Source organism: Lonchura striata, chromosome 3, assembly GCF_050655825.1.
Source record: "Lonchura striata isolate lonStrDom1 chromosome 3, ASM5065582v1, whole genome shotgun sequence".
Lineage (NCBI taxonomy): Eukaryota > Metazoa > Chordata > Aves > Passeriformes > Estrildidae > Lonchura > Lonchura striata.
Window position 1 is genome coordinate 25362423 of NC_140705.1, and position 121523 is coordinate 25483945.

The window sequence follows — 121523 nt, forward strand, 5'->3', positions numbered from 1 at the left end:
CAATAACTGGATGAAAGCTCAAGTTAAGCCAGTTGAAAGACAGACGGGAGAACACTTAAAGCAGTTTAACAAATTATCTGAATCATAACACCTGTGCCAGGATATTGTAAAATATAATCATGAATCAGTCACAAGTCATTATTAATCTTTGGGTGTTTGTGGATGGTAAATTAAATTCTGAAGGAATTAGAACTTGGTACCTATTTTTATCTTATTAGGAATAGACTATTTTTATTCTTTATTCTGGAAAAGAGAAAAACAAGTCTATCCAAATATTAATTTTTGTTCTCTCTGTATAGGACAAAAATAAATGGGCTTTCAGTGTAGCAGGCAAGTTTGGATGAGACAGTAAAGCATTAAAAAAAATCCCTAAGTCTTTCTAGTGTTAAAGGGGTACATATTCATGGAAACAGTTGGCTTAGGGAGTTTTGAGGGCACAATTGTTAAGTGCATTATTAAGATTAGATGAGCATCTGCTAGGAGCAGCATAGGCACATTTGACCATATTTATAAAGAAATGGATTACACTGTCTCTCAAGGATCCTTTCAGGTTAGATACTGGCTTTCTGATTATGTCATTATTCAAAATACCTATTTTGAGTGCCCTAACCTCTCACTGTGCCCCTGTCTTTTTGGTTTGCAACATGCTTGCTTTGTGTGGCTGCCTGTTATTTCTCTAAGTTTATGATTCTCAAAGCAGAGACTCAGATTTTCTGCAGCGCCTAATAAGGATTTAAATTTGCTGGCAACTAGGTGCTTGTTACAAACCTTTCTCTAATGGTACTAAAAATAGAATAATTAGAAGGTTATTGTTTGTGAATACAAAAAAATCAAACTATCTGAAAACTTACTGCAAAAGAATGGGGTTACTTTCAGGGGGATGGGGAAGTAAAGGGAGTATTCTAATTTTGCTTGATGATGGGTAGCAATTTAGAGTGTTGAACCCACCATTATAAATTAGTGTTTTATGTTTAGCTTAATTTACAATAGAAAACTCTAAAAATGGCCAGGGTGCAGGGTAATTCCAGCTTGAATTTCACTGATAAAAGTAGGACCAACCTGAAATTTTTTCCGTGCTGGATTTAATTCACTTTGAGTGAGTCATACACAAGCGACACTTAAAGGATTCATACCATGTACTTCAGGCAATATATTTTGGATAAGCCAAAAGTACAAAAAAATAATCACCATCCCTGGAGGTATTTAAAAGATGTGTAGATGTGGCACTTGGGGACATGGTTTAGTGGTGGGCTTGACAGTGTTGGGTTAACGGCTGGACTCAATTTTAAAGATCTTCTGCCACCAAAGCGATTTTATGATTCTAGGATTCTGTATGTGAGGGCTTCTTTTTCTCCTCTGGTTTATCTTCTTTCTGAGCAACACCTAAGTGAAACCAAAAATTATATCTTAAAAATATCCCTATACGGCTGGAGACTCAGTTGTAATTACACTGTTATAATCCAAAAGCTAAAAATTAAATAAGGGTCTTTGTACAAGTTTGGTAGTGTCATTCTGCATTTATTTAGAGGTTGAAGCATCTTTTCCTTTTCCTTTTCCTTTTCCTTTTCCTTTTCCTTTTCCTTTTCCTTTTCCTTTTCCTTTTCCTTTTCCTTTTCCTTTTCCTTTTCCTTTTCCTTTTCCTTTTCCTTTTCCTTTTCCTTTCCCTTTCCCTTTCCCTTTCCCTTTCCCTTTCCCTTTCCCTTTCCTCCCTCTTTCCCACAGATTCCTTACTGCAAACATATTAAATACAACGGGGATAATCAAAGCAGCTTAAGTTTAATTGCTGGCATTTCTTTGCCAGCAATTTATAGCAAAGCAGATGTGTATGCAAATTACACCTATCTTAATTCCAGAGATCACTATCTCAGTCAATTACTTTAAAATAACTTATATCTTTGAAACATAAAATGTGATGGAGATGCTTTAATGTTGGATAAAGAAGGTGTCAGTAACTACCCAACCAAGGGCAAGACTGAAACATATGGTCCCATTTTCCCAGCTTTTATTGACCTCACGGGAGCTCTCAGTAAAAAAAAAAAATCAATGGCAGGGTCTTTGGTGTATAAGCATAAGAACTGTGTGCATGTGTGTTGGAGGTAAAATGATGTGTCTTGTATTACAGATGATTTGCTTTTTGGGTAAATTTATTCTAAAGAGTACGAAACCCAATGTTTTCTCTACCTGAAAAAAGAAGCTGTGGTATTTTAAATGCAAGTGCATCCAACCCCCCGTCTCCTCCTCCCATGGTTCTATGTGGAAAAGCACAGAGACTGAAGCATTGAAGTGTACATTTTTCCATGTAATGGATATTCCCTCTTGCTTTTGCTCACTTATGTAAATTTCATTGCAGAGCTGTCTGTGTAGAAGCCCCTGGTATTCTTGTACTCCCGCCTTCCTCAAAAGTTAGTGTAACCTCCATTACTCTCCAGACCAGACTCTCCTAAGGAGACCTGTCAGAAAAGACACTCAGCAGCCTTTACAAGCAACTGTCAATACTTTGATTTCACAGAGTGGAATAATTTGTGCTTTCAGCCTTTCATTCGTCAAGACCTATTACCTGAGCCCTTCTGCTCACAGCTGTTAAACACATTTTTAACCCATGATTCCTCAGGTGGTAGATGGGGTGGTTAAAACCATGCTGAGCACTAGCTGCTTTCAGAGATCCCATAAATGTTTGCAGTCATGCAGTAACATTTGTCCCCTCTCCTTGAGGGACAGAGGAGGTCTGCAATTAGCAGCATTGGCTGAGAAGGGATGCTAAAGTATTCCCAGCAAAACACTCCTCCCACACAGTGGGCAGGAAGGATTCAGTAGCTACAGGAGATTTTGCTGTGGGAGCAGCTCTGTTTGTGTAAGTCTCCTTGCATGGACCTGTATGCCTTGTATTCAGGCTGCTGGTGTAACGCAGATACATCATGAGCCTGACAGTTTCTTTCTTTATTTCTAAATTCTCTTTAAGTCACTAGTTTCTATGTGCCTTAAACTTGGTGCTGTCCCATTCCTTTTTTTGTTATCATAATTGCAGCTGGTTCAACAACAAAATATTTAATGTCTTTCCTTTCTGCCGGACATTGAAAGTATTGATTTAACACGTGCCTTGTCGTGTTTCTTTTCTTGTTCAGGGTTTATTGGAAGGCAAACTCGTGGCTGATACATGATATTTTTCTGTTCTTCATATATGAGACCCTGATAAGACACATAAACAACAGCCACTCTCTTTTGTTCTGCAGAAAAAAAGAATGTTGCCAAGACATATTCCACTTATATCTCTGAGTATAATAACCTTTCTCAAGCATTTCTATATGTTGGCAAGATGCTCTGAGTAGAAAGCATTTCCCTCCTCATTCCTTCATATCCTCTCTTTTCATTTTCTGGATTTTATTTGCAAACAGTTTGACAAGAATGTTCTCCACATACCTGGAATATTACACTGCTACTTTTAAATCCCACTGGGTTCTGATGAAAAAGAGATATATTTAGAAGAACAGTCTGCTGTCCAAAGAGGGTCTTTTCATTGATATGTCAGCAGCCACTGTTTCAACAACAGACAGAAAAGCTCCCATGAAAAGGGTTGTTTAATAGGAAAAATCCTATCCTGATAGAAAACACTTTTGAATGCTAAAAATACAGTGATTTGCACATGACTTATCTTCTTTGAAGGGGATATGAGCAGAATTACTCCTCTACAGCATTAAGCAAAGCAGTAAAAAGAGCAGTTTCCATTTGCTATGCTATGTATCCTTTTAGCATACTTGTACCTTTAGTATTTATTTTGGACTTTCCCCCCTCTCATTCTATTGTTTTCCAGTGAATTTATGCATATCCTCATGTGTTGTCATAATGGGTTAGTCTGTTTTGTTTTCACATCATGCATGTTTGAAAGGAGTTAAATATAAAAGGAAAACCTCTGTGGCAGGTTTTTCCTTCATGTTATTTCAGAAGAGAGTAGTTCATTGCTATGCTAATGGAGAACACTTGGCACAGGATAATTGTTAAAAAATATTCCTTGCAGACATCCATCATCTTTTATTGTTGAACACTCAATATTCTGCTCACAGTAAGGATGTAATTCACTCTGGGCAATAAGACACCAAGCTGAATGCCACACTAATTGCAACAAACCTCTGCAGTGTCTAGCCATGGAAGTGTATTAATAGAGTCCAGTCCATAAACCACCGTGCTCTGGTGTGGGTGCTGGCTGTAACATGTACTCAGCTGAGAAAGATCAACTGTGAAGTGAATTTGTAAGAGACAGATGGGTCCCAGAAATTCTGATTTAATTGTAACAGGACTGATTTACTTAGACTGTGTATGGCATATATGTATAGAGTGAATAATGACTATATTAAGGATATTGATATAATATTGCTCTACAGAACTGGAAAATGTCCATCTTCTGGGCAGAAAGCAATCTTGTACTATCCATAAAGCCAGATCATAGTTATTGCACATGGTCCTAAAATTTATGAGTAGAAGCAGAATGGTCCACAAAACCTACTAACAAGTAAGCTAAGCAGACCCGGTTTTCCTTTCAAACATTTAGATGAAGATATGGGAAAAAAAAATTATAAAAAGACCCTTTGAAACTCCTTTTTAAAATGAAGGGGTAATATAATTCTGAACTACCTAACAGTGTTTCGTGTTTAAGTGCTTTCATTGCATACTCAAGGTTCTCCTATAAAAGGCACTGCTATGCTCAACTGCTGACTATTGGTATTATTAATGAAGGACTATAATGGTTCTAAATTTAGAATTATAGTTCAATATAGAGTTTAAGCTCTTTGCTGGGGTTACAGCCATAAGGGTCTGCATGTAAGCAGTCCCTGTCAATTACTGACAATGACATATATAAGATGGTACTTGTTTCTGTCTCATTATTTTGATTTGAAGACATCCTACCGTAAACATTGAGGATGCTAAAACCCCAAGAGAAGATGAACATGCTGATAACACGGGCATAAAGCTGTCAAAGGCAGATAACCCTGAGTATGGCTCCAAGCAGGGCTTTTGCAAAACCACAAGCTGAATGTGCCCTTTGAATGCTGTAACATATATTGTAGTCTAAATCTCAAACATACACATCCTAGCAAAAAAATTCCACCACCCTATGAAAATGTTAAAAATAGCACTTTATATTGTGCTTTTGTATGCTACATATTTAGAATAGCCATCATTTGAAAAAGTGAAGGGTAACTTACTTATGTCAGCATTTAAGGCTTCCTAGAAATGTGGGGGCAGCATTAAGAATTTTTGGTAGTTTGCGATGCTATTAAGTATTTATTAGGCCACACGTGTTCATTCCTTCTTTGGTCTTAACTCCAACATCATAGACCCTGGTGCTGATTTGTAGTATGAAATTCCCTCAGGGTGTAGAAACATGAGTAGGTCCTTGAGAAACACGGGCAGCTGGCAGGCAGTGATGGCACAGTGCTTAGGACGGAACAGGAGCAGCAGGAAGGGGACACAGGCTGCTACCATGGTGTCCAGCGTGGTACCCTCACTGCTCTCCTTGGTGAGGAGAAGGCTGTGCTCAGGGAAAGTCTGCCTGGGGGCTGTAATTCTGTACAGCACTGCCTGCCCTGGAAGGGTCAGACAACAACCCTTTTAGCACAAGCTGGGGATATCTCAGGATTTCTTCCAGCTCTATTTTCTGCAGATCTGCTCTAGAGGAGCTCATATGGATTTGGAAGACTAACCAGCTAAATTTTGAAAGTGATGTTAATACTGACAGGGTGTCACCAGTGCTTTTCTTCCAATCAAACTTCTACTTAAGGTGGAACTAAAATGACCCTCCTATGTGTTTATGAGAAACACTTTGATGTGGGTTAATGCACACAAAATGTAAAACATAGTACAAGGATACTACATATTGCTTCTTCTGGGAAAATGGTTAATAAACCCATGTTTAGTGGTTTAATAATTTTTGTGTTGCATCAAACTATTGTGCAAAGAAGAGATACCTGCTCCTAATTTATTAGAGAAGAAAAAATATTTGAATAATACAGATACTGTTACTTAAACACAGATACTGTTCCTTAAACTTTTCCCTGTAAAGTTTAGACATTCTGTTGATTCAGTCATATCTTCAAAAATAAGTATATATATTTGAGAATCACTATTTTTCCTCGTAAAAGAAATATTTTTGGTTTTATCTTTTGACTTACTCAATAAAGTAGAAATAAGCGCTAGTGTAGCACATACAGCATGGACAAAATGCTGTCACAAAAGTGACTTACCACACAGGAGCCTGCTGCTCTCATTTCTTTGCTCCACAGGCCCATGTTGCTGAAGAAAACGTGAGTCAAGCCTAGCTCTTTGCTATCAGAAAATAGATGGTTGAATTATTTAACATATGAGAGACTGAAGTGATATGAACACAAAAGGCCAGCAAGTTTCTAGTCTCCAGAGACATTTGTACATCTTGTATTCATGACAATGATATACTATTTATCTAGGTCAGGCTGCCAAATGTAATATATATATTTACGTATCTTCCATTCTAGGCTAAGCATCATGTCAAAAATGTCATCAGGAAGTATGAACAAACACAAAGTGATAGTACCCATTAGCTTTGTGGTTACATTCAGTTTTTTCTCTCAAGGAAGTCCATTTTCCATATTTACTAATTGGTAACTGGTGGGTGATTTCTCCCTGTCCTTACCTCTACCCATGAGTGTTTAATTGTGTTTTATCTCCCCTGTTCATCTGGGGAGGGGTGGGGCACAGTGGCTTTGCTGGCTACCCAGCATCCAGTCAGGGTCAACTCACCACAGTATTTTATTAAAATCAGTGTCTGTAAAGAGGGAAAAACAATGGGATTTTTTTATGTGTGGTTCAGGCTAGGGACAGACAGAAACAGTCCTGCCAAGAGATGGAGTGCCCTACTCCTTGAGGAAGCTAAGCATCTGATTTTGTGCAGGTCTTTGCAGCCTTGTCTGTCTCTCTTCTCAGGCTACAATTTGATCACTCTCCAACCTGCTTTTCCTCCATAAGGGTGAAGATAGTAAACAGTTGTGAAATGGCTGTAAACCATCCATTGTCTCTGTAGAGCAAAAAAGGCACACCAGTGTGATGACAAGCCCCCAACGTTTGGCTGCAGAGGGATTCAAGCCCTTCGAGCCCTTCACACCAGGAGTGCCTTCACATGTAACAACAGTGAAACAACTTCCTCTTCCCTCTCATACCTTTGTTATCCACAAGCATGGCCAACATCCTAAGGGTCACTGAGCTGCAAAATCACCAAGAAACAGGAAATGCTGGAAAGGAAGTAGAGAGAACTGTAAATAAGGAAAAAGACAAATTCTTAGATGAAGGAATGCTACTGCCCTGGAGGGACAGAGTCTCCTGGTCTCTGTGACAAAACTCCTGGCCATTGCTTGTCCACTGACTTTTCTGACATGGCCATTGTCTGGAAAGGTCGCATGTTTTTGTACTTGACTGAATAATTTTAAGTTAAATGCTCAAAGCTGCTGAGCACCCAACAACTGACACTGAAAGTATTAAAAAATGTGCTTAGATAAGCATCCAGACTCTGGAAAATATATAAGTCTGTAAATAAGGGATTTATTCAAGTGTTGATGTTTGCACCTTGGCTTCTTCTGGCCCTGTAGTTATCAACAGTGTCATAGCAAATTTGCACAAAGTGGTGCTGTCTGTAAATCCTTAATTCTACTATTCATTAACTTCTAAATCCTTGACTTTGCAACCTGTCTGATTCTTCAGAAGAAACGTCTGTGTAGTCTTGGGTTTTTAGAAGGCAGACAAAAAGAACAGAAATTTTCTCCTGAGAAATTATCTATTGACAGAATCAGAGCCTTTTATTGCAGAGATCTCTATCACTTCAGCAGCAGAATAACTGATAGCAGATTGTCATCACCAGTCTACTAGCACTAAAGGACAATGAAAAGTGGCCTTTCCAAGGTGCTTTATAGCCCATTACTATTACCAAAATTGGGGAATTAGAACTATGCTCTGCATCTTGAAGAGAAAGATCCTTTGGTGGTTAGAGATCCTTCTTTGCTACATCTATCATGGTCTTTTCACCAATCCTCTTTCTTAGCTAATCTCAGGCTTACTAGCTTTTCCTGGATCTTTAGCCATTACTTGTCCTAACCTAGTTCTTCAACTGTGTCCTTCTTGTCCCTAGTTTTGCATTAGGTGGTAGTTTTCTCCTTGCTGCCTGGGTGCCAGAGTTGGGAATGTTCAAGACCACGTCCTGAAATTTTGTTCTTGTGAAAAAAATTCAGTAAGGTTTTGTAAGAAAGACTGCTATGTCTGAATATGTCCTGCCACTTGTAATTCTACTGTGGAAGCAGTATTTGCCCATTTCCACTGAGTTGCCTCTGTCTGTGTGGTCTCTGTAATGATTGGACATCTGATATAGCAGCCAAAATCTGTGAGACACACAATATATTTGGGGGCTCATGTCCTTAATTTGTTTAAATGTCAAGCTGTTCATGTCAGCTAAGAAACAGTCAATCTGTCCTGCCACTTGCTCTCCTGTGCATTCTAATCTGCTGCAGCATTGTGGGAAGAAAGCCAGGGCAGCAAAGGAAAACATTCGCTGTCCTGTTTCAAAATAAGGCACAGGAAATCTCAAATTGTGCTAGACCATCCCAAAAGAGTAACTCTGAAATCTTTGCTTTAAATGTTTCTTGTGCTGTGCTGAAAAAAGCAGCTGCCAAACCATTTGCTGTCCTGGTGTTGAACAGTGAACTTAGGCTGGGAAGGGGAAGATAATTTAATAGTGACACCACATAATTTGTTGTTACTGAAGTCCGTATTTATCCTATTAATAAAGAGTTTGGTGTTAACATTTTGTGTAAATGAGGATAATTTATTAAGTGGGGGAAAAAAAAGAAACCAAGGAAAACAGATTGCTCCAAAGCGCAAAGAAATATGTCACTGCAAATATACATAATGAATGCAATTTATAAAGCACTTCTAATTAAAAGTTTTTAACTTGAATTATATAATTTGATTGCAAAAAGTTGAGCATGTTTTATTAAGCCAAACTTCTCAGTTGATCTTTATACACCATTTAAGAGAAAATAACCATTATGTTTATAGTTGTCTCTTTGTCATTAAGAAATTTTTTATTTATTACTTACCAAAGTAGTGTAAGAAAAACATTTGGGGTCTGTGCTTTTGTTCACCAGAATTTCCTCTGAATTAAATTCCATCTATTTAGGCCTTTTAAAAATTATAGTTATTCTTCTTTATAGGACTGATGAATAATACTAATTCTTGCACACTGCTTTTTATAACAGACTTGAATCACTTTCTCAGCTTGGGAGCATGAAAGCTTATTGTCCTTCTTCAAACACATGCCATTTGTTTGTACATTGCCATATGTTTAAAGGCATACATAGCAAAGAAGCATCTGGTGCAATGAGAAGTCCTCTCTGGATGATTGTTTGCTTTGAGCATATTAGTGAAGAAGGTTGTCTCAGCTCTGTCCCACAAAACCTCTGGTTTGCATAAGAGCTTGTTGACAAAACAAAGAAAAAACTGCACTCCCAGCTTTTGAAAACATTGAACAATTTCAGAGGAAGTTGGGTACAGATACAAGTGTGTTAGAGAGAAATGTCCCTGTGACACAAGTGCTTTCCAACTTACAGTTCTCACTGTGACCAACAAGTGCTCACCTGAGATGAAGCCATGGACAGCTCTGGGAATGATCCAGCTCCCTCCTCCTTAATTTTAAGGTTTAGTATCAACAATGGAGGAAATTCTGCAACTTGGAATAGGGGCTGAATGTCCAGTCAAGAAATCAACTTGATGTTGCTCTGAGTTACTAAGTCTTAACAGAAGGTACAAAATGTATTGTTCTTCAGCAAAAGCTGACCTGGCTTTTTTGGGGGTACATCTGCTGTGTATCCACCTCCTCTGGTTCTTTCTAGCTTGTAAAACAGGCTCGTTCACTTATGCTTCAGAAGTGGTAGGTGAGACACAGAATTTGTGACTCATCTCACTAATATTCCTGCCTCCTGGTTCCATGAGAATGTAGATATTACATTGTTGTCTAAAAAGACTAACTTTTGGAAATGGACCTGTGAGATTTAGCTTTGAACATTCCTCTTGCCAGCTTTAATAGAACCTAGCACAATAGCCTACAGCAGCTTTGCAATAGGATTTACTCAGTTGACTCTTCAAAAGCTGAAGAGCAGAGGGATCAAGTCCATCATTGGAATGCCATTCTGTGCTCCCCAAAAACTACCAAATTCACCTGTAACACTCTTTTTTTTAATGAATGAGAAGAACTTATCCTTCAAAAACATTTAAAAATTACAAATAGATTAATCCACTATTGAAATAAAGTTCTTGTTTCTATGTCCGGAAACAAACCAGAGTGCTAGACCTTGCTAATGCCTGCAAATAGCTTTTCTATTGATGTAAAGCAGAAGTTTTATTTGGCCACAAGAAAATGAAAGGAGCTATATAAACCAAGAAAAGAAGAAGGCTCCTGAGGACCTTTTACTGAAGTTCAGGAGTGGGAAAATGAATTGTCTAGCCTGCAAATTAGAAACCCTCTGTGTAGATCCTCAGAGTTTGCTGTTTACCTTTCATGAAATGCTGAAGTTTTCAGCTTCTTTCTGAGACATTAAAGTCAGGATTTCTCCCAGAACCATCTTTTTCACTTTTAGTTAAAAATGATAAGGTTTATTTCCCATCTGTTTTAGGCCCTTTATCTTCCCTGTAGACATAAACAGGTTTCAATTTGCCAGTTGGCCCTCCTGATTACCAGCAGTTCTGCTTGAGTAATCTCACAGCTTGAAGAACTGGCATAAGAATAATATAATTTCATTTAGTATTGCAAATGTTTCTTCCTTTTTTCTTCCACATGGTTTTTCAGAGTCAGGGAGCATTTTATGCTCACTGATTTCCCTCCTACATCATCATTTTGCACTGTCAAGTGTGCAAAGAAGGAGCTAGAGAGCTGTTTGGTCCTTTTATAGTGCTGATAATCAACATGCTGCCCTTTGTGAGGCCATCATGTTCAAGTACAGGGTCCATCTTCTGAAGAAAGCTGACAGCACTTGTGTTTGAATTGCTTTTCCTCTGCTCAAGACAAATGCTGACATTGCCTTTCTGACTTTTGTAAGGAGACCATAGTCTCAGCTGCAGCTGCTGTGAGAAGCATGTAAAGCATGAATGTACTCAGACACTGCAAAGACTGCTTATACACATTTCAAATCCGCTTTTAGGCCATTTTACTAAAGTTTCAGAGTGCTTTGGTTTTTAGATGACAACATTTGATGTGAGAAGAGTTTTTGCGGTTACTTCAACCTTGTGCTTATGTGTCAAAATATGTGTCTTGTTGTGTTTATTTCTTACCCTTCTTCCTACCATTCATTCAAGGCATTGCTCCCAAACAGCAGGTATATATCCTGGTACCAAAAGACCATTATAGGAATTGGAAATATTATCATAAGTGCTTGGGCAGCATAATTTTGCTTTCTTTCCCACAAAGAGATGAAATTTTTTTCTCTCACCTGTTTGAGTTCTTAAATCGCTGGCGTTTTCAGCTGCCAGGAGGTGGTGCTGATGTACTCCTCTTGCTCAGGAGCCTCTGAGCACACAGGAGTGAGGCAGCTGGGGTTGGGCAGACATGTGCAAGCTATTCGGTAAAAGCACTTGGTTACATTTTACATCAGTTAAATTTCATGTCACTGAGGCTACCTGCTAATATTGTGCTGCTGTATTGACTCTGCTGTGAGGAGGAGCTGAACTGCTTGTCTTTGCTTCTAAAACACATTGTACCACCTTCCAGGTACCAGGTTCCTCATGTGCAGGATGCCAGTCTTGATATGTAGAAACTCCCCAAGAGAAGCATTAAAGATTAAGCAACCAATAGATATGAGCTATGAGTGTGAGTAACTTATGTTGTAAATGCAACTGGTTCAGAGTGATGTTCCCAAGTCTGAGCTGCAGTGCATGGGGAAGAAGGTGATGCTTCCTTGGTACCTCCCTGTGTTGGTGTGTTCCCACTGGACCTGGAAATTCTGTGCAGCCATTTCACCTGCTGAGGCATAAAATGTTTCAAGTCGATAAAACCAGGGCCAGCATGATCTTTTACTCACCTACCATCATCCAAACAAATACCTGTTACAGACTTGACTTTGCAGAGCTCATTTTCTCTATGTCAATCTCACATCTCCTTGGCCCTTGTTGGGCTGCTGCTTCAGGCACAGCTAGTCTGTCACATCTTTGGTTGCTGCTGTGACTTCAGACAGTATCTGCCTTACCTTGGACTTCTGTGTGATGATCAGGTTTTTGAAGCTCTTCTTGTTGGTGTTCTGCACACTCAGCATGGCCCAGAGCATGTATCCCTGTGGCTCCCACCACCTCCTTCTTGCCTTACTGCCCTGGACCTGTACTATCCTGCTGATAGCTGTTGCTCTCCTCTTTTCTGCCCTTTGTTGACTAACATAATTTTGTAAAAATTCTCATCTACTTGTAGAGCTTATTCTACAGAGGCCTGGTCAGTAGCCCACAGTCCCACTGTCTGGTACAAGCAGAGGGAAAGAGCTACTGATTGTCTGGTGTATCAGCTCCTTAGGTACTCCTTAAGCAGTCTTGGACTCGACCCAGTTTGCATTTCTTGGTGGACAGTTAACTTGTTTCTCCCTGTGGTTTTCCTTCTGTGTTTTTATTGTCTGACATGCAACAATGCTTCATTTAAGTTTTCTTGTGAATCTTTTTCTATAGGCAGAACTCATCTTTTTCTGAAGGTCTGTTTCACAGCCCTGCTCTGAGGCTTCTTGTCTGTATTCAAAATGGCATAATCTGTAACAAATGTACCATGTAAGTAAGTTAAAAATACATTGATCTTTATTCCTATCTGTGAGTGCTTGATGGGCAAAGAGATATTCAGAAAGTCAGTGTCACAAAACTCCTGTGAGCACGAAAACTACACTCCTACTGTTAAGACACCAGTATAAAGGACTTGACCTCATAAGGGCAGATAAATCTGCGTGTCACGTAAATTCCCTCTCTGGACAATAATGCTCAGATTCACTGCTTTTCAAGTACTTCAGAATTTCACATATGTATTTTTTTCTTTCACATAAAGGCCTTTCTCAGCATGGCATCATGACATTTACTCCCTCCCTTTGTTGCAAGTCTATACTAAAGTTAACTGTAAATTCAGCCTTGCAAGTTTAACTTGTAGAAGAATTCATACTCTTCAAGGAGGTTTATGGCATTTTCAGAGGTTTGGTTCTCTTTCAAATGACCTCATCTAAAATACTGGACTATGAGGCAGTCTTGAGCAGTGAAATTCATAACCTTTCCTGTTTCTGTGCAGATGGAAAGAAGCTGATACTCTGATTATTTTCATTCAGAAATCTATGGAGAGATAAATACAGAAATGGAAATACTAAAAACCTGGCTGTTTCAGGAACGTCTTCTCTAAAAGAAGGATTAAACAACTGCCTCCATTTAGCATTTGATTGCTAAATAGGAGAGGGACAAAATCACTGTGACTGATAATCTGCTGAAATCTATAAGAATTCACAATATCCTCTGGGCTTCTACTTCAATGCAAAGAAATGCATTTGGGGGTTTGGGGGTTTTGGATAATTTTTTTTTTTTTTTAAAATGCTTACATTTTTAAAAACACTGTTAGCTTAACCTACTGGCTATTTCTCTGCTCCTCCCCCAGCCCCAGCCCTATTTCTACCATTACAATGGAGTTTTTGGGTTTTTTTGGACAGGATTTGGTTGAGGAAGTGCAAAGAGCTTCATTCCTTTCGTGTCGGACTGACTGATGAACTCCAAACAGTTATTTCAGGAAATATTTAAATTAAAACATGTTTACTTTTTCTTGGCACAGTTCATCACTAGATCAACTTTTTCAAGTCATCTTGTCAGGCCGTCTTTAATTCTACCACGTAAGACTGCTGTGAGTTACTCTTCTGTAGCTCAGCATCACCCCAAAATGAGGTGTTTCCAAGCAGCTTTCTCATTAAGAAGTGGCAAATCTTTCTATCCTTGCCCTCTTGCTGGATTATGTTGTGACAGTCCTATGTCAAAAATATGCCTCAGATTGCTTAGGGTCAGGCTTTATCTTGAAGTATGACAGGAAGATGGAAGAGGATCTCTCTGGAATGAGTAATTTATGCCATGGTTTTTGTTCTGCTGAGAGACCAGAATAAATTAGTCTAATTTACATCAGAATATTTAGTTTTGATATCAGGAAGAAGTTTCTCTCTAGAGTAAATGCAGCATGCATAGTCATACAGTGTCTTTTGTTGGGCTCATGCAAGCAAATGAGATATGTGGGGGTCCAGAGACAGGGGACCATGTGTGGTACAAGGATAGATAGGATAGATCAAAAGTTTTCAGCCTGGTGTCTTCTTCTGGCTTGCCCAAAAGTTCATTGATTAGAGAGGCTAGGGTGACTCATTTTGGTGCAGTAGTGGTCTGTTCTGGGCAAAGTCCTCTCAGCTTGCCCTTACCACATGGGTCCAGGACTGCTGCAGGGACAGAAGGAACATGCTGGGTAGGTGCAGCTCATCCTGCACTTCGATAAACTGGACTTTCTGCACGTGAGCCTTGGTCCTCACATGCCAGGAGAGGTGTAGGATATGCCAAACTCCCCTATCCTCAGAGGACATAAAATGTCTTATTGGGGGCTGTCCTAAAGGACCTCTTTGGCATCTTCTGGTTCTACATTTCTGTAGTTAAATTACATGATAAGCCAGAAAAAAAAATAAACCTCCATAAATATATTACCTATGGCCCTGGAAATGGTAGTTTTGCAGAACTGCTTTCCTGTGTTTTTCATTCAAGGTGTATTGTGCTGTTCATTACAGTATGTCAGAGTGACAGTAGCATTATTCTCTTATTTACAGTTCTTCCTTTCTCTTCAGCGGTGAAAATGAAAAGGAAATCAATGCCATTAAAGAGAATAATGAGAAACTCACCTCCTGCAAGGTCTGTGCTTTATATTTTTTTCTGAATTCTCATCTCTGAATGTACTTGTACAAATGCAATGGAAGAATGGAGGAAAACTCCAGGAAAGCACCACTGCAAAAGAGAGGAATACTGTGATAGGTCACTGGATCTGCAAAAGGCAGAAAACAATCCCATGTCCTGCATCCCCCTCCACACCCCTGACCTTTACAGAAGTGTGCTATGTGATTAGAAATGTCAGGGAGGAAAGGTAAGAAAGATCAAATTAAGTGACACAGGAGACAAGGGGAGGTGGTACAATTCAGCAGCAATCAAACAACATTCAAACTTCAGTAACATCACTGTGTCTTCCAGTCAATCTTTGCAACACACTGTGAAGCCTCAGATCAAAGAGCTGTTAAAAACTCACCAAGGAAGCTCTCCATCAGGCAGGAGCCTGTGGTCTCTCACAATTTATTAAGTCAGAGCAGCACCTAACTTGGAATTTCCAGCAGGGCAATATTTCATTCCCCTTTCTGTGCAATTCTGAACTAAAACCCTTTTAAGAATTTCCAGATAGTGAGCAGAGTTTGCGAGCACAACATCTGGAAACCACTTTGGCTTTCAGAAGTGAGAAGGCTGCAGTATGTCTCTATATTCTCTGCAAGAGCCGTGTTCCTCTGTGCTGCATTGCTCAGTGAATAATATTGACTGCTCAGTTCTTCCAGAGTGTGTATTTTACTGAGAAATGAAGAAATAGATAGAGGGCAATGTATTTATCCAGCATGATGCCTTTGCTCTAATGAGTGGGGCAGCCATACAGCATTTAGATTTGCTGACTATAAAGGATGAAACAAATCACATTTGCATACTACTCTCAGGGAGAGTTTCATTAGTGAGGTTCACCCTCTTTGTACTGTACCAGTCCCTACCTCTCAAGCGGCCCTGCTGGGCTGATGGGAAGCAATTTAGATGGGTTTAAAAGTGGTTCAGTAAGATGAAAATTTTCAATGGATAATTACAAGGCAAATATTTCATAGGTCTGACTGCCTGCTAATTAACATACTTTGACTAGATCTGCCTGCAGCCAGAGTAGAGCCCATTAAGGACTAAGCTAGCAAATTATGTAGTAAATACTGTGAGGTAACTTCATCCAAAGACAGGCTGCCTATGTGTGATATGGCTTGAAGGTGCTATGTTTTGTCTGGATGAAAGGAAAGCTAAGCTAAGCTGAAATGAAGAAAGATGCAGTGGTAGCTGTGAGTGTGATCTGGCACCTGAATGCCGAGAACATCAGGGCAGAGAGTGTTGGGTGTGGGCTCCAGTTTGAGGCTAAATATGGCAAAAAGCACCTACAGCAAATGATGGTACTGGCCCAGGAGCAGACAGTGGTGGATTTTGACATGGTTAACGATCATTACAGTAACAAAATTGCACAGCCTGTTCCTGACCTGCTACATTCACTCATGGAGTTAGGACATCTATGCTTGCCAAAGGAAAGAAGAGCACATAAGGGAGTGCTCTGTGCAAAGTTTTTGTGTTTGTGTGAGAAGAGAGAGAAAAAGAAGGGTTTAGTTAGTCTCTCTTACTGATTAAAAAAATGCTGTTGACCTCTCCGTTGAAAGCACAGAGTCTGCAATTGTTGGTGCAATAATTTCATTACGGCACATTCAGGTACCACTTGGTAATGTTCCTGATGTACACACCTTGCAAGGGAATTGGTTGAGACTTTCCTAGTAAGCACTACATCCTGTATCCTCAGCACATTTCATACATCATGGCTGGCTTCCCCTGGGACAAAATATTTCTGTTTCAGCTGCATTTCTCAAGAAATACACCTGCTCCTTTATGTACTCAGCACCATTTCTACAGAAGGGTAAATAGCTACGCATTTACCTGATGCAGCAGATGTTAAACATGTTTGCAAAATGGGAAGTAACAACTGAGAATTAGCTTTGCAAAATCCTCTATAAATGTTATAAAGAAATAAAATAGATGACAAACACAGTTTTATGCAGTTTTCTCCATTCATCTGCATTTGTTCTGTTTATAGGTAACAGTCTTGGATAGTCTGCACATGTAGGAGTGGGTATGTACTTAAGTGCTTTAAAACCCATTTGTCCTGAGCTACTATACAAGCACTCTGTGTTGGTGTGCATGTACACATGCATTAGAGAAATACATTCACAAATATAGGGGTAGATATTTGCTTTGTGTATGTGTGTGGTATGTAAGGTTGCAAAGAAAGAGGAAAGCAGAATTACTTGCATGGTACTGCTACTTTTGAAATATTGCTACCTCTAAAACACTGCCAGATCTTCAGTTTAATGGAATACTTTGCAGAGGAGCAAGATAGGAGCCACTAACAGTTTAGTGGTATCTTGTCTCTATGAGAGGAGATGCCTCCTGGGTCACAGTAAGCTCAGCAGTCATGGGTAGCTGGAGAAAAAAGTATAACCTTGCCTTCTTCATAACCTTGTAAACTTGTCTGGCATGGAAGTGTGAGATCATACTAGTCTTATTCCCCCATCTCCCTATCACTAATGTTCTTCATGTGGGCCCTGCAGTGATGTACTTAAGAGCCTTAGCTGTAATTTCACTGGAAACAAGCTGTTCTGTTCCCTTTTCATGCAATAAGACCTTCGTATTGCAGAGAATGTGTATCTGTATCTATATCTATATCTATATCTTACATCTATACCTATATATACAGGTGTAAATTGATATGTACAGCATATGTACATGCTGTATATATCAATTTAGGTATATGCTTATTGATTCAATGCATAACTGAATAATTTTGTAAAGACTGCACATGTATAATTTTAAAACAAAAAACTATAAAAAATACAAAAATTATTTCTGTTCTACAGTATCTGACGTCACTTTGTACTAATGGATGATTCCATAAGACTTTAGAGATATGTGTATTGGGATGCATAATGAAAACATGATTACCTTATATAATTTGTGATTGCATGATTATATGTGTTTATTACATAATTCTGTAGTGCAGTGGTTTTTACACTTTTGGAGTAACTTTCCTGGACATCAGGCTGAGCTGTTCTCTGCAGCTGGAAGGCTGCATGTGCTGTTTAAGCAGCAGCATGTTAAGGCACAGCATGTGCCGTTTAAGCAACACTGTTACTATAGAAGAGAGACCTGATGTTTAAAATCTGTAAAAAAGATGCTTCAACAGCTGTGCTACCAGCCAGTCAGAGTAGCATTCCTTTGCTGCTCCCTTCAGCCACAGAAGACCATAATTGAATAGCATGTGAATCCTTTGCTGCCTGAAGCATCCAGGCAGCAGACCCAAAGGTCTTTTCAAATCAGTGTTTTGCAGTTCTTCTTAAGTCACAAGAGATGTTGGTGCTCTTCTGCTTCACAAAGGCAAAACTTCAGCAAAACCCAAAAACTGTGCAAGGAGTGATTAAGGAAGAAAACAGCATAGCAGAGAAAGAGGGAGAAAAGAAGCTGCCTATCTCATTAATATGTAGCAACACAAATAATAAAAAAATCATGAAGACTTAATCTTTCTTTACTCTAGGGGTGTTACACCATCTCACACATGATCCTACCTCAGCCCTTTCAGAAAATAAGGTGGTTACTACTCTTTCCTGCCATCTCTGTCCTCAGATCTGTGTGTCTGTGTGTCTTGTCAGGGGATAGCACTGACCACTCAACACTCTTGCATTAGATGAGGGGTGGGAAGCTTCTTGGTCTAATAGATCTTATTGAATAGATTATACTGTATTTTCCTTTGTCTTCTATTATTTACAGCCAAATCTACCAAAGCAGAAGTCCTGTCTACCCTTCTGGTAAGGTGAGAGTAACATTACATTGCTTGTGTGTTGAAAGTTGTATGTGTTCCTAAATTATCTGCCTGGTTAGGTACCTCACTGTTGTCACCGGGACATGGATGAAAAAAACTGCTTTTGTTTGGCTGCATTATGTGTTGTACGTATGTAAGAGTTGCAGGCTGTAGAGTGCTGTGGAATCAGACAATTCTCTGTTTTTCAAAATATTTTTCTGAGTTTGAAGTATAAACTGTGATGCCCTAGCACTTGCATTAAATCTGCAAAGTATGGGTTTGCCAGTCAGCTATGTTTCAGCATGACTTAAAATCTTTCCTTGACCAACTCGTTGAATAATTGGTACCATCCATTAGCTGAATTTAAATATGGGATGATCAATAAAACATGAAATTCTGTAAGTACGTTGTGCCCAGAGAGTGCAAGGACATAGCAGGGGAAGTATTTCTGATAAAAGGCTGTGTTCTTAGATGAGAGTTTTCTGATTAATTCCTTTCCTGGCCCCTCATTATTCTCCTAAGGACTGGTGACTGCTAGATACAGGGCTCTTTAGCCTGTATGGTTATTTCTCTTCAGTTTTGGTAATAACATCCTGCAACACACTGAGATAGTGACATTCTGCTCTCCCTACGTAGACCATGGTTATTAAAGGGAGGGGAGCTGAGTCAGACCAAGCACAGAGTGGTCTCACATCACTGACAATGCCTTCCGTAGGGTCTAGGGAGACCACAGTGCTCAGGGGCTCAGCCACACTGCTGTTGGATATATAACAATACATCAGGCCCAAAGAGAAACATATTTTCCAGATGCCCATCTTAAAGCTGGCAGAAAACCCCGCTCTTGCCTGGTTTTCAGGGGAGTTTTTGTTGGGGGCGACAGCACTGCTTCTTGTAGATAATAGATTTAGATGTGTGTAAAGTTTTGTATTGTGCCAGTCTGCTTCAGTTTTTGCAAGTGGGTTTTAAAGATGCACCTCAACTCATTTACTCCACTGGATGATCAAAGACCTAAAAGTACACAAAGGATTTCTGAATGTTGATTCTTTGCTCTGTTAGATATTGCCCAAATAGATATTGCTTATTTCTTCTCTGTCATAGAATTTCTTTGTTACTTTAATATTTGCATAGTGTACTGTTTTGAGTTTAGACTCAGGACTCTTCAATAGCAAAATAAAATGGCATTTCTGCCTGATTAGCAATCCACTATGAATATGATTCTAATTCTTCAGTTAAAAAAGTGAAATTAAATTGTTTAATTAATCTACATTTTTCACTGCTGTGCAGGTATATTTTATAAGGTAGCCCAAAATGCTTCTGAAGCTCTCATATTAGATTCTGACTTAATAGACCATTTCTTAGATTTGCAAAGGTTCCAGTGAATACCAGCATCCTGCTATGATAGTTTTTGGCTTCTCTGAGTAGACAACAAACAGTCTTTTGTTTTACTGGGACAGAGCTTTGCTGTGCCACCCACTGGGATGTAGCCTGCCCCTCATCTCTTCTCCTGACCTTATCTTTGCAGGGAGCTTGGCAGCTTCCCTATAGCAGGAGGGAAATTACAGATCCAGAAGGGTTCCCTGCTCCTCCCCACTCTCCATTAGCTGTGGGTACTGCCCACAGTACTGTTGCTGTGTCACACCAGCATTGAGATATACTTAGTGATAAAATGACTGACTGCTAGGACTGTAGGACTAAAAATAAAGCAGAAAAAATTTTCTTCAGCTCTCACCAGAGCACACAAGCTCTATCACAATATATTGGCTATTTAATATTTCCAGCCTCTCTGAGCAGGAGAATGAGTTTTCAAAGTCTTCTCTGAGTATCACTAGCTCTGCTCCAGATCAGGATGAGTGCCTTGAGTTTTTAGCAAGCTATCAGTTTAATCTGAAAGGCCCAAGAAGTTATTGCAATATCATTTCTTCAAAAGCCATGCCCAGCCTTTCTACTGGAAGGAGAACTCTTCCTCTATATTCCACAGGAAAGGAAAAAAAAATTTGAGGGTGACTTTGAAGAGCATTAATTTACCGTTTTCATTTTGTGTTTGGGATATTGTACAGGCCCATCCTTAAACAATTGCTCTTTTCTATTTTTGCTCAACTACATATGTTTTATGAAAGTCACAGAGAGCTACATGTACAACAAGATGCCTGCATGACAGAAAATATGAAGCATCAGAAAGATTAATGTAATGGTAAAATATGTACAAAAATAACAGTACTTTGCATGCACATTGAACAGATGAGGTGCTCATTCTATAGTAACTGACTGTATAAAGCTATTTATGCATAAATCACTTAGTTCAGCCTGACTTCTGCAGTGATGGGATATAATTGATCTTTAAAAGTTTTATGCAAGACTCACAGTCTGTGAAATTAAGGAAAGTTCTTTTGTTTAATTTTGTATTTCAATCAACTGCCAGGAATATCACAATATTAGAAGAATACCAGTTTTCTCCTAAACATGTTTTATAGATCAAATTAAATCAGTAAGTATATTAATGCATTATGGCAAAATATTTTGCACCATGATATTTTTCACTTTGTATCTGGAATTTATGGAATAAAAGCCAACAACATTGTGGTAAATGGATCCACTTCCAGAAGGAATGATAGTAATATTTCATCAGCATCATACCTGAGTTGCAAGACTCTTCTTTCAGAACATCATTAGACAGCTCAGGCATTTGAAACTTCTGGGTCTTGTGACTGTGGCATACCTGCCTTTTGTTTAAGAAATTTGTTGGCCAGGCTGGGATAAATGGGATAATATTTCTCTTGTTTCCATCATTTGGGAACAAACGGACAAGGGAGGGAGAATGGGTAGAATCCCACTGCTCTTCCATGGGTCAACGTAAATGTCATAATTTAGCATAAGTACACTATAGCAGTGAACCTCTTTCTTCTGGCATCTAGGAAGGATCAACAGCTTTCTGAACCACTGCAGCCATCCCTCAGTATTCATGATGGTACAGCAGCACTTTGTGATTGAGTGTCCTTGTGTCAAAACGAAGGCATCAGTTGTTGCTGTACTAGGGATTGTGATTAATGCACTCACAACTGCTGCTACTACCTGCAATTTTAATTAAAGAACCAGTTTCTTCACCTCCTTTTGCATCTTAGCTTTGAAACAATTGCTCAATGACTTAATCTTGTTTTCCAGGCTTTTTATAGTAGGAACTACAATGAGAAGTCCAAAGTCCCCTGCACAGCCACCCCTTTATCCATTCAGGTGTTTTTTTTTTAATACATATCAAATACATCTCTTGCACATTTTTCAAAGATGGTTAATGTTCTGAAATGGGAAAAGCCAATGGAGAGCTGTGAGCCAGCCTAGCTATAGCTTTGTATTATGTACTTTAATGTGTAGCAGGCTTGAACTGATGAGTTAGATGGAAGCTGTTCTCAAGGCCCATGGACTTTCATGGACATGAAAAATAAATTGTTTAACCTTTTAGAAAAGCCTCATGCACTGCAGTGGCTTGCCTCAGACCCCAGTGGCAGATGAAGGAGCTCTTGCTGTGTTTGAGCCTGCTGGGTTTCCAATGATTGTGCACAAAGACCTCTGATGATTCAGTGTTATCCTCCTCTGTGATACTCCCAAATCCCTCTGGGTCCTCCTGATGTCCTGGTGACCAGCTGGCTTATTCTTAGCCCTCTGTGTAGGGATGAAAGAGGCAGGGTTGAGGACTCTAAGCAGGATTTGCTGTGCAATTGAAAGGGAATGATCTCAGACCTAACATCGTGCAAATGGATCTTGAAGGCACTGCATAAAATTACTATAAATTATTGAACCAAAGTACAATAAAAACTACACTTAATGTATTGGCTAAAACAGAATGAAAATAGCTACGCTTCCCCTCACAGTCTCTCTTATTCCTGTCACAATCTAGCATGGTGTTCCCACTGCAGACAAAATTATAGCAGAAGAGCTATTTAACTTAGACAGGGGTCTGTGTACACAAACATGACAGCGTGTGATGCAGGGTGATTGGCTGTAACGTGGATAGTTTTATCTTTGGTTAAACCTTCATGCTGTCAGATGGTATTTCCCTGCTTTGAATGGTAATTGTCTTCAAATGTTGTTAGGCAGCTGCAATGCCACTCTGATAGCTGTGTGATTTGGGACGCTTGCTATGCCACTTGCTACTGCCATAAAGTAATTTTAATTTGGTAGGTTCCTGAAAAGGTTTATTCTGTGTAAATGACCTAGCCAGTCATGTGAGTAGCATGTCCTCCACCTTGCTTTCCCAGTGAATCAATGCTAATTGAAAGAAGAAACAGAGGGTTTTCTATGTATCTACACCGAGAAAGTCACAACAGATCTCCTCTAGAATTTCATACAACAGGTACAGAGTTGATGTCAGAAGGAGAGTCAAAGAGACCTGAAGTGTCACTGTGTTTGGACTGGTGACTCAGTCATGGGAAAATACAGGTGATGACTCTGTAAATAGATAGAATGAATGACACTGAAGGTGGAAACACAAGCTGTAGGGGTATTGGGAGATTAATAGATGTAATTATTGTAATTGTATGGGAATCACTTGAATCATGACTCTATCTGTCAGGTAGGTGAAGAAGATCATTCATAAGCCATTGAAAATAATTCAAGTAGCCTGTAAAAAAGCTTCCAAAAAGGACAAAAATTAATTGCGTCACAGAGCAGTTTCAGAACAATTACATGCAAATAATTGTGCAGTTACGTGTAAAACATTTTTCTGAAAATCTTTCTTCCTTCTTTAAATAAATGTTGAGGCTGTATAAACAGTGGATTAGCTTTTTGGGATAATTTACTCCAATGATTTTAGCATTCTCTCCAACAACCAAAAGAAAAATAGAAGACCTCTTAGTTTCTAAAGATCAAGCCACTAAGTACAAAGAAATAGCTGGAATAGATGGCAATGTTCAGGCTGTGCACCTTGCTCTTATGTCCATGGTAGTTGTAGCTGGCTTTGTGACAAGAGGGGAGTGTAACACACCGATGCTGTTGTTTCAGAATTATTTTTTGTCACAGAAATCTGTTTAACTAAACTAATGACAGAATTTGCTTTGCAGAGAATGGCAGTCAGAAGACATATCATAGGTGTCCCTTTGCATAGGGATGGAGAATGGGACAGACATGTCTAATTTTGCCCAGTTCTGTGGCTGTAAAAGCACCTTGACAGCCACATGCTCCAAGCAACGATCCATGTGTATTCTTCACGTTCAAGTGGATGCTTTGTCATGAAGAAGCCTGAACTTTATCTTGTAAGTGCATCTTCCTTCAGCTGCTGTCATTGGTACATTTTGTTGTTTACTGTGGTTGAGACTCAGTTAAAACATGACAAGCTTTGACAGACTAAGTCAATTGTTTTTTCTTTTTCTTGATAATACCTGTTGTGTTTTGCAGTACTCTGTAAAAAATGAAGGCTCTTTGCTTATAGTGAGAACCAGTCAGAAGTGAAACATGACACACAGAAAATGGATATTGTTTACAGATTTGATAATGTTGGCTGAAATGACTGCATAAAAAGTTCCCTTTTGACTTTTGTCAGAATTATAGTCACATCAAACAGCTTTTGTGTTCTACCTTGGGTAAAATATTCATCTCATGGACTTTGCCAAAATTTTCAAACAGAGGTAGAAATATTTATGATTCACCAGAGGCTCAGTAAATCCCAGAGAAGCTGATGCCTTTTTGAATGCAATGCCTTTTCAGCCTCAGTTTTTCAGGCTCTACTCTCTACTTTCTAATTTGATAATTTCCTCCACACAATTCTGGTTTTGTTCTGCTGAGCCTCTGCCATGGGAATGCATTGGCTTTGCGTTCTGCACGGGTGGGCTAAAGTTTCCTTGGAAAGCATGGCTGGGAGTCACTGACACAACTGCAGCCCGTGGCCACAGTGCATGTGCATGTTGCTATTCTCACTTTACAGATGCCTAAATGAAAGCAGAGGAATGAAGGGATTTGCCTAAGGCCACATAATAAATCAGCTGCTTCTATGGATTAGTTACAGCTCAGGACTCCCCTGCTGCCAGCTCCCAGCCCTGCATTCATTCCACCACTCATTCCAGTGTTTCCAGCACCACAGGGATTGTTTTTGCCCTTCTAGTATAGAGGACATGTAGATAGTCCTACTCAAGACATAAAATAATCCTGCTACAAATTGTTTTATGAGAGTTTGCTGCCCTTATCCAAGGTGGAAGATCTAGGGTAAATGGTTTCTGCTTGCATGATTCTTGGCACTGTGAACTTTATGTCATTGCACATTTGAGTGACATTTTTCTGGTAATGTGAAGGTTGACAAAAATATGCTAGGTTAAGACATGGAAATCTGGATTTCTTTCCATAGTTTTTATTCAGACCCAAAAAGTAATATTATATGTATCTTGACAGATAACCCCAAACCCAGGGTAAAAATAGGCCTGTCCATTGTACAATATGGGATAGCAAATAATCTCATGTAAATTGCTGGAAAAGATTGGCACAGAGCACGGCAATCATCCTGCACATGCTTCTTCCTAGAGACCAAGCTTATTGCTTAGTCTCTGGTGTAAATAGTACAGCCAGGTGGTTTTGCTCCAGCAGCTAAGGGGGATTGCAGGAAAGGGTATATGTAAGTGCTTGAACTGAGAGCACTTCTGTGTTTAGACAAACCAACAGAAAATGAGACATGTACATGGGTTGAAAGCCCTGCAGTTAGGGTGTGAGCAGAGCTACCTGTGGCATGCACTGGAGTACCTAAATAGAGGAGTAAGGGGTGGCAGGGAGAAGCCATAGAGGCAGCAGAGAATATCTACAAGTCAGACAGGCCCAGTAAGCAGAGGGAGGACAGGATTTGCTCCTGCAGGATCCTGAGCACCTTTGATGCCCACTGGAGTTCAGAAGCAAAAGGGAAAATCTTGGAGTTATATCTATGTAAGATATATCTTAAATGCTCCTGAATTTTCTTCTTATAGTTACTGCCATTTCGCTGCAAGCAATGTAATGTGAGCAGATCAATTATACTTTTTTTCTTTGCAATGCTAAATTGTTATAGCTTTCTGATCCTGTGCTCTGACAAAGCTCATCCAGAAATGCAGAGCAAAAAGGGTGACATTTGATTATGTCACTTCTATTGCCTCCGTAAATAATGAGAATTTTTGATCCCTGAAACACTTTTTCTGGCTCGCCCACCTAGTAATATCAACTCTATAATCTTTTTTTACCCCAAGAATAATATTATTCATATGTTCAATGTCTTAAGTAGGAGTCTCTTCATAGTAACTCCTTTCTTTAAAAGGGCTCATCCTGAGGTCCATACAATATCTATTACTGTTTGTGCATATGTAACACAACTACTCAGGCTTCATGATAATTTTATATACAGGATATAAAGATAGCATGTTCACCTATGTCCACAAAGAGTAAAAGCTTCCCTTCAGGCTCTTCCTCACCTTTGTTTCAGTCTGTGGGATGTGAGCAGGGAGGGTGGGATCAAGTCCTAGAACAGCCATGGGAGCAGCATGGCCATGTGCAGAAATTGTTGTTCCCAGCTGGAATGGTGGGTGTTTGTGTTTGCAGGTAAGTGGTTATCCTTATATTGCCTTGTTGTTTGCAGCTTTTTGTCATAGCAGTGAGATAAATCAGAGTACTGTGTGAAAAGCAGCAGCCCCTCACACCTGTATGGACTATATCAGGGTGGGTTTTATTTGTCAGTGCATTGCATGGAGGCAAACACACACCATTTCTGGCAGATGTAATCTTGCTCTGCTGTCCTTCTTTATAGAGAAACTAAAAAGTCATTTCTATCAGCTGCAATATTATGAAATGTTGGAAAAAGAGCATGAACTAACCAAGCAGATGAAAATCCCATGCGGACAGTGTATAAAAAGTGAATATTGCAGATGTTTTCCTCTTTCAAGGTGATGTATGATTAGCTGCACAATAATGTAAGTTATTTATTCATATGAGGATTGAAGGACTGTTTCTTCCAGTGTGCACAGGCTTTTGATTTTGCATAGCTGAAGTGGAACATATTGTTGGCTGCCACTGCTGTGGCACTGAGCAAATTCTTAATCACAACCACTTCAATGGAATAGGTTATCTGTAATCTGGAGTCATAACTTCTTCAGCAGAAGATCTGCTGTCATTAAATTTAGGAGATTAGCTGACACAAATCCTTTTGGGTAAAATGTCTTCTGCTACACCAGTCTTAAATGCATCATACATAAGTGCAACTGTATACAGATTAAAAATAAAAAATATTTTAAAATATGCATATGCAGCTATGAAATGTCATGTTTGGAAGTAGTTATACTGTAATCTTAAAAGCCATGCAAATTTAGAACTTTATTGTAAATTTAGAACTTTATTGTAAATACTTTCTTATTGTAAAGAAAGTATTGATGGTATAAATGACACCAATTAGTTATCTTTTTCTTTTATATATTATAATCTCTGTATTATATAGGATAAATGCTAATGAAATTGTACATATCTGTTGTAGGCCAATTAAGTTTATACATGAAGGATTATATTAGCAAAATGCCTGCTTCAAATAGGAATTTCTAGGAATCCCACTGTGTGGTTATTATGCTTTTTTAAACAATATAATTTCTTCAGAAACCAGGCCACTTTGAAGCCCTAAATTGACCATGGCTTTCTAAAATATGATGCTAAGAACCACTCCCATTACCAATTCTCAAGACAAAATTCATGTTGAGGGTTGAATGCAGGCGACCTTCTGGTCATGCATGAAGCTGCTGACATGTTTAGATTAAGCCTTTTTTTTTTTTCCTTCTGGGATGTATCATTGTCTTTCACTTCCAGAAAATGTTGTGTATTGCCATGGTAGCTCACTGCTGGGCTACTGTTTTGGAATGACAAAGCAGGGAGGTTGGAAAAGCAACCAAACAAATTAGTTGCTCTTAGAGCCCAGAGCTCTTATCATGGGAGCATCATTATTATTATTATTATTATTAGCCCCAAAGAAGCCTGAGCTATATACCAATGCACTTAGTGCTATACTTTAAGAAGCATTGATACTTTTTTGTCAGAAGCACTTCTCTGTCAATATAATTGTTCTTGTGGTGGTGAACAAGATGCAGTCAAACAGCCTTGAATACTGGGCAACTGAAATAACAAAGAAAAAGAGAAAAAGAATTTTTTGTAGTTGAGAGAAAGAACATTGCACAGACAAAATGAAATGAATAGAATAGAATAAAATAGGGCATAATAGATAAGTAAATACACCCACATACTGTATATATATATATCCAGCTGAAAGGACATGCAGAAAAGTAGCTAGACCTTAAATTCGTTTTTATTTTAAAAATAATATTTTTGCTGTGTTGATGCTGTATGCAGCCATGGTAGCTTGGACTTAAAAGAAGGCTGATCTTTCGCTATTCTGTCAGAAGGAAGTCCTTAGTTTTTCAAGTGCTGGAGATGCAACATCATCAGTTCTGTGAGCTGCTTTCAGGGCACGTTGTTTGTGACCTTTTCTTCTAAAAAGTGGGTCTGAGATGAGCAATATGGGTGGAGTAATGCCCAATAAAGTTCAAATTTATAGCAGTACTACTGCTGATACTTGGAAGTGACAGTTTGGGGTTGAGGCAGGAGCAGTCCATGGTAGTGTTTAGGCAATATCAGATGGCTTGATACTCAGACACTGAGTTTTGAAAGCAGGGAAATACATGGGGTCTGGAACAAGTAGCAAATATATCAGGTGAATCATCTATTGGCTGTTAAATTTTGTGTCTAGATTTTGTATGGTTAATACATAGTATTCTTTCTATTCTGCTCACAATTTCTATATGCTAGGTTGAATGTTGTAAGAACATAGGAAACCTATATGTATAGCAGTTTTCTATCAGTAGGGTTTTTCATTTGTTTGTCTTAGTTTCACGGTTGTTTGGTTTTTGTTGATGTGTGTGATCTTCTGTGGAAATAATTGTTTGAGAATGTTTTATAGGAATGTTTCTGTCTTAGTACTAAAGTAAAAATTATTATTGCTGGAAATTTCCTAACACTCAATTTATTTAAAAGTAATGTATTTCCCTTGATGGAATTTTACACAGGCTCTGAGATACATAAATGAACCTTGAGAGCAGCAAGTGAAAAACTCAGTCTGTATTCTTGTGATCCCCCACTACTCATAGTGGGCTGTTTGCACTGGTGCAATAGGCATATCCAGCTCACAGAACAGAGTTCCAAATAAGGCACTCTTTGGGTACGAGCTCAAACTGTCTTGCCCAAAAATCATTCTAGGCACCATCTTCTGAAGAAGTATCCATTATTAAACTCCCAGCCTTCTTCAAATACATCCTGCACCCTACAGCACAGAAAACTTTCTTGTGTAGATGGTGTCATAGAGAGTAAGTATTACAGAAATCTTAAACCTGGGAATGTCTGGGTGTGGAAGCTCTGAGGGAAAGTCCTGACTTGAAGGAGAAGGCCTATGAGAATGATGTGTCCTGATGGTCAGCAAGACTTCAGTGCACATGTACCTGCAGCTTCCCACCAGGACTGGGAGACAAAGGACAGTAAACAAACCCTAATGGAGGTGGGGATGGAGGAATTGAAAGCTCCTAACAGATACAAAAATTTTATCTAAAGCCAGTACATGGTCACCAACATAAGAAGAGCACAGAAGATGAAAGAACCACTTGACAGTTGGAGTTCCATCTCCCCAACATTATTGCAAGGACTCCTAGATACAGCACCTGCATATACATTATTGTCTGGATCTTGGACAAATGTCTAGAGGCTCACACATTTTAGAGTTGTGAGTATGTAGATAGGAGAAGATGAGTATCAACAACTGAAACTGGTTTTGTTTAAAAATAAAGCCATCTTGTCTGATCCATTATTGTGATTTTCTATGTGGCTGCAAAAATATTGCTAGATTATTTCCTACAGTGTTGCCCGTTGTTCTGCAGGATTAATGTAGTTTGCATGAGAAGAAAATCAGACCTTATATTTAAACAATGCAGTTATTGTGTCTCTCCTTGCAAATTATATATTGCAGTAAATGTGATGTGTACTTTTTTTAAAAATTTTGGACTGTATTTATAAAGAACTTTGGAGCTTCCTAACGTGTGGGTGGATTCTGCAGGAGGTGAACAGAGTACAGCTGGCTGTGGAAGACGGTGTCAGTGCTCCCCAGGATAAAGATACAAGGGGCAGAAAGCAGCAGGCAGGGAAAAGGTGCAGGACCAGCCATGTCTGGCTGCCAAGGGGTGACATAGAGTGGGGCTGAGCCGATGGGGGGCATTCTTCATGATGCAGAGAATTGCTGGCCCAGGGATGGTAGGAATACACCACGCTTATAGGGGAGGTAGTATTTCACTGAATCAAGGAGAGTCTGGAGGATACTGGAGAGCCAGAAGTGATTGAAATGGTCTGGCCGAATGAAATTCCAAGGCTTGGAGATGGAGAAGATCAGGCATCTTTCTGAAATCTTTTCTGTGTCTGTGAAATACCCTTCCTTGGTTTTGGATAGGAGTTTATAAGGACCCGTATATGAACAGAGAAAGGCATAGTAAGTTTTCTGTTGTGAAGACAAGCATGCAGAAAATTATAGACCATTGAAAGAACAATAATTTATCTGGAGAAAAGATAGATGAATGGGTGAATTCACATTTTAATGTAGAAACTGGTTGTAGGATTTAGTGTAATACATAGCAGTAATACCTTATACAGATTGCACTGTAGAAATCTCAATCAGTTTCTGATTCATAAAGCTGAAACAGTGCAGGACTTAAGGTCAATGCTAATGGTTCCTTCCCAGCTCTGCTGGATAACCCTGAGGTTCTTCTGTACTGTGGTGGGCAGGAGTCACCTCATGTTTGTGTCTGCATGTGGCTCTTCATTGCCCTGAATCTGTAGGATGCTGTGTGAACATCTCAAGCTTTTGGTCATGCAAAAGCATTGTGAAGCAATGAACAGATTGGATCACAGGGAGACAAAAGTCACTGCTGCCTTGGCAGCTGTAATTATCTGAACTTTTTCTTTTTAATGGTGAAATAGAAAGGTGACATATTTTTCTTTTTAATTGAACACTGACTTGCAAATTAAAATGTGATGGCCAATTGTTTTTTGTGTTCTGAAAATGCCTCAAAATCCAAGTTAGAATAGGCTTAAATTTGCTCTATGAGGGTCTGACATTTCTCTAAATTTTTTTTAAGGATTTACAGGTTGCAAACACCTGATGTAGAACAATGCTGGTGAAACCAGACAATGTGTCTGATTTTCCCCTGGCATTTGTAAAAAGAATGCAAATGAGATTGGTAGATCTGCACACTTATTTTGTTATGACAGGAGATTTTATTTTTCAGTGGTATGCCAAGAAGGATTGAAATAGAAACAGTCTGAGAAAACCTGCAAAGCTTTCTATATTCATTATTTAGATGGTCTAGATACATAACTTAAAAATAATACATCTTGGATTTCTGCTATTTTCAGTTACTGCTTGCTTAAATTAGAATCATGGGAAGGACTGAACAATTAACAAGGATAATAAAATGTTATTTTTCAAATCTTTTGGTGGATGTGATCAAGCTGGAATGGAAGATGCAGTTAATTTACTTTACCCAAGGTAATCTAATAATTTCTGGTTTTGTTTCTTTTCCAATTACTTTACCTGCAGCCATAGCACAAATATACAGAAACATTAAATCTTGCCACTCTCTGGTTTAATTCTTTATAGTGAGGAAAAGCTTATATTTAAAATGATGAACAGTTTTATTGCTTCTCTATTCTGGCCGTTGAACAAATCCATGTAAGCACAGCTTCCTGCAGTTTTATGTCATAGCAGCATACAGACAGACACCTGGGCTGTGCCTGTACTAAATTAAATACTAAGTGTGTTCAAGATATTGAACCCTCTCTCACTACAGACCAACTGGCTTGAAATGACCTTCTAAGCCTTGCTTCTATTCTAGCCTCAAAACTTACTTTACTTTGGCTGTGAGTCCTGACCTGCCTAGAAACTCTTGCTCCTGCCTGTTCTTTGCACAGCACCTTTGCTTGCTGGAGACAAACCCTGGTTTCTGGACCTTTGGCCAGGTCTTCAGTGATCCTGTTTTCTTGACCCGTGCTGTGCTGTGACTCCTGGGCTGCTGACAGGCCTGGGCTCCAGCCCAGCAGCTGCCTTGGGGTGGGGTAAGCAGCCAGGAGAGGGGTGTGCAGCCTGTCCCTGCCGCATTGTGCGCACACACCGACAGGCTCCTCCTCTGTGCGCTGGTCAGGTGTGGAAGCGTTTGCTATATCCATGATGTTTTGATTTTTCCTATTTAGGACACTTTGGGAGAGAAGCTGGCAGAGAAGCTGTCCAGCCCCCCAGATGGCTGGGCTGTGAACCATGTGAGATAGGCAGGTTTTGTGAATCTGAGTGACTGATAAAATTTACTGGTAGGAAGAAATGTGGCCTTCCATAGCTATGAGCAAAGTACATTTCTCTCTCAAAAGCCAGGAATCTGTTTCCAGTGAGAAACTGTTTCTATTTGTAATTCAACTATGCTTGGTACTATGGTATATGAACAGCATGCAAACTTTACATCAAGAAAAATCTGACACAGGACAACTTAATCTTACCTGGTCCGGACACAATACAAAGATAATAGTATAGGCAGCTTGAGGATTTATTCTGTATTTAATAACAAATAGATTCCTCATGGTGTCTTAATTTTAAAACTAATTTCAAGCTGTAATCTATTTTTAGGAGCTATAATAATTTTTTTTTCAATTTATGCACTATTTGTTAATTAGCATTATTATTAGTGTATTGTACATATAAACATACTTAAAAATATATATTTTATTATACATACACATATGCTAGTAATATTAGCATTATTATTATTGTATCAGCATTTTCCAAAACAACTATGAACTTCTTTTGTTATAGGAAGTCTTGGCATGTGGTAAGGTATTGAGCAGATGCCAGTGCTGGTGAAAATGTTTCAGAATGCAGGAATCTTTTCATACAGTCCAGGGATTTTCAGTGTTTTGTTTTAAGTGGCTGCTTAGGACAGAATATGATCCAGTCTGAAATTACTGGCATTTCCCTTGGAGACCCTTATTTTTCTGATGGAAGCTGTGATATCAAATGTCAGAAGTGAGGATGGCAGAAGTTCTTTCTCTTTCTCTCCACACCTCTGCTGAGATGGTCTGACTACTGCACAAGTTACAAAACCAGGATAAGGAATAACAGGAATTGAGGGACCAATCTGCTGAAATAGATTTTTAACATCTTAACTGGGTATTAAGCTTGCATAAAATCTGAAGGATCACACTCTTATTTGGCTAAACTTGGTCATCAGTGATTAATGAATGCTTTTAGCAATTCTAACTTCATTTTCTGTGCCTTAGGTCCCAACTGTTCAGTTAAAAGAGCTTAGCATCCATCTCACAACAACTGAATTATGGAGAGAAACAAATTAATGCTTCTAAAATGTTCAAATGCAGTACATCCCAAAGGAAAAATCTAGAAGGAAACAAACAATTTTGTGATCTGGAAAAAATATTTGTATATATCTTTAATAAAAAAAGGAGAAGAAAAAAAAATCTGAATCACAAGCTAAAGAAGAAGGTTGAAGCAAAATATAACAAGTATAACAAGTGCTGTACTGAATTAAGTGGTGATCCCATGGAGAAAATGCAAAAAGATAATATAATTAAGGATTAGAAGAGGAGATCAAAGGACACCATGCTGAAGGTTTTTAGATGTGTGACAGACTGATGCAAATCCCTGTTCTTTGTGTTGGGATGAAAATACAGGAAAAGCACACAAAAACGAAGCAAGGAAGATTAAGACAGGTATGGAAAACTTCCAGGTGTGGAAATTTCTCCATGTTCTTTGCCAGTTTCTTTCCAGTTTGCACCTTATTTCTTCTCTCTTCTTGTCATGTTTGATTTTTGTCTTGTCTAAGCTGAGCTTCTCACTATATCTGTATAAATCCTCCTTGCATTTGAAATCTACAAGGTTCCCATGGTTTAATCACATCAATCTGTTGGCTGTTCTTTTCTTTTGCCTGTGGTAAAATTGTTTGTGTATTAATCATTAAGAGTTTCTTTGAGGAACTCAGTCTCTTTAACAGGTTTCCTCCTTGGAACAGGAGATTAAATCTTGAACTTTTTTTCAAGATGTTGAAATCTGTTTTCCTAAATACTGTATTTTTTTTTAATATTTCCCCATTCTACTTTTTTTATAAACAGATCATTTCACTCTTGCTTTTCTTCCCCCAGATTCCCTTTCCCTTGGTATTGCAATAACTTTTCCCCTGCTGATTAGAAACTCCTGATGGTGTTTTGTGCTATTTAATTTTAAAACAATTTTCTAAAGAATAATAAAAAAATTTATTTTCAAAAGAAATTTTCTGCTGGTTTGGTTCTGTGTGAAAAGCTCCACTGTTACAATATCTGAAGTATTTTCCCCCATGAAAAACACTTTTCAACAGGTCAGTTAGGTTTGTTAGTAACCTAGAGAGGTAACTGTCCCTGATGACAAGGTAAATATCTACATTATATTAAGTAGTGACATTAATTAACCCAAAGTCTCTTATTTTACTTAAATTATCTAAAAGTAAATATCTACATTATATTAAGTAGTCCTGTGACATTAATTAACCCACAAAGTCTCTTATTTTAGTTAAATGGTCTAAATGATCTTTTGATCGGTCTTGGGCCCATATTTGACCATATTTCAATATTTGGTGCAAATGTTTATTTTATTTCTTACTGCAGGTATATTTAGTGATACTTTAATGTTATCAAGAATGATCTTTATACAACAAGGAAAGAAAAATCAATAATCTTTCTCCAATTTCTTCCAAGTAAATGACAATAAGAATTAAGAAAGAAATAGGGAAAATTTGGGAGAATGAAAATGTGACTGGCTGCGTGAAAAGTGCAAGGGGACTAAGAAAATAGGGCTATGATTAGATCTTAACAATGACAAGAACATACAGGAAATCACATAAAATTATGCCATCTTCATCCAGATTTTTTAAGGAAAACAGATTAAAACAGTGGCTCCATAATCTTTCATTTGAGTTTATGGTTTGAGGAAGTGCTCTGATATCTCCAATATGAAATGAGCCCGAGCACAGCGTTCTGTTCTCCACAGGGAAATATCAAACACAAACACAGAAAGGTGGAAATAAGTGGACAACAGCTCTTCTAATAAAGGCAGGGGATTATAATGCAAGAGGCATATAAAATAATGTTGTGTCAGGAGCCTGATGTCATTCCAGAACTGTTATTATAAGGAAGAGATTATGTCAGACAGGGAAGGCAATTACTGAACCCCATTCCATGCCAGCGAGGTTATCTGGAGAACCATGTCCAGTGTTTTATACTGAACTTCAGAAGAGATGCAAACAAATTGGTTAGCATCCAGAGAAATTTTTTAAGCCCAAGCCAAACCACAAAAAAACAAAAAAAAAAACAAACAAAAAAAACCCCAAAAAACCATTGAAAGAACTGTGGTTGTTATTTTAAAAGTCTGAAAGGCAAAGGAGAGACTGGAGAATTTTCTGAGATGCTAAAGGGTTTTATAAAGGTACATGTGATCAACTATTCCACATAGTCAGTGGAGAAAAGAAAAAAAAAGCAAAAAAAAATGCAATTTATCTTGAAGGAAAGATGGCTAGAAATTTAATATTAAAAAATTCTTTCTCATTGTTAAAACTGTGGAAATCCAGAAAAGGCTGCTTTAAGGATCTGATGACATCAGAGATTTTGAAGAAGAGCTGAAACAAATGCTAGGGATAGACTAGAAATACTTTAAAATATCTCAGCAGGCTTAGTCACTTTCCAGCCCTTCATTCTTATGATTTTTGACTGTGTATGCTATCTGTAGTTACAATCTGTAAGCTTAAAAGGAGGCTATGGTATCCTTAATAATATGCCAAAGGGCCTCATTAAACCTATCATTGCAAGACTGACTCTCTTAGCATTGGATAAGCCCTGTAAAGCCCCAATTCATTTTTGAGAAAAACAACTTCAGTCATCTCTAGCTGGATTATTCCTATTTTTTCATCTCAGGATAAGTAGTTCTGTAAGCAGGAGTTGCAATCAGAATCATGTTCCCTATGTGTCTTCCAGAATCAGAATTTCCCTTTCTTGCTCTCCATATTGTTTCCCAGTTCTTTGCATTTTGCTGCAAATGAGACATGAAAAATGCCTTAGTTTTGTGTAGGTTTTCCCTTTTTTTTATAGAGGCACATGCAGCTTCTCTGGAAGGGAGAGTAGCAATGATCATTATCCCTTTAGACTGGCAAGTGTCAAGGGGTTCTCTTCTCTCTGCTTTTGGGAGGTATTCCAATTAGGGAGCTGCAGCAAAAGGAAGGGAAGGCACCACTCCTTTTCTTTCATTGTTTGCTGTTTTAGTAGCCATTCTGCAGCAACATGGAGGATAAAATTCCTGGATACTGTTAGATCAAGCCTCTTTTGGGCTTGGATTCAAGGATACTCACTTTGGAAGAAATTTCACCCCAGCGAAAGGTAGGTTTCATTTAGTAGCCTGTTCAGTCACAATGACAGAATTTCTAAGCAGTAAAAAAAGTGGGCATCTGTGTGCAAGATTCTAGTCAGAAAATTTGAGGGATTTATGGCATTTCAGGCATACAAATGCTATTTTGGATGACAACCTTACTGGTTTATTTTTCTTTTATTTTCTGTACTTTGCAGCAAAGACAGCATCTCCTGCCATGTCATGTGAAATGCCTGCTTACATCTGCAAGGCAAGGGCTGTTTGGATTTTTTTTTCACATTTAGGTAGTAGGACACATACCCACATTTCTAGAATACAGTACATATGTCACCCTGTGTCAACTTGCATAAATATACTCTGCAGAGAAGGGAAGGTGACAGATACAAGCAGTCTTTTATAATGAAGTATTTAACAGTCTATAGCCCTCAAAAATCTATCTTAGGGGTCTAGAAAGGATTCTTGCTTAAATTTTCAGGGTTAGTGAGCTTTTCATAAGCATCCTTTGCATGTGTGTAATAAAAGAATTATTTTAATCCTGGAATGATTCAAGCAATTCTTTTGTCTCCCTACTATGAAATTCTTGGGTTTGCTTGTTATGAAGGAATGTTCATTATTCTAGTAGTTGAATTTATGACAATTATTGTATTGTTTTATTTGACAAGAAAATTCATTGGTAGCATAGTTTTCTGTTTCAAACTGAGCAAGATATTTCAATCCTAGATGAAAGATAGGCAAAATGAGATATCTGTGATCACTTGTCTTAATCTCTGAGAAGAGGTTTTAGATTTCTGAATGTTTAAAAAACGCATAACAACAATGCTTGCTAAATGAAATGAATGGCAATCTAAATTTATATTACTAGGAAGCAGCAGAATTTTTCTGTATTTAAAGAATAGCTTTCAGTTTCAAATCAAAATAATAGCTACAGCAGAAGAAAGGGAAAATGCAAACATCTTGGAAAAATAAGTAAATTAATAAAATACACAGGACTTGTTTGACTGTTTGGGTAGTGTATATAGATTTAAATATTGCAGGTAAACATCATTTGACAGGAAAAACCCCTGCAAAACTGTGAGGCTCTGACTTACCAGCACTAAACTGTGACCCAGCATTCAGAATATCTAGTTCTGGAAATATAACTACAGACAGAAGTAGCCTCTGCAGTTTCTAGCTGTAAAATAATCCTAAAATAAATTCTTACAAGATTAGGACTTATCTGATATAGTATTTCTTTCAAATTAATACAATGACTATTGTTTCAGTTAAGGTATTGCATGATTTGCTTTGCTTCACTCCCTAAAACTTATTTCTCTCTGAAGGAAAGCTGAGCAGTGTATTACCTCGGTTACTACATGGTGGTGGTGTATGGGATTTGTTTATCTCCTTGTTTTTCAATACTTAACCTTATGACTCAAGAGTCATTATGAGCCAAATTAGCTTTGGTTAATATACTCAGTGTATTTTAAGTATGCAGCATTGTTTCTTGAGAAAAATTACTTTTCTGCAAAACTGGGATCATTTCACCCAGGACAGGCCACCCTGAAATTATTACCTTATCACAGGTCAAAAGAGAACAGATGTTGGTGCTGAATATAGGGTCGGGAGGGACAGATTTGGTTATGCAAGGCAGTAATACCTTAGCTTCTTTAAAATTGTACCACATTCTTGAACATTATTCAGGGACCTCTAGAAGATAGAAAGATTCTAAATTATCCTGGCCTAGCACCTTTATTAACTGGAACTACCTTTTATTGGTTCTCATGAAATTCATAGGTAGTGCCTGTAGCTTCTTTTGGCCAAGAAACAATTAAGAAATCAGACTACAGAAAAGTGCCCTGTATGTAAAGCAATTAATTTGTGTCTTCTTGTTTGTGAAATGTGTTACTAAGATGATAACACTTAAAAAATACATTTTAAGAATCTTGTAAATACAATTTTTTGTTTTAATTTCTGCTCTTTCAATGCAGTATTGTGGAATAGTCATTACCTGACCATTGTTCAGATTTTAGTGAGATGGTCATTACTCGAAATATATATGTAACTTTAACATTGTACAATTATTTTGAAAGCTTCAGTTCATTATATTGCCTAAATTTATGTATTTGTTTAGATTTTTGAAACAGTAAACACTTATTTTAACCCAGAACTTTTGACATAATATAAAATTTATCATAAGTGCAGAACTGAAAGTCACTCCTGCTGAAAAATCATTCATTTGACCATTTTTCGTCTTACCCATTCTACAATGTGCCAAGTTCTGAAAAAAATAGTGTTATGCAATATAATCTGGAGGCCATCAGAACCAGGCTATTTAAAAGTACAAGGAAAGTATTAAGTTTAAAGGTGTGGAGCCTCCCCTAAGGATAGACAGGATCTTCCTCTTTTACTTTCAGTCTTTAAAGCTCCAGTCTGATTTCCCCTACTATATCCAGGTGAGTAAAGGTGGCCTTAGAGAAGAGACAGCCTCCTTGAGAAAGCCTACAGCTGCCAGTTCATTTGACTACCTGACAATCTAGGCAAATGCTCTACCTCTAGGCTATTCCACCATCACTGTTTTTCCTTTTGGCTTTTTGCAATTAAAATAATGACTCTGTGTATAGTGATGTTTCAGGATTCTTTCCAGGTAGTTGCAAGACTTAATGTCTTTCATTTTGAGGGAATGGTGTAAATGTAAAGACTGTCAGTACAGAAGTAGTAACCTGAAGAGCCTAAGAACAGACTCATTCCAGTCATCTTATCTGTAACAAGACATCCAGCTGGAAATAAAAAGAAACAAAACTATTTGCAAGACAGCTTCAGACTTTCTTTTTCCCCTCTGTGAAACTTAGATGAGAAGTGTCAAGATTATATGTAATGAAACTGTCAGCTAAAAATATGATAATCTTTTTAAGCAACAAAGGCTAAGCACATTAAATGGTGTAATACTTTTTCATCCCAAGAGAATATATATGAAAACTCGTGAAAATGTGATAATGGATTCTGATGCTGATGTATGACCCTTTTCCAAAATGTATAACCTCCTTCCCTCCATGCAAAGCAACTAGTGAGTATTACATGCTCAGGAAACAGATGTAATACTTATCATAAACATGCTTTTAAAAATTTGGCTAACTGCTTTCTCTTTTTGTTTAACTGTCTTTGCGTGTGCTGGGCAATGAAAATTGAAGACATAGCTCCTGAAGAGAAAGTGTTTTCCCCCACTGTCAACCTCTTTGCCTCCATTGTAATGTCATACAACTGACCTGTACCTACAAGTTGAAAGAAGCAATATACATGCCCTAGGTATGTAAGCAACTTTTCTCAGTGAGGCAATAGTGAACCTCCCTACTCTCTCCTTTTTTTTTTTCAGGAAAAGTCACTAGAGAACTGGTGTCTTTCTTCTTTTTATTGTAGCCAAGTAGCAACTGGGAAAAAAGAACATATAACCACTTCATAAGTACACCCATAAGTCCCAAATCCGTGGTGAACCAAAACCATGAAATTTCCCTATGAGGGAAATGTCCTAAAACAAGCGATGTGACGAAATTATAGCTGGACTATAAGTCTAGAACTTGCCATAATGTGTCTTTGCAAGAACTGTTGTTGCAGTGTACAGTTTAAGCCTTGGACACTTGCTTAGCAATGGATAGCTTACCAGGCTCTCTAGGTGGATAATTTCCTCTACATAACAAAACAGCAACGAGCCATATCTCCAAAAAGGAAAGAAAGAAAACAGCACTAAGCACGTAAAGTTTTTGTGGTATATGCTTAATTGTGAAGAATTTTGCAAAATGTTTTTCATTCTAACTGAATGCACAGGAAGATATTTCCTAATTCTAAACAAATAAGCATTCCTGAATTTTAAGTATTTACAATTCTTAAAAACCAATTAGTAGTCAACAGAAATAAAGCAACCAAGTATGAAGAAAAGGTAAGTACAGGGTTTCATACCACTGTTTTACTACATGGCAATGCTGGCTTACAGTTCCTCCTGGACTATTTAGTCCTATAAAGATTTTCACAGTAGCAGAACAGATATTATTAGTTACAAGCTTATTTGAAACTTAACTCAGCTGATAGAACTTATGTTCCCAAAATACTTTTTTTGTTGTTGTTGTTTTGGTTTTAATTAAAAAAAAAAGTCTAGAGAGTCTCCTTGTCCAAAATTACAATGGTGACAAAACAGATCTCTGAGCATAAAAGCGTATCTGCATCAACCCAGCTGAACAGATGACATGTTCAGCATTGAATTTCTATTCCAGGCTGACACCACAGGAATGAATTAATATATTCATGTGGAAGTATAGACTTCTGTAAGTAGCCAAGCAGACAAGCCAAACAATGTATGCTTGGCCTGTGGGGTCCTTAGCATTGCAGAAGGGAGAAGATATCTCATTAGCAATGCTTGTTAAAGTCTGTTGGAATAAAGTAATATAATAAAATTCATTCATAACTATACTCAAAAAGAGAAGGTGACTCATCATACTTTATTTCATTTTGTTTCTCATGTTGGAGATGAGGAAAAAGTGAAAGCTATATCCATTGAGTCACATATTTTAACCTTGAGTTGGTGTCTGTCAGACATAAAATCTGTTTTACTACACAATTCAGAGCATACCCACCTACTCTCCTGCTAAATGTTGTTATGAGGATAGCTATTTTCTTATTTTGTGCCACTTACAAAGAGAAGGTTGTTGAGCCTATTATTTTTGGCTGAATGCATAAGTGGTTTTGGAGCCATAGAGAAAGGAGTAGAAAAACAAACTTACTGCCAAAGAAACTATTTAACTTGTCCCACACCTTGTGATTTCAGCTTCCCATTCTTGCTCTTTGCTAATAGACTCCTTTTTCCTTCTGCCTAGACTTGCCCAAACATCACTTCTTAGTACCATTGATTTTCATCCTTCAGCTAAGGGTTGGCTGGTAATTGCAGAATCTAGATAGTTATGTCCTAGTCCCAGGAGTAGCTTAAAAAAAGTAGAGATGTGGAAATTTCTATTTTTCTTCCCTTTTCATTCTGCTGAAAACTTTCTAAACTAAGTATGTGCATCTCTAGAGGGAATATTTCTCCAAAAATATAATATAGATAATTCACCAAGTTGAGATAGAATAGAATAATAAAACTGGGGGAAGAATATTCTGTAACAGAATGCAGGAAAAGCAGTGACAGGGTGACATTATTTGTATAGACAAGCACTAGTGGGATGGAAGTTTAAAAAGCTGCTTCTTGCTGTAGGCATACTTTAGTTTGCTGTTCAGTACAGTTTTCCGCTACTTTTGTCGTTGTTGCTGAAGAACAATAACAAAAATAGCCATTAGGATCATGGCATAAAAAGAAATCTTATTTTTGTCCTCTCTGACTTGTGGTGCCTGGAAAAGAATCAGTCTGGCTGTGTACCCAACAAGGTGTCTCTCTGCTGCAACTGTGTTTTATTTTAGCAGTGGTGGGTTCCTGCAAAGGTGTCTGTGCATGTGTGTAGTCTGTAGTGACTTTAGAAAAACAAAAGTAGTTTTTTATTCCTTCAGGTGTCTATGTTCTGACTTTTTGTTAGGTACTCCAAATTCTGACTGTTGTCCTCTCAGCCCCTTATCTTCTAGCAATTAGTTTTCATGTTGCTTTATTGGGTTTTTGTCAATGTCTAGTATTTATCCCAACTGAGAGATTTTCCATTTTCTTTTGCCATTTTCATTCATTCCATGTGAAAAATGCCCCATCCCTTCCTCAATCTCCTACATTTTCACAGCTGTAGATGTGTATGAGTACCAGACAGCACACCTCATGCACCATCCATCCTTTCATCCATTTCATCTATGTTTATCTCCTGGATAAATGATGGCAGAAGACCTTTGATCCTTCTTATTGCATTTATTCCCCCTCTCATGTCCTCAGAATCCTATCTGAGGTCTGAATATTAAGACCAGAAATGCTTGCAAGTTTTTATTTAAGCCATTTTAGAAACCACTGTGCTTGAATTTTCCTGTGTTTGCTACAACTAGTACTCTTTAATGTTCTTCTAACTTCTTCATTTTGCTAAGAAAGTCAGAAGTTTTTCTCTTCCAAGTTTGAAGGACTTCGCCCCCTTTTCTATGCTCTTTTAATTTTTTTTAATATTGAGAAGGAGGTAAAAGAGAACCAGAAAACAACACTTTAAAGTTTTGAGTGCCCTCTCCACCCCTCCAAAGAATCTGAGACCCCAGAGAGACATCTGTGTTATTTCTGTGGAGATTTGTTTTCCATTTGATCAGGCTAAGATGAGTAAGGGTGAGAAAAAGGTGTTTGAGAAATAACCCAAAATTTAAACCATGCTTTTATGTGAGCTTTATTTTTTTCTTTGAGGATTTATTTTCTTTAATGTTATGAAGGACAAATCGTGCTGTCAACTATATAAGATTAGATCTTGTGGTGCAATGGGCCAAGTTTTATGGGATCAGGCAGGGTATGCTGAGGATTTTTCTGGTTGCATTTTACCTTCATAAATTCATAGCATCAGCTTTCTGTGCTTGGCTTGAGAAATGAGGGCTCAAAGTTTCCATTGCATTGTCTCCAGCAGAAGAACCGTCTACCCATTCAGTATCCTTTTTCTGCTTCCCAGCTCACAATTTCAGATGAAAGACAAGTTCCTGAAAATCTTAGTGATCTCTACTGATTGCCTTTTCTTTACTGGAATTCAGCACCAATGATTCGTCAACTTTTGTTTTGTTCAGTTATGGAAAATCAAAATCGGTTCCAGGTTCAGTGTGATAACGTTTCACTTCTTGAAAATAATGCAAGTTTGATCAATATCATATTAAAGGAACCTGTCCTGATGCAGTAGACTGGCTTCTCCTGGTTTTACTGCAGATTTGAAAACCAGAAAAGTTCAAACATAATATGTATAGAATCTGGGCACAAAACTGTATCAGTAGATTAGTAGCATGTGTTATGGCATGATGATATTTCTCTAGTGGGTTGTCCTTGCTGTATGCCAGGACTCAGAAGAGAAAATATAATGGAGGGTTCATGTGCTGGGATAAGGTAAGAGAGAGATCACTCATCAAATACTGTCATGGGCAAAACAGACTAGAATCAGATATATTAATTGAATGTATTACTAATAAAATCAGAGCCAGATAATGAGAAATAAAAACAGATCTAAAAAAAGTCTTCCTCCCACCCCTCCCTCCTTCCCAGTTCTATCTCCTCTCCCAGAGGCGCAGGGAGACAGGGAATAGGGGGTTACAACCCTAGTTTGTCACAGGTTGTTTCTGCTGCTGCTCAGGGAGAGGAGTCTTTCCTCTGCTCCTTTGTGGGGTGCTTCCCACGGGAGACAATCTTCATGAACTTCTCCAATTTGAGTCCATCCCACAAGAGGCAATTCTCTGCAAACTGCTGTAGAGTGAGTGACTCTTCCATGGGGTGCAGTCCTTCAAGGACAAGCTGCTCCAATCTGGGCACCCCATGGGGTCACAAGCCCTGATGGGAAACCTGCTCCAGCATGGGCATCCCACAGAGTCACAGCCTCCTTTCAGGCATCTACCTGCTCTAGTGTGGGGCTCCTCCCCAGGCTGCAGGTGGATTCTCTGCACCCCTGTGGCCATCCATGGGCTGCAGGGGCACTGCTGCCTCCCCATGGGCTGCAGGGAATCTCAGCTCTGGCACCTGGAGCACCTCCTCCCTCTCCTTCTGCATTTGGCCTTTGTATCTTCAGAGCTGCTCCTCTCACATGTTCTCAGTCTGCTCTTCTCAGGCCACAATTATATCTACACAATAACTTTCTTCTTTCTTCTTAAATATGTTATCACAGAGGTGTTATCACTGTTTCTGATTGACCCAGCCTTGGTCAGCAGTGTTTCCTTCTTGGAACAGACTGAGATTGACTCTGCTGCACATGAACGAAACTTCTGGCAGCTTCTCACAGAAGCCACCCCTGTAACCCCCTTGGTGCCAAAACCAGGCCACACAAACCCAATACAATTCCTAATCTCAGCTTAGTCCATCTCTGTAATAAAGATTGTTATCTTTATTACAAAGATAACGATTACAGAAGAAGAAAGGAAGAAAATATACCAGATGCTCATGGTATGGTAAGACTGGAGAGACTTGATATTTTTCAGTTAGAATCTGGGTTCTGGAAATACTTGATGTGCTGGTGAGGGAGGAGCACATTAATCCTTTTTGTATGGGGGAGATCCTTGAGTTTACTGGGTCCAATCAGCTTCATGATCTGAGGGATTTCTGCTTCCTGGTCCGTGGGAGCCAAATCTGCTGGCCATGGGGACTGGTTTGCCTTACCTCCTGGAGGAAAGGAAGGAAAGCCAGATGCTCGAACAGACTCTGGACTGAGCAGACCACAAATCTCCTGTTTTTCTTGTCACAGAATTTATTCCAGTCCCAAACAGTTATTTTTTCTGCCTTATCAAGCAGGCTAGGAGCTAAGTGTTGTCACAGTGAATGCTGCTATTTCTGTCCTGGGTGTTAGCTGGGAAAACCTTAGCCTAATGTCCATTATATGACACAGCTGTCCAGGAGCAGTCATTTCAGCACGATTACCAGATTGACCAAACTTCTTGCTGTTTGCAGTGCTCCCCTAGGACAAAGCTGTTGCTGTGCTTTATGGAGTGCATCATAAGTATTTTTCTCCCTGTCTCCTCACTCTTATTGTACCAAATGTGCTTTGCAGAAATGAACTTAGGGGACTTCTAGATGTTTCCACATACATGAAGCACCTTCCACAGAGTCTTGTTTCTGTAAAGGGAAGAGAAAGAAGCTGAAATTATGTTGTCTTAATCTATAACAGTAATCACAAATTAAGCACTTAATTAATTAATTAATTGATTAAATTCTGTGAGGAGATAGGTTACAAATGCTGTCCTCTATCATGTAGCCTGCTTTCTTTGAAATGAAGTAATCACTTCATATGAACTTACAAGGTTAGGGAATAGCCTAATGGCACTGTAAACTAGAAGGCATCCATGTCTGTAAAATATTATTCTTTTTCTCAGACATTTGCAAACATTAACTGGTAACCTCTCACCATGACCCTTTGAGATGCTTTTATCTGTGTTTGATGAACTGGGAAATAGATAAAAAACTATGAAAGAACCGAGGAAAGGTCAGAGAGTGAAATTTGTGAAATCATGGACATCCCTGCTTGTTCTTTCTAAGTCAATGACCTTCCCTATGTCCTTCAAAGCAATGCATAGTAGTTTTACTTGTATCTTTTATGTTTCATTCAACATAGCATAAAACCGTGAATAATGAAGTTTACACTATACAGGCAGGGTAGCTATTGATTTACACAAGGTATGTATCATTTATTAATCTGCAAATACTATGCAAATATATGCATGACAAGAAATTAAATCAATGCCTGTCACTTCACTTTTCAGTCTGCATGCTTTCATGAGTATAAACTTGACATTAATATTCGTTTCCAGGAATGTACTTGCTGAGAAAGCAATGATTTACACTGGTGTGCAAATCACTCATATGAGTGGAGAGTTTTTGAAAACAGTGTGTGTAACCTGGACCTGCTGTCCCATGAGTGCCATTTTATAGATGATCTTAGATCCATTCATTATACCAATTGCTAAAGCATAATAAAAGAAAGGAAAAACTCACTTAATTTTTAAGGTCTTGTGGATGGTCTCTATCTGAAAGGTAGAAGAATTAAACGTGAGGGTTGGGCAGAAATCATGCTGATCAGAGAGCTTTGGATGAAACTCAGGGACAAAAAGAGAGTTTGTGATCTTTGGGAGAAGAGGCAGGAAAATCAGGAGGACTACAAAGTTTCATGAGGTTATGTGGGAAGAAAAATAGAAGGGCCAAAGCCCAACTAGAACTTAATCTGGCCACTGCTGTAAAAGACTGCAAATAATGTCGTATTAATAAATACATCAGCAACAGAAGGATCACTAAGGAGTATCTCTGATTGAATGTGGGGGGAAACACAGTGACAAAGGATGGGAAAAAGACTGGGATACTTACTGCCTTCTTTGCCCCAGTCTTTAATAGTAAGAGCTGGATACCAGGCCTCTGAGCTGGAAGACAGGGATGGGGAGCAGAAGGAAGCTCCCTTGATCCAAGTGAAAATGGTCAGTGACCTGCTACACCACCTAAGCACACAGAAGTCTGTGGGGCTGCATCCACCTAAAGGTACTGAGGAAGATGACAAGAAGTTCTGAGCCACTTTCCATCATTGGAAAGCAATCCTGGTTAACTAGGGAGTTCCAAGTGGTTTGCGGTTAGGCAGTGTGACACCCATCCATAAGGTGGGTTGGAAGAAGCATCCAAAGAACCACAGGCTGTCAGCCTGACCTTGGTGCTGAGTGCCATCATGAACAAATTGTTCTGAGTGCCATCACGTGGTGTGGACAGGACAACCAGGGGATCAGGGACAGCCAGCATGAGTTCATGAAAGACAGATCCTTCTTTACTTACTTGATCTCCTTCTATGACAAGATGACCTGCTTAGTGGATGAGGAAAGGCTATGGATGTTGCCTACCTAGACTTTAGTAAAGCCTTTAACACCATTTCCTAAAGCATTCTCCTGGACGAACTCAAGGCTGCTCACAACTTGGGCAGGAGGCAAACAGCTACAAAGAATTCTAGAAAAAAAAATATTAAGGGGTTCTTCTTTGCTCTTTGCTGGATAGCTTTGTGCATTTCACTGTTTTCAGAATACCTGATAATTTCTTGATATAGAGTGGGACACTGAGACTCAGTGGCCTCTGTCTGAGTAATAGCTATTTTGGTGGTAGTATTTATAGCTTCTACTTACTGATATATTAGGGAACAGACATCTTCCAAATCTGAACATGTCTGAGTTTAAGCATGATCTGATATATATTTTTTTGTGAGAAAACAAATGACTTTTTTAGATAGTTGTATGTAGTGGAATATCTGCTAAAGGAAGGCATTGGGTCGTGACACAAACACCATGAAGAAATTCAATATACTTTTCTTAGGAAATGTATGGTTTTATTTCTGTAAGGTGTTTTTTTTTTCCTTTCATTTTAAAATGAGGTTTTCACCTTAGCATCTTTAGATATCTTGAAACAAGAAAGACAAAAAAATATTGAACTGGAGATTGTGATCTGAGCTGTATTACTATGAGATGGTTATGTCATAAGAAAAAAAACCCAAAATACATTTTTAAAGCACAGCTTTGGAGACTCCAGAAGTTCAGTTAAGCATTCAGCATGAACATCTGCAGGTTGAGTCTCAGACTTCCCTAATGCAATGACCTCATTTCTCTACAAATTGGTCTCTGTACTCAGCTGGTTGTAGGTTAGTTAAAATCAACCTCTCTCTACTAAGCTATACTTCAAAAATTCCTTTAGAAGTTTTCACACTGAATACATTTCCACCTGTCAGTTCACATGAACCCATCCATATCTTCCTGGAAAAAAAAAAGTCAGAACTAACTGTTGATGGAGTTTTATGACTCACTGAAGCCCTGAGCTATGTGAAACTGGCTTTAATTTCTAAAAATCAATAATATGTTTAAGCTGTGTGTGCCTCTGATAGTCTTACCCCAGTGAAGGAGCAAATGCACTCAGTATAACAGGTGAAAATAGATTTTAACTCAATTTTAGGCTGAAGTAGTGTTTCTGAATATAGCTCTGATAACAAAGCTCAGTTGTTGGCTTTAAGTGAAACCGTTGTGTAATACATTGCAGGCAGCTGAGTCTGCTGCAATGGAAGAGAAAGACAAAGCCCTTTTGGCAGGGTTTTCAAAATGAAAATTAAAACTTTCTGGGGGTGAATCACTTCATGATGGGCTGATAATGCTATGAAATCTGTTTGTTTTAAATATTGCTTGTGATATGTGGAGCCCATTGTATGCCACAGTCATTTGATGGTGTGTGATTCACAACACAATTTCCTTCCCACTACAAGCTCTTTGTGTCAGTCAGAGAAAAGAAATAACAATCCATCCCTGAGTCTGTATTGCCCTGTTTAGACCACTTTGGAAAGTTACAAAGTGTCCTAGATAATACAGCTTGAATGATAGGTTTTCATAGCTTTTTTTAAGGTATTGTGAGCTTCTCATGCAAACCCAGTATAAAAAAGTAAACTTATCTATGTTACTGATATTCCACCGTCCCTGCAATGAAAAATACAGCAAAAAACATATATAAATGTAAACATGTCACATTTCAGAAGTCTTCATTTACATTGTTCATTTGTTCATTACTCTGTTAAACATTGCAGCACATTTTTGGTATACATCCCTTATTGGTTTCTTAAAAGAGAATTAACATCCCTGTGGGCTGCACTCATGGAATGACTTCGCCCTTGGTTATTTCTGCAGTAGTTTTCAACCCTTGGTTAGACCTCCTTTAAACCATCCCTCTTGCTTTGATACTAAAAAAGAGGTTCTCAATTTACTAAATTTGTCAGTATTTATTTTTTAGTCTGCCAATAACTTTAGCACTTTTAATTGATTTACCACTGATTCTTTATTACCAAAGAAATGATAATAGATCACATGAGTGCACTGTACAAGGGAGTTGTGCCTCTCTGTAGAATCATCTCTGGACATTGTGGAGCATCTCAGTCTGTCTGCAATGTGTACTTTTGGTAATTAGAACAAGGTTAATAGCAAAAATCTTGTGACACAACATGAAAGCATAATTTTTCTGAGGTATTTTTTAGGATATGTTTTAATTCTTCAGGGTAAGTGACATGAAGTAACTGAAGAAACATGAAGTAATTGAAGAAAAAAGAGTGAAGCTAAGCATTGAATTATTCTTTTTAAAATGATGTTTGCCTTTGTCTAATCTCCAGATGTCACAAAAAGAATAATGCTGCAAGAGAGAACTGCTATGGAGAAGATTATAAACAGCTTTGATTTGAATTCTGTGAATATATGTTTGCATAGGAGTCATGGAAATTCAGAACCTGCTGGAAGAGCCAGAATATAGAGCTGCTTTGGAGCAGAGTTAATGTCATTACTCCATTAATCTTACTTCTGAGCTTGTTTAAAAGTAGCAGACTTGCAAATGACTTTGAGTTCTGCAGGAAATAATTTTAATTTTATGGGGCACTTTTACAGAGAAGTAGGCGTTTTGCAGCTGAAAGCATATGGTGTTGGAATTCTCCCTGGTCTGTCATGAGGACTGGATGATGCCAGCACACTCTCCTGCCTTCAAATGCTATGGCCCTTTGTAGAGTTTTGCCTATTAATAATGTACTTTCTTAGAGAAGAACTGACTATAAGAAGCAGATACTATGAAAATCTTGTTAGTGTATCCCAATGAAGTTAATAACTACTCTGCAGTGCTCACCAGCCTCCATTAGCCACTAATGCTGAAGAGCTTTAACAAAGATTAACCACCTTCTCAGGGGCCTCTGAAAGCACACAATCAAGAGCTGTATATAATTTTGTGTACACAAAATACCAAAGACACTTTGTTTAGGATTCTAACATTCACCTTGTAACAAACAAGGTAGAAAATGGAGCTGTGTCTCTTTGAAAGTTTCAGAATTACTGAGGTTCAAAGGCTGTGAAGGATTTCAGCATCAGTTCCCCATCTGTTGCAATAAGTAGCAATTTTAATAATGAATATACTTTGTGGAAGCTTCAGGTCTGATCATTCAATTACATTTTTTACCTACTGGTTCAGTAATATTTTTTACAGTAGTTAAAACTAAAACAAACAAAAAAGTTCCTCACAATCATGACCTTGCAATAATATCAGACCTTTCCTTTTCTACTGAAATAGGAAAATGTGGGTAGCTAGTAGACGAGGTATTGTAGCTTACTCAGATATAGGGCTGCAAAGCAAATTTATTCTTGCTCATATTCTTTGTAAAAGTTGTGTTGTGTAGTTTGTTCTGAAGGTCTGTACATTACTGTAGACTCCCCCAGACTATGTGATACTTCTGCTATTCAGTTCCTTCAAATGAAATCAGAGGACCGAGATGCATTAAGTGCATCTGAATTAATAAAAATAATGTTTTATGGATACGTTTAATCCTCTGTTTGTCATTTAAGAATTCCAAATACTGTGATATCTAGTGTATCCAATTTAAACTTGTTCTTAAAGAGAAAAAATGGCTTACTTCTTCAATGGGTATTTAATAATGTTAAACTCATTATGGAATTATTTTATCTCTTTACAGTTAGCCAAATCTTGCAATTATTACTGCCTCCCAAAACAGTAACCAAAGCTGCTCTTGCAGATCTTGCCATTCATAAGGTGAATTGATTTCACCTGTACCTTTGAAGTTTTAAATCAGTATGCATTTTTATTATCTATTCTCTTTTGTGCCAGTAAAACCTTTAATTTATACCTTTTTTTTAAAAAATGCTACAGAAAGACAAATCACTGAGCCTATGATTTAACTGGAAACTATTGTATATTCAATATCCTGTTGAAAAAGCAACATCTGCACCTTTTCCTTAATTCTTGAGGAACACACATCTGTCTCCTAGAATGTCTGGTAGATGGTATATTGTGATTGTCATTAGTTATTTCAGTTGCTGGTATCAGAATGACTCATATGATTATCTGGAAGTACACAAGCAATTCAGTGCTGATAGTATTTGAACAAAATTTCAACAAAACCTGTGAATTCATCAGTTTCCTTTATGAATTAGAATCATATACCAAAGAATATCAATGCCATTTTGTGGATTTAACTGCTATTATTTAAACCGTTCTTATTTATTTTGTCTTGAAAACAACTGCAAATGCAAATATACTTTATAGAAAGTTAAAAAAATCCTCTTTGCTCCTTACATAAGGTTTCAGCCACAAGAAAAACTCAGCTATATTCTAGGAGAAAATAATTTTGTGTTCATTTTTCTCTAACTTTCATTCTCACTTTTTGTGCCTATTGAAATGGAGATTGAACAACAAAGACACCATACACAGCATTTCAGTCATTACTGCTCCTGGTAAAAATACAAGATTAATTTATGACCATTTACCTATATACTTCTGTCTTTAGTGATTTTAATTCATCTTTACTCAAGTGAGATCTTTTATTCTAAGGAAATATCTGCTAGAAGATACTGGCATGGTTAAAGGGGGGCATCACAACACCCTCCATGTGATTCCTGAAGCGCTTTGCTCAGGGTTGTTTTAGAGTGTGCTACAGCAAGGCCAGAGGTGGTTACAGTGAGTGCCAACCCTCAGGTGTCTGTTTTACTAAGGAAGGCACTCAGTTAACTGAGATGTCAAAAGGTTAAGAGTACAAAATGGCAGGTCACATCACCAGCTAGAAAGATACATTGCTGGCACCTTTGCTGTGTCCTGCACATGTGTATGCACACGGTGGGTACCCAGTGAGTACCTCATTAACAATAATAAGTAAGAGATCAGTAAAAGTCTTTAGCAAAAACCCCTGCATATTTTTCAGTTCAGATTTCCTAGGAATTCAGGAAACATTTTGTCTTAGAAAAATTGGTACCAAATTTCCCCCCTTTAGCACTACTTACAGTTCTCTGTCAGTTCTTCCTCTTTGTCACCTGCCTTCCCTGCATTTTTACCTGCGCAGAACCTACACTTGATTAAGAAAACTAGGGTACCTTAGGTACCATTGTATGGCTGCTGATGATAAGTGCTCCTGGCTTAATCGTCTTTGTTAATTACTTAGTTGCTTTGCTTGTCCTTCTTTGGAGTTTGTGGTAAAGTTTTTGGTTATCAAGGAAGCAAACTTTTGGTAAAGAAAAAAAGTACAATGCAAATATTGTTTTTAATGGGAAAGCAGTAAAACTATTTTGCAAGTTTTGTAGCAAAACTAATAGAAAAGGAGAAGTTATATAATTACTGTATCCTACTGTATTTCCACACTGGATAAAGTAGCCATGTTATGGTTCCACCATTATGGAAAACAGATGATTAAGTAAAAATTATTATTTTCCTCTTGCACTGATTTCAGTGGCACTACTTACAAAAGACATTTTTAATCAGCATGGAGAAGGGTGACATAATCAAGCAAAAACATGTAGTGCCTTGAAAATATTAGATCATGCTGCATCTCAGAGGTATCCTCCATTCAAGGGAGACTGGATTTTAAATTCTTTCTGTTATTTATAATGACTCTTTCCACAGTATGGTGTGTTTGAAAAAAATGCTTGTTTAAAAAAATTGCTTGTTTTAAAAAATCATGGGGAGTGAATACACAATCTGGCATAAGTAACTCCCAATTAAAATAAACAGAACCCTGAGTAGGAGGAAAATAAATTCAAAGAGGAGAAACTTAAAAAAGACATGAAATGAAATTTTAAGCAGTCAGATACTAGTGCAATTAAAATTACTAACCTGAATTTAACATTCTGCTAAGGGAAATATAGTAATTTAGGAGACCAGATAATTTTTGGTCATATTAACAGTGTCACATGGTCATGAACCATTCCCTTATCTAATATAGTAACACTCTTGCAATATGGAACACATTTGCCTTTTTAATTACTTAGCTGTTAAAAAAATTACATTTTTATTCCCAGTGGATAGCTAACAGATTGTGACTTTTGCTTTGCTTCATTAGAATTGGGTAAACGTGACCTTGACATACTTCTTGGAGCTTCGTCAAATTCACTTATGGCAGAGGAAGGAGTTAATGACTGTGAATTGCTGTGTGAATTCTCCAGCATTCCCCAGAACCCTGTAACTGGCAGATAATTTTTTTTCACTGTCTCTTCCTGTTACTGATGGCTTTTAACTTTTTATGGGCCGGCTCCATTTTGGTCACATTAAAGGGAAGGGTATTATGGAAATAAGATAGGTATGTTTAAAAAAATCCATATCTACCTTGTGACAAAATAAACCAAACACAAATCATTCTTCTCAAATTTCTGCCTGGAGGTGGTACTTAAGGATACAAGTTGGCAAAATCCCAAATGGCTTACGATAAACTGGTTTAAGACTTCCACAGTTTGCATAGCCATTTTCTTTTGCAATCTGTACAGAAGAAGAAAAAAGGAATGCCATGCCCATCTATTTTAGAACTATATATACCCAGAAAAAAATGAGTACATGTAATTATCTCTTTAAAATGCTGCTTAAGAATGAAGCTTTTAGCTCTGCATAAACCGAGACTGGGAAATCTATGAGACCACCCAACAGAAAATGGCTTTAGTGATTGTATGTGAATTGTATGATACAGTGCTATGGGCTTTCCAGATTAGTAAAAGAGCCTCTTTACTTCAACACAGATTCAGGTTATCCTTTGACAGGACTGGAAAACTTTCTCCTTGTATTATGGCTCAGAACCATGTCTCAGCTGCCTCTATCTGCTGGTATCAGAAAGGAGTACATAGGGTCAATGTGGTGAGATTGAAGCCCTATTCATCTTACATTGGCATCAACAGCACATATGGATTTTGGGATGTGTCACAGGTTTGTCAGATCAAGGTATTTCTCCCAGGAGCACCTCTAGATCCCTAGGTGTTATCTGATGCTGAGAGTTTTGCACTCTGCCTCATATTTTTCCCCTCTGGTTTGATTATAAGCAGCCACACTTTAAAAATGGGGATTGCTCTGTTCTGTCTTCCAGTGTTTTTTGCAGGGTCATGCACACTGCCTGCATGCTCCAGGTGATACTGAAAGATTTAACAAAGGTGCAACTGATGATGAGACACATAGTACAGGCTTGATGAGGTGGTTCTCCTTTAAAGACTGTTCCAGAAGGGCAGTCATATTTTGCCAAAGTTAAGATAAAAAAAAAACAAATGCTTTGATTTCATCAAAAACTTGATTTGTACTCTTGATTACTGTTGAAACCAAGTGGCAATCTGTAATAATTTCAGGATTCATCTGGAGGAACTTCTAACAGACAGTGGTGCCCTAAGTAGTCTTAACTCAGTTTGACAACTAGTAATAGGCAACAGCTCCTACCACAGGCATCAGTTCATCTCTTTGGTCCATCAATTCAGCTCAAACAAGCCCCACTTGTGTAAATTCTCTGTTGGAGTTTCTGCTGGGACATTATCCTCTGTACCTGTAAGCTGCTCTACCCCTGTTTGCCATTGGCTGCTTGTGGTCTCCCATCCAACCAAAACTCCTTTGTCCAGCCAAAGCTCCTGTTGTGGTTTGACACAGAAAAAGAATTTTTCTGGAAGGAAGAGGTCAATTTGGATATTGACCAATTGAAGGTGGACACGCCTCTGAGAACACAGAGGGGTTAAAAGCAGAATTCCCAGGGGAACTCACCCTCTTTGGTTCCGGTCAGGCGCAGTGCAGCCTCTCCCCTGCCCGGCCGTGGCTGGTGGGGAGGGGAAGGCCCAAGGGTGGAGGGACTGGAACCGGGCTGGCCCCTGCAGATGGAAGAGTGGAGAAATCTGGGATGTCTCTGTTCCCCCCCCCCCCCCCCCCAGAGTTTCTCTCCCAAGAGGGAGAGAGAAAGAGACATCAGCAGTTTTGTCAGCAATTCCACTGTGGGGAAGGAGGAGGAGGGGTTGCCGCAAGGTGCCCAGCTGCCTGTGGGAGCCGGAGTCTGGGCATTGAGCCATCCTGGGAGTTTGGACTTTTAACCCTTCCTTGAGAAATGAAAGCTTTATAAATCTTTTTTTTACCTCCTCAGTTTAAAAGAGAGGAAGAGGGACACCTTAGACCCTGGGATGTTAGAAGGAGAAATTCTAGATGGGAGGGGGACAAGGAGTGGCTTTTGGCTGGACTTTTTTCCTTGGTAGCCACCGACTGAAATCAATCTTCTCCTTCAAGAGAGACTGTATTTTAGGAGGATGCCAGTGAGCCAAGAGACCTGCTTCAGCTGGGAAAAGACAGAAGTGGAGCAAACAGAGAAAGTTAGGGGGTTTGTAGTGGTGCCTCCTGTCCTCAAAGAAGGAGAAGAGAAGATCTATGTTCTTGGATCCTCAGCCCCAGGGGAAAATGGGGAGGACTGTGGTCCCAAAAAATGAAAAATTGAACTGTTGTTTTCTCCCCTCTTGGCAGGACATCCTTAAAAGAAAAAATCCTAAAAGCAGTCTGTCCATCCATGCATTGGTGATGAGAGCACTGTGCATGGAAAGGAGAAGGGTCACCACGGCAAACTTTTTCTCCGGGTGGTGCCATGTGTGACATGGAAACACAGGATGTGGCAGCTGTATTTCCTGGGGAGTCTGTGGCACAGGAGAGATTCTGTCTCCCTCCATAAACTGAGTATCAATTGTCTGGAGGGTGGAAACCTGATTGGGGTCCAGATTGTGTCTCACTGTAGTTTATTAGAATTAGGTAGTGGGAGGAGGAATGCTTTGCAAGGTTTTTTCATTTTGATCTTTGTGTGGTTTTTTTTCCCTTTTTTTCTTTTATAATAGTAGCTTAATAAAGTTTTTTTTTTCCTGTTATTAAGCTCAGGCCTGCTTTGCTCTGCTCTCAATTACATTTCACAGCATTCATTTGAAAAATTACATTTTCATAGAGGCACTGGCATTGTGCCAGTGTCAAACCATGACACTCCTCCAGCTTTTATTTTTTCTCATTATGGGGGACGGACTCATCCTCTTAACCAGACTGTTTTAACGGTCTATTATTAGACTGTGTTGACCTTCCTTAACACATAGATTCATAAAACAATATGTGCAGAACCTGCTGCTCAATGTCCTCATTTAGTCCACAAGAAATGCTTTCTCTTTCATGTGGCACACCAGATCACCTACTGACACCTTTTATTCCTCAGACCTATCCCTATGATTTTACCATTCCAATAATAAGAATTATTATTTTTTAATTTTAGTGTTGCCAATTAAATCACATTTCCCCTTATCCATGGGAATTTCCATTTCATTCTTCTTGTTACCCTGGCATTTGGTATCCAAGAGACCAACAGTTTCTTGTCTCTGAGTTTGGTGTGTTTATAGTTCTGCTGGTTGGCAATAAATTGATTGTGACTTTATGTCTCTTTGCAGCCCTCTCCAGGTATGTTAGCTGTGCTTCAGCTAGTCTCCAGCTAGGGCTACACTGCTTACACAAATGATGCAAGCTCTGCAGCTCACACAGGCCTACCATGCATGCTTTTTTGCTGCTCTGAAAGGAAAATAAAACATAAAGAAGGCAAGTCACAGCAACTGTCTTCCCACTGACAATTTTTACTGACTTGTTTAGAGATATTCTTGCAGAGAAAGGACCAAAATACCGTCTGCATCTCTCCTGGTGTCCCATTGACCTGGCTTAGTGACCCTCTGTGTATAGCTCATCATTACCATTAACAAGCAAGGAATCAGATTTCCCAGATTAATTTTTAAATTAAACATTTCCAAGTAATAGTATTTGTTTCAAGGGTTTCTAAAATGTTCAGGTCTTCTTAAGTCTCATTTTCCAACTTTTCCTTGCAACAGAAAGAGCTAGAAATCTGTAAGGTTTGGGGTTTTTTTCTCTTTTTTAAAATAATTTTAATTTTTTTTTTTAAATGAAAACTGTGGCATTCATTTCAGGAACTGGATCTTAAAGAAAAATAATATTATCAAGAGATAAATTACAACAGTGGGGGACCTTACAACACTGTTGGCTTGTGTACATCTTAGGAGTCTTGGAAATCACATCCCAGCTTCTTGTTCAGAAAGGTTTGCTAGCTGACCAAAACAGATCTTCAGCCTCAGTGTAGCACCTGGTAGCTTGGTGAAACACATTCAGTCCTACCTGGGGTGGTCTGGAACCATGCACATACTGAATAAAATTGCTGAGTTTGGACATTTTCGAACTCTGAACAGCAGTTCATAGTTTTGGATCTGAATTTCAGGTATGAAATTGGGATCTGAATTTCAGTTTGCACATCTAAACAGGTTTAAATCAATATCCTTGGTACAAACAAATCTAAATTTTAAGGGAAGAGAAAGACATATTTGAAATGCAAATGAACATACTGTGATTCTAACTCCCCTTATGAAAATTCAGCCCATGCAGTAAACCCACACAATTTCAATGTTGTTGGAGAGTTTCTTCATGGATCATTGGCAGCTATTTCCCCTGGAAGGATGTTAGTTCAGTGGCAAGAGAGAGTGACTATCCAGCTTCTCCTTAATGCTCCTTGTCATGATAGTACAACTTTATTGTCTCCTCCTTTATTGTAGTTTTAGACAGTTCTTTACTGTGACCAAGCAAAATATGTTACCACTGTTGAATGACTGATTCAGATCCTGACACACTGGCATGCATGTTACTTGTGGAAATGTGAGAGCTGAGTTACACTAAAGCAGATTTTCTCTGCTCAGTGACAGTGTAGGTGAAGGAAACCAGCATAACAGAGTGTGAGAAGTAGGGTTTTTTTATGGTGCTGTGGACCTGTACCTATGACTTCGACAGTTGAGGGTGTTTAGCTGCTCTTAAAATGAGCCCCAAATATTCTGCCCTCTGCAAGCTTTTATTGCTTCAGCTCTGGTTGATGGGTTCAGAGAACTGGAGCCTAAAGATAATGGATCAGTAAATTGTGACTGCCAAGCAAATTATTGTAGGTTTTAGAAATTGCACTACCTTGAAGACAACATATCTCAGGAGTGAAATTTTATGCTGGAGGGAAAACAAAAAACCATCATTTTCAGTAGTCCTTTTAATGTCTGGTTTGTTCAGAATGTTTACTTGCTGCTGTCTTCTTTCTTGTTCAGCATCTTCGCTTCATCATCTCTCCTTTCTGCCATATACATGTTAGTGTATAAGTTCATTTTATTACCCTTCTTATATTATTTTTCAGCTTTTAGATTTTTTCCATAGTTATTAACTTTAAAATAAGTACAGATACTTTTTGAAAGGTTTGAAAGGTACAGATTCCTTTTTGAAAGGAATATTCACAGATGTCATATAAGGAAGTGTATTTAGATGTCTTTATGCAGAAATAGCTTGGACACTGAAGTTGTGACCTTTTCTTTTGTCCCTGTTGTCTTCATAAACATATAATGTGAAATATTTAAAGGCTTAGATATAGCTTTTCTACACTGGGGTAAAACTTACAAACCCAGATTTTGCAGCATGCTCACAAATCATTTTTCTGGACATGGAACATATTTTTAAAACAATATTTGTGTCCAATGCCTATTTTTGTGTTGAGCATGTGTTGAATCACCTTTGACAAGAATTGGAAGCAATTAAATTTAACAACTGTAATAACATCTCAGGTATTGCTTGTCTATGAATTGTTGCTATTGCTGTATAATAACAAACCTGGAAACAGTACATATCTAAAGAACTCACAGTCATTAACCTCTCTGTTAACAGGTCTGTTTAAAGGTTCAGAGGATGATAGGTTATGAATTGAGCAATTTTGTCTATGTGTGAATTAGATTGCTTCTTTGTCATTATTTTTATGACCTAATTTGTATATCAAAGGTTTATGCAGTTTTGTGAGATTTATTCCTTATGCAAAATTGTCACCATAAGAACACATACTGTTTCAGAGTTTAGAAATATATAATAGTGTCCTTTAATTGCAATGCATAAGAGACACTATTTTAAAATATTTAAATTTAAAAAAATCTGCAAACCACACTTAAATATGCAGGTAGAAAACAAATTTATGGAAGGATTTTAATTTTAAAAAGCCTGGTAAAAATGTGAACATTTAAAAGACAACTTTTGCTCAAAAATATTAGGAAATCAGGAATCAGCATTTGGTAATAAAGCAAAAATTAGAATTTGTAAACTAATTTCAATTTTGCAATGAAATACAAATGGCACATAATTTGTCATGTAACAATGCACATGAAGAATGTTGCTACACATTTTGGTTTAAAAATGGACATGAAGCTGACTTTGATTAGCTATGAAAAGAGGAATATCTTGCTTCTGCACCTGAAAATATGTAACTTTTCTGTTGCTAATGGTAGTATGAATTTGGATGAAAGAAATAAAAAAGGTTACACAGTCACATTTCATTAAGCCAACAAAATACTGAAAATTATAACACACATTTTCAGCGGTAGTATAATAGACTTCTGGGTACCATAGATAACTTTAGTTTTATTTTGCTTGGGTAAGCATTTTGTGATCATTACAAAGCCCTCATAGCAATGAAAGTGCAGAGTGAAATGGGAGTCCAAAATGAAAATCATTAGTTTGCTTGGGATGTCTTCAAAAGAACACAGAGAAACTGAGGTTTGCAATGTATTATCCTCCAAAATAAAAAATTTTTGCATAACACAGGAGTAATAGCCAGGAAAGTGAGTAAAAACTTATTAAAAGAACAGTGATGGAAAATACACCCTATAGAGCAGTAATTTTACTTCAGTATATTGTGCTTTTATGATCAAATCTACTGGGTCATGTGTTGTCTTCTGTTTTAAACCCCCAAAACTATAAGATGCTGTTTTAATCTGGGTAAGGGTCTTAGAAAAGAGATGTTTAGCTTAACATTGCTGACAACATGGAATTGTACCAGACTTTGAAATCTCCATGTTCTTCAATTAGTCTTCTCATGTTTGCTGGCTTCTGAGGTGGAATAAAAAATATTTTTAGCGCTAGGATTTCTGAATACAACCTCATGTTCCATAAGGGCTCCTTTATCCTTATGGATAAAGACAGAAACTCTTCTTAGGCAGACACAGAGAGGTGAAAAGTTCAGTGGTCTCTCACCAGATGCATCTGACTATGGCAACACTGACGCAGTGTAAATTCTCCCCAGATTCACATAGAGTATATATAGACAGATGGAAGAACAAAATTACATTAGAGTCAATACTGGAGAGTAAAAGCTGGGAGTGCCAAAGAGGTATTTTATTGGTGAAATTCTACTCCTTTGTTTTCTCCCAAACTGTTTTAACAATGTTGTCTTAATAGCTTTAACACTGTTAGTACAGGAAGTCTCATTCCCGGAATGGGCAGACAAGGCCTGTAAGTGCCTAATCAGCAGATAATTCATGTGTCCTTCTAAGGACACATGGACCTGAAATATGATATCTGTTGGATGCACACCCAGCTTCTTCAGGCAACAGGAAACAAAGCAAAACTCCTAATAAAGATGTGGTGGTTTCAGCTGGAAACTGGGCAGAAACATCAATTTACTGTAGTGGTTTTGGTTTGCTAATTTAAGATTTTTCTAATTTTGATATTTTTTAAACTAATGTGTTGATGAGTGTGGTGGGTTTCAGTGCTGGTTAATTACTAGTGTACTCCCTGCTGTGACATAGGATTAGGAGAAAGGTAAAGCAGGCTCAAAACTTTAAAAAGGTAGAAAGAAAATTTTAACAGTAATTAAAAGGAATTAAAATAAACTCTTCAAAATATTTTACATTATAGTTTTTTTTCTTACTGATAATGTAAAAAACAAAACCTAAAATTTCTAGTCAGTTTATTATTTTTAAAATAGTCTTTCTTTATTTTAGGGAGAGAAGTCTCTCTTATTAATGTTATGGAGACTTTAAAATTTTGGGAGTTTGAAAATATATGAAAGCTCTCTTTAGGTAAGACTGAATAAATGTTATCTTGCACTTAGTAGAATTACCTCTTGCTGTTCAAGATGTTGCCTGTCTGGCAATGGCCTTGCAATGTTGCAGTCTATACAATGGCCTCTTATTCTGTTCTCTTTTCATTCATAGTCTATTAGATCTTTTGCTTTTAATGCAATTAGCATGGCAGGTGATTTTGGGCATGAAGAAGAAGAATCCAGTAAAGAAGAAGGTCTGGCAATATATTGATAAAGGAATAAATCTCAGTCTAGTTTGTTTGCTTGCTTGTTTGTTTCATTAGAAAAGACAGCAGAGTATCCTGGTTAAATCTAAGTGTGAATTATGATCTTTTCTCAGCAGATAGAAATTCTCCTTTGATGTCCAGTTGCTAATTTTTAGCAGAGTTGCCAGAGTCAACAATCTCTGTGCCTCCTGGCTGGAGGGTTTGCCCTAATTCTCATGTTAGCTGTCAGTAGACAGAACTGTTGAGATTATCTCCTTTTGGAGTAAATCCATTCTGCTTTTCTTGTCTAGGGAAAAATGATGCTTCTTGCCCTTGGAGTGGAGTTCACTATTGTGCAGTTCTATCTTTAGCTGGATGAAATTCAAGTGTTGGTTAAGGGTTAGAAACCTAATGCCTCCCATTGCCTGGTCTCTCCACTGCTTTGCTGTTCATTTGCACTGTTATACTGGGTTTAGGTGATGTTAGGAATATCAGTTGAATATCTCTGGGAATCCTTTACTAGTGTAGAAGCAACTTTCTCTTGGTAGTGAGCTGCAAAACATCAAGATACATCTGGCTGACTAGTTGCAGGTGATGTTAATAGACTTTAACTATTTGCTTTATAAAAGGGATTTTTTTTTCTCATGAGCTGGTATTCTGATGATAATTTAGGACAGGTGATAGGTATATTACAAATGTAAACAATCCCTCTAATCTGCTTTTTTTTTTTTTTTAACTTTAATTTTCTTTTGAAAATGACAGATGTCTCAGATACTTCTAACCTTAAAAAGACTGTAGGTAGTTTCTGATAATAAAGGTTTTAGTTAATAGTCAATATACAGATGAAACAGGCAATCCACATTCATCCCATGTTCCCAAGGGGAAATTTAGCTCTCACTTACTATCCAAAACAGTTGTATATTGTATGTACTATTAAAAATCTTCTGTTCTTCTGCTGTTAGAAGTGTCTCTCACCTGGATAATAGTCACTTCTAATGCTTTTCATTTTATGATTGAAAGTGTAACTGAAGCATGTATGTGATGAAAGGTGATTACGTGAGTTCCTAAAAGGCCCAAAGAACAAGTGCATATTTATGTTTCCGTTAGTGAATTTTTTCAGTTTGTTTTCCTCAACTTACACGATCTAAGGAGTGATACGATTACAGTGATCCCATACAACTGTTCTCAATGCCTACAGACAGTACCCTCTGCCCTGGCAGCTGCAATTGCTGTCTGAAGAAGGATTTGAACAGACTTTGTCCTTTCAGTACCACTTACAAAACTTCTGGTGTCAGTAAGCAAAATCTATTTTTTATTGCATGATTGTAGAAATTATTTTTTCTTCTTTTGCAACCAGAAGTTTTGAAACAAAAAAGAAAAGGATGAGTTTGGTTCTAATGAGATTAACATCAGTGCTTTTTTCATGGTAAAAAAAAGGAGAAGGATTCATGCATCACTAGCTGAGAAACATTGGATGCACAGATGGGGAAAGAGATTATTCTCTTTGATAGGATACACAGTTGGCATGAAGGCAAGAGAGAAATTTGGGAACTGAGGTTTAAATTTATTCATTATGAAAATTTTGGTTACTTATTTGGGACTCTGGTGAAAAATCTATAGTGTGAATTAGAACTCTTTGAGCTTTTTTGAAACCTGGGGAAGGAGGGTTCCAATATAGACCTCTATGTTGGGATTTAATTCAAAACAAAACCTCCCAATTTTAGTTGTCCACAAGCCATCCAGTTGTCCAAACTCCTGCATGAAGATTCTAGTGAGGGATTCAGCTACTTTGTAACAGCAACTGTACTACTTAATTGTCTGGGCTGGAGCAGCTTGTCCAGAAAGAAAAGATCCCTTGTGAGTCCTACCTCATGTCCGGTGGAAATATCTCGGATGCCCTGTGACATGTTGGACACACAGTGGTGCTGGTAGCTAGATCCTGCTCCCAGCCATGGGAGGCTGGAGAGTCTTTCACCTAATTCAAAAGTGCTAACACCTATGTTCATGACTCTCTTATAGATCTATATTGTATAGATTACCATTTAAATGCATGTCTCTCCTATAAGTCTTGTATAATATTGCCAGTCTGTGCAGGTTTTGGACATGGATGGAAGGATCTGTAGGCACGGGCATCTATATTGATGCCTTTGTGGCTGGTAAGCTCAGTATCTCTGCAGGCATTTTAGATTTTATTGGCTTTATCCATGGACCAAAGAAAGCTTGACCTCATATGCAGACTCATGCCTTGGAAAATCTGATCCCTCCGGAAGAAAAGATAACATTCTTTAAAGTAGGATTTTATCCTTATCAAAATGTATTTCTGCATTCTGGAATTCATATATGCTTGTTTATAACATTTCTTTTCAGAAAGAACACACCAATTCACTGCTTCTGGTTTATTTTCCAACATAATTCAGACTGCATGGGTAGAATAATTATGAAAGGTGAGCTACACGTTTTAAAAAAATGCCAGCTTGGGATTAAATATTGATATTGCCCTTGTTTTCTTTCCTGACTAAAAGGTTTTGCAGGTGTTTAACATATGAAAGCTGAAGCATTAGATCAGAGATCCATTTAGCTTCAAGTTTTCTTTTTGGCAGAAATTAGCAAATTTTGATACTGCAAAGAAAGAAGCGAGAGGGAAAAAATGCACATACCATAGGCTAACATGGTTAGTAGACTTCTGTTTGTTTCCCATTAACCAACAACAAATTGAAATTAAGGGGGTTGTGAAAGAGTAAAGCTTTAACATGGAAACAAAAGGCTATGTTCAGTGCAGTTATCAGTGATTTCCTTCTATATTCCACCATACATCATGATCAAGTTTTATCTGTAATGCAGTTCTGTTTCCTTGCAGTTGGAGTCATCACTGAGAAGAAACCATTGACTGGTCCTTGAAATCTTTAGAAGAAATATATTACTGGCTTTGGATAAATTATCAATTATTTAATTTTTGGAAGTGTTCTGTAGTATGAGTCGAAGTTTTATAAAAAGTGCTCACTGCACCCCTGGCAAACTGTTTTGTAGAGAGTCCTTTTCAATTTTATGAGAGTTATGCTTTCCAAAATCCCTCAAACATTGTCAGACTGAAATATTTTGGTTTTATGAAGAACCATGTCCTGAACATTCTTATAGCCCCATATATTCTTATAGCTGTTAGCTATTACATTAGCTGATCATAGTTTAACTACAGTTTTCATAATCTATTCTTAATGAATATTTTATTTTATGTGTTGTATTACTTTGCTAAATGAAACTGCTGTGAAGTTAATTACTGTGCAGGTTTTCTTAAGGTGAAAATGAGAGAAATTGCTTTTGCAGCAAAATTTGTCTGTAGAATTTGTTGTGTCATTACAGGATAATGCCAACAACATAATCCCTCAAGAAAGCAAAGCAGTTCTCAGCCTTGTCCTATTGTTAGGGTGACTGATTAAGCACTTGCAGGGCTGAATCCTGGCAGGGCAAAAATCTGCAGCTTTGTAATTTAGGCTGCATTCAATTGTAAAATAAATGGTACACTTCCATAGTCTTTGAAATATCAAACCTTCTTTCATGTTTGTATTTTGACCTAGTCTGGTACTAATGCGCAGTTAAAAATTTATTCTTTCCACACATCCAGACACTCCAGGCTACAGTGGCTTTCTGCAGGCAAAATTCAATGGAGGAGGCTCTTTTGTTCTCTACTGCACTCCAGGGATTTCTGATGTTGGCAGCTGCTATGTTTTTGGAAACTTCAATCTGTTCATGATGCTTTCAAATGTCTTTTTGCTGAAAGCAATTTGAGTCCAATTTAAAACATATATTTCTGCCATCACAATTGACATAGGTTTTAATTTCAGACTGAAAGCACATTGATTTATCATTTGGCTTTTCATGGTGCTTTTATAAAGGCTGTGTTCTGCCTGCCCTTCTAGGAGAAGGAGCTCTTTGTGAGGATTTGGGGAAGAATGGGTGACTTTGGTACTGAACTGATCCCTACATGCTAAGACCCCCTCTGTCAAGAAACCTGAGCACAGCCAGATGATGGGCTCAGGTGTATCTGGACAGGGTGAAAGGGAAGGAAAGGGATGGTTTTCCTGAGAGCCTTTTTCAGATTCTATGTAGATTATTCTCTGTTTCAATTCAGAATACTTATCACAGCTGAAATGTTGCGTAGTAGGAGGCCTCTCCTTTAGCTGTCTGGGCAGAAGTGAAAGCTTTCTGTCACCATAGGTAACCCTCCCTCTTTCATGTTTTAAAAATGCAGAAATTGAACTGTCTTTTAGATAAAAATCCTTGATGATAATTCACCCATTTTTTCATTAAGTGATGAAAAAATATTTGGTAACCACCATATCTGTATATCCATTGCTTTTGGTATTCAGGCAAAATTGCTGTATTTTTCTCAGTTAAAAGATACACTCGGTTGGATCCCAAATATTATCTCCATCTTTCTCTTACATGAAAGTTTCTTTATTAATCACAAGAGACCACTTTTTAATCTTAAAAGGTGATTTTTTACAAAGGAACTGTGTTAAGATTGATGCTTTCAACTGACAGAAGAATTGCAATAGTATTGTACTTATTCATCATGTAACAGATCCTTATAAAAACAAAAAAAGAAAACATGAAGTGAATTAGATGATCGAGGAATTGTATGTTCAGGTAGCAAAAGGCAATGTAATTATTTCAGCCTCCTGATGACACTTTTGGAATGGGGGAGAATGTGCCTGGATTCTTTCTGCTGACAAAGCTCAAGTACAAAAGCTTTGAGAGACCATGGGGATCTGGGTCCAAATTTCTTGCCTTATTTTTCTGCTTCATGTTAAATTATGAAAAAGAACAAGTAGATTGGCCCTGGGCCCTCCACTTGTGTTGCTGTTGTCTGCTCAGCATGGGAAATTAAGCTTGAACTGTTCAAAATCTGGACTATGTGAGGACATAATGGCAGAATTTGGATGTACTTAGTCAAAGTTCCTCTCAATCATACATCATGCACTCCCATTGGTTTGAAGTCAGAAAGCTTAAGTTGTTAAAAAATTATATGCAAGCTCAATCAGCTCTTCAGTCTAGATTTTGAATAGCCAACAGACCAGCTTCCAGTGATTTCAGACAATTGCTTGGCTCATGCTGGAACAGAATCACTGATAAATGTTTCCAATTGTACCCTTCATTATGACTTTTCAATGCATCTTTAACTTCTTGGAACTGGAATTCACTGTGTGCCTTTGATTGCAGCCCTCTGTCCTGAGCTGAAAACCTCTGTTTATTGGGATTAAGACTATCGGTATAATTAGAGACTATTCATGGTAGCTAGCAACACAGTTCCTTTTCCAAATGTTGGAACTTTCACAGAACTGCTTGCAATTGTTTTTTTAAAGCAATTTTTTTCATCTCTCAAAAAACTCAGAGATGGTCTATTACTGCTGCAGCCTTCACCTTATTATACCCAACTTTGAAAGTCTTTTGATGAATTCTAAAATGGAAAATAATTAGGAAAGGTGGATAAAATTAATCTAAAAACATTTTCTTGTGGCTTTGTGCATCTCACTGCTTTGCTTGAACTAGAAAACATGAAGAGAGCTAGTACTGATGCATTAAGAAGGGATAAATAGTATTTTTTTAATAATAATATAAATTCTGCAAAGCTTTCTCCAGCTTAAAATATGTATTATTTCAGCAATTAGTCCTCATATCCTGCTAGGTTTGCCATGATCTATTTTATTGTTTAGAGATGAAAGGTTCTGCAACAGACTGAGGCATGGGTAACCTTAGATACTTCACCTAAGACGTCTCCATTTGTGTGATGGATAATTGGGATGACAAAAACAGGATCATCACTCTGAAAACTCACCCAGGGCTGTTCCAGCTCCTGCAGGCCCAGGAAATAAAGTGTCTCAAATTGGTTTCAGGCATTTCTGTTCTGCTGCAAACAGCAGCCTCTGGCTGTGTGCCAAGTGTGTCATTGAGAATGGTCTTCCTGCCCAGGGAAATCATTACAGTAGGGCACAATTTCCAAGTGCCACAGATGTGCTGTAGGAACTGTTGTCTAGATACATGTCCTGCTTGGGAGGGGGGTGGAAAAGGACTTGAGGGGAGAGATGACACAGGGCTGTCTCTGGATGTCACCTTGATTTCATAAAGCACCAAATGGACACCAAATAGATTTTCCTATGGTGTGCCACAGAATGCATCCAAGCAGAGATACTCAGCATTTGAAAGGATACAAGATTTAATCATCTACAATATTATATTTTTTTTATTTTTGTAAAAGCATCTATTTTAATATCATATAATAATAGAATGCCACATTGGAAGGAACCTTTAGGATTATATGATTCAGCCTTTTCTGGAATAAGCAAAATTTAGACACGACCCAGCACTTGTCCAGCCAAATCTGAAAAGTATCCAATAGTGGGGAATCTGATGCTTCCCTGGGAAGATAATTCCGATAGATGTTGTTTTTGTCATGAAAAATATTCCTCCTGTGTCCAACTGGAATAATCTCATGAGTATACTTTTCCAATTTCCCCATCTCTTTTCTCTGTGACTCCTAAAAATGCTTTTTGGCCACTTTTTTAATACTGGAACATGGTGAAAAGGTCTCCCTTTCTCTTCTCGGTGTTGACCAAATCCAGTTCTCTCAGACTTTCCTGATATGACAGCCTTCCCAGTCCTCGGATCACCTTTCTCTGGAATCTCTCCAGGTTGGAGACTTTATCTGACAAATGAGGGAAAAAGAAAAGTGCTGGTTGGATGAAAATCTCTTGTATTTGGGCAGATGTATGAGCAACTGTTGAGATTTCTGCATCAAAACTGATCACAAATGATTTAATAACCAACTCCTCAATGACATAGCTTGACTCTCTTTTGTGCTCTCATGAAGCAGGTCCAATATGATACAAAATTCTTTAACTGGTCATATCAGGGAAGACTCTTGTATGGGAGGAATGATATCACAAAATCAACTATCTGGGACAGGTGACCGAGGGTTTATGGAAAATAGCCTGTTCTCATATCCTTCCAGATGCCAGGACCTGTCCAAAGTCTGACCAGCACAAGATGCTCAAACTTACTTTCTGCTCATGAGGCTCTGTCAGGAATCTTACAAGTACTAAGTCAGCTCAATTTTCTGCATGTTTGGATTTCCATCAACATTTTCTTCTGCAAGGTGGTCTGCTGTTGAAGGCATGTCATTTAATAATTTCTGTGAGCATGCAGGGTGAAATTACCAATGGGTTTTACAGCAGATGAGTTTCACTACTTGAGTGTTGGGCTTGGGCTTGCCAGGTGCTCATCTGGTGGCAGTGATGTGATGGATCACATCTATGAGAGTCTAACTTTTGACCTGTAATGAAGATAGCACTGAAGAGCAAATAAAACATTTTTCTTAGGAACATGTGGAGTGAGACAGGACCACCACCATTCTGGCTCAGTGGAATGCTCCCATGCTGGCTAACCAGGGGGAGAGTTGTTCTCCAAGAGTCAGATTGCTACAAGAAGGCACAACTTAGCAGCCCATGCAGAGAATTTAATAGGATTTTGGCAGGTTAACAACATGTAAAATATCACTTGACTTCTGTCTTACTATAAACTGAACTGCTGGCAACTTATTGGTAGAACTTCCTCACAGACTAATTTTACTTTAGATGGTGTCTGGTAGCTGGTTTTTGAAATAAGGGAGAAGTATAACAGTCACAGAGCATTAACCCATAGTTTCTGATTTTCTTTGGGAAGTACTGGAGTTCTCAGTGAGCTTTGCAGACAGTTTAGGCTGGCTAAGCACACTGTGGATGCACACAGGTTCCAGAGCTTTGTGACTGATTTGTATTGAAGCCAGGAAAAAAGCAGTCTTTGCAGCATTGCTGTTAACATTGCACTTATAACCCCCACTCTTGTCCTGTGCTGACATTTGTGTTCTCAAATGGTGTCTGTGGAGGGACAGGACATCTTATTTTCGCCACATATGTTTTTCACTTAAACTTTTTTCAACATCAGATATTCCTTAGTAGTATCTCTAGTAGAGGCTGTGGCTTCTTTCTGGAAGTGTTTGCATCTTTATTGGTGGTGTACCTTGGCACATGCCAAGAAAAGGGTAATTTATATAAAGTTCTGGAACTTTTCTGAGGGGTTTAATTTCCCTTCTCTTACTCCATATGTCCCAATGTAGTGGCATAAAGCACTTTGCTTTTGCCACAAGAAGAAATCAATCATCAGCTTGGTCAGGGGTGACCTGATGTACTAAGTACACCAACACAGTTTGTATGAAGAAGGGTTGAACTAGATGATTTCCAAAGGTCCTTTCCAACTCTAACAATTCTGTGGTCCTGTGGTATCAACCTTACAAAGGTGTCAGAAGATGCTGTGGCTCTGTTGTCTTTAACTCTTTGCCCTTCTTAAAATAGCATTGCTGCCCTGACAGCCTACATAAACAAGTTTGAATTATGTAGTGCTGTGTTTGAATTATGTAGTGCTGTGTGTGTATCCTTACTATAGGAGTATGCCACCACGGAACAGAATAAATCCTCTTTTGACTATAGGATGTCACTAAAATACTGACATGATTTTTTCCTTAGCTCAGAATATTATGAGGAGTGGGATGTGTTACTGTGCTGCCACATCTATTCCAGTGGGGATTGGCATACATGGCATAGGATTGCTTCTTCAGAGAATGCACATCAGACAGTGTGAATTTCTGCCTATTTGTAAGAAAAGATGATTGGAGAGTATGTGAAACTTAATGTTTTAACTGTTTATGTAGCTCAGCAGACAGAGGGATGTAAACAGACTGTCACTCTGAAATTGCAACATTAAATTACTCCCTAAAGCAATCATTGTTGTTTTTGATTTTTTAAAACTCATACAACATATTGGAACAAGAGGGAAAGGCCAAATGAAGAATAAAACTGAAGCTATAAATCTGCTGAAGTTACCAGAGTTATTCTGAAGCTAATTATAACTATATGCAAAGCAAATGAAGTGAGAACTGAATTAATGGAGACTACTACCTCCCACAAGTTAATGAGGCATGCCTTATACCAATAGCTCTTCAAATTGAAAAATTAACCATGAGAAAGAAAGAAAGAGAGAAGAAAGAAAGAAAGAAAGAAAGAAAGAAAGAAAGAAAGAAAGAAAGAAAGAAAGAAAGAAAAGAATGAAATAATTGAGGAAGTTGTTGAAGAATAGTACAGAAGACCAGAAAAGCAGTAAGACCCCTACTGTTCAATGTTGTCCCTTAACATGCTTTTCTAACTCTCTAGTTGGCTTTCAATTTATTTTTTGTCTGTCTTGATAGGCATTTTTAGTGCCATTGGGCTAAAGAAAACAATAAAACCCTGTTGATTTGGGGCAATTTTTTCCCAGTCCTCCTTGGACATTTTCCATGTTATTTAGTTTTAAAGCTATGTGCCCAGTACTCCGTAGTAAGAGAGGCAGCTGAGTTGGCTGAGGCTGCTTCTTTTCAGGACAGGACTTTTCGGCCCTGATACTGAAAAGGCTTATCTTTTTTCCCTTCATGGCTCAGTTAAGCTGGAATAACTTGCCTTGTGGTGAATTATCTTGGCTAAAAAACATCCTTAGCCAGCAATAAGCATCCTTCCCTGAATGCATGGGAAAGGATAAGAAAAAATTCATGACTGACAGACACTGCACTTCAATAGAATGTAAAAGGCCACTATAATTTTCATAAAAATCAGAAATCTCTAATTCACTCTCTGAGTGTGTGGGGAGGTGTCCTTGGAGATGTTGGTCCTGAGTTACTCTTCTGGAAGTTGAGTGAAGGGAGACTTCTGTACATCACTGTCATTCCTTGATAAGTGACACTGGCTCCTAATCTATACTATTTATTTTCTAGCTGTAATATAACTACTTTTATGACCATGCACTGTCTTATGAACCTACTAGTAGTGTTTCTTTTGTTTATCTTGTGTGGTAAGAAGCCATTAAATCTTATGTCTGTTTTCCTTGTGTCTGTTCACAGACCTGACAGGTCATTATTAAGAACTTGTAATCAAGAGATATTTGGGGTGCTGGCTGCCCCAAACAGAGCTACTGTCAGAAATCTGAGTCAAGAGCAGTACTTGTCTGAGCTTGTCTCCATTCATAACAAAGTATAACAAAACCTGGTTGTTTTCAGCTTGTGTTCTGTGGTCAACTCCACTGCTCACCATTAGGCTTTTATTTCTTTTAGTAATCTTCTATTTATTTGTCTTTTATACTCTTTTTCTTTCCTAAATCAAAATCCTCATCTTCTTTTCTGTGTTGTTGTGCATCTATAGGCATGTTTTTTTTTTGGTGAAATGGAGTATCTTTGCCACTCACTAGGAAAAAATACTAACAACAAAGTGTTTGTATCAACACCTTATCTGTTCAGGAGATCTGTAAATTTGTGCTTTAAAGGGGCTATGTATCCCCTCTTTCACTTAGCAGCATATATATCTACGAGATTTTATTTATACAGGGAAGTTTAAATTCAAAAGCTATCAAGGTATTACACACTCTTATTTAATAACACATGCATCTAAATTCAGGACATTTCCTTGAAGTATATATGAATTTTAAAAGGCTCTTGAGTAACCTGCAGCCAATATTGTTACATTGCATTTTTTTCCTAAATCAAACTGGAAATTAAATGCAAATGACAAAACTGAAAGGTAAACAGAATTGAAAAGAGATATATATAGCAAGAAGGTGAAAAAAGTGTTCTTGATACAAGTCACCACAACTCTCCATTTTCTTACTTTGAATACATATATATATATACACATATATATATACTATTATATACTATATATATATATATATATATATATATACAGAGAGACAGAGAGAGAGAGAGAGAGAGAGAGAGAGAGAGAGAGAGAGAGAGACTACTAAAACCATCTTTGCAACAGAAATCCATTTCACATCTTGTCACCAATGGAACAAATATTAAGAATTATAATTTGCCGAATAATCACTTTTTTTATTCCTGTCCTTATATAACTGTTCAAAATGAAGCAACACTATTTCTTGAATTAATTTTATTAATTAATTAATTGAATGTAAGAAAGAGAGTTGAAAGGAAAATGGCAAATCCTTCTCATGGGCCAGAGCTGAACCAACAGTTTTTAAGCAATTTCTGACAGATTTCTATTTTATTTGTTTTTGAAAATGCTGAACTGAACAACCCACTATCCCCTAAAATTTCTGTTATGAAATGTCCCCACTGAAATTACAAATTATATCAGTGCTTGATTGATCTTACTTTTAGAAAATTTTCCCAGGGTTTAATATGTTAATACTAGTTTAAGTAAAATGAGAAAGGATCTTTTAGTGCTAGATCTTTTTATAAAATACTAGTAACACCACAATAGTTATTAAATATATCAGTTTGTTTCCCCTCCCCTCTGCTATACTGTGCTTGTTTGCTCATTTGTGCCCACTACAAGCTTCTTTTGTGTTGTACCTAAAGGTGTGAATCACTGGAAATTCTGTAGAGAAAACTGGCCATCATTCCCTTCTATGCCTTTCCAGGAAATCTGTCTCCTTCAGACAAGTCACAGCTAACATGAAATAAGATTTCCTTCAGAAGCATCTTTTTTAATGACAGTAAGAGTTTTTGGCTGGATGTATTTACTTTGTAGCTGCTAAGATATTTGTTCAGCCAATTCTTTTAAATGCAAGTAAAGTTAAGAGGAGGATTTTTTTTGATTTATCGGTTCTTACTTCCCAATTGCCACATCTTCCAGCAAAAGACCAACAAAAGAGAGTTGCAAAGTCTTCATTGCTACATTGTAGAATTAGTTTAATTACAAATGTAATGTCACTTCTGTAGTCCTAGCGTATTCTAGTTTTGGACTTTAAAAATTATTCATGGCATTAAGGAATTAAGATCCACTTAGGACTGCTAATTAAGGTCCACTTAGGACCGTGTGAAGGTAGAACTGATTGTTTAAAAGGTGTGAAAATGGCAATATTATTTACACATTAGTGGGAGTGGTATTCTTGTAATTGAATCATGTTTTTGCAAGCTTCTTTTTCACATTACTTCTGAATAAAAACGCAGTGACATTAATTTCAGCATAATACATGGCTTATATTTGTTTATTTATTCCTTTTCATCCCTTCTATCACACTTCTTACTAGGCTTTTGTGACATATTAAAAAAAAGTTTAAGTCATCTTTCTGATGGGGGTTTTAAACAGCAAATTTACCGATGTTGGCTCTGACAACAGGGGAGATGAACAATAGTGCTCCTGTTCTTCCAACTGGTTCAAGATCTCAGGCTTAAAGATTTCTGCATTGCTAACCTTAGCCTGGGGGAAGGCCTTGGCCCTCTTGATAGAACTGAGAAAATCAGTTTTATTTTAAGACAATCTTACTGCAAGAAAATGGCATGGTATACACGAAGGGTATACACAAGAAAATTTAATTAAGGGAAAGCATTATTTCTCCTCCACACTAAGAACATTTCTAGTCACCCACTGTTTTAATGGAACCATAAAATAAAAGTGTAATCAGTTTTACCAATTTTTAAAATGAATCTCAAATACTACTACAGCTTTTTCAGATGTATGTCCTCTGCTTCACAGAAGCAAAACAGTCAGTCTTTAATAGTCCAGGGAATAACTTCTGAATAATATCCAGAGGATGAAGGCAGTTTTTTTTTGCTACTCATTGCAAAGATATTAAGATGTATCTCTTTATCATGACATTCATAATATGTAAGTAGACAAACAGTATTGCACTTTATTACACTTTCTTCCTGAATTTCTTCTTTACATTAAAACATCCATGAAGATATTCCAATCACCTACATATAAATTCTAAACAGACATATTAAATAAGCTGTTGTTTCCATTTCCTCCATTGCCACCATTTGCTTTAAAGGCAATTTTTATTTTGGGACAGTCCCTTTCTTCAAAGAAATATTGGCTTATCGATGATTCAATGTATTGCTGATAAATGTCTGTAGAGATCTTTAACATTTGTAAGTGGCACATTTCTTTACTTATAGACCTGACAATCTCATTTTCTTCTCAAACGATTATACAGATAATGTTCACCACACTGTTTAAGGAGAAATAACTTGAGTAGTATCTCTGAAAATACAAAAAATTGTCATTTTCCAGATACTAAATTCTCAAAAATCTGTCAGAAACAAGCAATTAGTCTTGCATCTCCAAACCTGGGAAACTTCAACTGAGTTAATGCGGAATGTGGGTGTCCAGAAAAATGAAGAAAAAACCCCGAACATTTTTAAGACTGCTCATACCTTCTGCTGTCAGTCCAGTTCTAGATAAATCCTCTAATTTTTTAAGTGTTGTCACACAGATGTCTCTCTAAGCTTTACCTTGCTTGTTGGTAAACTTGGTTGAAAAGAATAATATGCGTCTGTTGTGGTCCTGTCTTCTCTATGGTTTTATACCTTTAAAGGCATCCCTGGAGAGGATTCCTTAACCATAAACACATTGGAACAAGGTTTTTGTAAATGAGTTTATGCTTTTTGATATGCTGTACCTAAACCATTTTTACTTTTTTTTTTCCCTTGCAACACAATTTCAAGTTTTTGAAGTGTGCCTTCTTTACTTTGTTGTTTAGCCATGCTGGCTTTATTTGTGATGTTTCCACAAGCATTTTGGCAAATGATGCACATTTATTTTGAATTTCTAATGTGTTATCTGCCAATGTTTGCAGTTTTGGCTTTGTTGATTTGTGGTTTTTTTTTTTCTCTCTAGAAGTTTTTCTCATTTTTAATGTAATTATTTTTGAAATTAAGTGGTGCTACAGTGCCAGTATAGCTTTTCTTATTTCTTCAATAGATAATTGATATTTTTTCATCAGGGTTTTTGAAAGTAAATTTTATATCAGGTCTGCAAAGCTGTCATTTTGGCTGAAATGCAGTCTTGATTTCACACTTGAAAAGTTATTTCTATCTAGTCTATATCATAGTAGATGAAGTCTCGTAACTGGGTTTTTCTCCTTAGCTTCTAATCAACTTTACCCTCTCTCTGTCACTATCAGTGTCCTATCTGAGCAATCTTGATACTATTGTTTTCCTATTTTGTCCTTTAATTTCTACACCTATAAAGATTTTATGTTGGTTGTTATTCACCCATTTACCTGATTTGATGGCTGTTTACAGATGAAACTACCCCAAACCAGGATAAAGCATTTTAAAAATAAAACAGGGAGTGGAAAATAAGTTAGTTAACCATCTCAAAGTCCCATCATTTTTAGATGAAAGGCACTTTTGATAAAAGCTAGAAGGCTCACAGAAGGGTTACACTGGAGTCTAATTGCTAATAAAAATTGTAGCTATAAATATCAGCACCATATACAAATGGTGGTAGTGTAAAATATAATTCTGTATATTGATATTTACTGTTATAATATCTTTGGGTTTCTTCAAATTATCTAAATATTCTTAAAAATACTTCGGCTATGGGGAGATTCCAGACTAAGCAGGAGTCAAAAATATTAGTGGATAGTGTGCAGCAAAAATCTAGAAATCAAATAAAGCATGTAGGAGACATAACAAAGATATGAGAATGCTAAGCAGTAAATTTTGTGTGCCTCAATTCTCTTCAGTCCAGAAGGGAAATAGAAACACTTTGAATCAATCCTGTTGCTTTACTAACTGGAGAAACTGTTTCCCAGTTTCTAAAAAAGTCCCCAGAAGCAAAGAATTGAAATACACCAAATTAAAGTAAAAGGGAAAAACTTGACCTAACTTAGAAGAAAGGCAAGCCAGGATAAAGTTAGTCCACCTCTGGGGTAGCTGGAGAATTTTTCAAGCAAGAGTATGCTTAAAATTGTGGGAAGTAAGAGGAAAACTGAAAGGTTAAGAATACCTTGAGCTCTTTCCAACAGATAACAGTAATATTGCCTGCTGTTCCCTGCAAGTAAAATTGAAGTGCTTTCTTGCTTTTAAATTTAGTAGTATTAGTGTATTACTCTCAAGAAATTGAAGCTTGAATGGAAAATCCCGGTGTAAAATTATGCTTTTGGTTCCCTGTTTATTGGAAAGGAAAAAGTGTTTGTCTAAGACATCTCCACTGGAGTTCTCTGATTTGTCATACAGCTCTTAATGGAGGATGTTTAACTCACCTTTAAGTTCTGCTGTAATGCTCCTGTAAGAAAACAGATAGACACGAGGAGAAATAGGGGAAGAGCAGCAATCTAGGAAATATGGATTTGTTGACATTTTCAAGACTTAAAAGACTAATATTTTTGCCAGCAGTCCAGACCATGGATAGACAGTCAGCCAAAACATTTACTGTGGATGCAGTCTGAATTTACTCATCTGGTATCATCTCATTAGTCTTACCCCCAATCCTTTTTTCAGGTGGGTGCCAGTCAGCAGCATCTCATTGGGTGTGTTGGTTCTCTCTGGTGACCTCAGTAGTTCAGAGGTGATGGCAAGATGCTTGCTGGGGCTCTGGTAGTACACAAGGCAGCTTGCTAGCACAGCGTGTCATCTTCAGCTCTTCCCCTTGTGGTGCTGTGTTAAGTGGCATTTTCATTAATGGCTCCAGGTTACCAGAACCTATTATGATCCTACAATTTTTTATCTGTATTTGTCCTCACAGTCAACATACACTGTCAAAAGCTAAATCCCTATAGAATCTGTGCATTGGGCAAGGCTTCCCATCCTTATGGGAAACGAAGGCCAGCATGAACTTCATGGAGCAGGGCATTAGCCTGTTTATATGTGGGCTGAAAAGCCCATTGCAGCAGATCTGCAGTGCTGAGTTTGCTAAAGGATATTACAAAAAATAGACCAATTCATAAGAAAGTTGTTTTGTTTTCTACCCCAAAATTTGGGTCTAGAAAACACAGGTATATTTAAGCATCTAATCATTAGTTTCATATTTCTTTTACAAATGGACTAAGGGCTGTATGATTATAATGAAACCCAGTTTCCACAAAAAGAGTTGCTTATCATGAATAAGTTTAACTTTTCCCATTCCAGTTCAGAAACATGGGCTTTACTGGTCCTCTTAATTATCAGGATGAACAATGATCCCCTGAAGCAAAAAGGAGTTACTGTGTGACATTTGATGATACACCATATAATGTCTCGGAGGAGTCTGTATGTCAGTGTAATTTAGTGCTGCACATTTTCTGGTGCCTATGCATTGTGAAGTGATGAAAATTCATTCTTCACTTTATCAGCAGAAGTAAAAATACTTTTGTTAAGTTAGAAGACAGAAAACATAAATAATGTAAGATCTATATTTGTAATACTTGCCTAATTTTAATGAAATTTAAAGATAAGCACATTTTTATTAAAATGATAAACTCATGAAGCAACAATCTTCCAGCCTCATTCTTAGTCAAAATTTGCTATATTAAATTAGTATAAAAATGTATTATATACATTTTTATGTATACATTCAACATGGTTATTGGTAGACATAAAATAAAATTCTGCAATAATCTCAGGGAGGAAAATATAAATAATTAAAAATCTGTCTTTCTAGAACAGGATTAGCTATTAGGAAATATAGAGATAGAGAAACTTACTAAAACAATAAAGGTTATTCATAGTATAAACTGTTTCTATTCTGCTTTGTAAATCAAAATTCAACTTATTTGATAATCTTCAGAAGCAAATGCATCATTATTTGGTTTCTGATTGTATCAGTTGAAAAAATCTTATCTCATTACTCAAATACTAAAGGATCTAGTTTAAACACAAATATTTGCATCTAAGTAATATTTTAAAAAAATATTGTCAGGGCTCTTTTGTTGATCTCTGGCTTTTCCAAAGCAAGATTATATAACATATTCCTTACAGAGACATCTTAATCAGGTGAGTGGCTGTGGCAAGCAAACAGAAGTGCCTGAATTTAATGAGTCCTAGAAAAAGCAATGTTAAAAAGTAACTTCTTCAGTCACTGAAACAAAGCACAGGAAAAGAGAAGACTGACTCTACTTTGCTATCAGGCCTTAAACAACAGGGGTTGCAGCCACTGGGATGCCTACAGTGGTTCAAAACAAACAGAGACTACTTCTACACAAGTTGGGTTTACATTGGTTATCTAACAAACTCTAAACTGTGCACTACACAGGAGAAATGTTTTTCTTAACTTTGAGGCCTCTGTACCCACTGTATGGTAGATGGCAAAGTCCGAAATATGTCCACAACACGTTTAAATACAGTTCAGATACAGAGTATCTGAGATCTTCTATCAGCCTTCAGACTATCTCATAACAGAGCAGACAATCCATGAAGACTCTTGCAGTCTTCCAGTCTCTCCTGTCTTGCTATAACTCTATAGATTTCATTTTGGGATATCCACAATCCAGTAACAAAGCAGTGACTGTTTCTGTCAAATAGATTCTAACAATGAGAACTACAACTGCTTTTCTCTACTTAATATTTATTTTCTTTACATGCTAAGATGTAAAGATATTGTAAACAAACTCTAAGATAATAATCAAAGAAATCAAAATTTTGGGCTTATTTCATTATCAAAACCCCTCAGCTGCAGAGTAGGAAAAGTGTTTTATGCTCTGAAAAGTATGGTTTCTAAATACAATTAATATTTTCAGAAATCTTGTAAAAATGGTAAGAGTTATGAAGTTTTTTTTAACTTATAGGAACTTCATAGGGGAGGTCTATCAATGCAGCACAATGTGCAGCTTAACTGGTCCCAGTGGCTGCATCTGTAATATTAAGCTGTGAGGAGTTAGGGAGTACAAGAGAGCATGTGTGTCCAGCTTTGCACTCTTGCAGACAAAACTCCAAACCACGTCTGAGCTTTGGCATGGGCAAGGGAGCATTCTCAGCAGACAGTTTGGAAAAGCTCCCATGTTCTGGAGGGTAAGTAAGTCTAGTTGTGTGGGTGCAATCCATAAGGGATTATTCCATTAGAGACATAAGGGGTGAATCCCAGCTGGGTGAGTGTAGCTTTGGGTGCCTAGCACAGAAATTGTGGCTTCCTGCACTCTGGTTTTACTTCTGATACGACTTTCTAGAGTCCCACTGTGCTTGATAGAGCCAGGCTGACATTTCTAAATTCTTGTACTTGTCAGGTAGTAGCTCTCTTCCCTGCCTCAGTTTCTTACTCACACATTGTGCACTATAGCTATTGCATTCTCCCACCCTAATTTATGCTGAATAGTGTAGGTTAGATTTAGACTGAAATTGCCTACTAAAAAAATATCTCATGTAATTTGGTGTCATTTTAGAAGCCGGAAACATACACAGGACACAGAATACTAGATGGATCCTTTGTTCACCAAGGAGATCTCAAAGCACTCACACACAAGTACTTATGTGTTTCCTTTCCTAAGTTTATCAGTCTGATAACTAATATTAAATTTGTTTGTCTGTTCCAAGAGGAAGACTGCCTCAGAACTTCCCTATCTGGTCCACTAAAATATTCAGATGCAAAGAGAGAATTTCACGTTGTTATTTGCTCACAAACCTGCATTATTTGTTAGCTCATATAGTTCCCTGCTCCTCTCCTGGTATTTACTGCCTGCTGTAATTTTAAAGCTCATTTCCACAGGGTCTTATATTTTGTTGTCTAAGCAGATTGAACTATACATTCACCTATTACCTGTGAACAAAGGAGAAGAATTTCCTCAGTTATGTATGTATTTTCTATTTTAGATTTATTCACCACTAGCTTGCTCCTCTTTGGATTTGCACATAGTCTGCCTTTCAATTTACTTATGCTCCTTGTTTACCTATGTCCTTGGTGTTGGTAGTTATGCTGTGGAAGCACCTGAAATCTTAAAGCATGTCTCAAAGGAAATTTCAAAATTCTTTTGGCAAAAAAGATGATACTGTTAACAAAAAATTATTTTTTGTCATTTGGTGTCCAGGCCAATAAAATTTAGATCACCTCTAAGTTGAAATTCTAGGAAGAAATAGGGATAGTAAAGCAGATACTGTACCGGGGTTGCAAGATATAATATGCCGTTGATAGTGCTTAAACAAATTTGTCAGTAGTTGTTTCAATTTATTTTATCATTTTTAGACCAGTTGAATTGGTATATCTGATTTTATCTTCTGAACAGTAGCCTAATTTCCTACAAACTGATTTAATTTCCTCCACTCAGTAATGCCCAGAAGAACTTGCTATTTGCTTTTGTTCCCCGACAAATTTTAGGATAGTGTCATGACATCTGAATATTTCTTGGGCAAAAAGACCAGAGGATCTTACATTTAGGGTTCATTAAATGTTACATTATTTTTATAAGAAAATTATAAGTGATCTCATAGCCCTCCTTTTGAAAATGCAGTATACTATAGGCAAAATAAAGGCAGTATATTTTCTTATTTAGCAAAGGCACTTCCATGAGAGTCAATAACACAGATTGAACCCAGCAAAAGTATAGTTGCAAATACAGCAGAAGACACAGTTAGTGACAGTAAGTGACCTTTCTTTTTTTAAATAGGCAAAATGATGCAGCTTACTCCCAGTTCAGTGTGCCTACATATCCTGTGCAGAGGACTAGGAGTTTATAGGTTATTTCTTTATTTTGGGGTAAAAGAACTAAGAGTGGCCTACTAAAAGTTTTTGTAGCAAACTATGTTCTGGTTAGCCAACTAACAAATAAGGTGTTAGCTGGTGCTCCAAAATAATAGTTAAAGGATAAGGGATGACAATAATTTTCCCTGTTTCATATATTCTGTCTCGCATTTAGGGAAGTAAGTTGCTTGTTCTTTCATGGTCATTAAAAAAAAATAATGTTTATGGTACATCTACAAGGATTATTGAACACAATAATCACAAATTTGTTTTGCTCATTTGCCAAAATTATAGGATATTAACATGTTTCAACCAAGAGAAGTATAGCTTTAGTTAGAAATTAGTGCCATACTGACTCAAAGACAATACACCCACACCTGGCATTGCATATTGGTGTCTATCTTCAATTTGTTGTTTGATGTGTAGGCAAAACATGCTTGTGGTACTCTATGGGCCCTACTTTCACTATCAAGTCCTTGGTCTTTGGACAGACTGTACTATTTCATGACAGTGAATATTATTGGGAGAGTATTACAGGCAGGTAACTGAAAAAAAAATTGCTGTTGAAGCATGAATTAGTTTACAAAAAAATTATCATTATATAAATATATGTATACAAAGAAACTATAGACAAACAATACAAAACAAAATTAGATGTTGAAAATGTCTTTTTCATCACATGATTCTGGAAGCTGTCCACAATGTTGCCCCAAGACAAAAAGTGACTTTCAAAGATGCAGATGGAAAGCTGTAAGATTTATCCTGGGGCCTTTGGAGTCTGATCCAGCTTGGTGTAACACAACAGAAACCATTTTTTAACATTTAGCAAATCTGGAATTTAAATATTTTTTGATGTGACAAATAGGTGAAAAATAAATGGCAGTTTTCCCTAAGTGCATAAAAAAAGAGATGATAATATCTGTCTAGCATCATGACTACTTTTCATCTATTGTTCTCAAAGAGTTTGCAAAAGGAGGTCATGAAAACTTCAAAGGTGTTTGGAATTTATTCAAATGTGACAGAATGGAAGATTTGTCATATTTATATTCTACAAAGTCATTTCTGAAGTGCTGAAGAGGATAACACACCTAAAACTTGCCAGTGAAAAAAGTGTTACAGCAGACAATACTACAAAATATAGTGGAGAAAAAGCATCTATTTTAATGTTTTTCACAGCAGTTTTTGTGGACATGTTTTTTTTCAAATTTAACATGATATACCTGTTAATGTATTTATTTATCTACTAAGAGAGATTAAACTAGTTTTAAAATATAAGCTAAAATAAATATTTTTTATAAATCAGGGTTATATGCCAGAGAATATTGAATATATACTTGATTCATGTATTCAGAAAAAAAATGCATACTAATGAATTCTGAGTTCAGGTTTTTTCCTCTCACTGCTTGCTGATTGCGTTAGAAGTGGGATCCCTTATCAGAAGTGACTAGAATGGGGGGTTTCATTCCTGTCAAAAATCTTGCTTTTCAAAAACTTTTTTTCTGGCCCAAATAATTCTAAAACAATGCTATTATCCCATTAATTCTTACCCAGGTAAGAATCAGCATTGATCAGTATTGGTACATGTGAGCTTCCCTGACAAATATTTCCACATGCAGCTTCTGAGGTGGGCTATGATCAGGATTCCAGCTGCTTGGCATTACTGTTCTGTAAATTCTGATCCAGGTTTCTAGGCTAACTAAAAGTAGAGAGACTACATGAGATTGTTGCAAGACAGGCGTTGCACTCTGACTACATGTCCATGTCTTCCTGTAGACAAAAGAAAGAAGGAACAAACATTTGTCCTAAGACAGGTATATAAAGTGCAGAAGATCAAATTTCACAGCTGTTCTTATTTCTGTTTGTTGGATAGACTAGTTCAAGCTCACATGTTCTTATTAGTAAATGAATACAAGAAACATTACCCCTTTACTCTTTTTTTTTCCTTGACTCTGTGGACTTGTCTTGGCCAAGGGGACTTGGCACATTCTCTGGTCTTGAGCCATTTGCACAGTTGCACTTGCCCCAGTCACAGATTGCATTGTTTTAGCACTAGAGACCACATCCTACACCAAGCATATCACCATGCCATAAGGGTGGATTTGATCAAGTGCACTAGGGCAGTGAATCCTGAGGGCTCTGGGGTGGGATCCAGACCAGATCCTCTTGGACTCATTTGTTAGATTTGTTGGGGATTTGTTAAACTTAGAGTGTTTCAGTCAGAGCAGATCCTCCAGCTCTTGTGAATGACAGACATACATACATACAGCAGAAGACGAAAAGAATTTTATGACTTCTGAAGTTTTAAAGTATCTTCAGCTGACTGGTCAAGATTTTCAGCTGTCTCATCAATTTCCCCCCACTACAGTATATAGTAGAAGTTCCAAAGAATCTCTACCCTTTTCAGCAGAAGTCAGTGCAGAAATGAAGTGCAGAATTTTAAGCCCACAGATTGTAATAAAAATTGTTAACAGTAATGAGGATGCAAAAGTAAATGGAATTGTTAGCAATGGAATAATTGGTGCATACCTCAGCTTCTTAAACATCAGCTTCTCCCTGTTATTTGCAAAGGTGCTTGACAGCCACCTGTTAGTTTAGTGTAGTGAAAACCCATGCTACAAATACCAAACTGGTTCAGAGACCAAGATATGTACTTCTGAATTACAGCTGTGAATTTTCTCTATCCTCTTACTCTGATGATGGATGAACTAAGATATGTAAACATTTTGCTTCAGAATAGCATGAAAAACCTTGTGCATTTTTATAAGGGACTGAAGGTTATTTCAAACCTATCATCTGAGGGATGCTGTCAGTTTATATTTACCACAGGGGTTTCTGAATTCTTAGCTTATTTTTTATGGTTGTCAAATAATTTGCTCTACATGCAAAATACACACACTAAGGACAAAACCAGTTTGAATCCTTGTGTGGTTATTTTCCCAGTAGTTTCCTCTCAGTAGTTTTCTTAAAAAAACAAGCCTTCTTATACTATTTTCAGATTGCCAAATTCCAATTCTTTCCTGCTTATGGAACTTGTAGGAATAAAACATACAGCCAAAGACATCTCAGCTGGGATTGCACTTCATTCCTCTTGGTCAGCTCAAATAAGTCCCATTATTACATTAGGCAAGATCTCCTCTGCTTCAAAGCAGGTCTCATTGTAGTGATTCTCTGTGAAATCTCAGTATGCTTTTGCTTATTTATTTAGGTGGCATTAGTCATCATGTTGAGTACATTCAAAACATGAAAAATATTCTGTATTTCCTTCCTTCCTATTCTTTACTATCACTCAGACTAGGACTGAAATAACTGTACAAGGATTAGTAATGGATTGCAGGGCTGTTAAATATGTTACTTAATTTTAAATGGAGACCAGCAATCAGATCTTGCTCTGATGATCAGAAAGGATATCCTCCTCTTTATTGAAAGCATAGGAATTTACAATATAGAGACTGTCTCACAAAACATCTACAAATTAGGGAAAATATATTTTCCCCATAGTGCTGAAGCATTTTTAGGATCTTGGCTTTTGTGTCTCAGTCTTATGCTAACATAGCAGTCCCTCTCCTGTTGTTTTGTGCACAGCTCAAGTTCTAGATCTTAAAAAAAAGGTAAAAATATTTTCTTAAATCTTATACTAGAAAATAATAAAAATATATTTTAAAACTTAAGCCAGCAAGACCTAGATTTGTGAGGCTAGAAAACATCTGGACAACAACTCATGCCTTCACACCCCAAAAATTCATTGTTTGATCACCCATGGGTTTTCATGGCTTTGATCATACTTAAACGGACATTTTTAGCACTTTTTCTTTAACTGAAAAATTATGTTCACTAATATAAGATAAACAGTAACACTGAAGCAGGGTTTGGGATGCACATAAATAATATCTTTTTATATTAAAGTGTTTGATATCAATTTAGTAACATGGGATACTGTACCCATACAACAGTTGCCATGGGAAAAATGTGAATATTGAAAAATATGAATATAGAATATGAATATAAAAACTGCACTATGCATTAGTCAGTCTGCTATACAATAGTGCTATTCATAAGAATGGACCTTTTAGGTTAAATACTTGATGTAAAAATTTGAGCAAAAGAGAAAAAGACCAGACAAGATAATTTGTCTTTGGGCTTCTCTGATAGTACACAGATATCTACACAATTTCTCAGCTGGCTAATTCAAACCCATTGAATTAATGGGAGCCAGGAAAAAGATCCTATTAGTTTTTAGTAACAGTCATCATCTTAGAGTGTGCCCAGAATATGAACATATGGAGGAAAAAATATGGAATTGTTTGCACCAAACATTTTATGTATATTTAGGCACGTGCTTAGCTCCCTTCTGAAGCAGAGAAGGACTTATATTTTTTTCTCTGTTGAGTCTTATGACCCTTCTGTATTGATATCCATCTTTTGTCAGTTTTAGTGTTTAGGAGTTGATTGAAAGTTTCAATTTGAATGTTTCTTATTAACTGGAAAATTTTACAGTTATGTTGGGATAAACCTACTGCTCTCTTCTGGCTTCCCTGAGAAAGTTCAGTGTAAATGCTTTGTTTAACAAGGTTTCCAACTCAGGTGATATTTCCAGGGGTCAAGCAAGGCAAATGGCTGCAATAAATAAATCTTTCTGTAACAGCACAACTTTTCTCAGTTCCTTACTAATGTGAGGAAAAGTCACGCTGTCATATGGAATTTTACAGACAAGAATTTGCATCTTAGACTTTATGCATTACCAGGTACCATGCATATCTAACATTGATTGGTCTGGCTTGCAAACAACTGCGGTCTGGTTAAGAGTGCTTCCCTTTAGAAACCTTCAGGGTTAGTTTTTTTGGTTTGGTGTTTTTTTTTTTTGTTTTTTTTTTTTTTTTTTTTGTTTTTTTTTTTTTTAACTTTTGGTGAATTATTGCACTTGCAAAACATTTGATTTTCATGGGTATGAAAACAGCAGTGAGATGGCCCCTGGCTGATGGGCTCTGGCTAAGAGGTCCTGCTCTGCTGCTCCTCCAAGGGAGCCCCCACGGCTCCTGGCACCTGACCCAAGGGATTCTGCAGCTTGTGCTGTCCCCTTGGACAATGCTCCTCTTCCTGCCAAGCAACACAGTCCTTCTCTGAGGCTGTAACCAAATCCCAAATGCTGTCTCAGGATCTCACAGATGACAAGTTTACACCTTTTTTAGAATCTGAATTTTAAACCTAATCATTAGCTCTTAACATCTTCAAAGAGAAAAATATATGACACCAGTTTAGAATATCCATAAATGGATTTCATACTTATCCACATTTATAATAGCATTTTAAATATTCTGACAATTTTTTAAAAATGAACCATATCAATAGTTTAGTTTTAAATGCCTCTTTTTGCATTAGGGGCTAGAAATAGTTTTCTATCTGCAAATTCATATTTCTGGAATAAATCCCTTAACTGTGTAGTCTGTCAGGTAGATAGCACTCAAGAAATTGTTCACCAATTTTTGCTTCAATGTAGCATGTAATTTTGCTGGTTTTATCTAGGTATCCTTTATAACTTTGAGAAAGGTAGCATTTGTGTCATCTCTGTTCTTTAGTTATCTGTCTGGAATTAGTACTAAAAATCTCATTCCACATTTCTTAGTTTATTAAAAAAAACCAAAATGCCACCCATCTAGTGATGAATATTCATTGTTGAGGGGCATAAAACATCACTCCATGTTAGCTTCTAAGGTGAATAGAGAAAACGGACTCAAAACCTACTACATAGGTTAGAAGCTTCCAGGTATCCACACTGACAGAAAGACTGAAAATAGTAAGGAAGATTAGAAAGGAAGAAAAACATCCTAGAAGTCTCTGACAAAAACACATATACCTTGTTTCATGTAATATTTCTGTAAGAAATGGGACTAGATAGGTCAGAGGCCTTCTAGAGGGGATGGTTGTCCTTTCTTACAGCAGCTGCTCAAGGAGAGAAGGTCACAGGAAAGGCCTGACGTGAGAAAGAGATGTAATCAGGGAGGCACAGCAATGAGATGGGTGCTTGCAGCTTGTACAGACACTGACAGGTTACTGGAAAGAGAAGGAGGGGACAGAAAGGCTTCAGGAGTCATGGAGGGTGGAAAAAGTATCCCATGGATCAGAGAAGATTGGACAGATTTTGATGCATTGCAGACACTCTGTGAGTTAGGCAGCTGAAACAGAGTCACCAAACAGAGGTTCATGGGGCAGGCCTAAAGTATCCAACAGCAGCATGGTACAAAATAAAAAGCTATTCATATTTTACCTGATACAATTCCTTAGAGTATTTTTCACTTAAGAACGAACTATACTAGTTTATATTCTAAAATACAACTCAGACTTTCTTGAATTTGAAAACCATTCTGGTTTTCCAGGGTATTGCTGTAAGAAAAAAGTCCCTATAGCGTTGTCTCTCTCTCATAGGTTTCTAGCCCATGGGTTGAGCTATCCCAGGGATAGGGATAGCTCAAACCTTTCAGAATGGAACATCCTGGACTGTTGAGATGTATATTGCTCTCCGCTTGGCTGAGCAAAATAAAAATCACTTCCTTCAGGAGGACCCACAGATATGTGATCTTCATTTGTGTATATTGGCTTACGTGGCGAGTTTTTGATTGTGGAGGGGAGAGGGCTGCAAGTGTGACTTTTTAGAAGATTACAGAAGCTGCCTGTGTTGGACAGAGCCAGTCGAGTCCAAGATGGACCAGCTGCTGGCCAAAGCTGAGCCAATCAGTGCTGTTCAGAGCAACTCTGTCTCAACACATTTAAGAAAGTGGAAAAAAGAATAGGTTCACAGCAGCAGTTGTTAGAAAGAAGTGAGAATGTGTAAGAGAAACAAGTCTGGAAACACCATTTTGGAGGATGAGGGGAGAAGGTGCTCCAGCACATGGAGCAGATTCTGTTTCAGCCCCTAGTTGGACCTCTGGCCCTGTGGAGGCAGGAGCCATGCTGCAGCAGCATGCTCCTGAAGGAATGTCTGTGACAGAGAGCCCATGCTGAAGCATTCCTGGAGAACTGCATCCTGTGGAAAGGTCTCACACTGGAGAAGTTTGAGAAAGACTCTTCCTCAGGAAACACCCCATGCTGGAGCACAAAAAGCGCTTAAGAGGAAAGAGCAGGAGGAGGAATGAGCAGCAGACACGATGTGGAATGAACTGACTGAAACACCTGCTCACCATGCTGCTAGGCCACCCAGCATCAGGAGGCAGAGAAATTGAGTGCAAAGCTGAACAGGGCAAGAAGGGAAAGGTGAGGAAAAATTGGGGGGGTTTTAGAATTTTTAAACTCAGTCTTACTTCTCATTTTCTTGCTCCGTTATTGACAAAAAATTAATTTGGCCGAGTTGAGTTTGTTTTGCCTGTAATATCATTTCCCTGTCCTTATCTTGACCCATGAGCTTTCTGTATTTTTTTTCTCCCCTTGCATTGTTAATAGAGAGGGAGTGATAAGAGTGGCTTGGTGGGTACCTGGCAACTAGCCGAGGCCAGAGCCCTACACAACATGAGACTGTCAATACTTATGATCTTCTTAAGAGAAAGAAAGAATCATGAAGGCAGGCTAGCAGGCAGCAGCAAGGGGAGTAATGTGGAAAGATTTATTAACTTAGAACACTACATGTTTTTATGTCATGTTGCAATTCTACGAAGATTGAGGAAATTATGCTTAATTTAGATGGTTTTATGCGACCTCCAGTTGGTACAGATGAGTAAGGAATTTCTCAGATTACTCGAAACAAGAAGTTTTAAAGTATTCTTTATGAGGAAATCTGAGTTGTCAGAAAGCTGGCAAATCAGTTAAACTTTGGAATAACATTTATGACCTCCTGTCGAAACCATATTTGAAATTAAGTAGTCAGAAAAAATGAAAGAGGTTGTTGTGACAGAGAGGGAAAAGCTTCAACACTTGAGACCCATCGGTTCCACTAAAGAGGCCTGTCTGCTAACAAGTGTAACCTCAAATAGGGCGTCAGACCAAGGAACTTAACAGAGTATGAGAAGGGGCTCAGCAAAATGGTATAGAATGAGTTGGATTCTATTCAGGGTTAGGATGCTTAAAATGTACCTCCTACTTGTGTATAAAAATATTATATTCAGTGGAGTCTAGTCTATTCAGTGGAATTCCTGAAACTGATCCTGTTGTCCACTGCAGAAACCTAAGAAGTGTCCATTTTTGATACCTCAATCGAAAATGTCTTGTGTGATTGCTATTGAAAATAGCTGCTCCCTCTTTCATGACCAGAAATGTGATTTGCATAGTGAAATCCCAGCCTATGAACTGAAAATGTCTAGGATATCATTCTAGCTGAAATAGGCATCAGACACTGATTTCCTATATATCTCTAATTTGCCAATGGGGTAGATTACATGAATCTTTCTGGTTCTTTATAATCATGCAGCTTATGCATAGCAAATTTTTTAGAGTGTCTATTACTTTGTGCTTTCAATAAGGTACAAAGGGCTTTTGTATTTTACAGATTTTGAATTTAAATTAATTGCAGTTATATCTGCCCTATATATTTCCCAAAATTTTAATATTTATTTCACATAGAACCAGTTCAATTTATTCCAATAATAAAGTAATTTTAAAAAGACTATGTGCATTAAAAATGCGAGGCAGATGGTAAAATATTAATTTGTTTATGATGAAATTTTATTTTCAGATTATCTAATAAGATGTTCCCTATTATTTTGTAATGTGCTCTTGAATCTCATTTGAATGGCTAGTTAAGAGTATATTTTAAATGGAAATAGAAACTAGGCACAAATGTCCATAACTGACCCTGCCAGGCTGAGAAAGTAACAGTTCTATTGCACAGTAGAAATAGGACTAACACTAACCTTGCACTTATGTAACCCTCATATATAATGAATTCCTCTAAATATTTAAATAAATTGGTCTGGAATAACCTGGATCTCTAAAATGAAAATGGGTTTCTTAATATTTTACTATTTATTTTTTTTTTCATGGGTTACACTTACTGGAAAAAAATTTGAGCTGAAAAGAATAAGTAGAATTAAGAAATACTTAATTTGGTTTTGGCATTACTTTGTTTTCAGAGTGAGCAACTTATTTTTATGGAAAAAAGAGTGATTTCATTCTATATGCTAGACTGCTTCTGTTTATTGTATAAAATACTGGTGAACTCAGTACACCTCTGTAGACTATTACTACTTTAAATTAGGTCTTAAAGACTTCATAGTATTTATTAATTTAAATAAGCCTAATAAAATCAGGCTATTCCAGTATAATTTTATTTTAAGTGTATTAGTTGGTTATCCACTGCTGACAAGGACAAATAAGTTCTGCTCAAGGCACTCTTTCATCCTCATTGATCCACGCTAAAAAGACTATAAGTTCTACTTAAATATGTTGTGGGCATAAAAACAAAAAGCAAATATGTGATAAAGAATTTAGATAAGAACTGTAACCATTCTTTTGTTTAGACATGTTTTTTTTAAAGATGTGAACACTAGAAACAAATACTAAAATTTCTCATGGCATATGTAATAAAATGTTAATGTTTTCCTCCACTCAAAGAGATTTTGCATCACATGGTTCAGCACCTTGAAGTGTCAGTAGCCAGTTTAGATGGAGAGATAACAAGAAAAAATCATAAGTTAAATTTGCTTCCTTAAGTCTTGCAGGAACATAGAGAAACTTTAGGAATAATTGATAGTGGCAGGATGAGAGAGATAAAAAGAGATGGACTGGGAAGTATTTAATGACTCATTGTGGTATTACATCTGTCATACTTTTTGTGCTACATTAAAGTTTCATTATTTTCGTATTTCTTGTGTTCATATTTTCTCATCCTCTTCTTTCTGCTAAATTTACCAAGTAATACAATGTGGATAATAGAGAGCTATTGCTGCAAATGTCATTGAATTTGTTACTGGACTGGATAAAGTACCTCAGCCATGCATTCTTTTTCATAATGCATTTTCAATTAGTGGTTTTGGAATTTTATACAAAGTAGACTCACTTTTTTTTTTAAATAATTGTGTATTTCTAGATAGACATAGGGAGATTTAAAGTATGGAACTATTAATAATAGTTCCATAATAATTAATCAATTTTATTTCACCAAAGAAAATTATTGCACTAGTCTGTTTACTGAAGAAGTTTATACATCTAAGGACTTGTCTTCTACAGGCTCTTAAAACAAATGGTTTACCTTTCCTCATCTGAAAGATAACAGACATAATCTGAGAGATTCAGGTTTCCCTTCTTTCAGTATTGTTTCTTCCATCTATGTATTTTTTAAATATGTATTTTTCCTGAATATGTTTCCCTAAGATTTTAAAAATTTTTAAAAAGATGTCTATAATTTCTAAGAGTGTTTATCTTAGATTCTTGAGATTCTCATAGAATTATGTTCATTAGTGAATATCTTGTTTATATTTTAAGCCTGGATCTACTGTGTGTAGATTATGGATCCATCAGGATTTATTGTGAAACTGGAATGTATATTAAGTACATGGAGATAATAAATAGACTACCAAAAATACCATCAGGACCTAAAGTAACACAGAATTCTTCACTGAACTAAGATAAGTAAAAGGCTGACTGAGATAATAGCACTGGAGGCAGAAATACAGACTGATGTCCTGGTAATGCTTTTTTGCTTTTTATATAACCAGACTAAAAAGGGCTCTTTTCTGGTTGATAATTATGCAGCATGATTCTTTCAATGATGGATGATGAATTTCAGTTTGTGAAGATCTCAAATATTTACCCTGGAGAGGCTCTGAAATGTTAAAACACACCCCGTATTTAAGTGCCCTTTAGACCACAGAATCGAAAGCAGCACCCAGAATTCATGAGAGCTGTGTGAGTCATATTCAGCCATAGGAGCTGCACAGTTACCAGCACACTCTTTATGACTTTTCAATTATAGCTTTCTCCTCACTCCATTGTCCACAGAATACACAATTTCACTTTTACGTATTTTTAAATCATTATATCTCAAGTCATTCCTCTGTCAATACAATAGTGTAATTCACTAAGAAAATAATATACAGTGCTCTATGATTTTAAATCATCTCGACCTGCACTCACACAAACACAAAACACAGACAAAGCTGTTTTGAGGATTGCAAGATTACATCCCCTGAAAAACTTGCAAGCTTTGTAAATTACAACCTCAGGATCAGTAGAAAATGGGAAGGAAAAAAGCCCTTCTGCATGATGGGTAGCATTTTAGATTGTAATTTATGTGAAGTACATTAATTCAGTTAAAAGGTGCTGAAATACAGAGACTACTTTTGCAGTTGTTTTTATAGATATAATACAGAAGTGTTTCTGCATTATTCTTTAAAGACATAACTGTTGAAATATTGTATTAGTGTTATCATCTTTGAAAACTGTGTTTTAAAGTTATATTTTACTGAGAAAAAAAGAAACATGAGGCCTTTGCAATTTATAGGGGCTGGTTATAGAAACCCTTATATATGGCAGAGAAATATGTAACAATATTGTACTTAGAAATGTATCTTTTCTCTTGACATTTGATTTCTCTCCTATTTTCCTGTTCTTTCCAACTGCCTTGTGTGACAAACATTGAGGATACTGGCTCAAGAGAAACAATTTTGTTGCAAATGTGATTCTGTGCACTGCATATGGAGCTGTTTTGTATGCAGGGTAGGTAGATGCACTGGTTCTTCAGTTCACAGAGACATTATGTATAAAAGATTTTCACACTGATTATTTTTTCCACCTCAAAATTAACTGTCTGTATTTTTCTTACACCTATTTCCATGGTTCATCCCAGATCAGACTGAAGATTAAAATTTCCTTCTCACCATGATTCTAACAGTGTCTCTGATTTTCAGTGATTATAATTTCATTTCTCTCAGTAATAATTTTTTTAGTTATTCATCCTATTTTTAACAACTACAGATGGAAATAAAATCGATCTGCAGAAGAGACATTCATTAGCAAGTAAATATTCAGGGACTGGAAAAGTCTGTCTGATTCACAAAGCAGAAATGGCATTTAGTATCCAAGTTCCCTTCTAGACAAAATTAGCAGACTGCAGTGAAGTTAAAGCCTGCTGGTTGCAAAATTGGAAATTGGTTTCCTGGGGCTCTCTGTAAACTTTTCATTACTTTACTCAATCATGGTTCATTAGTAAGTTAACAGACAGAAGACCAGCAGACATTGGGATATGTTTAGAGCCGGGATTTCCATCTCCTTGAATATCCCTTAAAACTTGAATGTCACAGCAAATTAGATACTCTGTCAAACTGCATCTTTTTCCAGCTGAAGTACATACAGTGCACAGATCATGGCCACTTAACCTCTTGATTTTGTCAGGTGCTTTTTATCATGCATTTCATGGAGTACATGTGTTTTAATTCAAAACAACTCTGACGGAACAAACTAAAGACCTCAAAAGGTGCCCAAAATATAAACAAGTTAAAAATACCTTGTTAACAGTATAATACAAAATGGATTTAATGTATCTTATTAACCAAAACCTTATTTGCTAGAAGAAAACACCCATAGGTGATATTATTCCAGTAAAACAGAAAGTTAAAAATTATTTTTAGGTTTCTGGGAAATGTTCACATTTTAGTTACAATATAATTTTGAATTACAGCTGAGTGCCAATTATCTAGAACCCCACCTGAGTGCCTGAGTCTCTATTTTCTATTAACCACCATTACATTTTTCTATGTCATTGCCTGATTTTTCAGAAAAATATTTACTCTAAATAGTTCAAGTCAGTGAAATGAGCTGTATAGAAATTTTAAAAGTATTTAAATGCTTCTGTGAAGTTGCTATTTGTATAATCTTTTAATGGTATAATTTTCATGAGATATCATTAATTTTGAAAATAAAATGTAGGCCAGGCATTATTTGAAGCAAACTGCTTAAAATTACCTGTGGTGTTTAGAGTCCCTTTAATACAATCTGTTCATGTTTTGCAGGGTTAATGGGTAAAACAAGAGACACTCCTGGTTTTGTACCATTACATCAGGTGCAGATAACTGCAATGGCCAGCATGACAGTTACCTTGTGATTAGGTTTACTATTTGGACTAACCAGAGGTGCTAGACCCTGATTCATATGCAGTTAAGAAATAAATTAATTATGTGTCCAAAACAGGAAGTGTAGCTACCAGAAGTGCCCAGTTGGAGCCAGTGTATGGCAGGATGAACAGTGTGCTCGTTTCCTCATTGCTGTCTTGAATGTTAGTGCTGCTGCAGTCTTAGTACCTAAGTTAGGCACCTATTTTAGGTCATGATATGGCTACAAAACTATGTAAGCTGAAGTTTTATTTATGTCCTTGATAAGAGTGATGTAAAGTGTCTGACAAAGTTTCCAGAGAGGGACTGAATACTTCCAAAGTCCCTTTATGAGGAGCTCCAGGGTTTTTTGACTTTTCTGGGCCTTCTCAATGGGATTACTCTATTTGCTGTTTACAAGTTTGCTTTGTGTATTCAGTGGGCCCCATACCTTCTAGCTGGCTCTTTCTGTCTGCTATTTAAACAAGGTACTTTTGGGAGTCTGGGGATCACACTAGAACTACCCAAAGTAGTATGAGTGCCATGGTACACCCCAGAAACATCATCTTTTAGCCATGTGTCCCAGCCAGGACACACCACAGCTCCTTTCCAGCCTGGAAATTGGATTCCCTTTGTGTGGGGATCAGAGAGAAAATTCATGGGTACTTGGATTTCTCTCTGGGACTGCACAAAAGGATAAAGGCAACATAAAACTCAAAGCTGAAAGCCAATTTCTTCAGACGGTCCTTGGCTTACCTTTCCCTTGTCTTGGCAAATGCTGTCATTATCACAAGAAGTGAACATGCTGTTCTTACATTGCTACTGGTATGCCAGTTACAGATAAAGTTATTTATTATCACAAATTCAGTAAAATATGGCAAACTGAAATTCAGAAAATATGTTTTATACATGTTGCTTAAGGGAAGAATAAAATATTCTCATGCCATCATCTGTATGATTTTCACATAATTTGTCAGTGTACACATATGCTCCTATTTTATGGGGTTCTAACATCTGTTTGATGGATTATAACCTAATTTACTCTAGAGACAACTGTCTTGCTGAGGGTTGGCCTTTTGTTATAAATGTTAACAAAAGAATTAATCCCTCTCTAATTTATTACCAGGATTTCAGTTGTTCTGTCACAAAGAAATGCATAACATGCAGAAACTAGAAAAATGGCACAAAAAAAGCATTATTGAAAAGACAGATTACCACAGCACAAGTAAGAATGAAGTGGCTAGTGACTCAGCTGAAAACTTGAAAATTCAAGGTCTGATAAATAGTAACATTGTTTCATGAGTATACACTTCAGATAACATGCAGAATCAGATAACCCATACAAAGTCAGCATAAGGAACAAATGAGTGAGAGTCAGAGCAGGCATTGTATCAGACAATCATGCTGTGGGAACTCACCTTGCTGACAAGTCCCTGGCAGAAAAGCAACCCCCAGTGAAGGTGTCAGATTCACAGGAACAAATGGAAGACATGAGAAAAGAGATGAGATACATTTCCTTTTGTAGCTCAGGTGTTTGGGCTAAATTTAAGTCTTTCTTTTACAGCTAATCTATGCATAATGTACCTGTAAACTTATTCTTACATAAGTTTCCTAATGAATTTTCTGTACAGGTCCTGCTTAATAATTTTGGTTGATACTACTTGACCTAATGCAATTATCAAGCAGTATTTTGGAAAGTATTTGATATGGGGATTATGAATGTACAGATGTCAATAAGATTTTTAAGAAGTAGTTCTGAAAATTGCAGATTTGTCTTTATCTTACCCTATAAATGTAATTATCTGCCTGTTGCATTGATTTTACTGGTCCAGTAATGCATTATTATTAAAAAAAAACCATTCTCTTTTAGTTATGAGTTAACCTTAATTAGAATGAAAGCTCAGATGCCAAGAAGTCTACATTAAAACTTTGTTTCTGTATTGGATTAGGTGTAAAATTCGCATATTGGTTTCTCCTCAAGTAGTGTGTAAGCACTTCTAAATTCTTTATCAATAACTTGTAAGGAATATTAATACATAGTTATTCTTAGATGTTTGGATAGGGATGCAAGACCTGCATGATTCTCTGGAGTATGAGTGACAGCTATCTGAGAAGACTACAGGCATCATGAGACGCTGAGGATATTACTTCTTTGATTGGCAATGTAACGTGTCTATTTTCAGAGTCCCATACGCCCCTTCAAAGGCTGAGGCTGTATTTCCACTTGCAAGTCATTTGACTGAGTGGGACAGACCACAGGTTGAAGTCATTGGTGCCAGGGCCACCACATTAGCTGCATCCTGAAGCTTTTATTTTTGATTGAATTCAGTGTAGTATCCTTAATTGAATGCCTTTATTATGGATGTGGTTTAAAATTGCCAAAAGGACAAACACTGTTTCGGACCGTTATGTTTTCCACTCCCAGGAGGTAATGAAGAACATTTGTTGTGCACTTGAATTAGAGGCTTCCAGACCTTGTCTGTGAGTACCACACCTGCTCTGGGAAGTGGACTGTTCAATGTGTTGTGTGGATGGTGAATGATAGGTGCAAGTTTCAGTTCAAATACTACAACTGCTCTAAATCAAATGCTGAGGGATCTGCAGCTTGAGAGTTACAATAAGCTTGATAAGCATGGATAACTCTCTGCTTTCTGTATCTGTTTCAATGTTTTGCAAACTGCAAATCATGAATATCAGAACTTTTCCGGGTAATCCATAGTTTTATACCCGAGCATCTCCCAGTGTTAAAAGTATTGGGATTTCCCATGGTTTCCACTTTTGAAAAACAGCATAATACTTCAGAGTTTCACTGCCAGCATGTCAATAATTAGTGTAGCACTGAGGAGAAATTACAGTACACTTAAATTTGCAACCTTTTGGGTCAGGATGAAAGTGAAGCCAAACTTGCAAAAATTGTTAGAGATCTTGTAGACCTTAAAATAATATCCCTGGTGCTCTGGCCTGAGGTCCTCCAGGCCAAAATTCTCTACTGCTAGCACAGATTAATCTGTCTACTAAAAGCACTGGATGCAGAGGAGATATTCTGCTGATCAGTGATTACAACTACTGCACTATGGACACAGTGTGTAATTTATTACTGTGGGAAGTACTTCTGCAATAAAGCATAAAAATGTTAAAGTTTGCTGGAGTAGGTGTTACCATCACATGGAGAGCAGTTATTCTGTAGGCTGGTCACATTTCACACATCAGAGCAGCAGCCTGGTCTTGGTAGTAGTTGATTGTTTGCTGAACCTGGAAGAACCTATTTACATAATGAATTTTTATACTTCAAGTTTTAGAACTCAGTATCAGCCTTATGGTTAATCATTCAAGAGGTATTTATTTCACCTTTCTCTAGCTTATGTTTTGAAGAAATGAACAATTGAAGTTCTAATGGGAAATTCCATTTCCATCCCTGTATTACTTAAAGCAATCAGTCTCCTTGCAGCTTGTTGCTTTTCCAAATTAAGATAATGAATATGGAAACAGGAGGAAAAATAAATCTTTTGTTATTAGGGAAATTGGTACTGGTAAAAATAGAGTAAATTTCTAGCTAAATTTGATGTGTGAAGTGTGAAAGGCAGAGCAGCCCAATATAGGATGGATGCTTCTATAATGCTAGTCATAAAATTATATTCGGAGCTATGTAATTTTCTTTTCTGTTGGAGACTGACTTACAAGGACACCAAAAGTACAGTATTTAAAAAAAAGAAAAAAAAAAATTCCTTAATCCTATTATACTTGACAGAGTCATGCTAACCTGCAAACTAAAGATTGCTTTTTACAATAATAACTTTTTTTTCTGACAACTGCCTAATATTTACATCTACAGAAGTATTTGAAGCCATAATTATCACAAGAGCATCATACTGGAAAGATATTATATGTTATATGATATATATATAATATATATATATATATTATCTATTAGATAACTAATTTTGAACACGTTCACTTTATAGCAGGACCCAAATACCTACTAAACCAGTAGTCTTTGCCAAAAATTTCACAGGATAACATAGCAAACTAGAGATATCTGTAAACCTTTTTTCAATGGAACTCCTAAGCCACTATATGGGAGTTCATGACAACTTTTTTTGTCAGCTTTGTTGTCTCTTATGTAGCAAGGGTTGCTCTTTTTTATAGAACAGTTTTGTATAAACTGGCTCAAAGATCCAAACTCAAAGACACCATTTCTTGCTGGGTGATGAGAACAGCAACATCCTTGTACCTACCTACTTGCTATTATATAGAGCAAGAAAATATTTTCAAGATTATATTTGCCTGTGTTCACATAGCTGTTGTGTCTCCGTTAGAGAAAAGAAAAAAAAAATAATATATGCCCTGCTATTTCACAGTTGCTCCTCTTATATACTGTGTTGCTTCACTTTGTATAGACGGAGAGTGCTGACAGCCTGATAGTCATGTTTGTCACTGCTGAAAGGGGACAATTTTTCTCTGATCTTCCACTTGGCCAGAGGCTCTCATTGCTTTCCTGGTAGCATGGCTGCAAATCATATCTCGAGAGTGAGAAGTTTCATAAAACTCTTGACTTTTTTTGTTGTGTTAGTTAAGTGAAGACTCAGATTATTTTTATCACTGGGTCAAGAGATCAGGGAGATCATAGCTACAGGTAGAGACAGGGAAGGGCAAGTGAGAATCCTTAAAGAATGACCTTTCCTTCAGCCTGAGGTTGTATTCTTCATCTTGGCTTTAAAAGGGTAGCAGCCTGTGCTCAAAATATAAAATCTATTTGGTTTAAATCTGTTATTTGAAATCTCAGTGTCTTTGAATACAGAAACTGGGGAAGCATATTAATCAGGAATGTGACCCTGGCCTGGAGCTAATTCACAGCACAGACAATTGTCTTTACATGTGATTTTAGTTGTCATGCTAATCTGCATTTTATTAAAAATAGGTTACTTGTTGTATGCAAGACATTTGACTATAGTGTGTCTTGTAACAATCATGAAAGAAAATATTATTATCAATATTAGTTGCTTTTCATAGTTGAAGTAGTCTTTCAATGTATTAAAATCACTTCTAAGCCCTCCAAAAATCACTTGAACATCTTAAGTAAGACAATGTAATTTCAAACACATAGTAAACAATTTGGCTTTTGAAAGTGAGTTAAAAATCAATTTGCTGAAAAGATTTCATCTAAGGAAGGAGATATTTTCTATTCAATATTTTCAGAGATGATATTTCATCTGCTGTTTCTTTATGAGTGTGAATGAATACTAAAATTTGAGAGACAAGTTTTGAAGGGAGGCTTTTTTTTTTGCTCATTGAAGGAATATTACTTTTAGATAAAAAGAAACATGCTACAAAATAAAGAAAAAAAAAAGAAGGAAATATTCCTTTTGCTTGAAAAATAATTTTTTTATGTGAAGTACACAGCCAAGCTTTGAAATGTATGGTGCAACTGGAAGCAAGGCGTTATGCAATGGTAACTCATGAAGTTTAAATATATAGCTGCTACAGTAAAACTTACTTGTGTCTTACTGCTCTGTGATGTTCTGCTTCCTGAGAGTATCTGAAAGTCAAATTCACTTGAAAGAGATCTTAAACTATCATTTCTGCTTATATAATTTTCTACTGAAGCTTTCTGCAATTCAGACTACTTCTCAGTCTTGCTTCTAAAGGAGCACAGGGGTTAGTTGACAGAACACTGTATTCACTACTGTTTGAGGGGCAGGAATAAAACATGGTCCCTCTTGACATGCCCTGTATAACTGCACACTGAATTTTTATCTGATGCATTATGTGAAATACTCATCAGGAAATCTGAAATTACTTGGAAATCAGCAGATTTCCATTATCAAAGTAAATCTGTAAAAAGTGAAAGATCTAGCAGATTTATTTTATGCATGGGTTTTTTCCAGGCTAAACATGACTTATGTTGATAGGGCTCAAATGGGTTTGATCACAAACCTCAAAGAAAAACATACCAAAATCTATTCCATGCAAAATGAAATAAAAATTTCTCATTATTACTTTACCCTTGTACATTTTGATTTTCTGATTGTGAGTGTAGAGTTTTTATATTATGAAAGTGTGGATATACAGACAGATAATTCAAGAATTTAATTTTTAATTTACAAACAAGGGCAAAAAATATTGCCCCTTATGTGAAAACACATAAATGGATTTGTGTGAAGAAACTCTTAAAAATTTCAGGTAGGATCTGGACTTAAATATGTTGTTTGTTAATGCTTATAACTATTATTTATTAAAATAAAAATAGATATAACTATATATATGAAAATAACACATGTAAACTTGCATGCATACAGCCAGAAATTAACATTATAGGAAAATTTGCTGGTTTCATTAGGTTTGTGGCTGCTCTGCTCTATGTTATAAATGGAAAAGTCTGACACTACATAATAAAAATGTCAGATGTAAGAACCACACTTTTCATGGACTAAGTATCTCTGGTAGGAATCTGGGAAGGACTTAGAGGTACAGTAAGTACACCTGTGTGACATATGCCAGCTCAGTACTTCAGCATGCTTTGCATGTGAACAGCAGACAAAACCTGACAATATGCAACTTGTACCAGTCCTGAGAACTCTTTTCCATAGCATGGCTGGTGCTAATCTGGTGTTCTTTGGAGTTACATCCCAGACTGACATAACCTACTGAGCATACACTCTGAAAGGATAAGCTGTAGACATGTAATAATTAGAATCAACAGGTTGCTAATTTTAATCAAGTGCTCTGAGAAGATACTCTTGTAGAAGGATTTGAATGTGTCTGGGGAAGATAGAAGACATGGAAATCTGTTGTCTGCTTACCCAGGGACAGAACAGTTCTGCTAAAGTTGTTAATGGAGTACTATATTTATGAAATCTTTGCCATTTTGTTTATAATTTTCAATCTGCATTTGCCAATAGAACTAGAAAAAGTTAAAGAGTATAGAGTTAATAAAATTGCAGTAGATAAATTTTTATTCCATGGCTACGAGTAGTAAAAGATGGCCTAACCTTCCCTGGGGCCTTTCTCTGTTTACAAAGAGGACAAATGGTTAAGTCATATATCATAGCATTGTGCTTTGGGAACTATCCAGGTCTCTAAGTTCTGAGATGCACAAAATAACACAAATAATATACATAGTTAATTTGTAGTTTCTATAACAATACAATTCCTTAAAGTGTCTTCTGAAACCTTCAAAGGTTTTGTTGAACAGGATATAGAAGACCTTACTATTCTTTCATACAGGAATTGTCAGTGATATATTTTCACACTCTACAGGATATAGAGTTTCTGTGATAAAAAGTTAGAGAAAATTTGTTCATAATATTTTTGAAGCAACAGTTAAGACATATAAGAGATTAAATAGTGTATTGCTGTGAATTTATGTTGATGTCACAGAAACCATTTGCTAAAATTTGTTTCAACATGAAACTGTATTTTATATCTTGGAACATAAAAGATGATTGGAATAATTAATATGAATGCCCATTTTTTCTGCATATATTGTTCTCAAAATGCAAAATAATTAACTCCTTGTTAATGACTGTTTTGTCCATACTTTGCAATATAAAATGTGCCTTTGAATATGCCAGGAAATACACATCACCTTTTTTGCATCATAGAGAAGACTGGTTGTGGAGATGATCTTTACCTTGATTTATTTCCTGTTGATTAGCATGCCTAGATGTAAACTTGAGTGCTACAGTAGATGGAATACTATTAAATAACATGCACATCCTGTTCAGTCTTGAGGTAATTGGAAAAAAAGAAGGTCTTTAGCAGAAGTGACAAATGTATTCATAATAGAATAATCATGGAACAAATCCAGAACCATTTCAAGCTATGGCTGGAAACATTCTGTCTTACTGCCAAGAAGTCAGAGATGCTTGCTAAAAATCTTTACACTGAATACCTTTGTATGAGCTCTTTTTCTTTCATGCTGGACATGTAGAAGCTCTTAATTTACAGCAGTTGTGTCTAAACTCATCAGCCAAGAGCTTATCCATTAAGTTCAATGGAGCTTGGACTTGGTCTGTAATTTTAAGTAGTTCAGTGTTAATGTCTCTACTTTAGGTCTGTTGATGTTCTTCTTAATTCTAAGCAGAGAAGTCTACATTTTATATTGAATGAATTGTTTGTTCTTTTCTCTGGGACAGTGGTAATTGTCAGTCTTGTCCATCTCGCCCTGGGGATACTGTTCTGTAACATTCCCTTTTTATTACCTTCAGAAATGTTAATAAGATGTACTTTGGGACTGACGTACAGCATAAGTGGAAATTGAAAGTGGGTAGACCTATACGATAAAAGTACTAATGATGGGAGAATAAGCAAGAGCTAACTAGCACTGATGCCTAAGAGATTTTTAAGTACAGGATGAGGTAGAAAAAACTGTTGACTCTGAAAACAAAGCTGAGACTCTTAGAGGTGAGAAACCATGTAAAAAACTTGCTTGCGAACACTGGTCATTGTGATGTGGTGGCAGTGAAGTCTTTAAATGGAGAGATTGAAGGCAGTTCTTTCTTTTAAAGAAAAGTGATTTCTAGCACTAACAAGTTTCACAGCTCTCCCTGAAGTAGATCTTACATACTGACTTCAAAGTATAAATAAATTGTCATTGGTGTCAGTGATAAACTCAATTAGAGTAGTAGCTTTGCTTTCTTGTGAGAATGCTCTTTACAAAATAGTGCTTTTAACTTAGCAGAGTTACAAGCAGCAGCCTTCTGTCAATTAATGAGTCATAGCAGCTGAGTAAAACTCAACCAGTTTTGAAATTTGGATCACAGTTCTGATATATGTCAGTAGCAAAGGAATGGAAAAGAGAAAGAGTTTCAAACATGATCTCTAAAATGTACCATGTATTCAGTTAAATCCTTTTACTCTGTCTCACCTATCTCTGTCTCCCAAGAGATGCTATAAACAACAAGTGAGGAGCAAGGAGTGCTGACTCAATTATTATTCTGTTAGAAAAGCCTCCTCCAGGGTATGAAATTCCTCACATCATGGTTACCCCACTCAGCTGTTCTTTATGCCAATCATAACCAAAACTTTGTCTGCTCTGATTCTTTGCTACTTTTAGTCAGGTAAGTATTATTTTTACCGAGATCTAAAATTAAAATACAACCCAAATAAAAAAGAAAAGCTGAAACTTTTTTTTTAAAATACAGTCCTGTGCCCTGAAGTTGAAAAAGTGGCAAAGTACCAATTAATTACTACCCTTGCTACTGTTAGCTGCAGAGAAAAGTAGATGTGTAGAACTACCTGATGCTGCTCAGGATTCAGCAGCTAGTAGAAATAGCTGCTTTCACTATTCTCATTAGCACCTGAAAGAGAACGGCTTGACAACCAGAGAAAAATAAATTGGAGTTAAAGCCATTTTAAATGACATTTTCTCTACAGCTATAGTAGTACAAGATAGTGAATGCTCTCTAAGTAGACAGATAGTGAGAATAAATTCTCCAGTTCATTTCTGAATGGAGTTAGGAAGACAGTGAAATCCTGAACAATGCACAAAAAAAGAAGTTACACTGGATGGTGTTCACAGATGGAAGGAACATTATTGCCAGTGGAATAAGGAATGACTCTTTATCAGGAAAAGGCAACAATATAACTGTTCCTCCATCCTACCTCATTGGTTTTAGAAAAACAGACTTCCCTCTTTCACCAGGGAAAACTATAAAGCATTCAAATTCTCAAATTCTTTATTCAGTGTTGGCACACAGATCAACATCCATGAGCATGGTCAAGCTATTCTGAAGCCAGGAAACAATTAGCACAGAAGAGATGAATGAAGAGAAATTACATTAATGTAACTTTTCCATATTTTGTCCTGTTGATCACTGGGATATTAATATATTTTGAATATTTTCTCATTATTTAAAGTGTAAAATATAATGCAAAGTTTTTTTCTCTGCAGTTTCATGGGAATATTTCATCCTCAGTAAGAGTGCTTCAAGGCATTTCATTAGTGAGTCAGGATCTTTGTTTATCAGGTCAGTGTTCAGCAGGGATTTTCATTAAAGCTCTTTCCTTAAAAGGCAAAACAAAGCAGTTCCTTCTGTCTTTCTGGTACAATGGAAGCTATGGTAAGAGCTTTCTTGCATCCAGAAATGATGAAGAAGACAAAGAGGTTGAAGAAGGAAGAGAAAGATTATTTTTTACTTCAGTTTGTGGTGCTTTGGGTATAAAATTGCCCTAAGGTAAACAATTCCCTAAGTTTGGGAAAAAAACAAGCTTAAACTTCAGCTAACCAAATTCCAGATTGTCAACAACCCTCACAGAGAGGCTCTAGTTTTGAGACAATAATGTATGTTTGTTCACATTAACTGAGATTTGGACTGGTTTACATTTCTCATCAAAATCTTAGAAGGGAAACTCCCAGTAACATCTGCTAGAGAAATAACTATTCCTATTAATAAAACATACTCAGTAAATGAAGAGAAGTATGTGCCTATGAAAATTATCAAGGGAAAGCCCATTCATCTCAACATCAGTTCTTCTATGACATGTAAAATAGACTCAGGGATAGATTTCCATTTAAGATATTCTCCATTGAGAATAACTGGAATTGTTAGCATAGATGTGGTGAAAGGGTACCTTTGGAAGGCAAAGAAAAACAGGACAAAAAGATATCACTGACAACAGGGAAGAGGAAAGGGTGAAAGAAGCAAACTGGGCAGATTGGGAGAATGGGTTGAGAGGAGAAAGATGGGAAAAGTTAAGTGCTCATTATGGATACAAGTGTCTGAAAGATCTGTCTAGGGAAAGAACAGAGCTGAGGGCTCAGGAACAGGAAGGAAATTAATTTGAGCAAGAGTAAAGATTTACTTAATGCCTTGGATAGAAATGGGAAATGAAAGAAAATATATTAATACTGTTGTGACTTCACAATGGATAGCTATAGCTTATAAAGTAGATGGCATTCATACACAAAAAATAAAAAGAGCTGGAGTGTGTGTGCATGGAGAGAGATGTTGCTTAATGCATGGCCTTAGCCATGCAATAGGAGTGTCAGTTAATAGACCACTGAAAATACCAATGTGTTTTTATAATCCAGAGTGCCTTATAAGTTCAGTGTCTCTTTACAGTGAAGTTCCATGAATAATTGTCAATGTTATTTGTCAAATAAGGTGAGGTGATTATTCACAGTGCATCTATGAGGCTTTTTCTTTTTAAAAAAACCCAAAAAAGCAGATGAGAAAAATGCATAAAAGACAAGATGCTGTTAATAGCTCTGTTTTGTTCTTTTAGAACTGCAGTTTCTCCAATAAAGAAAATTGCTAACACATATTTTTTTTTTCCTGCTTTTTGGCTAAAAGCAAGCTATTAGTTTAATATCTGATATGTCCCCTTGTCAGCAGAAAGCATGCTGCTTTTGAAGGCAGATGGACTTAACAATCTAATAAGATTTTCTGGTCATTAGCTAAAATAATTGTCACAAATAAATATTTCTATAAACCTACAACATTTTTAGATAATGTAACATAATGACCTTAGATTTAATGTTAGAAATATTAAGTCATTGACTGGAGTGAAATTTCTGTTAGGATCTTTGTGGGTTTTCTCTTGATCTACTTCAGATTCACCCTTTGCTGCTGCTTTCAGGAAAGTAAGTAATTTGCTGTTGTCCTGTCTATTATTGCCTTATTTTGAGAAATTGCTTACAAGATTCTTATCTCTATAATCTAAATCTAAAAATTATTTGTGGATTTTTAAGGTGTTAATATTTTTTAAAAATTCTGATATCTGTATGAATTCATGTTCTTAATTTATTTCTTACAACACCCTTTTATACTAGCAGTTTTGTCTTAGTGGGTATTTGCCAGTGAAACAGTTGAAATAAATAAAAAAATAAAGATTTAGTTTTGTTTTCATTAGCAAAACATGAAACACCATATTCCAGGGAACTAAATGTTCCAGATGATCTAGAGCTTCTTAATTCAGACCTGGTTGTTAGCATTCATAAGCTGTCATCCCTCAGTAATCTACCTGAGATGACGGAGGCAATGTCCCCCTTCAAGATGTGACCCCACTGCACTCAGCAGGGCTCATGCAATCCTGAGTAGGATGAGCTGGGCTGGAAACCTTGTGGTCAGATGGCAAGAAATTCCCAAGTGATGCTCTGGACTTCTCCTAACAGCAGCTCCAGCAGCACAGTGGCTGCTGTATTCATTAACCCCAAAGCTGTGGGACTTGTGTGGTTCCCTGCCCCCAGGTTCAGCCAGCAGCAAGGCTGAGTTCATTATTATGGACAGCCATGCACATCTGAGTGCACACAGACACTGGGGCAGCACAGATGGAAAGCAGGGACCCACCTGCACCTACGTGGACATGTAGGTCTTGTGCAAACATGAACAGTGTGGGCTGCCCAGAGGTGCTCCTCTGCTCTCCTCCTGCTGGTCAGGACTGAAGTCTGCTAGTGGTGTGTATATACATGCACACATATTTATGCACACATGCACACTCCAGCTGCTGACCTTAGCCACTCAATCAACCCAGCAGCTGGCCTCAGATCCCTGGTCTTCCAGATGTTTGCAGCTGTCCGCCCATTTGAATGCCCTGAGCTTTACAGCCTCGCTCCTGTGGTTGGTACTCAGAGCTCTTCACACACATGCAGAGTCAGGTGTTTTCTGTCCCAGTTCTCTGGGAGTAGAAGCAAGGGAGTTTCTTTTCTATTAGGACAGGCCCAAGTGAAAAATTTTCTATATAGCTAGACAGACATAAGAAGTTGACAAGCCCCAGGATTTACTGTGAATAATTCCCTTGCACTGTGAAATATACCAGAATATGTACTTTTGCACTTTCCCAGAAATGAAATCTTGACAGTATGTTGAAAAAGGTTTCTTCTAACATGGAACCATATCTTGCTAAAGGGCTGTGGACCTGTGTATTCTGAAAAGCTGAAAAAATATTTTTGACATGACCCTCCCTATTATTTATCAGTATCTGACATTCAACAGAATGCCTTATAGGTCCTTATCTAAAATGGACACACCAACTAAATTTCAGAGATGAGAAACTCCTACTGGTGAATTTGATCACCTTTTAAAATGTGCTTGCGTGTCTCTTGTTTGCTAGTCTGGATCTTTCCTCTCACAAACATGGTGAAATAAACTCATCTTGAATTTACATAGTGTCTTACAGAAAAATGTGAAGGGAATGCTAGTGAGAAAGCAATAAACTCAAATTGGCAACTTGATTTTAATAGTAGCTTGTGTATTGGGATGTTTTATATGCCATCAGTATACATGCCTACATATTCTTTGTCTCCCCATAAAATGGATTTTACCCCAGCATAAATATTATGGCAGCATATAATTGCTAAGAAGGACATACCTTGTTTAGATATAAACTGCCTTCTTACACAAATTCAGGACAAAATGCAGAAATAGTGTATACTCAGCAGGCCCATTTTATGTTTTCCTTCAGCAAATAGCTTAAAAGTTGATAACATTTCACAGCTCTTTTTTTCTTTTTATATAAAGCAGTTTTAGAGAATCTGCTATAGGTTAAGACTAAGGAACAGCAAATGACAAAAACAAGGCCTCTTGAATGAAATTGATATTGCCACATTTCATTCAAACTAAGGTATCAGGATTTTTTCAGTTCAGATTGCAGTCATTAATGCTCCCATGCTGACACAAATTTTACTTCAACTATCTACGAAGCTGAGTTAATAGAAATAGTGTAAAAAATAGAAACTCAGGGTATATGTCTTCTCTTGACTCATTTTTCTACAATAAAAACATTTTCATGTCATATTGCAGCTGGATATTAAAACCTGATATCTTTTTACTGACAGAGTTTTGCAAAATTTCACTAGTTTTACAGATGTAATTAATCAAACAAATACCTTTGTTTTCATGCTTTCTCATGGAGATGCTTTATTTATCTAGCTTTCACATAAATGGGATACTAATGTCATCAACCTGTAGGCTATTTTAGTTTATTACACCTTAAACAATTGTATTAGCCTTTGCAAAAGCAACCTTGAATTATGAGTGAGTATGATTACCATACACTAGGGATTTCATATAATTCTTGATAGCTTTGAAATAAATTGGATTAATTATAATAAATGGGTTAGTTGTGTCTTATCCTTTTTCATCTCCCTTCTGTGTTTCCCTTTTCTGTCTCCATCCCTATTTTCACCCTGTCTATTTGACTGATCCCCTCTATTCTATCTCTAGCCCTCACTCTCCTTTATTCCCCTCTTTTATTTTTATTCCTGATTTTTCCTTCTTTGTCATCATTCCCTGTTTTATTTATTTTATTCCCCTTGGCTTGTATTTCTAGCCTTGCTTTGATTATAATTATTAAAGTTTTAGGTTTTTTTGAAAGAAAATAACTTTTTAGGTTTAAGTTAGCTGTATAGCACTGCTTCTTCCTTTCATTTTCCAATTGCTTTTTAATGCAACAAGAAAGTGTGTCTAGGGATGGAGTTCACCCAAGGTTTTGGATCTAATTTTTGTGTGAGCTAGCTGTGCATGTAATAATATAATGTCTACTGTTCACATGGCTGCTTATATAGTAAAATTTTGTTGTGTTGTTGGAAAGAATAAAAACAATACAGAGACTGATTATTTTATGGTTTTGTACGTGTATATATCTTTGTGTGACAGAAATGGATTACTCTGTTAATTTCCATTATAAGATCTGATATTCAGTTTCTTCTAGTTTTCCTTAATTTTATCTATTTAGACTGAATTTTGCCATGTTGGACATCACAAGTAAGACTTCTCCCTTGCCAGAATGACGGGCTACACCATAAACTGCTATTTAAATTAACAAAATCTATTTTAAATTGCAGAAGATTAGTTACACAAGTTTTATATGTTTCTGGGAAGAAATTAGTAGACTCAGAATGGTTGGACAGGGAGAGACCTTAAAGATAACCTAGTTCCAACCCCCTTGATATGAGCAGGGAACCTTTCACTACATCAGGTTGCTCAGTGCCCCATCCTACCTGGTCTTGAAGATCTCCAAGGGATGGGGAGTCCACAACCTCTCTGGACAACCTCTTCCAGTGCCTCACTCTTGCAGTAAAGAATTTCTTCCTAATATCTAATCTAAACCCACCTTCCTTCAGGTTAAGACCATTCTGCCTTGTCCTACAGCTACATGTCCCTGTGGAAAGTCTCTCTTCAGCCTTCTCCTAAGTCCCTTCAGGTACTGAAAAGCTGCTTTAAGGTCTCCCCAGAGCTTTCTGTTCTCTGGGCTGACCAGCCCAGTTCTCTCAGCCTGTACTCATAGCAGAGGTTTTCCAGCCCTGAGATCAACTTAGTGGTCTCCTCTGGGCTCATTCCAACAGTTTTTATGTGCTGGGGTCCCCACACACAGAATTCCAGATAGAGCCTTGCAAGAGAAGAGGAGCAGGCGATAATCAACTCCCTGGACCTGCTGGGCACACTTCTTTTGATGCAGTCCAGGATGAGGCTGTCTGCCTGGGCTGTGAGGACACATTTTTGGCTCAAGTCCAATTTTTCATAAGTCCTCTGCAGGGCTGCAGGAAATACTGAGGACAATGAGTGAAATTCATGTAATTCATATTGATCCTTTCTTTTATTTACATTCTTGTTATCAATATAAACCTTGCTGTGAAGGCAGTTTCAAGAATATTTGTTATGGAACTATCTTAAAATATGTTTTAGAAGATGCTAATTTCTGCAGTAGTAGAGAATTTAACTGCAAGTCAAAATTGAGCTGCACCAGGACAGTAATTTGCTGTAGCAATGTAGATTTCTCACTAATACAGAAAATAATATAGTTAAAGAGGGATTTTTTTAATAGGTCTAATTAAGATAAAGCAATGCAAGGCTCTTAAAGGCAATTGAAGTATATTTTTTTTTACTTCAACCTAAAAAAGAAATTCTTTAAGAGTCAAGTGAAAAAATGCTTAAGGTCACTAGAAGTTGAACATAAATGTGAACCAGATTACTGCACATTTGATTAGCCTTTGGCAGTGGCATCTGCCTACAATGTAGATGTCTTGCTATTTTGTATTAAAGAGAAAATTGTTCCATCCAATAAAAAATCAGATTCAATTAGTGGAGCTGGCATACAGACCAGGGATCTAGGAATAATCCCTTGGCATGTTTTGATGTAAGCAAGGTATAAGAACAGTTAGCAAGCTGATATTTCCAGGCTTCCTTTTCTTTTCTTTTAGCTTCTTTTGTTTCTCCCTGGTGTGATACGTAGATATCTGCCTTCATGCCAGTGGTGCCCAGCCTTGGTAAAAAGGTGAGGTCCCTCCACCTTGGAACCCATACATTTTAAGTTTACACTAGATTTACTCCAGGTAAAGCTGAAATTGCTACAGGGAGGCTGAAATGACTTTAAATTCACCTGAGGTTGGTAGTGAGAAGTGAAATCAGGCCAAAGACCATTTTCTCCCAGGAAAAGTTTCTCGCAGAATGTAACTGAGTCACTCATTTGCCTGTGTGATTTTCAGCCCTCAACAAAGACAATCATTTTGGGTAGCTGATATTGTCCTCACATAGTTTTTCCAACTACTTTTTTATTTTTGCTATCTTAGTAGAATTTCTTCAAGAACCTTTTTCTTAACAGATAGGAAACTGGCAGTATAGTCTCAATAACATTTGTTTCAGTCTTACATTGTGACATCTGGGTACATGTATCTTTTAAAGACTGTAGAGATATTTGAAATGGCTTTCAGTGAACTGCATTGCTTTGATAAGCAAATAGCAAGCAAACTCATTAGAAGAAAGCCAACCAAGGAAGCAGAGAGCTCTACTTGCCCTTGTAGAATAAATACTGCAGAGTAGCATAGCATTTACATTGCTTCCAGTACCTGAGCTAGCTCATTAAAAATGAGGTCAAGTTGTTCCAACATTACACTGCAATCTAGAGTGAGAACATATGTCTTTATCTATATCAGCATACAACACAGATTTTGCTGGCTGGACATTGTTTTTCAGGGTGAAGATCTCACTGGACTTTCTAATCTTTTCAACTGCTGAATTGCTCTTCTTCCACCTCTGCAGTCAAAATTGTTTTACAGAGAAGTTCAGCAAACTTTCTAGGCAGGTTCCAGTTACTTGTTGCATTATTTAATCTAGGTTTAGTGGCAGTTCTTTGGTCAATAGGTTTTGACACAGTCCACATGACAACATTCTTTGTCCAGGCTTTCATTTCAATAATAAATCTACATATAGGTTTTAGCCATGTTGAGACTATGACTTGTTTACAGTATTTTTTTCTCCCATCTAATCTTCACTGGTTATCTCACCTTCCTCTTTTTATTCTATCTTGTAATTCAATTTTTTAATCAACCTTGCAGTCTCTGGATGCCCTATATTTCCATCTTTTCTTTAATAAACTAATTATTTTCTCTTTGTCACGGTCTTTGTGATGTCTATAGCATCACCACATTTTTTTAGACATGTATCCAAATATGTAATGGTAAAGGTATCTAAATTTCATAGAACACCTTTGCAATTGCTGTAAAAGTTGAAAAACTCCTTCTGTGTCGTTAAGTGTCTATTTAATATTTCCAATAACCAAATCCTAATGTAGCCCTAGCATATCCAATCCTCACAGCTTTTAGTTCATAGAATGACCTTCCTGCTCTTCAGGATGAAATCAGTCTCCTGAGCCTTTATCATTCAGAGATAAAAAAAAGCAAGCTGAAATGCAATTGATATTTTTCATTGCAACAACAAGATATTCTATTAGCTAGTAGGTTTTTCATAATATGTATGTCAGGACAATTTATTTTTATTTGGCAGATTGGTGTTTGGGGGGTTGTCATAGAACATATGAGAAGTCAGTGGCTCAAGAAGCTTTCATTTTTAGACTATTGAAGGTGCAAGACTAAAGCAAGTAAATTAGCTTCAGAACTACAGGGTCACCAAGATGCAGCAAAAGTATAAAGTTGCTGGTGAAGAGAGACCTGTAAAAATCCCACTGGATCTAGCAGTTCCCTATAAATCAAAGGACTCTACAAACTTGGGGTAAGAGAACTGACAGAGCATATAATGTGTTTATTCTCATCTTGTTCATACATAGACTTGTGTGTTAGTATTTCTTAAGTTAAAAAAAAAAATCTTGAGCTGTAAAGCAGAGAAGAACAGGCAGCAGTTCTGGCAGTTGCCTGCTCTTCTGGCTAATTCTCTGTCTGGAGGAGATACAGGCAAAGCTTGAACACGCACTGCAAGAGTTGATCCCTGGAGATGTACTGGACAATGGGGGAAGAAGGTGCTCTGGAGCAGAGGAGGAACCTTGTCTGTACTTGTAGGTAGTTATCTTGGGGGTGCACAGCAGCTTTTTCAGATTTTACTACTGCTTGGGAGAAATATGACATTTCCTGTACTAGAAAGAAAGGCTGGAGAAAAATTTATTCTGCAGAGCCTTGGTGGGTAGAAGAGTGATTCTGTATTTTAGTTCGTCTCACCCAGTAGATGGGTATTTTCCCCTCTATAAAATTAACCACTTCTGTTTACTGCAGTCTAGTCTTAACACTGAAAGCTTGAGAGACAGACCTATAGTAATGGCTGTAAAATGTTTAAAAGAAAGCTTTTCACATGTAACATGAAATATATGTACATGTACAGAATACATTTAATTATGAATTTCCCTGTTTTGTAGGTAGAATCCAGAAATTCAGAAAGCTGGAGGACAAAAATTAAGTTAAAGTAAATAAACAATATTACTATTTCCCAGTTTTAAAGTAATTTCTCATGTTTCAAAGACATCTTGTATTGTTAGATTGAACTGGTCATTTTAATTCCATGAGAAAAAAAGTTATTAAAAGATTAATTATAGGAGTGCAGAGAAGAAATAGTTTAGAATAAACTGACTACTGAAGCAAATTACAGAATAAGGAAAATGCAAAGGACATCTAAAACAGGGAAGGTTGTCTGGTGGCTTATGCATTAGTCTTCACATGGAAAGGAGGTGTCTTTGGCCTAGAATATATTCCATACAGAGGACAAGCAGAAACTGCCTAGATAGAGATATTACTGAATGGAAAAGTAGACAAGGAATGGAATAAAATTGTATTTTTTACTAAAAACATGATGGGCTTGAGGTTTTGTTTAGGTTGTTTTATTGTTGTTATACTTTGTTAGAAAATTGTGTACCAAATTTCTCATCCATACAGCAGGAGATATTTTTCAGCTAATGTTAGCTATGCGTGCTTTACTTGATTAGCTTATGTGTGATCCTTGATGAGCTGAACCTGAAGAGCATTTTGGTGGCTGTCCCTTGGAAGCAATGTAAATGTAGACTGAATTAGGGCTGCTGTTTTTCAGAAATCCACACCCTATCTGAAATAAAAGTGCCTGAATAGGGTTCTTGAAGAGGTACCTCTTTCAGCTGAGAAACTGCATTTGGTAGTCTGGGTCTGTGTGGCCAGGTTTTGGTAGTGGGGAGGTACAGGGTGGCTGCTGTGGTAAGTTGCCAGAAGCTTCCTCCATGCCTGGCAGAGTCAATCCCAGCCGGCTCCAAGACCAGCGTGTCAGAGGCCAAGGCTGGCCCAATCAGAAATGATGGTAGAATAACATATTTAAGAAGAGAAAAAAAAGATATTGTGCAGATGTAACTGTGGCCAAAGAAGAGAGAGGTGAAAATGTGTGAGAGGAAGAGACACCCAGGTCAGTGCAGAGGGAGGGGCAGGAGGTGCTCCAGGTGCCAGAGCTGAGATTCCCCTGCAGCCCCTGGTGCAGCCCATGGTGAGGCAGCTGTGCCCCTGCAGCCCTTGGAGGGCCATGGGGATGCAGAGATCCACCTGCAGCCCTTGGAGGAGCCCCACACTGGAGCAGGTGGATGCCTGAGAGGAAGCTGCAACTCCATGGGAGGCCTGTGCTGGAGCAGGCTCCTGGCAGGGACCTATGGACCCATGAAGAGAGGAGCCCATGCTGGAGCAGGTTTCCTGTTAGTGCTTGTGACCCCATGGGGTGCAGCCTGTCCTTGAAGGACTGCACCCCATGGAAGAGTCACCCATTCTACAGCAGTTTGTGGAGAACTGTCTCTTGTGGGATAGCTCTTCTCTCACACTGGAGAAGCTCATGGAGAGCTATTTCCTATGGGAGGCACCCACACTGGAGCAGGGCAGAGTGGTAGGGGTAAGGTGTTTTTAAGGTCTTATTTTATTTCTCATTATTCTGCTCTAATTTTGTAGTAATAAATTAAATTAATATTGCTAATACTAGTCTGTTTGGCCCATGATGATATTTGATGATTGATCTCCCTCTGTCCTTATCTCCACTCATGAATGCTTTGTTATATTTTCTCTCCCCTGTCCAGCTGCAAGGGGTGGGATAGAGCAGCTTTGGTGGGTGTCTGGAATCTAGCCAGGGCCATCCCACTGCAGTCTTCCAGCAGTTTTTCAATATTTCAGTATGGTCTTTTCAGGAGGAATCTGCTTTCTGCCTTCATGTTCTCAGACAATCTGACTGGTGAAAATTTATCTTCAAACCAGACACTGTGTATTAATAGCAGCATGATGGCTTGCCTGAGCTTTGGTTGGGAAACTGATATCTGAATTCTCTTCATTTTCCTGGACTTTTAGATCCTTTCTACACGATAGCATCTTCATTATCCTTTTTGTTTGTTGATTTTCCTTATATCTGAGATTCTCATTTCAGGTGATCTCACTTTAATATTTTCAATCTCATGTTATAATATATTAATGGAAGGACACATTTAGCTCCCCAGAGTTGTGGATTTGAAAAGTCTTGCTAGACTTTGCATAATATCAGGCACAGGAACAGAAGGCACAATTTGTATACCTGAACATGGCCACTAAATAATCCACACTTTCTTTAGCCTTTTTATAACTCAATTTAAAGGAAATTAAGGTGTCAATTACTTCTTGTCCTCCCTGTATATAATAGGAGTTAAAAGAAACTGTCATTTTTGAAAGATTAGCATTCCGTATTTTTGTTGTTTTAACTACCAGTTATTCTTTGCAAGAGAGTAGATTAGTTCATTAATTTAATTTCCAGACATAGTTTTTTGTTTAAATTATTATACAAATATTTTCTATTAACTAATAGCTTTATTCCATCCAGAGACAATTTAGGGTTTTGCTTGAAAGTTTGGAAGGCTACAGTCTATGATCTTGTAGGAGAACATTTATTAGCTGCAAAGCTTTTAGCTCTGATATCTGACCACATTAATTGTCACTGTAATTGATTTTACCTTTGTCTTAGCATTGTGATTTCTTTGCAATTTGTTGATGATTAGTGGCTGTCCCTGACTTACCTTGCTTGTCTAGGCCTGAGACGTAAACCAGGCTTGCTTTCACTCTCATTTTCCTAAATAATGTCAAATATTATTTAGTTCAAATTTATCATATGGAGAAAAAGGAAACTCAGCACGTTCATGTCATCCTCAGCCTCTCAGCTCAGCAGATGGAGAGCTGCAATAGGCTTTGCAGAAAGCCTGTTTTCTTTTTTTAAACAGAGCTGCATGGGGACTTAGCTTTCCCTGCCTCTAGGGTGGCCTGCATCATTTACCTTGCCTTCACCTTTGGCATGGTGGCAAAAAACACTTTTATGCACAAGCCACAGGCAAAAATTTGTGCCCACATATATTTACCTAATATTTCTTTACTTGCCTAAAGCTGAGATGTTAAAGTTGACCTGAGTCTAATTTTCAGTTTAAATTGAGGTTTATCTGAGATTATGATTTTATTTGGGTTTGGTTTTCGTTTGGTTTTGTTTGTTTCTATTTTTGTATTGTTCTATTTTGTTTTTTGTTTGCTTTTGTTATTTTTGTTTGGTTTGTTTGTCTTTGTTTTAGCTGCAAGTGAAAATATGAACTTGTGGTTACAAAGCAGTGAGGCTGCAGTAGATGAACATACTTTGTTGTCAGATTCTGAGTTTCAGATTGATATCTCTGGTTATGATGTATGTATAAATGTAAGGTTTTTGATTTCTGAAGGGAATGCTGTCTTTATTTTTTTTTTCTTTCTGAGTCACTGAAATAGCCTATAATTTCCTTTGTGTTAGGAAAAATTTGTCATGTTTCTTCCCAGGTGTCCAGGTGTTTCTTTCTTCCACTTCCTATTTCCATGCAGAAATTGAGAAAAATGTAATATCACTATTTATTGATGTGTTCCTTATTTTCCATCATAAATCCTAAGGTTAGAACCAGATAATAATCTTCAGTGGTAACTTTTCAGCTGTAGCCATCAAAGAGATGGCCAACCCCCAAAATGGACCAAACTTACAAGACACTTGTAAGTTTGTTAAGATAGAAAGGGAAGAGATGCCAACCTTCTTTTGAAGGGATTCTAAGATTTCCCCATGCTGACATGCAGTTAGATTTATCACTTTATAACTTGGTATGTTCAGTTCCTTCTCATCTCTGTCTCTTCTCTCTGAAAATGCAGCTAATGAAGGCAGGTGTGGTGCAAGTGAACATGTTTTCATTTTAATTTGTTTTGTTACCTTGGCACCAAAACACATAGTGAAGCCTTGAAAATAAAACCCATGGCAGAGCCAAGGATTGCAAAACCGAGAAATTACAGAAAAAAACCCTCAAATTCTTCTTATGCTGTTAAATTGATTGGTTTCATTTATACCAATAGAGACCCAAATGTAATATCTAAAGCACCAACTAAATGCAAATCAGAACACAGATGGATTTTTATTTCCAAATTATTTTGAAAAAATGAAACAATCTACTGCACAAATACTTGCATTCAGTATATGTTGAGAGTTCAGCTATGGGAACTCTCGGAATAAGCCAAACCACCAAAACTGCTGAAACTTTGCTGCTGATTCTCAAAGGTACAGTTTCTTCCAAGTGTAAAATCTTCCCCTAACAGCCTGTACCAAAACTGGAGATGCAGTTTGCAGACACAGACATGTGCTTAGGCTGATTGAAGTTTTGTTCATAGCCAGGAGTCTGGAGCCAAGGGAAGGTGCCATCAGGCTGCCTTTTGGGCTAAGGAACACCCAGGAGGTGCTGAACAGCCAGGACTCCCCAGCCAAGGCTGTAAGGGGCCTTGCAGTGTCTGAGCAAAGCTGTGGGGTGTAAAATTTGAAGGTAACATCTGTTGACTTCAATTTCCTCCTTCTACAAGACAATGATTTGCCTTGTGGGGACACAAGGAGCAGTCTGCCACCTTTGTCCCATGAGTGACCCAGAGCCCTGTCCCCATGTCTCTTTGCAGGAGACTTGGAAATTGTGTCCCACATGTCTGTTTTTTTTCTATCACACAGATTGCTGCCTCTCTGGACACTTTCATAGCTCTGTACCTCCCTCCAGAAGACAAAATCACTTGGGCTTTCCACTGCCATTTGAGCATCCTGCTTCTGTAGTTGGTGGGGCAGGGAGCAGAGGAATTGTGCTGTTAATCAAATATGGCCAGGCAAATGTTGAAAAGCATAGGTAGGTAATTGGACCTATTTCTGTGTTGATTGTTTCAAAACACACATGAGCAACTGCAACAAAGTAATTGAGAAAAGCTAGAATGAAACATCTTAAAATGATGACGCATGGTATTCAGTGATTTTAGGAAATGGTTATAAAGGGGAAAATCAATTTTCCCCTTATGAAATAAGAAAAACATTGCACTTTATAAAACCTGTAATTTTCTTTTAAACCTGCATTTTAATGATTTTGAAATTTTTAATGCCAAATGCCATATCTGTAAAAGTGGTAAATTTCAAGACTGTATTAAAAACTTAGAGGACATTTACTTTGGAAATGATGTATGACATGACCTTCAACTCTTCATAACTTAATAAGAATGCAAGGCTAACTAATTAGACTTCAAAATGACAGATAAGTGCTAATTATAATACCTTTTGAATAGACAATAGAAAGTTTTAAAAAGAAGTGTTTTGGACACATGGCAGGATTTTGCTACTACTAGCAGAAATCAGACAATGTCTGCTAAAAGAAAAGTATCTTTCTCTCAGTCACACCCAGAAATCATTCTCAAGATTTATTTCAAAAGAAGAAGTAGATGCAGCTCAATCTGAGTCCAAGACTCAGTCTAAAAGATACTACAATGGAAAAAAAAAAAAAATGCTTTCTCATTCCCCAGTTAAAGTTTTACCAAAAATTTTGGGTTTATATTGTTATTTAACATTATAGAGTTGGATTCCAAATATAAGCTATCTGATTTTTAAAAGTAATTTTCAGAATAAAACTTCCTTGAGAACAATTCGATTACTCTGTAGTTCATGTTTCTAAAGTGATCATTCAGCTATTCACTGTGCTGAGTTTCTTGGTTTTTATCATATAACAAGACCTTCTGTTCAGAGACAAAACCCAAGAGACACTATTTAAAAAGCCCCACCAAAAACCTAACCAAACAACGCCATTACAAATTCTCACATTTATGGAGGCCTATCAAGCAAGGAGAAAACTAATGAAATATATGACATAATATTCTGCAATCCTACCCTTTTATAAAATATTTTAGTTTAGTATAGGTTTTTCATGGCAGATTTTGGTACTGAGGGAATGCATGGGTGGCTTCTCTGAGAAGCTACCAGAAGGTTTCTCCATGTCTGACAGAGCCAATCCCAGCAGCTCCAAGAGGGACCAAGGCTGAGCCCATCAGTGGTGGTGGGATAACAGAGGAAGGGGGAAGAGCTACGGTGCATGAGCGATTGCAACCAAAGGAGAGTGGGGTGAGAGCTTGTGAGAGGAACAGCTTTGCAGACATCAGGGTCAGTGAAGAAGGTGGTGAGATTCCTCTGTAGCTCATGGAGATTCACCTGCAGCCTAGAGAACCTCACACCAGAGCAGGTGCATGCCCAAGGAAAGCTGTGATCCCTGGGAGTAGGCTCCTGGAAGGACCTGTGTACCCATGGAGAGAGAGGAGCCTACACTGGAGCAGGTTTGCTGGCAGCACTTGTGAGCCCATGGGGGCCACAATGGAGAAGACTGATCCCAAAGGACTGCACACCATGGAAGGGACCTCCCAGGAGCAGTTTGTGAAGAACTGCAGTCTGTTAGAAGAATTCAATGTTGGAGAAGTTTCTGGAGGACTGTCTTGTATGGGAGGGATCCCACACTGGAGTAAGGGAAGAGTGTGAGGAATTCCCCTGGGAAGGAAGAAGTGCCAATGGATGATGAACTGACTGCAATGTCCATTCCCTGTCCCACTGAGCCACTTGGGTAAATAGAGAATTTGAGAGTGAATTTCAGACCAAGAAGAAGGGAGGACTGCGAGAAAGGTGTTTTTAAGATTTTTTTTTTAATATTTTCTCATTACCCTACTCTGATTTGATTGTTAATAAATTAAATTAATTTTTCCCTTAATCAAGCCTGTTTTGTCTGTGACAATAACTGGTGAAGGATCTCACCCTGCCCTATCTTGACCCATAACTGTTTTGTTGTATTTTTTCTGCTCTTGTCCAGCTGAGGAGGGGAGTGGCAGAATAGTTTTGGTGGGCACCTGGTATCCAGTCATTGTCAACCTACCACAGAGATAAACAGTTGTTCTGAAATTTTTAGACTGCTTTGTCAAGTGAACAAAATATTGTTTTCCTCTCTTGGTTTACCATTATGAAATCCTGTGAGGATCAATAATGCTTGTTTAAGCTCTTTTTGAACAGAAAAAAATGTTTGTCAAAGAGCAGTGACCAACAATTTCAGGGGTTTTTGCTGTTCTTTTTTAGAGATCTTGTTTGTTGTTGTTGTTTTTGAGTTCTTGGGTTGTTTGAAAGAGCAATTTGTATTTATCTTTCATTTCATCTTTTATTCTTCTAACAGGTAATTTTAAATTTTTCTTTCCTGTGCCTTGTTCCACACAGGAGTTTGTTGGACTGGACTGTTTGGATATATGTTTGCTACTCTACTATATTTTTTAGTTTTAGCATAACCTCCCATGCATATAAGAGGAGTGAAAAGGAAAGAAATCAGAATGGAGTTTGGGAATTGGTATGTGGTGTGTTTTCTATCACCTATTAGACTGACAGCCTGAAAAGAATTTGCTATCTTGCTTTTTCTGAAATTTGTTATTTTGCTATAGTGCTGAAACTAGACAAAAATGTATATATATATATACAGGAAATGTCTATACAGGAAACATAGAGTGAGATAATATGGTAATACTCAACAGCACACAGAGGTTCCTTTATACGTTTTTATATATTCTATAGTAACATAAACCCACAAACCCATAACCCACAAGTGTCATATCTGATTTATTTCCTTTTCACTCCTCTTATTGTTCTTGTTCCTATTGTATTTCTCTCCTTCTGTGACCATGCAAACCTCTTTTAATATTTACCTCCACATCTGGTACTATCCTTTTCCTCTTGTCCAAATCTATGCCACAAAGTAAAGTGCCCACTACTTGCATCTTCTAATTTATTCCCATAATACCAAGTTTTTGCATGAAAAGGCCCTCTTTGGAAATCCCCAAGTCTATTTGAGAACTCACTGAGTATACACACACTGTAAAAGAATTTGCTTCCTTGTTTTGACCCTAATTATCCCAATCTTAGACATAGTATGTTCATTCCTCTACTCCCCTTGGTGTGAACCATAGAATCACAGAGTATCCTGAGTTTGAAGGGACACACAAGAATCATTTAGTCTAGCTCTTAAGTGAATGGCCTGTATGGGGATTGAACCCTCAGCCTTGGTGTTAGTACCGTGCCCTCACCAGCCAAGAATTTTTCTGGAGGTAGTTCCCAGAACTGTGTCCTGTAGAGATATTTTCTGTCACAGACGCCCTAAGTGCCTCATGGTCCTCTATCTGCAGTCTAATATTAGAAGAACTCTAATTTAGAGCCCTGAAATGCAAACCTCAGGTGATTTCAAATTACTTAATCTTCAAAAGCTCACAGAAAATAATTGCAAGCTTTGGGTGGCTACCTGAGGAAAAGAGACTCAAGCCAAGTACAAGGCTGTGTAGAAGTGATCAGTCTTGTGGTGGCACATCCCCCTGCCCTTCTTTGCCCATCCTCAGCCCTGATCTCAGAAGCTCCTGATAAGCCTTGACAGAATTTTCTAAGTACTGAAGTGTCCCTAGGCCCTAGGGACACAAGCTGTGAACTTTGCAATCAAACTCCATAAAACCACATTTTTGCCAAATCCTATTAATCCCTACTTTTGCCAATACCTTTGACAGTGTTTTTTTTAACTGGCCAAAACACTCACTTGGTGACAAATCTCTCTAAAAAGGCTCTGATGCCCAGTCTGTACATGATTGACTCTGGGCAAACTGGTCAAAAATGCAAATAACATACTAAAACAAGCATCTTTATAGCGTAAATAATGGCATTGCATCCTGCAGAAATTAATAAAGAATATTTAGTGTGAACAAATTACAACTCATGCAAAGTTAATTAATCCCCCCAACCATTTTTCACCAACTTCTTTTGTGACTTGTCATTCTCCAGACCATTTCTTCATGCCACCATCGTCATACTACACACATCCTGTTCTTGTCACTCATTATTTACTTTTGTCTTCATATTTTGCCATAAACTTTTGCCTACAGCATAATACCTAGTTACCATTAACAAAATTCTTCTTCATACATAAAATTTTTAAAAAAGGCTGTACTAATTTATAAGCTTTACTAACACACACCTTAAATATTTTCTCTGAAGAAGATATTTAAACCAGATTTTGCAATTAAATATATATAATTTTATAACTATCCCAAACAATTAGAAGTAAAAGAAAAAAACCATAAAGAACAATCTCTGAAGCCATCCAAAGATGTTATAAATATTTATTTTTAATTGAACTGTAAAAAAAACCCAGCACTCAGCATCTTTATGGGACATTTCAAGAATAAATTCAAGAACATGCATAAAGTCCCACTGGAAACATACAAAAATAGTTAATCCTCATTTGGTCATACAGAAAAAAAAAAAATATTGGTGTGTGCACATAGGTTATTGCAAGAGTTTTATGCTTAGGGACTTAAAGCCACTTACGGACTGAAGAAGAAAAGAAGGAAGATTTAAGATGAGCGAGCAAAATGAAATCACCATGGCAGAACAAATAACAAAGCAATACCTCTGAAATTTGCGGGGAATGAACAGAAAGGAATGAAATATTGTGAGAGTGATGAGCTAGATATGAAGGGAATGAACAACCCATAAGCCATGTTGAACACCAGCAGGGAAACCTAGAATTAGAACTGCAGGTAGATGGCTTCTGTAAGATATAGTAAATTGTGCAGAGAAATGAAAAAACCCCAACCACTTATATGTGGTCTTCTCAGTCCATGAGTTATTAGGTAAAACTATGCTATAGTTTTTAACCTAAATTTTTAAATATAGAAACTGTAGTAAGCTTAGAGAACCCCTCCAATAGGAATTGGTGAGATGGGACAGCACTCAGGGGAATCTTGTATGATCTTATTCCAGTCTCACACTTTATCCAAATCTGCTGACAGCTAGTGCTGGAGATGTGGTACGAGGATGGATGGCCTTAAAAAAATACAGTATGCTCATTCTCATGCATT

The 121523-nt window shown here is 37.3% G+C and overlaps 1 long non-coding RNA gene across 2 annotated transcripts; it reads right to left on the reverse strand.

Annotated features, from left to right (window-relative positions):
• Positions 1-30295: 30295 nt before the first annotated feature.
• LOC146767816 (uncharacterized) lies at positions 30296-112881 on the reverse strand. 2 transcript variants are annotated; one of them, XR_014953616.1, is made up of 3 exons: positions 75962-112881; positions 45745-53040; positions 30296-44868 (listed from the first exon to the last, which is right to left on the reverse strand). It is a non-coding gene; the product is annotated as an uncharacterized LOC146767816 (long non-coding RNA). The 2 variants fall into 2 exon arrangements; XR_014953615.1 differs by lacking the exon at positions 75962-112881 and having other exon boundaries at positions 45745-54448.
• Between the last annotated feature and the right edge of the window lie 8642 nt (positions 112882-121523).